Source organism: Gymnoscopelus microlampas (assembly GCF_963454915.1).
Source record: "Gymnoscopelus microlampas genome assembly, chromosome: 18".
NCBI lineage: Eukaryota > Metazoa > Chordata > Actinopteri > Myctophiformes > Myctophidae > Gymnoscopelus > Gymnoscopelus microlampas.
In genome coordinates, this window is record NC_139955.1 from 26,216,014 (window position 1) to 26,337,909 (window position 121,896).

Below are 121,896 nucleotides of genomic sequence, written 5' to 3' on the forward strand. Positions count from 1 at the left end.
CTCTCTACTGCACAGTGATAAAAGTTAACAAGGAGATTTTGTGGTAAGTCAGCCTGTTTCAGCTTCCTTAAGAAGTATAAGCGTTGTTGTGCTTTGCCGATCACACAAGTGGTGTTGGTGCTCCAGGACAGGGTCTCACTCACACTGAGACCCAGAAACTTGAACTCCGAAACCCTCTCCACTGCCTCGTTGTTGATAAGCAGAGGTGTGTGGTCAGGCCTTGACTTCCTAAAGTCCACTATGATCTCTCTTGTTTTCTTTATATTTAACTCCAGATTGTTTCTGTCACACCAGGCTGTAAGGTCCTTCACTTCACTCCTGTAAGCAGACTCATTGCCATTTGTTATAAGCCCCACAACAGTGGTATCGTCTGCGAACTTTATGATGTAATTTGAGGGGAAGGAAAGGGAACAGTCATGTGTTAGCAGGGTGTATAGTAATGGGCTTAACACACAACCCTGCGGAGCACCAGTGCTGAGAGACAGGGTGGACGAGGTGTAATTGCCCAGTCTGACGGCTTGTGTACGATTTGTGAGGAAGTCCAGTACCCAGTTGCACAGTATGTTACACAGACCCAGAGATTGGAGTTTGATGATGAGTTGCCGAGGTAGAATAGTGTTGAAGGCGGAACTGTAATTGACGAAGAGCATTCGTACGTTAACGTAGGTGTTTTTCCCCTCTAGATGGGCCAGGGCAGTATGAAGCACAATGGCTATGGCATCTTCAGTCGACCTGTTCCGCCTGTAGGCAAACTGGTATTGGTCGAAAGAGTCAGGTATGATAGATGTGATGTGTTTCAATCTCATCCTTCCTTTCAATCTCATCCTTCTCTCTCTGATGTGGTCCGCGGCGCATATGTGCCATTCGTAGCATTCTTGTGTAGACGCCATCCAGGTTCCTACTGTACTGTGAGTGTCCATGTCTCGGCCCCATTCAGCAGGACCGACTCCACTGTAGCTACGAACAGCCGTCTCTTGAGGTCATCTCCCATGTCAGATTTACACACTCTCCTCATCCCTCAGGCAAGTGGCCTCTGGTCCTTCAGATCCAGTTCCGTCGAAGCGGTCAGGGCTCTGATATATTTGAAGTCCTCGACTACCTCGAGCACCCCCACTACCTCGAGTGGTGCTTGAGGCCATCTTACTGAACTTTAAGCCAAAAGGCACTGTTTTGCATTTTAATTATTGTTGTTTGCAATAGTTATTAATTATTTAATGCAGTATAGACCCCACAGCCTTTCCTCTAGTGCTTGAACTGATTATACAATATATTCCCCGCCCCAATAATAATATTTTTTAAATGTCCATTATTTATTTATTTGTTACTCTTATCTCCACCATTGAGAACCCAGGGCTTTAAGGATGGTAATGTCAGTCAATTCCAACCACTTTGGTCTGCTTGGGTTTAAGGTGCAGCACAGTTTGCTAAGGGCTGCTGCTGTATGGCTCTTAGTCTTGTTTTTTCAGTTTTTAGCCCCTACTGTTTGTTACTAAGAATTACTAAGAATTGCAAAGATGACGGTTCAAACTGCTTTTGTCAGGTTGGGTGTACTGTAGCTTGCAGTGCTTTTAGACCACCATAGTCTTGTTGATGAGATCTCTGCTCTTTCTAATGGCAAGAGGACATAATGATAAATTCAGCTTTCAGCACCAAAAGACAATGGCAGAGGTGGATTTGAAGTTTCTGACAGTTGTGGTGGTGAAAAGCTACTTTGTACTTTATTTGTTTGTAGTGAAGAATACTTGCCGAAGAGATTGGCGGTGGAGGTTGGTGTGTGTGTGGGGTTGGGGGCGCGCTGTAAGCGATCCCTAATCTCCAGGGAATCGCCATATGTGTCTGACTGTCCACCCACTGATTGGGTGGCTGTCTCCAGGGTCGTCGTTGCCAAGGTAACTCCCCTCTGTCACCTTCTCCTTCTTCTCCACTCTCTGATGGACTCTCTCTGTCTTTTTGTGTGTGTGTGTGTGTGTGTGTGTGTGTGTGTGTGTGTGTGTGTGTGTGTGTGTGTGTGTGTGTGTGTGTGTGTGTGTGTGTGTGTGTGTGTGTGTGTGTGTGTGTGTGTGTGTGTGTGTGTGTGTGTGTGTGTGTGTGTGTGTGTGTGTGTGTGTGTGTGTGTCGCACGAGCGAGCTTTGCAGAACCTGGCCCCTATCGCAGAAATACAGACCTTAACTCAAAACCAACCTCCTGGAACTGTCAGAGCTATAGAATGCATCTCCTCTCCACGTCACTCTCAAACTTAAATCAGGATGTTAAATCACTGGTTCTCAAAGTGAGTTGGTGGGACCCCCAAGAGTCTTTAAGGGGGTTCCAGGGGGTCCCTAGAAAAATGAGGAACAGTTTACACACTTATGCCCTATTGTATTATTCGGCTATTTGAAAATAGCTTATCCATAACCTCACAACGCTTTGCGGTGTCACACGTTGTGAGCTTGTAGATCTGCTATATTTGAAAAATAGCAGAAATATAATTAAAAAACCTGCAACAGCAGCAAACTGACAGTATTTAAATAATATATAGTTGACATGGCCCTGGTGGCTATGGGTTGGGTTGATAAAGGAATTTTCAATATTGATTGTTGCAAGAGACAATATCTGAAATATCCATAATATTGATTATCGAATTATAGCTACATTGGCATAGAACAGGGCCATGATATTTAGAATACTTTAATTAAAATGACCTTAATCATTGAAAAACTGAACCGAAAAACCCCCAAACTCTGTATCGGTCATATGATGTCATATATTTCCCATGTCACATAGTACACTACTGACATCATAGACTGGCCTCAAGTACTACGGTAATGTGAACTGCACTAAGTACTCTGACAATGGGTCCAACGGGTAGCCTGACAACGGGTCCAAGGGTGTTGCAATGCATAACCGGATGGGCATGCGCTCCCAACAGTCATCCTTCCCTATGGGCTTCGGCCTAAAGGGCATAAAAGGGTAAAAAGACAAACAGATATATACAGAGGTTTGGGTATTTTTCAAAACGACTTTCCACTCACCACTTTATACACTTTATAATCGTTGTTTAGGAGAAATAAAGAACTCATTAACTGGTGGTATTTCTCATGTTTTGCAAGGAGACATATTGTTGCAGTACGCATTGTCAATGACATTGACTGATTTTCTATCATTAGGTGCACGGCTGGGTCTTCCTTTGAAGCCTGATATTGTGTGCAGTTTCTGCCACATCAGTACTATGTCGGTCATTACCGCTTAGCTGTGTCAATCCCTTGTATTCCCTTTAGGCTGCCATGACCTTCGCAGATCGTTAACGGGCGCTGCTTTGTCTCCAGAAAAATGTGTTTGTGTGTGACTGTGTGGTTAAACATCCATACAGTCAAGTGGCAAAAACTAAAATAATAATAAATCCAGAGTTACTCTGTGTGTGTGTGTGTGTGTGTGGGCCAAGACAAACACTTAAAACCCACTTAAAAATCCCTTATTCTGACTGCTGTTAACTTAAGAAAATAATCAGTGAAGGACGTTTTCACTTTAACATCGCACAGAAATGCACTTGCCATACTTGCATATTTATTTATGCACTCAATCTTATCTGTTTATTTTGTATCTGTTTTTATTATATGTCTGTATATGTTTGATGACATTTCTGTGTCTCTCCTCTCTTCTGTCTCTGTCTCTGTCTCACTTGGTAGGGACTAGGCTTGTTTAGCACCACAAACATTTATAATGGCTGCATTGAAACAAGATGTGTTAATGGTTGGGGTGTTACCAAATGGCTCAGGCAGTTGGTGCATAGATCTTACTCTGGACTCTGGACTTTGTCTCTCTACAGTACACTGACTCAGATCCCCATCTTTTCTTTTCTCCCTACAGTACACTGACCTATCTGTTCAATATTTAAGATGTGTCAGTGGTTGAAAGTCTCTTGTGAGCAAGAGAGAAGAGACATTTATCACAACATGATAAACTTTGTTAAAAGAAATGTCATTCTTTCTTTCTTTCTTTCTTTCTTTCTATACTGTATATTGGCAGCAGTTTTTTTTCCCTTTGCCAACAAATCTCTTCATCCCTCCTTCCCTCGCTCAGCATAGGGGTAATTGGTATAGAGTTTATGAACGTCTGGCTGGTCCCGGAGGAGGCTCTCTCTCCTCTGTATGAGTCTAATTAAACATCGTCTATACTCGACCTTCTCATCTCCGTCTCACGTCCATGAGATGCACAGTGGGCTCCTTAATTACTCTGGAGTTTACAGATAAGCACCCTCCGTCCCTGTGTCACCCACTAGACAAACATCCACACACACACACACACACACACACACACACACACACACACACACACACACACACACACACACACACACACACACACACACACACACACACACACACACACACACACACACACACACACACCCCGATACTAAACACAGACTCTCTCGGTTTATCTTTCATTTTCTGCCCATGTGAAAGTTTTTGTCGTCTTTCATTTTAAACAGAATACCAACTTCTGCCCTCTAATTGGCAATTTATAGTCTCAATTGTATCACTACAGACTGAAGAATTCCTTAATAATCTATCCTGTTGCTAAACCAAATCTATCTAATCAGTGTGCTGATAATAACAGATCTGAATCCAGGACATAATTGTGATCGAATTTGTGTTTTGTGTAAATATCTTGAATGGAACTGCCTACGGTAAGGATGCAACATGACTTTAAGTGTGTAAACTGATTATAATGTAGGCTATGACAGGAGGAAAGTGTTGAACAGAGACAGCTGCTAACCTGTCAATCATCACCAGCTCTGTGGGGAAAATACATAGCATTTTCCTTTTCAATTCCCAAAACATCAGGAGCTCAACATAGATGCCATAAGAGACTTAAAACAGTCCCCCGGAATTACACAGATATTACACAGATGCATAAATCAAGCGCCCCCCCAAAGGCAAACTCTGCTGCTCTTGTCACAATCAGTGTGGATTCACTGGTGGCCCTATTTTACTGTGCTGTGCTCAGGACTTGTTGCCATAGAGCAAATGTAATTATACTAGAGGTGCGGGTCGCTACGCGACCCTTCCGTCTAGTCGCTGGCGCGAGGCTCTCGTGAAGTGGGCTGTAGATGTTTTGGCCACGCAAACCAAAAGCGAGAGCAACAGTTAATCAAACTTACCTTTCACTCTGCATGCAATCACGGCTCCACGCCCGTGTGGCGGACCGTCCACTTTGTATGCTCCCTTTGCGTTGGCCCTTCGCCTGTCTGGCTGTGTGAGCGCGCGCGCACTCGCCCCTTGCACTGTGTCTGTGCGTGTGTGTGTATGAGCTGCCGTTGTTGCTTCGCCGCCGTGCGCCCGCGCGTGTGTGTGTGTGTGTGTGTGTGTGTGTGTGTGTGTGTGTGTGTGTGTGTGTGTGCAAAAGCAAGCCTGTTCCCCCTTTGCGTGTGTGTGTGTGTGCTGCACAGATGCGCGTTCGCGCAATTGCCTTTCTGCATGATGTAGTGTAAAGTTTCAGACAGACAGTATTTGGATGGGGGGCGTGGTTGGCGGGGTTGCCATGTCCAGGAGATGTAAGCGTGAAGTGGCGTGAAATTGGTTAGGGAAAGTGCGCCCACGCATGCGCAGTGCGCAGCGCGGTGCTGTTGGATGAAGCTGGTTGCTTGTTGCTGGCGCGCAAGTGTGGCAACACTGATGCAAGTTACCCACAGACAACCGTTGTGGCGCATGACTGTAGATGCCAATTGTAAGGTAGATATGTATTTATTATGTATTTATTATGCCATGTTCTAAGCTAAATAACCAACAACTGAAATAAGTTGTTGTTGCGGTTCATAGGGAATAGGATATAGGTCATGTGATTGGTGGACTGGCCTTCAGGGGTATATCACCATGATAACTGCAATAGAAATGTGTGTACTCATCACAAACGGCAGTCTTTTACCGGGTGCACGGTTGAAAGAGTTCAAAATGGAGTTCAAAAGATCACTAGCATGCACTTCAAGTCCTCAACATTTCTTTTATTTATTTTCTGGCAGTGGCAGGAACAGACGAACGTGTTTCGGTGTGAACATTCCCCAGCTATATCACCATGATGTCTGTATGTGTTGGACTGGTGTCCATCTGGAGTTACTGTGTGTGTAGTTTTTTCCCAGCATACAGTACCTCTGGGAACTACTTCATGTGGAGTAATGATGCACTGATGTTGAGAACCCATTGAGAGACCTGTAACAGATTATCTTCCTAGTTGTTTGTTTATAAACCACATGAACCCTAGAGTCCCTATTCTGGGCATGTCATAATAGGCAAACATTCGACGAAAATAGCCAAACTACAAGCGCTGTGACGTGTTGTGAGCTAGTAGATGGAAAAGCAGCAGGGGGCCAAGTACAGACCACTGGGGACCCCGGTCAACGAAGCATAGGATTTAATTGGTAAACTAACCTGATGTGATACAAGCTAATATGCATTGAATTCATGCATAGAGTGGGGATTGAACCTTCGTGTTTGTTTGTGATGACTGGCAGTAAACAGTAAGCTACTAATTTTACATTCTTACAATCTTTTGTGAACACATTTCCCAAATGTTATTGAACTGAATTGATCAAATTCTGATAGTGAAACGAGTCATTCTGTGGTGCTCAAAACTATTTATCCACTGTTTTACAGCTGCTATGGAGTAGGCTACGGTGGAGTGTGAGCCTGGCTTAGCTTGGTTGTGATTGGCCAGTGAGCCCAGTCCCAGAATACCCATGTACCAAGCCCACATGCACACCCCGAAAGACTGGCACACAGAGAGGGGCAGGTAAACAGACAGGGCTGGATGACTGGTGAAAACTTTATGGCCCTTCGATGTTACGGCCCACCGGCATTTGTCGTGGTATGCCAGATGGCCAGTACAACACTGCTTTGTCCCCTGGACAGATTGGAGGGTAGCAGAGAGGGAGTGGAGGTCAGGAGAAAGTGTGCATGGAAAATGATCTAGATGAAAGAGTGCGTTTGGCAAGACATTATAACACACCTGCTATTGTTATTGCTGAAGTGGCTCAGTGGCACCACCTGCATAATAAGTGCGTATTTGAACAGGGGAGAGAGAGAGTGGAGGGGTCATTTGAGGCTCATTTCTGCTTTAGGGGGGGAGACAGGCAGTGAGGAATTGGGACAAGAGTGAGACAAAACACTGACCTTCCAATTCCAAGGCGGAAACTCTACGTCTTGAGCCAGTGCCGCCACAGGTACGTTACCCCTGTGGCAACCGCACACCCCTTGAATTCAAATGATATCAGCACAAATACATTAATAAAGCCAGTGGCAGAAGCAGTAAGAGCAGGTGGAGTGGTGGCCCGTGAGCTGCAAACGGTCAAAACAGAAACAGATGGATAATCCCATGCTGAATGATAAATTAACTCCTGCAGAAGTTGAGAGAAATGTGTGACAGTGCAGAACTTATAGAATACATTTGAAATGGAGCGGAGGTCAGAGTAAAGCCACTTTTATTTTTTAAAGAAAAGTTTTTATGAAACTCTTGAGCATTTTATCAAGCCACTGGAGCTTTGTTTTTTATGCTCCCACACAAATCTCAAGATGTATGATGTGGAACTTTCCTATTTGTTGGACTGTATTTATTATTTGGCAGTTTAACTGAGCCAGGGTTTCTGGTTGTCAGGGTGTTTGGGGAAATTTAAGATGTGGGAATTACTGTAGACATCTTGTAAATAGCAGATATACAGATCTGCTATTTTCTTTTTTTTATCGTGAAAATGTGTGCAAATCTTTGAATATATATACATTTTTAACTCAAATCTTTGCTTCTGGGGGTCCCTGGAACAAAATATTGATGGGGTGGGGGTGGGGGGCCGCTGACAAATAAATATAATTTTGGGTGGTCCTTGACATGAAAGAAGTTTGAGAACCACTGATATTATAGCAACATCCGTAAAAAAATAAATAAAAAATGTTAGGATTTAGAAGACATTTGTAGAATCCCCAGAAGCAAAGATTTGAGTTAAAAACGTTCGCTTTAAAAAACATTATATTTAAAGATTTGCACACATTTTCACGATAAAAAAAAAAAAACGTCTACGAGCTTGTAGCATGGCACTCGGTGAGCTTGTATATCTGCTATTTTTGAATAGCCAAAGTATAAGATAATGGTTAGAGTGGTTAAAATTTAAAATGACAGATGCTTTCCTGGTCTTAATGGGTTAAAAAACGTTCCCCTGACAATCCTGTTTTGATTTGGTTTGTCAGGTGTAGATGATGGGTGAATATCAAACAGCTGATTTACCTGTGCTAGTCTCTGGAAAGCTGCTCACCATCTATGTTTGAACTTGTATCTCAAAGGAAATTAAATGGAATGGAAGAGGAAGTAACGGATGAACTTTTTGTTATTCAATGAAGGCCATACAGTATCTGTATTATGAATACATTCATAACACGTTATGCCTGCATAATGTATTATAATATATATATATATACTGTATATATAGTCTATAAGACTTCCTAATGCGTCATGATGTACTATGTCAACAGGCATAAGGAATTATAAGTTATAATACAGTACTTTATACGGTCCGGTAACACATTTTGTTTTGTAATTGCCATTTTACAAGAAAGATTATAAGGTGTTATGAATAACCCTTTTTGCTAATAGTCCTTTTTTGCAAGGATGGGCATACCCAGGGTTTTAGAAATACAGAGGTCCAAAATCCGACCCACACTTGTTTTGTGATTAAACTTTTGCATAATTTTGGATTTTAATTATAGACGTATAGATGTGTCTCAAACAGTACATAAATGTAAGAAAATGTTCTGTATTACAATGATATATTCATACAATAATAATAATAATAATAATAATAATAATAATAATAATTGTATGAATAATATATTCATACAATAATCAATCTCATACAATAACAAGTAGCTCGCTAACGTTATTTTATATTTAAGTGAAACTGGCTGGCATCATGATGGATGGCCACACCGTTTAACCACTTAAAACCTATATACTTCGGTACATGAAATAGCGAAAATAGCTGATCTACAAGTTCACAACGTGTCGCAAGTCTCGCAACCCACTACTATATTGTGACCTGTGCTCCCAATACAGTAGTAGTAGTTCAAAATGGACACGGAGGCCACACCATTAAAGGTAGGGTAAGTGATTTTCTTTGGTTAAAATAAGTGTTAAATAGCTCTATATGCTGATAGTACTCATTGCTATAGAGTGTTTGTTCAGTAAAAGGAGTCTCCTTGTCTCTTCAGCTCTTTATAAAACAGAAAATGCATTTTCGTTTCAGTTTCAGTTTCATTTCCAATTTTATCCAATCAGGATAGAGAACTCAATCAGGATATAGATTAAACAAGTGAAATTGGAAGTGATGACACTAAGAAATGAGCATGCAAAATTTGAACTGGAACACCATAAAAATGAAGCTTAAAAATGGGTACTTTCTCTTGGCTGAGATTTTGACACCTAGCAGAAAATGTATTTTCACTCTATAGCAATGATTACTATCAGAATATAGTGCTTTAACCTTTCAACAAGATACTTTTTGTTTTAACCAAAAAATATCACTTACCCTACCTTTAAGTCTTGTTACACTTAAGTTAAATTACATTTCACTCTAAATGTTTCTTTGCAGTATCTTACACAGACCAGAGACACCCAGGCTGTATCATGAACAGGGCTGACCTTCATATCCACTGGTATAGACAAGCTACAGTGACAGTGGGAGGAGAAGGAGAGAGATTGTATCACTCCCCTTCTAAGCTCCTTATCATGACAACCACACTTATCTGCTCTCAGGGGAATGCCATTATCAGGAAACATCGAGAATGCAGGAGAGAGAGATTAAAACTGAAAGAGGCAGCCAAAGATGGGGAAAGAGAGCCTGGTGATGCAGAAAAGGTCAACACAAGACCGATTAAAGAAAAGCCTTATAGATTCTGAATTGATTATTGTTCAGAGATTATGGGGGAAGAAAGCATAGAAACCATATGACCCTGATTATTCTGTAGGTATGTTTACTATGTCTCTCCCAACAGCAGCATATTTCTCTTGTAATCACACCACATGGAGCCATCAGCTCATTTGCACTCCATCATCATTGCTGTATTACTCTTATCTCAGAAAGGAGCCCTAGAAGTGATTAGTGTGCTTGCCTTCAGTCCACTTCCTGTTTCTTTATTGTCTTTGCCAGGCAGACAAGCCGGTAGGCGTGTGTGTGTGTGTGTGTGTGTGTGTGTGTGTGTGTGTGTGTGTGTGTGTGTGTGTGTGTGTGTGTGTGTGTGTGTGTGTGTGTGTGTGTGTGTGTGTGTGTGTGTGTGTGTGTGTGTGTGTGTGTGTGTGTGTGTGTGTGTGTGTGTGTTTTAACTTGAGTTTAACTAAATTTTTTGCTTCTAGGGGTCCCTGGAACAAAATATTTTGAGATGGGAGTCAGCGGCCAAATACATATAATTTTGGGAGGTCCTTGACAAGTTTGAGAACTACTGATATAGCAATTATGTTTTTCTGAACTCTTAGGATTTAGTAGATTAAACAAAAAAAGTGGTCTCAGGTCTTAATGGATTAACATACAATACACTTAAGGCTTTTCATTGCTATGATTGAGTTTGGTATTTTTGGGTTGATTGAGTTGATATGTTAGTCATCAAACACAGCATATGTATGGATAACTGGTATAGTGCAATAACAATAATGCAGAATGGACACAGCATAATGTTTAACCTTTCTAACCTAACCTTCCATGGACAAAATTAAAAAAAAATTGGCATGTGCACAAAATAGAAGGTGGTCCATAGCCTGGTCCAGCTACACAACTGCAGCCTGCGGTCTCAACATCTCCAGCCTCCGTTACCACCACCTACGCATTGTGGCAGGAATGATTAAAACATGGCTTTCATGTTTGTAGGTTAGTACACACCAACTTTGTTGCTGTGGCGGTATTTGTATGCAACACTTCGAAGAAACTAGTCTGTAAGGATGCAGAGATGGTAAACTGGCAGAGTAGTTAAAACAGCCACCTAGCTGGTGACGCTCTTAACGCTAATATCATAGCTATTTACTGCTACGTACCACTGCAGCCATATGACTGCTCATGCCTGGCTACTCCCCGTGTGTGTGTGTGTGTGTGTGTGTGTGTGTGTGTGAGTGAATTGACTCATTAGCAGGAAATGATCAACAAACCATAGACTTTTCCAAGAATCTTATCAATTCCTCACACACACACACACACACACACACACACACACACACACACACACACACACACACACACACACACACACACACACACACACACACACACACACACGTAACAATGTATCCTCTATTCCTCTTGTGGTTCCATACAGCTTTTCTTAGAAGGTCGAATTGTCTATTGATGCACAATAGGCTGCTGAAAAACATGCTGCATCTAGTGTGACATGCTGGGTACTGGGAAAACAACTACAACAACACAACAGATGTGCTGTCATAATCTCACTATCTTGCATTTTCAGGAAAAAGCTTGATTTGTTGAAGTTGCAGCCAAGAGCTTCAAAGAACAAACTCAAATAAACTGTTCACTCCTGGCTGTAGAATGACATCCCCCCTTTCCACTCCCCACCTTGTGCCATAGTCTGAAACCCCACTTTTTTGCATCTGCATTTACTTTTTTATCGCTGCCAGGGTGGGAGACGGAGATGATGTTTTAGCCCCTGTCTGTGTGTCCGTCATCCATCCGTTTGTCTGTCTGCAGGAAATCTCAGACAACGCTGGGCAGATTGGCGTCAAACTTTGCATGCACTCTCCGAGTAGGCCAAGGAAGACACTACCTTAGCCTCATGGTGGCGCTGTAAGAGGCCACATATTGAGGGGCCTCTAAACAACACCGAGCCAAAAGCGATTTCACTGACACCCATAGGGTGGCGTCACAAATGCTACAAATGTAACTGTTGCAGAAACATGATTGTTTTCACCAAATTAGGTACACATATCTCATAAGTCATGTGACGATTGTCAAACAGGATTTGATATTCCATACTGTTTGCCTTGGCTTACATTTTTTAATATTATAATATGTTTGCGAATATAAATAAATATAGAAATATAGAGACTTATATATTTCACCATAATAAGAATATCTCAGTATGATTGAAAATGTTGCTGCTGTGGCAAATATAGTAAGAGATGGAGGAGAGCCTATAGTTGTGTATTACTTTGCAAGGTGGGTGCGTGCGTCTGGATTTAAGCCTGCAGGTGAGAAAGGCTTGTCAGTCATAATCCATGTAATACACAATAGTTTTCTTTCCATTTTCTTGCTGCCAGGCTGCTATGGGGCTGTCAACAAACTGGGAAGGATGAGACAAAGGAGGATGCAATGTCTCATTAATCTGACAAAGAATTGCACCCACCTCAAAATCTAATTTTATCTCCACAATACCCTCTAATGCCAAGGACACAATTTAGCATACCCTAAGGGAGGGGTTAAGTCTCTATTGCTAAGAGTACGTATGTGGTTGGTTGCACAATTGTGTACCGTATGTACGTATATCCTTGTGGGTTGGCGGTCATATGTGCATGCGTCTGGGTGTGTGTCTGTCTGTGCATGATTGCAAGCGTGAGTCTGTGTGTGCTTATTTTCTGCCTCAGTGGTTGAATAGTGCATACACCCAGTGTGTGGGACAATGACACTATGTCAAGAATATAGATCCACACTTTCACATGTACTCCCCAGACAGTTCATCAATGCAGTCCTGTATCTTCCCCTAGACATCCATTTACTGAGTCGTGGACCTGGAGATGAAACATTATGGTCATGGATCGGATTCCTCCCATGTTTCGTATACCAAGGTCGTGCAAGTGCTTTTGCCCTGCGGTGCAAAGTTCGCTTCTGCTGAATCAGCACCATCTAAGTTGCATACCGATAGGCAGGAGTCGATTATGATTATTCCCTTTTTGTCAGCATCGTACATGACAGGGCATCATCAGTGTCAGCATGAAATCCCATAGACACCTGACCAAGTCGTGATTTTTTTCGAGTTGTGCATGAGAATGCGCTGTGCTGGCACCTTGAGTTTAGGTTCGATGTCTGCTGTTTCAATTCAAATTTCCATTTTCAATTCAGAATTGTATGAATTTGGGATGGGCGTCCAAAATGATATACATACACTGATATACATTCACTGTTGGAAGATTATGTTATGTTTTTTTACTGAGTTATTGCAGAGACCCTCATACTTTACTGCCTTGGTGGCAATCCTCACTATAATACACTGTCTTAATCTCTGCTCTCTCCATTAAACTGACATCTGTCTGGTGAGACAGAAAGAGAGAGAGGAGTATTAGCTGTGATAACTGCCGTCATAAAGTAGCTGTTTGACTTTATGGTAGCTGGCTTAATCGGCTGGTTTATTACTCCCTTGGGGGCTTAAATTATCTGATTACAGGTAAGCGTGTGCGTGCTCAAGTAAGTCTGTTCATGTGCTTTATATAGTACACTGTATGTCTGTTTGTATGCTCTGCTTATTCCTGTTCATGTTTGTGTGTGCGAGTGGAGCCTCATAACCATTGCATGTGTGCTTACTTTAGACTATACCCCGAGAGAGGAGAGTGTAGACTCTAGAGAAATAAGCAATCCTAGAGTAGAGAGCGATGAGAGAGGGACATGCAAATCATGAATGATGGGAGTATTGTATTCTAACTCGGGTCTTCATGACTCATGAGGAGCACATGCCTGGCTGAGCCACCAGGCAATCACACCATGCTCTGTCATTCAGATGAATTTCTAGTTGTGTTCGTATGTTCCCTGTTGGTACTTTCCCCGCTCCATAGACAGGTGTAAGTGAAGAGGTTAGAGACCCCATCTCCCTCTTCCTCTGATGGCCTGTGTTGCGTTAAGAATGTGATTTATTTCTGCGTAGCCATGCAGAGCATGCACAAATTAGCAAAACATATCAGTCTGCTGGATGGCTTTGTGTTTTTGCCATATTGGATAGGTTATTGTATAATCGAGGGCAATTTCCCACAACCACCAAATATGGTAATTTGGTTTATTGGGTTTTCTGCACAATCTCTCTTCTCTCTCTCTCTGTGTGTGTGTGTGTGTGTGTGTGTGTGTGTGTGTGTGTGTGTGTGTGTGTGTGTGTGTGTGTGTGTGTGTGTGTGTGTGTGTGTGTGTGTGTGTGTGTGTGTGTGTGTGTGTGTGTGTGTGTGTGTGTGTGTGTGTGTTCCGACCAATATGCCCATATATAGGCATATATTAAGATCCAGTTGTCCAGAACCGCCGATCCAACCGACATGCCCATATATGGGCATATACTCATCAGGGATCTCCATATGTGGGCATAATATAGACACGGGCAGATAGATACTGATATATCCATATATGGGCATAAAAGGGACACAGGCAGACAGACGGGGACAACAGGTATTCTGAAAATGGGTATAACGGGTATTGCATAACCGGGTCGGGCCCAATTTGCATCGTTGCCGACTTGCATCGTTCCCATTTCCCATTCATGAATTTCTTTGTTTCTACTTGAGCAGGCACTAGGCAGCACAGTCTCCCAGAAGGTCATGCATCACTCCCTTCCTCTTTCCCTCTTGCCCTTGCTTTCTCCCAGTGCTGCGTTCCTATAGAAGAATCCTCATCTGATGCCCCCACTAGAGCAAACAGCTTGAAAGCAGCATAGTGTAACGGCAAAAAAAAAAAAAAAGTACCACGTACTATTCGAAGAACCTCTCACTGTTCTACCAGACAGCAACACTGATTGTTAACACACCCGGGGAGCAGAGAGAGAGAAAGAGAGAGAGAGAGCGAGAGAGAGAATGAATTTTGAAAATACCTTTATTAACTTACTACAGAATACAATAAATCAGCAAAAATAGATTACCGTGCCTGATATTAATGAAAGTACGAGTAATGTATTAGGCCAGACCAAAGGGCAGGGAGAATAGAATGAGAAAAGTGAAGGGAGAGCTACAATTCATTATGTGCTTGTGTGGACATTCATGTCTCTTTATATTGTTGTTTATTTTATTGTTTTCATAAATGAATGTCCTATTTTATACTTCGCCGAATGACAGTGACGCTAAAATATGCGTTATATGCTGTTTGCAGTACTTTCACTTACAGTATATAATGACATGCCCAAAATAGGGACACCAGGTTGAAAGTGGTTACATGTAAGTCTGTCTGTGGGTTTTCAAAATATTTAAACAATGAAAACTATTAACAAGACCTTACGACTACATAATAACTTGGATGTATTGGAACACAGATTTGTTTTTCCATTTCCTGAAAAGTAATAACCTCGAAGATACTTTGCACCATTATGTGTACAGTACTGTATGTGTAAAAGTCAGCTGTCCACTGCCTCCTTATGGATATAGACCGTTTGGGTTGTCTGCAGTGAACTAATGAGCAGCTGCTCCTAGTAGCTGCCATTATAACTACACGGTTGTCAGACAGACTGACATTTATTTTGTGTGCTGTACCAGTTGTTTGATAGTTTACCGATATGTTGCTCCCATGTATCTCCCTTAGGGCTAATGTTGTGTCAATGCTCCAGCTTATTAGGAGGAAAGGTTGCTGCCTGTTTTATAATTCAGCACGCCGAGGCACACGCCACAAAGACAACTCAAGGACACACATGTATAAACACACCTACTTTATGCATAAAAATGTTACATCTACAGAATATGAACATACAGTACAGTATACGCACGTGTGTGTGTACACACACACGCGCGCGCGTACACAATACACACGTATGCACAATCTATCACAACTATTTATAAGTATGTACACATACATACAAGCAATATGTACACACACACACACACACACACACACACACACACACACACACACACACACACACACACACACACACACACACACACACACACACACACACACACACACACACACACACACACACACACACACACACACACACACACAGACACAAACTGTTGTGTATTAATCTTCATTAGGGATGTGATGAGTAAATGAGGCCTGGGGGTGTAATGGATAATATTGATGCTGCTCTGTGATGTCTTTAGCGTTACCTCCTTCGAAACAAGACATGCCCTTTTATCTGCACTAATGAACTCTTATCTTTCTTTCTCTATCTCTTTTTCAAGTCATCATTTTCCTAACATTATAGTAAAAACTCATGAGAAGGGAAAACCGGATTATGATGATTATTGGAGATGGAGATGAGGGAGAGATCACCCATAAAACTGTACCATGTTTTATGGTAGTGTTGATTTAAACTCACTCAAATTATTCAGGTGATTTATTCAACAGAATTCAGCAGCTGGCAGATATAGTATACAGTGTGTTTTGAGACTGGATTTAGATCGGCTGCATGATTCACAACCGTAATGTAAATTAACAAGACATGTCTTCAGCATATTTCTTGACAAAATGAAGTTTTGCGAGGTCTTAAAAACTAAACACTGCGGTGAACACCAACACACTGCATTGTCGAAGTTAGTTTTGGCAGTTCTTTACCTCCATGCTTTTCTAACTAGCCTCACATCACCACAGAGACACCGATGCGAACACCTCCCTCTCCCCCTCCCTCCTCCCTCATACCCTATTAATGGTATTTGATTAATTTGCCCATATGTGGAATGCAATACTGCTGTGCATGTTGAGTGCTCCTGAGACATACTGAATATGGGAATGAGTGCTGTAGTGACTATTAAGCCTATGTATAATTCAGTCAAAAGTGACTATGTTTTGGTTTGATCTCCCTAGTTATAGTTATTTGTTCATTAACCACATGAACCCTAGCGTCTCTATTCTGGTCGTGTCATAATAGGCAAACATTCAGCAAAAAATAGGTGATCTACAATTGTGACTTTATAGATTGGCTATTTTCGGATTTTTGGAGATTTGGTGTATCTGGGTAAAAAAGGAGGGGATTGTGTGGGCAGGGTGGCCTGGTGTATGACTCCCGACCTGAATTATTTATTGTCTTAGGGTGGCCTTGACCACCACTAGTAGGGCTAGAAAATGTATAAATAAACCCTAATATTTTATTTTATTTTGGAACTGCAGAATACAAACCAAAGTTTGAATTGCACACATTAATGCTGCATGTTTTATTTGTAGTAAGTTTCCTGCATTATAGCACCCAGAGTGTCACCAGATCCTGTTTTTTGCTGTTTTAATGGAGGAGGGAGTACAGTTTTTGACATAATGTCTGGAAGATCCATGTCTTAGAATTAATACTTTATATAGTGTATGTTTAGGCTAGCACTGATATTTACTTCAGATGTGCAGTTGTGCTTTTATGGACTGGCAATTGTATAGGCTACTGTTCACACAGAACCTGACATGCTGATCAGTCATCTTTATGAATAGGTTTTTATGAGCTCTTGCTGTGTTTGTACAACCCAGGCGGAATATTACATCCATATTGATGGCCCTTCATGCTTAAATGATAACAGTAATTGAGACAGCCCTCTGTTGTCAAAGACTGCTACTGTTTACACACAAAAAAACTCTATTAGCAATTTAGACAATTTAGACATGAGCTAAAATTGATTTCCTCAAAACTGCCATACAGTTATATTTTCTCCATTTAAGCTTATGGGTCGTCAAGCATTTCAGATAAGCAAACACACAAAAAAAAGAAATGCATTATTAATTAGCGGATGATGACACCACAGTAGTCAGCCTAATCAGCGGAAACAATGAAACATCCTACAGGGAGGAGGTGGAACAGCTGTCAGACTGATGCAAGAACAACAATCTGTCTCTGAATGTTAGCAAAACAAAGGAGAGGACTGTTGACTTTAGAAGGTCCCGCCCTGACCATTCCCATTTGAACATCAATGGATCCACACTGGAAAGGCGAAAGTGCACCAAGTTTCTTGGTGTACACACGTCACAGAGGACCTCTCCAGGACCACCAACACCAGCTCTCTGGCCAAGAGAGATCCATAGTGGCTGAAGAACGCAAACCTAACACCACCCATCCTCACCATCTTCTACAGTGGAACCATTGAGAGTGTCCTCACCAGTTGCTTTACAGTCTGGTATGGAACCTGCCATACTGCTGATCGCAGACAGCTGAGCAAATCATCATTGTCTCTCCCTTCTATCCAAGACATTTTCCACACATGCTTTGTTTGGAAGGCCTCCTGCATTGTGGAGAACCTCTCCCATGCAACCCAAATGACCATTTGTAGGTCTTGGGAGAAATTCTATTTCGTCCTACACTAATAGTGTATACTGTACCTTCACTGAGTAGATTTGGGATGACAATAAAGTTGACCTGGACCGGAAGCTGAATACACTTGCAAACTTGCAACTTAAATGGGGACTATTATGTAAATTTCCAACTTTTTATTCTGGGACTCTATTAGAGTAGCGTTGCATGATTCACAGTTCAAAAAACAACTAGCACATTATTCTGTCTCATTTCAGCATTCAGCATGTTCTTGGCTTGCCATTTTGTCATGTTTAATGTTCACATGACTTCCATGGACTTTGTTTGTTTTTACATTTCTCTCTCTGTTGGCTGTTTGGCCTCGGTCCATTGCACTGTATATCCTGAACAGAGGAACCCCCCACACACTAATATAGCCTGACTATTTCTGGACATCTTCTTTGTGGATAATTAAAGGTCTGCGTCATACAAGCATTTTTTTCATCCCACTGGAGAATTTGTAATTTGTAATGTGTTGATTAAAATGGTCTACAGAATGCGTGAGAGAAGCGAAGGAGGGATAGGCAGAGCGGCGGGCAGTGAAGCTGACAGCATACTTAAAAAGAAGTCAACCGAACAAGTTCTCTGAGGATGAAATTGTTTTATACTCAATGCGGCTCTGCCTACGGCTCTGTGATTTTGACACTGGGTAACGCCATTGTTTATTTTCATCACCCTCCAACGTGCTTTGACATAATTCTTCTCTGAGATTTCTGGCAACAGACTCTGCATTAATTAATCGCCATCTGGTTGTGTTTGTAGTCCCTCAGAAAGGGACTAGAGGTTTGTACATCCTAACCTCCTCAGCCAACATTTCTTAAAAGTTGTCCATGGTACGTTTCCAGCAGATTGTGGAAATAAAACGTATCAAATATAAATCATGAGTGCACCTCAAGTTTCAACAACTTAGGGATTTGAGGAGGGGATTTGAGGAAAATAAGTAAAGGAGACTGTGATTTGCTGTGCCATAAGCACTAATGGAAAAACAGAGCGACATGGCTCCATTGGCAAGTTTGTTGTTTTCTAGTTGGAGGGAGTGAAGGACATTGAGGTGATGAGTTCATCTCAGCACTTCTGAATGCATTGTTATGTTTATCAGAACCCACAGAGCCAGCCTGGGGAATTGAACAAGCGATGAACAAGGACCTACTTTCTCAGTTTATTTCGATAAACTATACTACTCTGTATTAAACTCTTTCCCATGTTTCTGACTGAAACGTTCAGGGGAACAATGCTAATTCAGTTGCAATGGAGAAAATAATAATAATGTGATGTGTGATTTCACCCATGGATTCTCACGTGCAGGTGAGCCAGTAGGATATAACAGCAGCGACAACACACAGAAAGGAGTGTGGGGAGGAATTAATTGGCATAACGACTAAATTGGGGAGAAGAATTGGTAAAAAGCAACAAAAAATACATAGCGGGTGCCAGCCTATATGAGGAATTGGTAATTGGAGAGAATGAGTGGCTGTGATAAAGCTCAGGGGGCCCATGTAATGTAATGGAAGAAGGGTTTGTTGTGGCCTTGGCGTGTCATTGAAATCATAAGGTTTTATGATGATGTGTTATGATACAAAGTGTATGTTTCTGCTTGCAATATTGATCAGCTATTATAATCAGAATGTTTTCTGATAGATTATGATAGATGGAGAATCCTTCAGCAGATTTCACCTATAGCATTTTGCCAATGATACTGTCTAGTCTTGAAGCCTAGATTCTCTGCTCAAAGAATTAAATACTACAAATATTCCAGTCAATCATTCCAAATGAGTCATTTGTTACTGTATAGTTACTGTAACCTGGAAAATAGTAGAAGCAAGACTGGTGATAGTATAACATACATACTACCAGTAAGACTCCCTAATCGGGAGATAAGCGACCGTAGGTCACATGTATACAGAAGAGGGCTGTAACGGCGATTGGTTCCTAGTTGTGTGGGCAATGTATAGTTTTGTTTGGTGGTCTAAGAAATGTGGTGGCAGGCATGTTGATGACATGAGTGTACACATACTGTGTAGTGTGTAGCAATTTGCGTGTTTTTAGGGGCAAAACTGTAGGAGTAGTGGGCAAAAATGTGTTGTGAAAAGCGGCCTGAAGGTGGCGCTAGAAGAGGGCCATGTGAGAAATTAGGGGTGGGGTGTCCGCGTTGCCTTGGCGGACGAATAGGTACCGGCCGCGGCTCTCCCGGACGCTCCTAGCCCGAGTTACGGCATTTTATGTGAGCTGCAGTGGCAGGGGGTCCTCCACTGGGGGCGCCACCACTTTTGCATCCGTTCTGGAGCACCAGGAGTGGGTGGTCCCCGGGAATGCCCTGTGAGCAGCCCCGTTGGGGTGGTCATTTGGTAATTTGTCCACATGTGCTCATTTTTTACACTTGGGGGTCCCCGAGGCAGCTGGGGGTCCCTGGAGCTCCGGGGGTCCTTGGAGGGTGTAGTTTGGCAGGTAAGGAGTGTGTGTGCAAAATCTGGCATGGATCGGGGCAACGGGTGCGGAGATATGAGCAGGGCAAAAGTGTGACGGGACGTGTGTGACGGAGGGACGCACGGACACCTGGAGCAGGTTTCTATAGTAAATGCGACCTACGGTCGCTATTACTACACATGGAGGTAAACACTGCAGAGGCCGGGATTGATTCCAGGCAGCGGTGCCTCTGATAGTGCTCTGAACGAACACAACTGGCAGTGTCCGCAGGTGAGAAGCCAGTGGGAGATTATGTCCTTGTCACTGCACTAACAGTATATTTAGAATGGGTGTGAAGGACAGTAAAATGAGTGACATCGATTTTATCATGTATTTTTGACAACACACACATTAATTTAACGTAATTCCTTGTTTTGTCTTACTCTTTCCAGTAGATGAAAAAGTGTTAGATAAACTCTTGTTTTCCCGTGCTTCATCCAAATCTGGAGCAAAATTACAGGTGTGCCATTGAAACAAGGATCACATCTCATCATTAAAAGTTGAGTAGTGTGAAAATGAATAACAAATGAGTAAAGCATTTTGTGAAATACAGTAGTTTCAGATGTAATACATGCACTTATTTCTAACTAGATTTTCAGTCCTATATTGCTTCAAATTACATTTACATTACAGTCATTTAGCAGACGCTTTTATCCAAAGCGACTTACAATAAGTGCATTCAACAGGTAGGGAAAGAAACTACTAATCACCAGAAGTCTTAAGTGCATTTCCTGCAAAAACAAGCAACCAAGAGTATACCTAGCGCTAAGGTAAAAGCGCTAGGTTATGTCCATTTGAAGTGTTAAACACTGCTGTAGCGCCCCATATGTGTGCAATTTTGTTCTCATGGCAGACCCCTGAACAAGTTTTGTGCCAAAAATGGTGCGGATTGGAGCAACGGTGCATCTGTGGCACCCTGGGAGGCACACGTGGCCTCTGGTATGGTTATTGTTGTTACTTTTGTGTTGTCCACCGTCTATCCACCATCCACCCATTAGGCAATTTTAATATGGGATACATATTACAATCCATAGAATAGTATTATTTATACATACAATAGTATTAGAAATACATATATATATAATATATATAATATACATATATATTGTACATTAGACTTTTGACTTCTGGAAATGTTCATAATTATGTAACATATTGTTTGTCCAGAAATGTTATGGTTTGCAGAAACATCCAATGCCAATGTTTTTCTTTGGTTCTTTGGCTCTTTTTTGTGTCTCCAGTTTTCTCTCTTCCTTTAGTCAACATCAAATTCAAATGAGTCTCCAGCCATCCTTTTGGATGACGAAAAATCTATTTGGATACTAAGACTGATGAAAGATACTGATTAGATCCTGGCTTCAACGTTCATTACTGCAGGCAATTTAAACTTAAATCGCCAAATTATTGACAATCCTATTTGATACATTTTGCTCATGTCAACATAATGTGAATTAAACAATGTTCATGTGCAAACACTGAGTAACTTAATGTATAGTAGTGACTGGACATATCTTGCTTTCCAGTTTGACATACAGTAGTGTTTATAAGAAAACACTCACTGGAGAGTTTGCGCCCTCGCTATACAATACATTATATTTGCTTTCCATTTGCGCAAATAAGCCCTTAAAACAGTACTTGATCCCTGCGGATGTCCCAGGTTTGTCTTGCTTTTTATTTGGTGGCAACAGCAATATGACCCTTATAAATGATTGGAGATGAGATTTCCGCAGCTGCATCCTTCCATATGCGCTTGTGCTTGTGTGTGTATCTTTAGAAACTGGGGATTCTTTTGTGTGTTAAAATGTCAGTACTTATACCTCCTGCTGATCCAACCTCTAGTTGTTATTCTCTGACTACTGCCTAGTCTGCCAATCAACAGCAGCCTTGAAAATACCAGTGTGTCGTGTACTGCCAGAAGATGGGCATGTTTTTCAAACCAACTAAATTGTGCCTGGCTCATTTCCTTTCCTATCCATCCATCTCTCTTTCCTTGTGATGCAAGGCCAGAGGGTCATTAAAGACCACTCAATTCAATTCAATTCAAAGGAGCTTTATTAGCATGAGAAAACATATGCTCACATATGCCAAAGCAAGTGTAATCCTTTTTTTTTAATTATTATTAGGGAAAGTGTGTGCAATTGGAGGGAATACTGCATTGTGTAAACAGAGCTCTGTCACATTGCAACCTGGAAAAACTGGCTTACAAAACCACTAATGTTCATTTGCTCTTAGAAATATTTCTATACATGCCATCAAGGGTAGCTTGGTATAAAGCTTTTTGAAACAAATAGCAGTAATTAAGTGTTTTGCAGTCACTTGGTATAAAACTGACCTAAGACCTGACCAGTCAGTTCAGGAAGTTTGGTTTGCTCTTTTACATACCATAGCATATCACTGTTATTACTGGAAGATTTTATTTTTCAAAATGTGTTTATTGGGTTTTACAATACATACAAATTAGCCTGGCTAATGCAATTCTGGAGTCTGGAGTACCTCCAGAGTCTGGGAAGGCTACTTTGATCTTGTCTGCATATTATGTAGTTAAAGGACGACTTCACCCATTTTCAGCCTATCTTCATATAATTGGTCCTCACTAATGCTTGTTATAATATGGTACTATTTTTGTCTACTTGATCTGCGTCCCAGAGGAGGGCTGTGGACAGTTCAGAAACCCGCTTACCAGTACCAGTGACATCATCGATGGGGAATCCAAGCTAATAGAAACTGCAGGCTTTCTAGTTCTGGAAAGTTAACATGCTAAACTTAGCATGCTATAATGGAAGCCATTGTTCTTGCGTTAATGAAAAACCTAAATAAAGAATTTGAAATCTTGTTTTAAAAAAAACCCTGCCTAATGATGATGTCACTGATAGGCGGGTTTCTGAAGTGTCCAAAGCCCTCCTATGAGACACAGACCGAATAAAAACATTTTATCATGATAATGAAGTCTTAATAATGAAGTCTTAATTAGACCTAGTGAGGTGTATATTTGTCCGTTACACCTGGCTTGAGTCAAACCAAAGTTGTCTGATATAGTGGAGCAGATTGCTGAAACGATCTTTCACTTGGTGATACAAGCACCAAATTTGGCACACAAGTGCTTCAGAACCTACTCTCTCAGAAAAGTACGAGATCCACTTGAAAAAACAATATGGCCGCCATTTTTCAAGATGGCCGCCATTCGAAGTGGTTTTAAATGGTGTTTGAACTATATTTTGATTGAATAATCCTATTTTGATGGTCTATACATCCAAATATATGTTTTTGAGTATGTGAAATCCAATTCTGCATTTACAAAATTTTAATTATTGGATATTATGATGATACAAATGCTGTGCTGTGCTGTGCTGTGCTGTGCTGTGCTGTGCTGTGCTGTGCTGTGCTGTGCTGTACTATACTGGCCTTCGCTTTCAGAGCCCCTACCCTTTGGAATGCCCTGCCCCTAGAGATCAGGCTCACAGAGTCTGTTCCCCGGTTTAAATCCCTCCTAAAAACCCACTTCTATAGATTAGCTTTTAATGCCCAGCCTTAGTCTAGGTCATGTGCATCAATGTTTTGTTTTCTGCATTGTTTTTAAATTTTATCTTGTTCTTTGTTTTGTGTATTTCCTATTTTGCTGTTTTTTTTTTGTGTGAAGCACTTTGTAACCCTGTTTTGAGAGGTGCTATATAGATAAAGTTTTATTATTATTATTATTATACTGTACTGTGCTGTGCTGTACTGTACGGCACTGTATTATACTGTACTGCACTGTACGGCACTGTACTGTGCTTTACTGGACTGGACTGGACTGTATTATACTGGACTGTACTGTATTGGACTGTAGTACTGTACTGGACTGTACTGTATTATGCTGGACTGGACTGGACTGGACTGCACTTTGGTCATATGGAACCAAACCGTAACAGTTTGGTTCTTCTTTTAGTCCTCACATTTGCAGACACACAACTGTGTACACTTAAGCATGAAGTGGTAGCATTTGCATCGTCCTCGGGATTCAGTCTTTTAGACACATTTTGTCAACTGCTCACAAGTCTGAACAATAGGTGGAGGGATTGTCCAGACCTCTCCATCTTTTTGCCAGCCACAGTTGGCAGGGCTTTCAGTTTGCATTTTGCACACTGTTGCCTGACATGCAGTTTTCTTGCCTTTACCATGAAAAGCTGACACAACTGTCTTTCCACTGGCGTGGAAGGACAGCATGCCACTGGATTTCTCTGGGCCAACAATTACTACCATATCATGAATTGGCAATCACCTAATGGACTGACCCTGGCCAAATTATACCCACATAATTTCTAAGCCTGCACTGACTGCAACAACAAGAATATCTGTGTTGCATGCCTCAATGCAACACAGATATTCTCAATCAATCAAAAAAAAAAAAAAAAAAAAAAAAGAGCAGATTCCCAATGACTGGAAAGAGGGGTTAATCGTCACAGTACCAAAGAAAGGAAATCTCAGTGAATGCAAAAACTGGAGGGGCATCACGCTCCTCTCAGTCCCCAGCAAAATCCTCTGCCGTATCCTCCTAGACAGAATACAAGATCCACTGGACAAGATTTTCAGGAGAGAACAAGCAGGTTTTCGTAAAAATAACTCCTGTACAGACCATATCGCATCACTCAGAATAATTGTCGAACAGTGCATTGAATGGCAGTCTTCGTTATTCATTAACTTTGTCGACTTCGAAAAGGCTTTCGACAGTCTGGACAGAAACACCCTGTGGAAGCTGCTTCGACACTATGGTATACCAATAAAACTGGTCAACATCATCAAATGCATGTATGATGGATTCACAGGTCAAGTCATCTCAAATGGTAAGCTCTCTGACACCCTCCTCATAAAAACAGGAGTACGCCAAGGCTGCCTACTGTCACCCCTCCTCTTCCTAATCGCCATCGACTGGATCATGAAAATGTCAGTGGATGGTCAAAGGACAGGACTACAGTGGAACCCGTTTGAACATCTGGAAGACCTCGATTTTGCAGATGACTTGGCTCTGATCTCAGGAACACATGCACACATACAACGCAAGACCACCAGATTACATGAACACAGCAAACAGTTAGGACTCAGGATTAATGTTGGGAAGACCAAGGTCATGAGGCTCAATACCAAATCCCTTCAACCGATCACTCTTGAGGAGAAACCCCTGGAAGATGTGGTCGAGTTTGTCTACCTGGGAAGCAACATCAGCACAGATGGAGGAGCTGATAAAGATGTCGAGCTGCGCATCAACAAAGCAAGACACGCTTTCAGAACACTCCGACCTGTATGGCTCTCTTCCCAGCTCTCCAGAAACACAAAAATCAGAATCTTCAATTCAAATGTAAAGTCTGTCCTTCTCTATGGCTGTGAAACCTGGAAAACCACCAAATCAATCACTGATAAACTGCAAGTGTTTATTAACAACTGTCTCAGATACATACTGAGGATTTGGTGGCCCAACAAGATCTCAAATGTAGAACTGTGGAGATGCATGAAACAGGAGCAAATCAACACACAAATCAAATTTAGAAAGTGGGGATGGATTGGCCATACACTTAGAAAGGATCCGAATAATATAGCAAGACAAGCTCTGGACTACAATCCTCAAGGCAAGAGGAAGCCAGGGAGACCAAAATCCAACTGGAGGCGGTCCACACTTGGTGAACTGACCAAGACGGGGACTTCCTGGCAAGAAGTAAAGAACATGGCGCAGAGGAGAGTGAGGTGGAGATCCATGGTGGACGCCCTATGCTCCCAAGGGGGCCAAGAGGATTAAGTCAAGTAAGTCATGCCTCAATCAACACAGACTTCATTTGTTGCTTGGCTGCATGGAGAGCATGTGTGAAGATGCTGGAGTCAGCTTCTTCGTGGTTGCAAGGACTTAAGCCTTCAAGGCTGATGAGTTTGTTTGTCTCCCGCGCTGGCACATCCTGTCAATTCAGGTGCGGCAATCTAACTACAATACTACAACTAACTAAACTTGTAGTTGAGATATATACAGGGGCTTATTAGCATTTGGGACATTAACGTATACTACAGTACAAACTACAATGAGTACACCACTACAACAGTTAGTAAACTACACCTACAGCTAGTACAATACAAGCCGACACTGAACCCCATGCTGAGTCTCACAGCAGTGATGTCACCAGTGTGCCCGGGTTGTGCTTTGACATCACTCTTATAAAAAATGACAAACCAATAGAGCTTGACCACAGCATTTCAATGAATGATCATGGATGTTTCCCTTCAACTTAATGCAATATCTGTGATCAGACAGCTTCCGAAAATGCTCATTTTGAGTCACGTAATAACCGCCATCTTGAAAACTGGCGGCCATATTGGAATTCAATTGACACTATTGAGTTCTTCCAGTCAGAATACATTCATTTTGATGTTTGGATCATTAATACATTTGTGTTCATTCAAGTTTTACTTCAAAAAACATTTATTTTGCATTTGATGAGGCGGCCATCTTGAAAACTGGCGGCCATCTTGGATTGTCAGCTGGATCTCGTACTTTTCTTAGATAGTACATCCTGGACATCATTTGTGCCAATTTTGGTGCTTGTATCACCAAGTGAAAGATTCTGATGGAATATTGACTTAATATGCCCCACTATATATTAGGGCGCAGTCACACATGCGATTCACACATATATATCATACTGTATAATATGGGAACAACTGTAAGTCATTAATGACTTAGTGAGATCGGCAGTAAGATTGGCAATGCAGTTCAGAGTAGCAGTGAAGACGTGGACATAAGTGAATCGAAAACAAACTCTGTTCCAAACACAAGTTCCCTGTTTTGCATACAGGCACTTTGGTGGGGTGTCGTGGTGGGATGTGATGATGCATACAGGCAAGCACTTGAGGTGTCTCAAATCACCGGCTTCGAATGCTATCAATGCATTGAATGGGAGATTATCAGGTTTTATCAGACCATTGAATGGGCGAGTAGGCGACGAGTAGGCGATATACGGACCTACCCATGATTTGTCAGACCATTCATTGGGCGTATCAGGAGCTACTGACCTACTTGGAGGCGGAGCAGTCCCCACAACAAGATTTACGATTCTGTGCCTATCGGTACATAACTCCAACGGCGCTGAGTAGGCTCAGGCGAACGTCACACCGTTCAGGACGGCAACTCGGTCGCTTTAGCTCCCTCGGTGGTCCTTCACGGGGTTCCAGTTCGCCTGAGACTGCGCGCCTCCGTCATGGTCCGAAAGCAAAACCAAAACCGAAACTGAACTATTTAAGATTTTAAGTCATCTCCGTTGGTAGGTCAGTATGTCTTGATAACACCCAATGAATGGTCTGATAAATCGCGGGTAGGTCAGTATTTCGCCTACTTTGCCCATTCAATGGTCCAATAATAGGTGATAATAAAAAAGAGAATAAGAAGAAACTAGAAAAGTCCACCAGGCCGGGTTGCCTACCCAGGGCCCGCAAACTTTGGAAGGCAGTCATAGCCACTTGGAATGGGATCTGAAGAATAAAACGTATACAGCTTGATCACATGACTACAGAGATATGGTGTACCGGTTTGTGTGAGTTTTGGACAAAATTTGTAGGGGTAGTAGCAAAAAGTGTGTTTTTCCCAAAAAACGCAAAATGGTGGAAAACCTGTCAGGTGGAAATGGGTGTGGCTTATTTGGGGAGTTGTATAACAAACTAAGAAATCCAAAGCAAAAATTATTTGGATTCTATGACCTAAGAGTTATAGGCCAAAACATTAATTTTCCTCGCCACCATGAGGCCAATTTGAAAAATGTAGGGTGTCATTTCTTTCTTGGCCTAGCCCTAGTGGGAATGTGTGTGCAAAGTTTCACGGCAATCGGACGCTCATGATTTTAGGCATTTTGTTCAAAACAGGCCACTCCTGCAAACTTTGGAAGTCAATCTTAGCCAATGAGGATGGAATATGAAAAATCGGACAGATCCGTCTTGATCACATGACTATAGAGATAATGTGTAGCGACGTGCGCAATGTTTGGACAAAATCTGTAGGAGTAGGGAAAATTTTGTTTTGCAAAAAACTGCCTCCTGGTGGGGCTATAACAGGCCGATGTGAAAAACTTGGGGCAGAGGTTCTGCTCTGGCATGCAGGGGGTAAGTGTGAGTGCACAGTTTCTATCTTTTTCTTTTATGTGAAGTGACTTTGAGTACTTAGAAAAGCTCTATATTTAATCTGAGCTATTATTATTTTTATTGTTATTGATTTATCACCTCAAGGGGACAGGCTCATATAGTCAGTATTTATTTCCTGCAGAGCAGAGTCAACTTTAACTGATTTCCCCAGAGTCTCAAATAGCGCTTCTCCACGACCCTTTTTTTCACCCACGGGCTGCAGTGCAGTAGGTACCACTCTTTCTTGGGTAGGTACTTTTGGTACTAACCGTGCTGAATGGATGGAGCTACTGTATGCGTCAAGTTTGTGACAACTTAGCAAAAATGTATGAATCTGAAATAAATGAGTTGCCTACATACATTTTGTTATGTTCCTTTCCAGCAAACCTCAACAATCCTCAACAGCAATTCTTTACAGGTATATAAATGCTTGCCAGCAGCGTCCTATACCCTACCGAAATGCCATAAATGAGATTATAGAACATTTGAGAACAGATCATTATTTTTTTTTTAAATCATTGTTGAAACAGTAAAAGAAGCAACCTACCAATCAATTGGCTACCGTGGACTTTAGCCAAGGATTCAAGGTCAAATATAGCTGCAAGCAGCGATAATACGGGGCCAGTGAGAGAGAGGGAGAGAGACAGACAGACATGGAAACTGGAGGGAGAGAGAGAGTAATGGAAACTGGAGAGAGAGAGAGAGAGAGAGAGAGAGACATGGAAACTGGAGAGAGAGAGAGAGAGAGAGAGAGAGAGAGAGAGAGAGAGAGAGAGAGAGAGAGAGAGAGAGAGAGAGAGAGAGAGAGAGAGAGAGAGAGAGAGAGAGAGAGAGAGAGAGAGAGAGAGAGAGAGAGAGAGAGAGACATGGAAACTGGAGAGAGATAGAAACTGAATAGATTGGAGAGAGAGAGAGAGAGAGAGAGAGAGACATGGAAACGGAATAGATTGATGAGAGAGAGAGAGAGAGAGAGAGACACATGGAAACGGAATAGATTGATGAGAGAGAGAGAGAGAGAGAGAGAGAGAGAGAGCGCCATGGAAACGGAATAGATTGAAGAGAGTCATGGAAACGGAATAGATTGATGAGAGAGAGAGAGATGAAAACAGAATGGATTGATTGGACATCTTAACCTATTGCCATTAACAGGAATCGAACTCTTAACCTTCGGACTAATAGGCTGCAACACTCCCTATAGTGCTATAGCTCTGTCCAGGCTGATGTTGTCTGTTGAAGATCATAAACTCTTGCCTTCTGTCATGAACCAAGTCAACACTAAGATCACTCGTTCACAAACCATTTACCTATAGAGAAATTGTATGTCTCCTCGCAACCGAAAACAGTGAAAGCAGCCGATCTACAAGCTCAGAAACACGTTGCTATCTGAAAAGTTTTGAGATTGTAGATCGGCTATTTTCAGAATGAAGTATGTCATACGTTGAAAAAACGTACTCTCAAATATGCATTTCAGGTTATCTTTACCATTTGCACATGTATTCATTGATACAGTCATGTTGTTTGCAATTCAACTTAAATGAAGTCTGCATCAAGTGAGGCTTGAACTGGTGACCTTGCGATTGTGAGGCATTCATTTAAGGGAGACGCCATTGGACCAACAGACAAGTAACTGTGAAAAAGGAGATCACACAGATGATACAGTTTCACGCAAATAGCTGAAAAATCCTGGGTTTAAGTGTTTTTCAAACTGCTCAAAATTGCGGACAATCTAAGGGCAGAGCTTACTGGTCAAAGCGATAGATGTGTTCCTCATGAGTCAAGGCACAAGTGTAAGCAAGTTTCACGACTTTCGGCCAAACGAGGCATGACTTTTGCCTGTTTTTCAAAAAATTGCTATAGCGCCCCCCTTTGGCCAATTGGAGTGAGATTGGTTTCAGTGATATTTGGAATGACTCTCTACATCACTGCAACGTTTCAAAGAAATGTGAGTCTTGCATGTATGTGTTAGGGGCAGATGAATAATTTTCATAAAACTGCAATAGTTAAAATCTATTTCCTCCTGGGATTTTTGAGTAATCTGCACGAAACATTTTACACATGAACTTAGGACCTTTGCCGACAAAACAAAAGCGGCGGATTTTCCATAAGTGAAAAAATGCAGAAGTTAGGAGCCAATGACTGTTTTTCATATAATTCAAAATGGTGGGCGATCTAAAGGTCAGAGGTCAAAAGTCAGACCACGAAAGTTGTCGGGCATGAAGAGACGCATGTGTGTATCGAAGTTTCATGGTTGTAGCTCAAACAGGGCATGAGTTGTACCTGTTCAAAGTTGGCACTTTCAATTGAGTGCTATAGCGCCACCCTTTGACGAATGAGTGTGAGAATTATTTCTTGGTAGTTTTTCATGAGCATCTACCATATGGCCGAGTTTTGTAAAAAGCGTAAGCACGGTTAAGCCAGAACTGGCAAAAACAAGTATTTTTCAAACTTCAGATGCGTCAATTCCCTATGTTGTCTTTTCTTGTGGGCAGTTAGGCAGTGTATGGATGGTGGGCCGTGACAATGGATGGTGGGCGTCACAAATGTAGCATGTCATTTTAGCATGTTATTTTGTATGTGCACTCCATTATTTTGTTGTATTCCGTGAGAAGAGAGAGGTAGAGGGAGAGCAGGAGGGGAATAAAAGGCACACAGATAGAGACTGGTACAACGGGTAGTACAGGGGCATGCATTCCCAACTTGAATCGTTCCCAACTTGCATCATTCCTCAGTAGGCCGGTGCCTACTCCGCGCCCCTTGACAGGTGAACCCAGTACTTTGGGAGCTACTGTAGGTCCCCCCAATATGTGGTATAATCTGGCATATTTGGTCAGCAGTGTTTTCTAAAGTCACCGTTTTCAGGGGTTCGAAAATGCCAGAGTATTTTAGACGCTAGGCTTATTAAAAATACAAAAGTCATGCAATTTAAAACGGAAATGTATTTGTGTGGATGTAGCCTGTGAGTCAGTGATAAGAGAGTGTGTGATGCATGAAGTGTATAAACAGAAACAGAAAAGACGCAGATAGCAGATACTCTGATGTAGATGAGTGACTAGGCTGAGAAATGGCAGATAAGCAGATTGATACACAGTCAACTCTCTGCATATCTCCATTATGCAAAATGCAAGTTTTGATTAACTCCCCCCAATTTATTCATAGAACAGTAATTCACCACACCCATTTTCAATGCTATCTTTCAGCTGATTTTCATTTAGTTTTTGTTCTATTATATCTAATTGTTTTTGTTGTGTTGTATTGAATGCACTAAAAGGACATCAAGACAAATCTTAAACTATTTCACTGACTTCCATCAGGGAGAAGACATTTGATTAGAAATGAGGAGATGAGCTGAGCTTTGCAATTCATTGCTATGTAATCTTCTACCATTACCTGCCTGGCACCGTTTGCGCCTCCCCTGTTTCCGTAGAGCGAAATAAGATTGAGTGAAGGGAGAAGATTAAGTGAGAAAACTGGTTAGAATGTCTTTCCGCTGCCATTAGCCACTGAGTGAAATGCTATCTACCCAGACACGAGTGCCCATTAGTGGTATTATATAACAAATTTGTGTCTAGCTAATTCTGCCGTTCATTCTGCCATCTTGCATGTTCCAATTAGGCTTCAAAAGTTCTATTTTGCTGTTGTTTGTCTGTTAGCTGTTTTTGTTTTGCTTGTTTGCTTACTTGCTGTTTTCTTTCCTTCGTACCAGCTGCCGCACACCAGTCATACTTCTTCCTCTTCTTTGCTGTTGTTATCTTTCTCTCTATCCCTCCCTGCTTCTCCAGCTGCCATCCTAACTTTTGTTTATCCTTCTTGTCTTGGTCTTCAACCCCTCAACGCTACACCTCTTCTCAGGTGTAACAGAACATGCACAGTGTATCCATTACATCACTCCCTTCCTTGTGTCCTTTGTCTCCCTTGTGTCCAGCTCATTAGACATTAGGAAGAGGTGAAAGTATATGGTTATACGATGGGGGCACTGTGGAGATAGGGGTGGAGGGCAAACTGGAGAGAAGAAAACATACGGTAGTACTTGAGCTTTGAAAATAATTTGTATTTATTTTATGTAACCAGGAAGTTCCTTGTATTATTATTGAGATTAAAATCCTTTTTTGAGGGAAACCTGGCTAAGATAGCACACCAGTACAAGGTTGCAGAAATTATAGACTAAAGCCTATCAAAAACAGACACGGAAGAAATAACGAAAATTTAATACAGTATGTTAAAAGTGACAACAGATGCATATACAAAATCCAGTTTAGGAATAGCAATTGCTCGCTTCAGTTACATGTTTTTTTTCATCAGGGCTTTGAACTCTCCCAGGTAGACAAAACTAAGAAGCTGTAATTTCTTCTGGTGGTTATTCCGTGACCAGGGCGCAAAATAGATGAAAGCTGCTCTACCAATTTCTGAGAGAATCCTTGGTACCTGGTAGAGCAGCCATCTAGTGGAGTGTAAATCATAACAGCTGCTGGTGGGTGATAAGAGATAGATTACACAGATATGAAGGGAATTTTCCCAGTATGGCCTCGTAAATAAAACTATACCAATGTTGCTTTTCTCCCTAGACTCAATTAAGACCAGGAACCAGAACGTAAAGTACACAGTGATGTGTACCGGACAATGAGGTGGATATGAAACATCCGCCCAAATACCCAAGTGCTTGTAGGATGAAACTCTTTCAATTGAGTCCCCCTCCTAAGGTATGAACGCTAACAATATGTGAGATCTGGGAGTGAGCTCTGGAAAAGATAATACATTTGACTATTTGGCTGTTCAAAGGTAGTCTGGACTGGAGCTCATCAACAGCCTGACTGATGACACTGTGGTGTCTAAAAAACATATTGACAGGAAAGAGGCAGAGGAGAAAACGATTAAATCATGGGGCAGTGTGAGTGGGTGCATCAAGGCCACTGGCCTCAAGGGAAGGCATCTCATTTTTGAAGGGCCAAACTGAGCGTGTATAGAAGCAATGGCCTCCATGTAATCCCTGCTGTAGGGGAAGAACATACAGTACACGCTCATTTCCAGATTTAAGGGCTGGAATTAGTCTGGAGGCTCTGATTACTATACAGTAGCTATATAGGATTAGCAACAAGATCAGCGGCAGGCTTTAAAGATAAGGATCCAGGGTGTTCGGTCCAGTTCCTTTTTTTCAATAGCTTTCAAAGCTTTACAAATCTTCCCACTAGAAATAGGTCTAAATCAGTCGATGACCTATATTTCAATGATGTCTTTGCAAGTTTCCGACAACTATCCGAACAATTCAACCTTCCAAATCACTTTTTATTCAAATACTTTCAGATCAGAAACTGGGTTCGCATCTATGATGACATTGATTGGCATAACATGCTTGAATGTTTGCAGACTTTCTTAATTTCCAGTAAACACAGACCAATGCAGTTTAACATTTTTAATAGAACTTACTATACTCCACATAGATTACATAAAATATTCAATAATGATTCCCCCAACTGCCAGAGATGCAAAATCTCTGATGGAGATTTACTTCATATGCTGTGGAGCTGTCCGTGCTTGGAGGAGTTTTGGAAATATATTGTTTGAACAACTTCAGAAACAGTGGAGTCTGAAATAGTACCCGACACTAGGATTTAGATTTTGGGAGACATACAGGGACTCGCATTAAGCCATCATAGGAAATGCTTTATTTTGCTGGCTGGCACAGCTGGGAAAAAATGTATTTTTCAAAACTGGAAATCTGAAAGCTCTCCCTCTCAGAGACATTTTATATATTTTTACCATCACTGCGGAGGTCCGATAAATGATTTGGCCACAAAACTGAAATTTCAGCTCCGAGGCCCTGGAGCAGTTGTATTAACAACAGACCCAGTTGATTTAAAATGCTAATTCTTAAACCGATAGTTCCAGTCCTTGATTCTGCTTTGCTGAGATCCATGGGAAAGTACTTAATAAACACACAGCTGGACCACATGTAATCGGTATCACTCCACCTGTGTGAAAATGGCACATTTAACAGTGAATTTTGAGTAGGTGGCCTAAGCATGGATGAATTGTTAAAAGAAAGCGACAGCATGGAGTAGGAAGGGGAAAAAAAGAAAGAAAAAAGACATTCTGAAATGTCTCGTCAAGAAACTAATCTGGGACCGTTAAACAGACTATATAGTCCATTCATTGTTTTCAAACCTGATGTGCAGAATGTAATTGACTATTGACTTTAAAACACTCACCAAAATCAAACAATATCTAGTCTCCGTCAGTTTTATGCTAGCATGGAAAACAGGAAAGGTAAAGCCTATGGTTTCCGCAGTTATGTTGGACTCAGTATATCAACGATCCACCCATCAGCCGGCCCTGGTATCTGATGAAAGATCCAGAGTTTATCACCAGTATCAATTTTTTTTTGTTGCAGTAGTGGAGAAACCTCACAGAGAAGGACGTGACAAAACATCCCACCGTGCAGGGTGAAAATAAATCAAAGTCATGCTGCTGTCCATGGATGAGCAGCTGAGCCCAATAATTCTCACAAGACAACATCCCCGACACACACGCGCAAATGCATGCATGCGCGCGCACACACACACACACACACACATCTTAACAGCATTTTTAAATGTCTTTGTCTTTTTCTCTCCCACTGGCCCATAGTAAACAAATGCGCATAAACACACAGGTAAAAAACATTGCACGATAATTGTAAGTTGAGTGAACACCACGATCCACACACGTATGCACATGCACACAAACACAAATAAAACTGCATTGCAATGAATGACAGCCTGCACAGTTTGTGCCCTTTGTCTTAAAGCCCAGGAGCGGTGTACAGCACGTCTTTCCTGTTGACAGGCAAACAGGCCATCCCTTTTCTTCTCTAACTTGCCTTGTTCTTTATCCATGCCTCAGGAAATCCATCTGTTCCTACTCAGAATCTCAATACAGATAATCTCTGTTTGTTTACACATTTCCACATGGATTTAGCATTTATCTATTGATTTTCATTAAATGAAATTGCACCAAACTCAAAGTGCATAGACTGTGAATCAGAAGCACATCCTCAGTACCTGTGTTAATATGTTTTTTTTCAGGAATGAATGATATAACAAATTACTTTTCAAGCAATCACCAATTGGAGAAACAGACCATAACCACAGGCAGTGTTGAAGTTACGAACAAACAACATTTCTACCCCAGGGAGAAATGTTGTTGTAAAACTACAACTACACAGTAAAAGTAGTTCAACTACTTTTTTTTTTTTTAAGCGCTTAATTTAGAATGTTATATGAAATAAAATATAATAGTCTACAGAAAAAGTATAATGTCAGCAAAAATATGCCCATATGTTTTATTAACTAAAAAGTTGACACTTTTTAGTTGAAAATAAAACAGCTGGGTTCTTCTGGATTTGTATTTTTTTTTTCTTAAATTTGTATCCCACGATGTTGGAGCCCTTATTTTTTCACCCAGTGCCAATGCCTAAGCGTGTAATCCTGGGCGCTACTCTCCCTCTGCCAGACTGAGGAGAGCCCCAGTCTGGCAGAGGGACGTTTAAAAAAAGATATAAATATGGCCATGGTTGGGCGGGGAATCGCCACCGGGAGTGGCGGGAGCCGGGAGGGCTGTCCATGTGACGTTAGTGTTTGTGTTAACTTTATATGGATCACACTGCCTTCTTTGCAGCATGACCCACCCACCCTGCAAAGCATTCAAGTGCTTACCAGGGCAAGCCAATCAGAGGAGGTGTAGGCTTGTCATGTCATGGCCATACCTGCGAACATTAGACTGTGAAAATATAATGAGATTTTGGGGGAGCTGCTCACTTTGACCATAGAGTCTGGGTTCAGTTATCCAAAATTAGGGTATTTCCAGGATAAATTACAATTCAAATGCACAGCAGGGTAAAAATTCAGGGGTCCTGCTAAATTCAGGAGTTTTGGCAGGTATATGGTCATCATGGCATGCCTTCAAAGCAATCAGGATGGAAAGGAAAAGGGGACAGTCCGTTCTTTCAAATGGGTTTCTGGTACAAGAACACCGTAAAGGTAAAATAAAATGAATATATATTATTTCATGTTATTGCTCAAAATTGTAGTTTGTAGCTTGAGTAGTAAATTATAAAGACATTACCAAAATAGTAGTTGATCTACTTGACACGGCACGGCACACAGATATGAATGTAGTTGAACTACCAGCAAGCTACAGCAAAATGTAGTTAAACTACTACAGAAGCCCCTTCATGAACAGTTTCTTTTTACGTTATAATGATGAAAAATATTATGTCCTTCAGTATAACTGCACTTAAAATCTAGTCAATTTAAGTTATTTGGGTAAGCTGTATAGGAAAGTTGTGCAGTGTCAAGCTGCAAGTACTTGTTCTCAATATCTTAAGTTTACTATGGATTTTGATTCAGACAGATTATTAAATATGTCTTATTGCATATTGGACATGTCATCATCTTCCCTTAACATAGCCTCCCCTATAGTCAACTCTGTAGAATCAAAATAATCTTTGGATGTTTTTAAATCACGGTTAAAAACTCACCATTTACAGCATTGCCTTTTCATCTTTTTAACATGTTGAATTGTATTGTTTTATTTATTATACATTTAGGTATGCTAGATGGCCACCGGCCTACTTGGGAACGACACAAGTCGGGACTCAGGAATGATGCCTGTTGTACCCGTTGTCAGAGTACCCATTTTGTACTTGCATGTATGTGTCCCTTTTATGCCTATATATGGAGATGTCTGTCTTTCTGCCTGCCTGCCTGCCTTCCTGTGTCCCTTTTTTGCCCATGGAGTTCTGTGTCAGCCATGATTTTTTAGCGGCGCTAGCCGCTCTATACCTTTAGGTATAGAGCGGATATTAGCCCTCTATACCTGGCTTTTGCGTCAACGTTCTGATTGGTCAGGCTCGCCAAGGTTCTGATTGGTCAGGTCCGTCAACGTTCTGATTGGTCAGGTCCGTCAACGTTCTGATTGGTCAGGCCCGTCGAGGTTCTGATTGGTCAGGTCCGTCAACGTTCTGATTGGTCAGGGAAGGGAACTATTCATGACATCAATATTATATCATGAATACAAAATTAGATGGTTTATATAAACTGTAAAAGTCCGGAACATAAACACTCTGGGTACGGCTTATAAATTGTATAGATTATTTCATAACACATACATATCTTTCTGGTACCACATGTACACACACGGACACACAAAGTTTATTTCTTTAGGTACCCACTCTATCAGCAATGACAGATCAGTTTTTGCCACTTACCTTGGAATGCATTTGGTGATTCGCTTCCAATGGCACTATTTAGTGCCACTGGAAGCCTTGAAATACATTTATAGAGATTTAATATTGTTTCTCTAGTATTTCTCTGTGTGTACGTATGTCCGTGTCTATGTCCAGGTGTATGTCCATCCTTATGTTCGTCCTCTGTATTCTTATTAACTGGGGTATAAACTGATATTGATATTATATATTAGATATTAATATTGAAACACATATCTATGACAAAATGTATCAAAGGCGCCGCTACCTTCACACAGGTGTGATTTTTGATTTGATTTTGATTTATTTGAAAAGCCAAAACCACATGGTCACCGCAGTTCGAGGATAACACAAGAAAGTCCTGAGACTTATTTCCGTTGAGGTCCTCTTACAATTAACAATCAATACGTTAAAAATACTTTACAATACAACACATGTAACTAACGTAACACTACATAGACACAAGTGACATACACAGTACAGACACAGTACACATTACACAACAATACAAAACACAAGTAACATTCACAGTACATACATACAAACAATACAAGAACACAAGTAACATACACAGTACACAAACAAGTGCTACCTTATCTTTCCTAGTCTAAAGACCCTCTATAGGGGAACCTTTTCTAATAGACATGATTTAGTTTTGTTTTTAAAAGTCCTCAGATTTGTTGTCAGTTTGACACTGTGTTCGAGGTCATTCCACTGTGTGGCTCCTATGTAAGTAAATGATTCCCTGCCTACTTTACTTTTAAAAGCCGGAAGGCTCACGTCTGCTACACTGGCTCTGGTGAAAAATGGTGTACTTCGCTGTGCTTCTCTGAGTAAAACATGTCTTTAAAAATATGGGGACCTCTCCATATATTATCTTATGAACCATGGTCAATCTGGCCATGATTACCCTGGATTCTACTGGGAGCCAGTTGAGTTCTCTAAACTGGTTCCTACCTATATAGTCCAGGGGCCAAGCCATATTTTGGTACCACCTAAGGTGACCGTAAAGTTTTTGTATTTTTGTCTTCCTACATGTCTCTAGTTTATATTTTGGTATGATAACCCTTCCAATCTTGTAGCTTAATGGCAGTTATCAGGGTGTATTTCCGGTAGGAGACACAAAGATTCTACTTTGTGTCTCCTACTGGATACATTAGCCGGTAGGTAGTGATAACTGCCATTAAGCTACAAGATTGGAAGGGTTATCATACCAAAATATAAACTAGAGACATGTAGGAAGACAAAAATACAAAAACGTTACGGTCACCTTAGGTGGTACCAATTTGTGAAAATATCAGTGTTGGCCCCTGGACTAATATGGGATCTGGGTCCTAACCCTAGAATGACCCTGATCAGTCTATTCTGAGCTGACTGTAGCTTTGTTTTGAGGGATTTCAGTAAGCCCTCGAACCAAGATGTACAAGCGAAATCAAAATGGCACATAATAAGAGAATTGGCTACCACCTGTTTTGTCTCCCTATCCAAGTACCTTGCTGTCCTTGCCAGAAATTTAGTCAGTCCGGAGACTTTGCTCAGTACCTTGCTGGCCATATTTCGGCCATCTAAGTTACCCTCCAAGATACAACCCAGGTATTTCACCGATGATTTTGCTTCAATGAAGTCAGAATTTAATTTGACCTTGAAATCAGGGCTCTTTCCTAATTTGATTTTAGAACCAAATAGAATTGATTCCGACTTCCCTGTGTGTAAAGATAACTTATCTAACTATATAAATGGCGACCGACTTCCGCACCCTCGGTGTCGACACCCCACAGCTCTGTTATCGAATAAACAACGCACCGCCAGACCACATGTCGCCAACTGACTCGCCACGGCGGCCGCGCTGAATTTACGCCTCGCGTAGGGGACATCTCACTGCTCACTACACCTTTTCCACCGCGCAACATAATTAATTCTACTCACCAAATGTCGGACAAAACGGAAGGGGAGGCAGCTTCGTACCGTTTACCGTGCGCACAACCTCATCACCACAACAGCAGCCAGCCGCTGCGGGGGTTTTTTCCTTTTTTTCCAAACTTTTTTTTTGGTCACCATTTTCTCCAGGCACCATTTCTGGTGTAACGTGCGGCAGCATGCGCTGGGCTGCCAGGTTTGCACAGCCAGCGCCAGCAACAAGCAACCACCTTCATGAAAAAAAAAAAAACACCGAAATGGTCCGCCATGTTCCAGGGGGGTCCCCGCGCGTCCCAACACTCCACAGGGGGTCCGTCGACCAGCAGGGGGTCCGCGGGGGTCCCCCTCAAACATCAAAAATATATTTTTTTCAACTTTTTTTTTTTTTTTTTTTTTACTTTTCCACAGTTTTACTCCGGCGATTTGGGTCCCCCAATATACACGCGGGCACGCTGGGCCCCGTGCGCGGCTGGGGTTGAGGGGGGCGTAGCCCCCCGAAACTCTAGTTATCTATAAGCCAGGAATTAACCTTTGTCAATTCCTCACTCAGGGAACTCTCCAGTGTGGATTGTTCCTTATGGGACATCAGCTGAGCAGAATCATCGGCATACAAGAACAAATCACAGTTACAGGCGTCTGTCATATCATTCACGTATACCAAAAACAGTGCTGGGCCTAGAATGCTTCCCTGAGGAACACCACATTTCATGAAGCTTGAATCAGACAAAACACCATTTACCTCTACCGTCTGTTCGCGGTCCGTTAGGTAGGATTGAAACCATTTGCATGCTGCCCTGTCTGCCCCCAGGGCCTCAAGCTTGTTGAGAAGTCTAATGTGGTTCACCGTGTCGAATGCTCTCCGTAAGTCCAGTAGTACCATTCCACACAGCTTCCCACTATCAACCTCTTTCCTAATTTGTTCCGTTAAGAATAGTAAGCATGTGTCAGTTGAGTATGACTTTCTAAAGCCTGATTGGAGTTTGTACATTAGATTGTTCCTATGCCCAAATGTGGAGTCCAGGCCAGTCTATGACTCCATATATGGGGATTTGCATACATATGTTATGTTGACAATCGCCGATCCAACTGACTTCCCACTCAGCCTGTTACTCCCTTGGGTCCTCAGCGATATGCACTCCTAGTTTGAAGTTGATCGGTCAGACAGTTATCGAGATACGTGGGCACATGCGCACACACATATTTCCCCATTTATAGAAGGATTTCAATTATTTGTTCTAACATTTTAAAAGAAAATGCTATATTAGATATTATAATATAATTATTGTGGGGTTCACCTTGCAATCAAACTCTATGAGTGAGATAGCAATGCGCTCTGATAGCACAAAACCACATCTCATTCATTTTTAGACCAACACACGGCGCACCACTGACGGAATGCTGAATAGATCATGTAAACACCTTAAATTGCCTTATCCTCCTGGCACATCAACAGCCTGGGCAGCAAAACAGAGCATGTGGAAGATGTTCAGGTTAATTTACCCGTAGTGGGTAGAATTGGTTTGCAGTAGACAATGCAATCATCTTGAGGCACATTTTACAAACAACACAGACAATAGAAGGGCAAGATAAAGTGCCCAAGCGCTCAAATAATCAGGACTTAAAAGGAGAACAATAACAAAATACACGTACAAATGTTTTGTTTGTGTTATTTCAAGTATTCATGTATGCACATATGCAGATCTTATCCATGGCGCCTATCAAATTGAGTTTGTTTTTCTGCCTCGCTGTGTTGTGCTTATAACGAGTACACTGTAAAACTATGAGAGTGTAAAAACTGACCTGCGGGTCCATTTTTACACTCTCAGATTTAAGTTAACACTCAGGATTTGACAGTGTACTGTTGTGATTGACATCCCTGAACACAAGAGCAGAGCATTAGAAAACTTGAAATGGCTTCACGCTCAGTGCACTCTGTGATTTGTGTCCTCACCGAGTTCTCCGCATGGCATTGTATTATTCATGTAGTTCCACCGTATGGCGGCAGGTTTTCCAGACAACTAGGGATAAGCATATCGCCGCTGTCGGGTGGAAACCTCCTATGTCCAAAACTGTTAGACTTTAGGAAAATGACAAAAAAAAAACTCTGTTCCAATAGATCCAATGTAGTTATTTAGTAGTTATGATTTAGCCCTTGTCAATAATTTCATAGGTTTTATATGTGTTAAACCCACATACAGACTTAACCACACAACGCGAATCGCGACGCGTTGTGAGCTTGTAGATCTGCTATTTTTGCTACTTTTGTGTGACACTGTAGTATGACGACAAAGTAGGGCATTAATTTACGAAAAGTTGAAATATGGAGATGCAAGGTTTCTGCCCGACAGCAGTGATATGGATTTCAACTGCACAGTGCAGCAACAATAGATTATTTTGGCTTCAGTGTGTTTGTTTCTGTTGTCTACTTATTTACTTTTCACACTTTTTTATGTGAGTCCTATTCACAAGGCACTACTAGTATTATCTGGGGACCTCAGGTAATTTAGAAATCTTAGAAAGTCTCTCAGTTTCAATTTGTAATGCAGATTCCAAGTGGCTGGCGTGACTAACAAACCAACTGTTAAGACTTGGCTTGGGTTCAGGTGGAGAATAAAACTGTGCGTGTTTGATGTGAAGTGATTTATTGTGTCTCATAGCGATCCCCCATGGGGCTATAGGTGAGGATAAGCAATGGAAGAACCTTGGTGGCCCTTAAGCCCAGAGTCAATCAGTAACATCCAGCACCAGGGTTCAAGGCAGAGGATTGAGAGATTGGATGGAGCTGAGGGACAGAGCGATGGCAGGTGACAGTCAGAGATGTGGTGGATGTATTCACACGTAGAAAGGTTTCCCATTCAAGCAAAGGGGGAGGATTTAGTGATGAATAAATAGAGGAAAAGGGATGCAAAGTGGCGTGGCTATATTGTTTGGCTGTCCTTCCTGAAATGATCCTGAGACGAGGTTAACTCCCAGACATAATGGCAGGCGAGGTGTGTGTGTGTGTGTGTGTGTGTGTGTGTGTGTGTGTGTGTGTGTGTGTGTGTGTGTGTGTGTGTGTGTGTGTGTGTGTGTGTGTGTGTGTGTGTGTGTGTGTGTGTGTGTGTGTGTGTGTGTGTGTGTGTGTGTGTGTGTGTGTGTGTGTGTGTGTGTGTGTGTGCGTGCGTGCGTGCGTGCGTGCGTCGTACTGTACGTCTGGGCTCCCTGTGTGATTTAAATGCCATTACCTGATTAATTTGTTCCCATGTGTGTCTGTTGGCAGGTAGGAGGATAGGCATAACCCATTTGGGACCTCTGTGCACAATGCACTCATCATTCATTGTTTATCATGCCATTGTTGAACAGACACACCAATGTGGGCACAAGATGGAAAATGAAAGGCATGCAGAGCACCATTCTGAAAAATGACACAAGCACACATTTATCAGTGTCCTCCAATGAAGTCCACAGGTGGGGTAATCAATTCAAAGGAGCAGCACACAGTGATTTGCATAGTGTTCAGGTTTCGGTACCCAGCATTGGCCAGTTATTGTGTTGGCGAAATAGGTTCTCTCTTTCCTTCTCTCCCTCCCTCCCTCCGTCTCTCCCTCTCCCTCATCCCTCCCACTCTCCCTCTTTGTGATGCGTCGATCACCTTGTTGAGGTTCGGTACCTGCGTAGGTTATCACATGGGTGAAATAGTCTCTCTCTCTCTCTCCCTCCCTCTGTCACACCCTCCCTCCCCCTATTGCTCTCTCCTCTCTCTCTCGCTGATCGAACTCTGGTCCGACATCATCATGTTGGTCAAATGCGTTTTCTTTTTTACTCTTTCCCTCTATACTCCCTCACTCGATCCCTCCCCTCTTACTATGCTCCCTCCCCCCTCTCTCTTTCCTGAGGATCTCCACATATGGGCATGATGCGTCAGACACAACAGAAACTATTGCCTCGTAGAGCAGATTTGTGCTGCTGTTGGGCATGTCCATATTTGGGCGCAATCCATCCGCCTGCATTATCCGGCCACAGACAGAGAACTTGAAGACAAACACGCTGTGGATACCCTCATGTTTCACCATGGACAGCACGTTCTCTCAACACAGGCCATTTGTGAGGATAATAGACAGGTGTTATCTAATGGCAATGCACTTGCTGGCTGCCAGGTGCATGTCCTTCCTTAATATCCACAGACCTACTTCTAAGCATTGTAAGATGAAGGCAGCAGGAGCATCTCATTATATGCCTGGGCTCTCTGCCGGTCAGAGAGGCTTTCATCCCCATGGCACAGTTAATTGGATTCATGTTACTCAGCTAAAATATTCTTTGATGCTTAGCGAGTGGTACACATACAAGGATTTGCTTTGGATTTCAGATTTTGGTATTGGAATTAATATTTCTTCATAGAGGAATGTTTTTTTCTTGAATGCTTTGTTGGATTGTGTCTTTGTGCACAGACCTGGAGAACCCTAATTTTTCAGTGTAACAGAAATATTCTGTCCATGTACATCCCTTGTTTTATTTACTTTCAACTGCCCTTCACAAATATTGACTGTCTCACCTACTTTGACTACTGACCTGATCTACTCTAACATAGTGAATCAAGAATCAAGAAGGTTTTTGTTGTCACTCACTCATACAGGTACACGTAGCGAAATGTTGGTTCAGAAGATCACTGTGCGTTGCATTGCGATGTGACATGATGTGACACGAGTCACGCTTGTAGATTTGTTGTGTGATAAAATAGGGCTTAAGTGGTTAATGAAGAACCTTGGTGAGAGGAAAATGAGATGGGCTTCATCGTATTTTAATACATGCTTAAGGACATACTGCATTGCCATTTTCAACAAGTTATTAGTGCTATCTACTGAAATGGATTTTAACGTGTTGTATGTTTACATTGCATACTGTGTGTGTGTGTGTGTGTGTGTGTGTGTGTGTGTGTGTGTGTGTGTGTGTGTGTGTGTGTGTGTGCGTGTGCGTGGACATGCCTGTGTCTGTGAAGGTCAAGGATATGCACTGTATTCTCTGGATGATTGGAGCAATTTCACCATTCAATAAATTTGTCCTACCAAAAGTGGTCATGAATATGAAGTAATGTTTATGTGATAGCGTGAAAGAGAGAGAGAAAAAGATGGAGTGCTCATTTGCATTTCCATGCATAATAGTGGTTTGTATTATTTAAGTATTCAGAGGACAGGCCCCTTGAATGTTTTTATTTTCTGGATTACAAATTATACTATCATTATTTTGTTTTGCAAAGTCATATGGTCTAACGGTAAATATTTAAAGCAAAAATATATTATTTGGCAGCAGATCTTTTAAAGACATTGAAGCGCTGTATGCTGCTTGCATAAGTAGTCAAACCCCACACATTAATATTTTTTAGAGACACTTTTTGTGTGTTTCTTCAGGCATGGAAAGTGTGTGCAATACAGTTTTTTGGTTTTTTAGTATTGGCAGTCTTTCCACCCTCATGCCAGTTTCATGCAGTGAAATATGGTCTTAATTTGGTTGACTGGTGAACCTTCCCTCCTCTCCCAGCCACTGTCCTGTAGCTCATTCAATGTGATGTTGGCTTCTCTGTGGCTTCTCTCACAAGTCTCCTTCTTCTTCTTCTTTTTTTTAAGATATGTTTTGGGGCTTTTATGCCTTTATTTGACAGGATCTGTCAAATTGTCAGGAAACGGGGAGAGAGATGACACACAGCAAAGGTCGTCGGGATCGGGAGTCGAACCCGCGTCACGCTGTCAAACTGTATTACCAGCGTATGTGGTATGCACCTGGACCGCCAGGCCAGCGGACACCCCCACAAGTCTCCTCCTTGCTAGTTTTGAAGGACGACCTTGTCAGTGCATGGGTGGTATGATGCAGCATCCAATTACTAATTATTGATCCAAGCACTGGGATATTGTTTTGTACACTTTTTTCAAATTGCATTTCTATTATGTAATCTCTGACTTCCATAGAAAGGTTCTTAGGCCTGGTCCACACGTACACGGGTGTATATACAGTACTAGAGAGGTTCGGTCCACTATGTGGCACTCACATCTAGAGTTCGGGCCCAGAACACTTACTTCTCACCGCCAATCCGACCAATATGACCATATATGGAAATCTCTGTATCTGTCAGTCATTGTCCCTTTCATGCCCATATATGGAGATCCCTGATGTAATCAGTATATGCTCATATGTGGGCATGCCCACATTTGTGCCCATATATGGAGCTGACTGAGCTCCATATATGTTGAGCCTGATGCCATGACAACACATTGAGACACATTATTGGCCCATGAAAATGAGTTTTTGTCTGCCACAGCGTGATTTTTTTTCTTGTAGCCTAATGTCATCTCCTTGCCCATTTGTTTACATCATAGCACGTAACTACATCATGTTTTACATGTTAAGACAGAAACATACAGTGACTATTCCACCATATTGAGGAACAGAGGCATCAGAATGCGTTATAGAGGTCACTGCTACAATTTACAATTTACAATTTAGGTATTTAGCAGACGCTCTTAATCCAGAGCGATTTACAGTAAGCAAGGACAACACAAGATAATACATCAAATGCATAGGAATAGTAACCTAATAATAAAGTAATACATAAGTAAACCAATAATCTAATAATAACTAATATATACGCAAACCAAGAACCTCTCATCAGCCTGTACATTGAAACTAAACACACTACATAACACGCTACATAATGCAACAAACGTCGCCGGTTTTATTCTGGTAGTGGATTATAACAAGGCTCCGTGAAGTGGGAGATCTCAGATATGCTACGCTCCTGGCAGTGAGGCAAACTGCATTGAAGTCAAAGCGAGCCGGGTGGACAGCACATGTATGAATACACACTATACTTGAAGGATCGTGGACTTTGTCAAAGAATTATTCTCTGATCTCTTGTTATTTGATGTGCAGATTGTATCATTTTATTGAGGTATCTAAAGAGCACAGACTGGGCTGTATGGGTTTGAATATTTTTGCAAGGTACTGTATTTACGTGAATGTGTGTGAGTGCCTGCGTGCATACAGTATGTGTGAATACAAAAACAGATTTGTAGAGATGGTTATATCATCTCATCATCATCATCTCTATCTCTCTCTCTCACACACACACACACACACACACACACACACACACACACACACACACACACACACACACACACACAGTGTGACTCCTATCTTTCACTCAAGGCCGAGCCAATTGAGCTGGCAGAATACCTCATTAAGTGTCCTGTCAGAAGTCATTCATCAATCCTTGGCAAGCAGACTTAATAAAAGTTTTAAACATTGCTCAACCCCTTCCTCATGGCGCTGTATTAATCAAATGTGCATAAAGTAGGCTATGCATTGACTCCAAAATCTGCCGGCTGTTACAGTGGAGCTTTATAACATCTCAGTAGAAACGGAATGAAAGAGAGATATTGAATTAAGTCAAATTTATGCTTCATCGTATAACATCGTCACTTGCTGAAAATAGATTTTGAACCCCAAAAAAAGAAAGAAAATGCAAGAAGGGCTGGGGGATATGTTTAAAAAGATGGTGCAGAGACCATTCAGTCGACTTAGTGGTTAGTCTTGGTGATGTGATTCTGCTCCTGTGATACTACAGATTATCATGAACATGACATTGAACCCTTCAATGTTATAGTTAAGATACACAATCCACAGAATCATACATTTAACATTGAGATGACCTAAATGCCACAAGGAGGAGGCTGGGAGTTTGATCACTGATAGGCTGCTGGAACGGTGCTGTGACCAATGCTGAGCATGTAGTATGAAGAGTGAACTGTGTTCTACTTAAAAAGACCACCTAGAATGAACCATTAGGAATGAGGGTGAATTAGCTTGTTAACGAATGAGAATTAAGGGAGATTGAGTGTGGCTGAGCATGGGGAACTTGACTGCCACGCCTGAACTATACGATGCTCGATGCATTATCTTGTGTATATTGGATTGCTGTTACTAGCACAGCCTTGCAGAATATGCCACACCAACGTTTTGCTGCTTGTACTGTACCTGTATGAGTGTGTGACAGACAAAGAAACCCTCTTGATCTTTTTATTCTTCTAAAATTTACAATCACAATATTGTTTTGCATATCGATCGATAGCGATATTATTTTATCAAGACCCGTTGGGAATGTATGCCCCTCGGTTACGCAATACCCATTGTCAGATGACTTAGTGCAGTACCCATTATGTACATTTGCTTGGATTGTACCTTTTCAGGTGATGGAAAACATTTGTTGTTTCCTGTTTTACTTGGCACCGACCAACACGATATTTTGCAGACAGTATTAATATTTTGAGATAATGCAAACCACTTGCATTGTATGAAAGTCGTGGTACCTTCGTCGAGGGGAAACATAGAGAACTAAGCAAAGGAACAAAGGCAAAAGGAATGATCACCCGATCCCCTGAGGTGAGAGCCACAGACATTGACACAAACACATCAAACTGTCAGTCATTTATCAAGCATCTGGGGTAATTAGCATATAAGTAATTGGCTGTCTTGACCTCCTCCTCAGACACATCAACGCTGATTGGTGATGTCAATAAGGTAGAAAGCCATGTTCTTAAGTGGCCTTATTGGCCACTGTGCACCAGGAAACGCCTTTCTACAATACTTTGTCACTATTAGTTAACAAGCCGCAGGTTGACTTAAGGAAGCGACAGGTCACAGGTGGCAATAATTTGAGATGAATGTAAGCAATTTCACACACATTTAGAGAAATGGGGTGGACAAAGTCTATGTCATTGTTTGGTTAACCAATGAGTTTTGGTGTCTGGAGTTTGGATGAAAGTACATTTTATGTAGTATTGCTTGGTTGACAGACAATGCCTGACTGACAGGCCAGGTATGAGATCTGCATTTTTATGGGAATTCTTGTGCCTGTCAAATACCCATACCACCCCATGCAGTCATTAAAAGCCTTCTCAGTTTAACTGACTTGCTTAGCCTTTCAGCGTAACATAGAACATGCGTGCGTTTAGCTGCAGACTGCCATTGCCATTCTTATACCAGTGGAAATGTATTGTTTTGCAAAGAAGTGGAGAATTATATAGTAGTGAATCATATAGGTGTATAGAGCGGAAAGAAGTCCACATTCTGTGTGTGTGTGTGTGTGTGTGTGTGTGTGTGTGTGTGTGTGCGCGCGCGCATGCGTGGAGATTGTTGAAAAAGCTTTAAGTTTTAAGGGTCATGCTTTAGGTTGAGTCGTTAAAGTTGCTGGTGTTTAGGCTGTGTCCAGGAGAGTGTTATAAGGGAAACCTAGCAGAAATCCTCCGAATTTTAAAGTGCAAACTGTGTGCATTTCAGAGCTGCTTGAAAGTATTCAACTCCACTCTACTCCTGTGGGTCTAAGCCAATACATGGAATACAGATAGGTAATGGGTTAGGTTTAACCTCTGAGGAGGTGTGTGAGGCAGAGAAACTAAGCAAGACAGGATGAGAGTGTGGAAACGTTGCCTCCATCTCTCCGAATCTCATCTGTCTCTGAATCTCTCTACTTCCTGTTTTATGTCTGTCATCTTGATTGCTCTTGATCTGCTCTTGATCTGCTCGTTTCAGGTTGACACCCACCCCCCTCTCAATTCAATCAAATTCAATTCAATTGGGCTTTATTAGGATGAGACAAATACACCTACAAAGCAATGAAAAGCGTGTCTTTTTTAAGTTACATTGCAACTTAGAAAAAACTAGCTTACAAAACCATAAGTGAATTTTGTTGACCCTCCATGTGATCCTTAGAGTCTCCCTTTAACTAAGGGTGGTGAGTAATGGTTTAGTTGAGTGACTAGCTCAGACAACAAGTTGACACCAGGCAGTGTATCACACGACAAGTTCTAAAGTTGATTACACACAAAGAGAATATATACAGTACCACTAGACACATGACGTGACCAGAAGATCTGAGACATGGAAAATAACAGAATGAGTAGGAATAGAACATGCATCTTGTATCATTGTGCAATATGTAACCAGCCAGTTATTTGTGCTTATAAAACAGAACTGATTCTCTTCTGCTGTTAAAATCTGTAGATATTTATACCCTGATGTATTGTGTATGCAGATACTTATTAATTAGATCACACTTTTCTCTTTGTTTATTTGTTTTTCTTTATTTATTTTTTTCTTTCTGCTGTTTCTTTGTTTGTGTGACTGCAAGTGTGTGTGTGTGTGTGTGTGTGTGTGTGTGTGTGTGTGTGTGTGTGTGTGTGTGTGTGTGTGTGTGTGTGCGTGTGCGTGTGCGTGCATGCGCGTGCTTGCATGCATGCATGTTTTTTCAAACGTGTGTGCATGTAAGATCACAGAAAGGACTGGTTATTGTCCACTGTCTGTGTAGGGGGTCAGGAAGTGCTCTGTCCACCACGTGACTAATTGGTCTCAGCTTCTAATTTCTCTCTCTCTCTCACAGACACACACACACACACACACACACACACACACACACACACACACACACACACACACACACACACACACACACACACACACACACACACACACAGGTTCAATCAGGGTTCATACAACTCAGTCTCATCTTAGACAGACACAATTCGTGAGATGCATTATGAATGTACTCACTCTTCCATATCCAAGGGCAAAGACCTAATAAGAATCCCCTTCATGTTTGTAAATTGAATCAACTTAAAGGCAGGACATCTACCATCATACCAGGCTTTACCAGCCAGTGAGGTCATCACCGTCATTTATTTAATTGGATTATATTATTTTCAACAGGTGATGGGTCAATCAGACAACATTATGTGCATGCATGCTAACAAATCAACCCAACCACAGTTGAATCTTTTTCTCATTTAACAAAACTCATAAAAACAGACGTTCTCACACAGCATTTTATGCTGTAAAACTAATGAGTTATTAGTACACAGTGGTGTAATATCACTTACCCTACCTTAAAGGAGCATTTCACCCCTGGAAGAAACTGCAATCACTCAATGGTAATAGTATTTGTAGTAGATAACAGTAGCACAATTTAAAATTTGCACCCTATGGCCAGAAAAATAATGAAATCTGTGTGTTTGACTAGGTTTTGACTGGACTGCTTATTACTACAATGACCATAATGCTTTTGGTGCACTGCACCTCCTTGTGGCAGGGGTGGTTCGGTGTGGGTGGGATCTCCAACAACAACGTTGAAACAGCATGGTAGTGTTGCCATGTCTGCTTATTATAAGCGGCTTCTTTCTAAAATGTAGTTGATATTTGGGTTTGTTTCCAAATGTTTTGATTGTTGTTTAAACCAGTGGTTCTCAAACATGTTCATGTATTTTTCCACAGTCCCCCATCTGAAATTATAATTTGTGCCAGGGAGCCCCTAACAGATATTTGTCAAAAATATTCCACATTTTGCACTTTTTCCCCCTCAAGATTTTTTTGTAAATAGCAGATCTACAAGCTCACAATGGGTAGCGAAACGTTGTGAGCTTGTAGATCGGCAATTTTCAAATATATAATATCCCATGTACATGTCTAGGTAAAGTTGGCCTAGTTATCCTCTTTTGGGTTTGTTTTCTTAGACCTGGTTGCTTATTTCTCTCACAATATCTGGCAACACTGGAAGTCAGTTTGTTTACCGTCTCCACGTTGTATTTGGATTCTTTCACGCTTGCGCTTATGAAACACTACACAGGATTATTATTTCATGTCAACATTCAAGTACAACTATCAGAAGATGTAACTCAGGTAAAGTAATGCGTCACTCTTCAAATTTAACAAAAGGTCCGCGAACAAATGCGCAGTTTGGGCTGTTTTCTGTGTTCTGTTGTGTCTAAAATCTCTGGCAGGAGGGGGGCGGGGGGCTGCCCGCTGGCTGCATGACGCGTCGAGACAACATGTAGTGCGGAAAGGAATGATGTAACATCTCGTGACGTAAATAACGTCACGAGATGTTCGAAGATTACTATATATCTCAAAACACAGATCATACACAAAAATAATAATAATTGAGTCCTAAACTTCATTACCATTGGGTCAGTTTCTTCCAGGGGTGAAATGTCCCTTTAAGATTTTTTACTTTACTGGAGTATTTCCGATTTTCAATACTTTTACTTCTACTCCACATCTCATAGGCAAATATTGAACTTTTACTCCACTACAATTATTTGATTATTATAAAACATGCGTTAACCACTTCAGCCCTATAGTTTGGCTATTTGAAAATAGCAGATCTACAAGCTCACAAGCATCACTTTGTGGCTGTTCTGAGCTTGTAGATCTGCTATTTTTAAAAGGTTTTTATGCATTGTGAACACTTGTGAAATAGGACATTCTGCATAATGAGTAGATTTTACCTTTGGTACTTTAAGTAGCCTACATTTTGATGCCAATACGTTTGTGCTTTTACTCAGTACATTTTGAATACCGGACATTTACTTGCAACAGTTACTTAAGTAAAACATTTGAGTACTTTTTCCACTACTGTTAGTACACAGTTGTCTTTTCTTCACTCACGAGAGGACCCCCCCCCCCCCCCCCAACCCAACCCCCCTTCTCTCCTACAGGGCTTGCGCGCGCGCGCACTACAGTGGAGTCTAATTCGCGCGCAAGATCAAGCAAGGTGGAGATGAGTTCGTTGGTGTCGCACCACGGCTGGTCGGGTTAAAACTTCAACAGACATCGAAATGTTTGTCACATAAAGTAAATTGCATTACATTTGAAACCACACGCTGTCAAAGAACTCTCCCGATGTCTGACGAAGGAGAGGACAGCGACAATGGCGAGAGAGCAGCGCGGCTCCCCGGGTCTCCCTCCTCCTCGTCTCCTCCACTCGGTCCTCCCGGAGGATCGCCCTCCTCTCCGCGGCCCCTAGACCTCTGCTCCTCCGCCTCGCCGCTGCTCGGAGATCCGGACCTGCCGTACTCCGCCTCACCGGAGTCTCTTCGCCCGTCTCCAGAGCGCAGCGACCCGGCGGACTCCTCGCCGCGCTTCGCGGCGCCAAAGTTCCACCGGAGCTGGTCCAGAGAGAGCGACTCGCTGCTCCGCCAGCGCCAGGATGAGCGTGTAGTCGTGGCGGACGATGGCCCGGTGCGCAGAGATGCTGTGCAGCACCGCGGACAGCGCTTCTCTGGCGCACAGGAGTTTGTTGCGGATTATTGTAATGACTCATCGGTCAAGCTTTTAGACACGGAGCTCAACTCCGAGCTCCGGCATCACCAAACGTGAGTTAGTTGTTTTTTTAAATACACGTCCTCAACTTTTATTCACTGGGTACAGACATGTAATTTATGATAAGTTTTCGAATGCAGTTGGCTGCGTGCCTGTCGTTGATTTGGCAGTGGTTCAAGTGCTTATGCAAATGTGTTCTGGCATAATCTCTGGATATTAAGCTAATGCAATGAAATGGGTTTTCAGAGACAGGCTAGTATAGGCTACCCCACAAGAGCTATATTATATATGAATATTTTCATCTGCCAGAAATGTAAAAAATGTATGGCATTTTGGAACATATAGGGTCCACCTGCAGTTGAGGAACATGGACTATATTATCTTGGTAGAGCTGCTGATTCCAAATCATCTGTGCTTCTCTGAACTCTCATGAATGAGCTGATCAGAGTGGCCTCTGCTCCCAGATCAGATCCTAAAATGAAGGAAGTCTCTTGAGATGTTCCCTTGCTTTAGCTGACAATTATAAAATGGTGCTTACAGTAAATTTAGGTTGCCAAAATATCTGTAGTTCCCTTCAGTTCCCTTCCCAACCTGCCCATATGTTAACAATGTATGATAAACAAATCATTCTTTATTTCTTTGGCTCCTGGTCCCTCTCTACAGTATGTCAGTTTACTTATCCATACCCCCCACATCATCATGTAAATTATGTGTACAGCATCATGGGCCAAATACTTACATCACACAGTAACATCCTGACTGTTCATTTAACCATGAGAGTGTAGAAATGGACCCAGAAGGGCTTTGCTTTGTGTGCGTGTGTGTGTGTGTGTGTGTGTGTGTGTGTGTGTGTGTGTGTGTGTGTGTGTGTGTGTGTGTGTGTGTGTGTGTGTGTGTGTGTGTGTGTGTGTGTGTGTGTGTGTGTGTGTGCGCGCGCGCGCGTGCCAGCGTGTGTGTGCGCGCGCATGTGTGTTTACGCTTAGGGGCCCCCGTCAACAGATGCTTGGCTGTCCTTGAACATCTTGAATGGTTCTGGGGAGCCAAGTGTGTGTGTCCGCACATGCAGGATGGGGGGGGGGGGGGGGGGTGATGGACTACGGCAATTAGAGCAGATGTATGGAAATTAGGTTCCTTCGTATACTGTAGGCAATTGCAACTTGCCTACTGTATACTAGGGAACAACTTCCGTTTTCCTAATTTGCTGGCTTGACAATGTGATGTTGAATTTGAAGGCATTGTATCCTACAGCTCTTGCTATATCTTTCAAGGATCGGTAATGAAATACAGTATTTCTGAGTAGTTATTTGCAATCAGGAGAGTTGATCAAGTGCTCATTTGATCCAATAATAATGCCCTAGTTTTAAGGACATGATCAGTGACCTATTAGTTCTACAGTGGCCAGCCTACAGTAGGTACTATAAAGAAAGCAGTACATGAAAGTACTTTGACCATTACATTAAGACAGACAGAGATACAATGGCAGGTCCTCGTGTTCTGCCTTTGATCTTCTCTGGACCCCCTCTCATTGATAAAGCAGGATTCAGCTTGAAAGGGCCTGCACTGAGGAGAAGCATGTATGCTGTGTGTGTGTGTGTGTGTGTGTGTGTGTGTGTGTGTGTGTGTGTGTGTGTGTGGGTGTGGATGTGGGGGCACGTGTGTGTGTGGGTGCGTGTGTGTGAGAGAGAAAGGTGAACATGTCTGTTTCTCATTACTAATGCAATGCTATAAGCAATGCACCTTTGATGTTATAATTGCGTGCGTGCGTGCGTGCGTGCGTGCGTGCGTGCGTGCGCGCGTGCATGCGTGCGTGCGTCATGCAGAATGAAATTACAAATCTAACTGGTCTATTCTATATACAGTGCAACAAAACTAAACATTTTCCCCATGTGCATCTATTACAAGTTATGCATCCATAGGGAGGCAGTTGCTCAGGAAATGGAGGAGACGTCGAAGTCAAAGTGCCCTTGAGCGAGACATTGAACCCTTAACTACTGCCTGAGCAGCTTGGTGACGTGGTTCTTCCAACATTAGTGTGTATTTACAATTCCAGTTTACAATTAGGCTTATATCTTACACTTAGAATCCATAAAACGTTGTTTGTTTGTGCATTCGTGTTCCCACGGCAGATCAGTAGTACAACTGCCTCCAAACTTGGCACCTTAAGTCACGGGTGGGGACATTGGACAGGCTAGTTTTCATGCTTTCAAGTGTAATACATTAAAAAAAAAAAAAGTGTTGATTCAAAGTCTGATGTTACCCCAGATTTTGGCCACTAGGGCATTAAGCATTATAAGCCATTATAAGAGTTGCTTCAAATATTTTAACTGTACAACCTACGCTTCAAGAGTTATAGGCCAAAATGTGAAGGCCCTGTTCTAGTGCCACCATGAGAAACACTTGGGGCAGAGGTTCCTCCTTGGTCTACTGGGAGTGTGTGTCTGAAGTGGGAGCCAGGAGGTTAGCTGATCAAAGTGAGCGAGAAGGGTTGTAGGGTTGGATCATGACTTGAAGTTATGGCGATTGCCTTGTACGCCAACACTAGTGTTTTGCACTGGGTGCGGGCAGCAACTACGTTTATGTAACACGCATTGTAAAGCACTTTGGGATGTTTTCATGCCATGCCACCAACTTCTCTCCCCTCTCATTTCAGATACTGCCACACCCCTCTTTAGTTCCCGAGCATAAATACCAGTTCACTTCCCTCTATTCCCCATAAGTTGGTCGTGTGTGTTTTCATTCCTAATTCTTCCTCATCTGCCTGTTTAGACCACAGATTTACTGACCCCAAAGATGAGACGATTATACCAATTGATTTAATTACTTGGGTGATGATCAGTCGGCAATAAAAATAATAGAAGACAAAGTTAATCAAAACTTGTCTTGGGGCTTGAGCATCGCCATTGATGCTCAAGTCTCAAGACCCTAGCCTAGAGTGTGTTAGAACGAATGGTTAAAATGTTACACTCTCAGAGTTAAATAGACTGACAACAATCTTTATCTGTGTGGATAAGAGTAATGGCTAGATGCCTAAAAGGCAACTCAATGAATGGTGAACTGGAGTTTGACTAGAAGAGTAAGCCACAGAGAAATGAACCCACTGCTGGCCTTGACAAACCTTTAGTAGCTGTCGCAGTTGTGCAGCTATAGGGCACAGAATGGTGGCGCTCATTAGCATTCTGTTTCACACATGATCAAACAACGGGAACGGGTTAGCCAAAGAGCTGACAGGTTGGACGAGGTGAGCAGTGGTGGCAGCTCATATTCACCTCATATTCACCTCTCTTCACCTCCTTTCCATCCCTAATATAATCACTATCGGGCAGAAAACGTGTTCCTGTATATCTCTATCTCTCTCTCTCGCTCTCTCTCTCTCTCTCTCTCTCTCTCTCGCTCTCTCTCTCTCTCTCTCTCTTTGCCATGTTTCTTGGCTTTTGTTCACACCGCAATGCTGAAACATACCACACAAACAAAACCACACACATGCAAATCACTGTTCTTTGTCACATATGCTTCCCCCCTTATTTCTCTCTCCGTCTGTCCCTCTGATTGTAATTCCAGAGTTCAGCTCACAGTAATGATGTAGGTGAATTCTATTTGGTATCAGATTCACAGACAGAATGAGCGTGGAGACTGGAGCCAGGCGAAAAAGACGAGATGAAGGAAGGGTAGATTGAGGGCTGATTTATTAGCTTAGTATAAGGTTATCTTGAAGCCAGTCTTGCCTTCAATGTATGTGGAAATGCCCTTTATACACACAGACACACATTCCTGTACACTGACATTGTGATGCAAACAGGCATGCGTGCACATGCACATACATTTGCAAATGCTAATGAAGTTTGTGTTTGTAATATGTAGATCTTTGGATAGTTTTGGCTTCATATATGGGTCCAATTCATGTTATGTATAGGAGACTTCCTGTGCTGATGTCAGTACTACGATGCCAACCGTCTGTCTCATTATGGACAAAGCCTTCAAGGTGCTCAAAAAAAGTTAAATAGCCTTTCATTTATTTTAAAAGCCAAGCAATTAAAAATGGTTGATGCATTTCAGGGCAACATTGGATATCCAAAACAAATCCTTGATACTTTGTTTTATCTTGTCTTGCCTTGTCCACTGATTAAAAGTACCAAACATGTTTTATCGTAGAAGTAATTCAAGTTGGGAATATTGTCAAGTGAAGTTTACTTTCCACTAACTTTATTGGTGCAAAAAACTTTGTTTCGTTTTAGAAGGGAGAAAATAATAATAACCTGTGCTAACACATGGTGAAGTTGAGAAAGTTTGTTTTCCTCAGAGTGCTGGCTACAAAATGAGATTTGTAATTTACAGAGTAGTATTGGTTTCTCTACACCCCAGAGAGTATACCAAGTGCTATCCTTGGTGCCAAAGTAAGGTGAGCTGTTATTTACCTATCAACACATAAATCACTAGCATTGTAATTAATCACCTGCCCTTTAGAATTGTGTACTCTACTCCCATCTCCCTTAATCTCACTTCCAATGTCATAATATTTCTTTTAAGCAGATAATTGTCTCCGCCAGGCCGAAGGTGTCCGTCCCGTCTGTCCTCCAGTACACATATCTCTATAGTCATGTGATCAAGACGGATCTGTCCGAACTATATTCTACACTCCCACAAATCAACATATGATGTCTGGGCAATAACTTCATCAACATTAATCCCTCAACTTCTACAGACTACTCACCTCTATAATGGCTGAATCCGAACATTGCTGGCCCACAATAACCTGACCTGGCGGAGACCTGTACTCCGAGGAGAACTTTTTATAGTTGGAGTTTCATTTAGTCAACCATAATAGGCATTTTTGTCTGTGAAATAGTCAAATGCATAGATTTCTGTTAATAATTCTAATAATACTTTCTGGAATTTATATAGGGCTTTTTTAATTACTCATAGACGCTTTACATGTGTGTGGAAGCCAGGGGAGAAATAAAGTTAAATAAAGTAAGACACACTCATTGCCTTTATGGTTGCGCAACATGGACGGATTACTCTTACTGCTGTGTGTGGTTACCTCCCAAACACACACACACACACACACACACACACACACACACACACACACACACACACACACACACACACACACACACACACACACACACACACACACACACACACACACACATATACACACACACACACACACACACACACACACACACACACACACACACACACACAGACAGACTGAAAGACGGACTCACAGCCTTTCAGTTCCACATCCTTTGACAACCCTGGGGAATATTTCCAGTGTGAACAGAGTTTCAATTTTCCTTCATCCTTTTCTCTCACTATGTCCTCTTCCTATCCATCATGCGCGCTCGCACACACACAAACTCTCTCACACACACAAACACACACACACACACACACACACACACACACACACACACACACACACACACACACACACACACATGCTTCTCCTCAGTGCAGGCCCTTTCAAGCTGAATCCTGCTTTATCAATGAGAGGGGGTCCTAGGGATGCTAGGGAACCAATGTGTACACCTGTAATTAACAAAATGGCAGACTTGAATCCTTTCTACTGTAAGTCAGTTCAGCCTACTTAGCTGTGTAATAGGTACTGCCTGCGATAAAATAGAAAATAAGGACTATAACTTTTCTATGTTTAACCATTTTCGTTTAGCTAAACATTAATCATATTCTTCCACCATAGATATTAATCACAATGTTCTCCAGGTATCATGCTGTCATTAAAGAGTTCCTCTTTGCAGTGCACTAGCTGTTCTCATAGTGACTCGGTACACAGTAAAATCCTGACTGTTAATTAAAAAGCATACAAACTGCCTCTTTTGGGTCCACTCTGAGTGGACCCTAACTTCATTATCACAGTCTTACAGGTGGGTGAAATTCTTTGTCGTACAAGCTCCCATGTTCATTCTTTTGCCTTTTTTTTCAGAGAAAAAAGGGTAAAATAATAGAGAACAAGGAAAACAGGTCCGAAACTTCAAATATTTATATTATGAGTAGAATAAAATATATACATGAAGGTCCATGGTTAAAAGAAGAAAAATGGCAATGGAATGAGGCAGTTAAAAAGCAGTAGACAATAACAGATATATCCTTAAGGTGCATATAGTTTAAAGACCGGGTGAAATCAGTCTGAAAACGTCGTCTCAACTTGGTCTCAACCAATCAGAAGGTCCCATACGATTGGCTGGGGTTAGCCCGGAATAGCGGAACATGATGAAATGGAACTACTAGTTCATCAAGTAATGAAACTCAGTTGGAAGAAAGTTATGTAGTAGGAAAGAATGAGAGCGGTCAAAAAAGCGAATGGGTGGGGGCACGGTGGCGCAGTCGGTAACGCTGTCGCCTCACAGCAAGAAGGTCCTGGGTTCGATTCCCGCTGGGGACGCTGTGGGCGCTGGGGGCGTGTCTCCTCCTCCGCGTCATCAGCGCCCATACCCTAGGTGGGGTTGGCGAAAGGGCCTACTCTGTGTGGAGTTTGCATGTTCTCCCCATGTCTCCCAGGGTAGTTAATACCCTCACAAAAACATGTAGTAATCCTGGTCACTATACCGCCTCCCCCATGACAGCCGGGGCGCCTGATGGAGGGGAAGGGAACTGGTTGGAATAACGTGTTCCTTCCACGCGCTACATCCTACCAGGGAAACACCCCCCTGTCAGGTGACAAGAAGGTCAGTTGGCTCTCATGCACTGAAGGAAGCTTGAGCTCGGCCCTGGCCTCCCCAGGCTGTGGGGGACTGGTGTAGCGCTGGTGTAGGGCTGGTGTAGCGCCCAGGATCACTTAGGAAATTGGCACCGGGTGAAAAAATGGGTTACAAAAATCGCGGGATAAAAAATTTAGGTAAAATAAAAATAAAAAGCGAATGGGATATTTAAGGATCGGCACAGTGTTGCAATGTTTGTTGGAAGGAAGTTAGGAGAGGTGAAATCGATTCGATTGGAATAGTAGTGATAGAGTGCAAATCAGAGAGCCAGATAGAAAGAAATGATTAACATCACGAAATTTGATGGTTGGTAAATGGGGTGCCACTCTCAATGGAGTTTCTCGACCTGGTGGGAGTAAGTAAAGTTAAGAGGTTGAAATGTTTCAGAGAGGGGAAAAGAGAGGATAGACAGTCATTGTGCATCATGTTTCAAGAAGATCTGCCAGAAAGACTATGTTGAATATGTAAGATACCAGGCCATTTGAGAGAGGTTCTATCAGATGCCCGCCTGCCAGGCATATGGACATGCTGCGGCAGTCTGTAGAGGAGTCAGGAAATGTGGGAGATGTGGAGAGGAGAAATGTAATGAGTCCTGTACAACAGAGAGGAGTGAACCGACGTGCATTCACTGCAAAGGAAACCATTACACAGGGTCATCACAGTGTCCTAAAAGGTAAGAAAGTGTAATAGGATTAGAGTAGAAAAGAGGCTAACTTACACAGAAGCAGTAAAGAGAATGGAGGGAGGAAATGCAAGGGTCAGCACTATGACATATATCAATCCAGTATTCAGCAGGTAAAATAGCGAGACTGAGGCGAGACTGAGGGAGACTGTGAGATACATTGATACAGGAATTTGGCGAGTCAAAAGGTTACAGTTAGTCGTTTAGGTCACCAGTGATAGCGATTCGCGCTAAGGAGACAGCTTCTGTTTTCTTCAGCCAATCTGATGAGCTGACCTGAGATGGCCCTGTCAGTCATCAATTGATCCTTTTTCGCATAGATCACAAATTAATGGTGGGGCTTGGGCCGAGGTCGGAGTTCATAAATACCCATAGTGAGAGTCAATAGCGACTGTTATGTTCTGTCTGGCTGTAATTGGTTTTACATGGCTAACTGGGTGTATTCTTCCTTCCTTTCTTGTCCTATATCTGTCACCTTTCCATTTCTATTGAGTTTTTTCCTTGCCCTCCCATCCCACACACTCACACATTCCCATCAACATTAATCAATCCATTTCTCTCCATCGTTGTCTCCTCCATAATTCTTTCTCTCTACTCTCCTCCCCAGGGACGAGGCCATGCAACGCCGCCATACCACACTAAGGGAGAAGGGACGTCGCCAGGCTGTGCGAGGTCCCGCCTACATGTTCAATGAGCGCGGCTCGGCCCTCACCGCAGAGGAGGAGCGCTTCTTGGACGCTGCAGAGTACGGCAACATCCCCGTGGTTCGCAAGATGCTAGAGGAATCCAAGACCCTCAACGTTAACTGCGTGGACTACATGGGCCAGAATGCCTTGCAGCTGGCGGTGGGCAACGAGCACCTGGAGGTGACCGAGTTGCTGCTGAAGAAGGAAGGCCTGGCCCGGATCGGTGATGGCCTCCTGCTGGCCATCTCCAAGGGTTATGTGCGCATTGTGGAGGCCATCCTGGCCCACTCAGCGTTCCGTGGCGGCCTGCGGCTGGCCTTGAGCCCCCTGGAGCAGGAGATGCGTGACGACGACTTCTACGCGTACGATGAGGACGGGACGCGCTTCTCTCACGACGTCACACCCGTCATCCTCGCCGCTCACTGCCAGGAGTATGAGATTGTCCACATTCTGCTCACCAAGGGCGCACGCATCGAGCGGCCCCACGACTACTTCTGCCAGTGTATGGAGTGCATGGAGAAGCAGAAGAGGGACGCCTTCAGCCACTCACGCTCCAGGATGAATGCCTACAAGGGCCTGGCCAGCGCTGCATACCTTTCCCTCAGCAGCGAGGATGCCGTGCTGACCGCCTTGGAGCTCAGCAACGAACTAGCCAGGCTGGCGAACATCGAGACAGAATTTAAGGTAAGACTGTCTCTACATCCTTGTTCCTCTATGCTTTCTCGCCTACTATAGGTATCTCGCCTTCCTTCTCCTGACAATTGATTTATTGCCCAGGCTCAATCTCTCAATCTATCTGTCTCTCTCTGTGTCTGTCTGTCTGTCTGTCTGTCTGTCTGTCTTTCTCACACACACACACACACACACACACACACACACACACACACACACACACACACACACACACACAGTTAAGAAATACAAGTTTACCCTGTGTAATCAACAGCACAGGGCCACAGTTAATCCACAGTTAATCTTTCTCACATCAGATCCACCTCACTGCCCATCTCATCATGAATAGATTTCCTTGCAGCATGTTACACTTGTTTATCATTGCTGTTGGGTAACGGGATCTAATTACGGCGAGGCCTCCCTGTGGATCTCTGACGTAATGCTGATGATGTCAGATTGATTATGTTAGTCTTGCCCAAATATGAGTCAGTGGGGACATTATGAATTCACAATGTAAAAAAGCAGATCTACAAGCTCACAAAGCGTCACAATGTGACGTGTTGTGAACATGTAGATTGGCTATTTTCTTTTTCTTTTTTTATAGGGCTTAAGTGATTAGATCATAATGTATTTTTTTAAGTTTGGGTCCTGGGAAGACACCAATTGTATTTTTGGGGTCCCAAGCTGAAAAGTTTGGGAACCCCTGTTCTATGACCCATCTCCTAGGAGCCACCCCGTAAAAAGAAGTGTGTGTGTGTGTGTGTGTGTGTGTGTGTGTGTGTGCGTGTGCATGTGCGTGTGTGCGTGTTGGGTTAATGAGAAAGTTCACCTGAGGGAACAGAGCTCTCTTCAAACTCTTCTGTCTCATTAATATCTTATTATCACCTCTTTTTCTCTCCCTCAGTTCTCAATTTTCCATCAGTCTCTCTGTCTTTTTGTTTTATTCTGTCTTCTTGTCTCTCCCACCATTTGTCTCATTACCGTTTGAGTATATCAAATCATGTTAAGGAGTATTGCCCACAGCCATTTGGGGAATAAAGACAGGTTAATGAACATTTTCAAATGAATTGGGTCATAACACTGACATGACATATGAGAGATATACGATTTGATGGATACTTAGCTCCGTTCTCCTTGATTGTGAGTTCAAACATAATTCAAACCACAGGAATGATCGTTACCATTAATGAAATGCTAGCGGTCTAACTTGTAGTTGGTGAATCTAACTGTGACGAGATGTAATGGATACTACTTTGCATTGCATTGATCAGTACAAAAGTATACTTATCTGTGAAAAAAGTTAATGAACGGAGACATACTGTAGGCCTATCTGTCATGAACTGTTAACTTTGAGTATTCATTGTATTTCAATGAACGAAAAGGCAGTAAATGGAAAATGGCATTAGTGTGAGAGTAGAAACCTGAATATCATGTTACACAACTTATAATAATAATGGATGCCTGTACACATGTTGCATACACACACAAATAACACAATGCAATGACAACTTGTACAGACAAACCAAATAACATACCGTGACATACCGTGTGCGCCCAGAATATTCAGGAGTTGTTACTGTACTTTTTTATTTTATTTATCTTATTTTATAGAGACTCTTTTTTTACGTTTCACCTCTGTATCTCTAAGATTCTGACTACAGCGCCTACGCTCAAACAGGTGAACTCAATGTTGCCGTGATTAGTGTCATGTGATATCTGCCCATACAACATACCACATAAAGGGGCTCCCAGACCGCACCGAATCGGGGCCGAATCGGCGTCGGGAAGCGTCGTCCAGTCGGTTAGGGGTCCGTCGGGGGTCCGTCGGGACCTTTTCGGCCGACCCAGGGCCGACCGGACATGTCCAGTCGGGCTAGCCAACGGGCTAGCCGACTGGCCGACTGGAGTAGCCATGTGGCAGAGAAGTAGTGTCAACAACATGCAGCTTGCTATCTATCAGTGTTGCCAGATTATGTGAGAGAAACAAGCGGCCATGTCTATGAAAACCTACATTCACTGTTTCTCATTGTCGCTCCCAGAGAGCAGAGCCGCATTAACCGCGGAACTTAGTGGAACTGGCGTTCCACGGCCCGCAGTCTGCAGGGCCCTGTGAGAATTGTGTATTTAATTTTTGTGTATTTAAAGAAAAAATGTTGATTTATATTGGTTTAATAGAACCGAATTAGACCGAATTAGACCCGAATTAGACCGAATTAGACGTTTTTTCGGGTAGGTTGTGCGCGGGCAGGTTGTGCGTGCGCGTGCATGTGCGTGAAATTACGCGGCTGGGGGGGCCTTTGATTTTGTGGTGTTCCACGGCCCTGAGGGGTCTTAATGCGGCCCTGCAGAGAGAGAGATTGATTGATTTGACCTACTTTTGCGCTGTGGTGATGTAATTAATTGGGAGAAGGTGTGTAAGATTCCAATTGTATAAACATTTTAATTGGCTTTCATATACTCTTAATATTTTTTTTTCAAATTAGATTTGGCCTTATAGATCGAAATGTGCTCAGTTTTGGCTATTTTCTGGGTGCTAATTTCAATAAATTAATTAATGTATTTAATTTTGATTATTCGAATAACCGTTTTAAAAAATGTTGTGTACACGTCAGCAGTGGTGGAAAAAGTACTCAAATGTTGAGTAAAAGTATCAATGCATGATTTTCCTGTCAATAAGTTATTTTTTTTAGACACCGTTTGTCAACAATGATCTAAATGGGAAGTTTATTTCAGCAGCTATAATGTGACTGGCTGTGGGGTGGAAATCTTGTATGTTCATTTTTTATTATTATTTAAAAACAATTTAAAATCGTGAAAATAGCCAATCTACAAGCTGTAATTATTAATAATTAAGAAATAGTATATTTTAAAGAGTGAAAAATCAACTAAGTCATTATTAGTGCAAGTTCAAAAATAGCAGATCTACAAGCTCAGAACGTGTGCATCGCAACACGTTGTGAGCTTGTAGATCTGCTATTTTCAAATAGCTTATAGGTATAAAATAGGGCTAAAGTGGTTAATGTATGTTTTATAATGATTTATATCTGCAAATTAACTAGTAACTAAACATTTCAAATAATTGTTGTGGAGTAAAAGTATAGACAATTGGAAATACTCCAGTAAAGTAAAAGTACCTCAAAATTGTACTGAAGTACAGTACTTGAGTAAATGTACTTGTTACTTTACACCACTGCACATCAGTGAAGAAAAAAAGAAAAAACGCTGGGAACATCCATTTACAAGTGACTTTGCAGGGAAACAAGCCCAAAGTCGCTTATAATAAGCAGACCTGGCTGCCCTATACCCTAGGCTGAAAGCAATGTCTCAAGAACAGCAGAGGGGGCGCTGTTTTTCCTTTTTATTTGTAAATGGGTTCCCACATTGGGCTGGGCATTAGCATTTCAATGGCAAGTCGGCTGACAGACTAAATGCCAACTTTTGCCAACCAAATACCAGTCTGTTGCAGTCTGAAGTAGTCTGAAGTAGTCAGAACCAGTCTGTTTGGTCTGTAAGGGGCTTAAGACATAATGTACTGAACAGTAGATGGCACTATATTACCGGTATACAAACAATACAAATACAGTACAGTATGTTACCCAAAATAAAAATATATTCACAATTACACATTTTCAGAAAAATAGATACAATAAAATACTACAAAATACAACCCGGGGACAGCCACACCTGTGAATATAGATGCTAAATCTGAACAATTGAAGGAAATGTAAAATTTTGGGGACACGATGCTAAATCACCTTCAGCACTCACTCAAAAATGGTTTTACTGTTCAAAAGTTGTATGATGTAAAATTACGGATGGAGGTCATTTTAAACTACAAAACTGCTCTCCTCGGAGCACAGTCAGGACACGAGGAAGCTGCGGGTGAAATAGAGTTTCTATGACAGACATAGCAACGTGCGTTTTTGTGCTGGCCCCTATGGGCAGAAGTGAAAGCGGTTTTGAAGGTGTGCTCTATATAATAGAGGCATCCCGACATACGATTCAAATTTGGGTATGATCGGGTGGTGTGTTTGTGATATACAGTATGGCATTTCTTTGCTTGAAATGCTGTAGCACAAATTTGTGAAGGCATTTGCTGGCAAAGGGTATGGAGTATCAAAACCCTGTTTGATGGTCATTGTCACATGACTCACAAGACCATCTGTTCCTAATTTCCCAAAACAAATCACTACAACAAACAGAGCCATACACGAAATGCATGGCATATCAAGTGCAATTGCTTTTGGCTCTGTATTGTTTAGAAGCCCCTACAGTATATGTGTGATTCAAACACGCACGCACGCACGCACGCACACGCGCACACGCACACGCACACGCACACGCACACGCACACGCACACGCACATGCACATGCACATGCATATGTTGGTGCATATGTTGGTGCATATGGAGGTGTGAAATTGACTGGTGAGGAGCAGCTGTGTTTATTGATGAGTGAAGGACTTCAGGTGATGGATGTGTTCCCACAACTTTCTCCTTGTGTATCTTTACACCTCATCTGTCCATCCAACATCTATGATTATTTTTCATGTGTACAGTAGCCTGTTCCTGGAGCCATATGTATGAAAGTGTGTGCACAAAATCGGTGCGTACATATACAAGTTCTGCGTTTTTCCATACAAACATTTTTCTCAGATATATGAAAAAGCATTTACAAAAATTTGGTCTAAAAAAATGTGTTCTTCGAAATGGATGCCAAAAAGCGGAACAGTGCTCACAAGGCACTGTCCATTGGACCAGTGCATGGCTGGTATCCTGGGTCAAACAGCTGTCAGTGGCATCGCACTGTATGTCCAGGGACAAAGCAAAGTTTATCCCGGAAATGTATCAGCCCATTCTTTATTTGCACCAGCAGTGAAAAGGTGCATTACATTTTTATTTCAGGCAAATATATTAGCAAAAAGGGCGCTCCTCTGAGCGCAGGTCTTCTCCAGGCCGGGATGCCTACCCAGGGCTGTGTCAGTCCCGGCCACAAATCTTTGAAAGCAATTACAGCAAAACAGTATGCAATTTCAAAACCCTGTTTTGCAGTCATTGTCACATGACTCACAAGACCTTGTACTTAATGTACTGCAACAAAGAGTGACATTTATAGCATTTGTGGTGCCCCCTATGAGTCGGATTGAAATAGCTTTTGCACTATATACTGTACACACATATCATATATATATATATATATATATATATATATATATATATATATATATATATATATATATATATATATATATATATATATATATATATATATATATATGCTGCTACAAAATATTTACTCTCATGTACACAAGATGTAATAAAGAAACCTTGAACATTAAACGTGGGTCAGTGCTGACCCGAGGAGTTTGATTTCACCTTACCATAGTAAAACTTCTTTGTACTAAACCCAATATACTTCTAAAAACACAACATCCAAACATTTATGACAGCACTCACTCAACAAATAACTTAAAAAAAAAAAAAAAAAGGAAAGAGACAGTGTCTTAGTTTGAAACTTCAGTCGTTTTTTTGAAAAATACTTTAAAACTCAATAAAAAGATTTGTAAAAATAAAATAAAAAATTAGGCCACAATACAACTCTACAAAGGTCTTAGTGTGACACTTGAGCTTGTTTCGCTGAACGCAGAGTTTGTATCCTGGCTGAGAATGATGACAAGCACACACGGAGCTCCCAGTTGCCCACTGCAGACTGATACCAAAACACTCGCCCCAAAACACAGTCGCCCACCTGGTATTCCTAAACGTAACCTCAGTAAACTATATCTAAACCTAACCTTATTCCTAAACGTAACATCAGTAAAACTATGCCTAATCCTAAACTTATTTCTAACCTTATCCTCAGTAAAACAAATACAAGAACCGCAGGTCCACGAAAACAAATGGGGGTAGCGTGCATTGGGGCGAGACTTTCGCTTACCCCAGTCAGTCAACGTCGCAGGCTCGCAGCAGCCGTGGAGTAATTAAACAACAAACCACGGATTACGTTCACACTAACACCCTGGAGCCATTTAGAAGCACTTTATAAGAAATATAACACGTATGTTGATTTAACGTTAGTACATGTGTTTTATTGTTGGACATTCAACATGGCAGATTATAATATGGGCTTTTAACAGCCCCTCTTCGTATCGGACGTTTCACCCCTGAGTACCTGCCAGGCGAGTACAGTGATGGCCCCGTGAAGACAAAGCCAGACATTTGCATTTATATGTGCGAGGGTCGATTCATTGGATGTGTGTCCGCGACGGACGATGAGCCAATGGCTCAAGGCAGCAGCAGTCCACGACGCATCTATTGTTCTGGGTGGAGGGGGTTGACTTCTTTCTTTTTCATTCGAAATTTTACGCGGAACACCTACCATTACTTCGCGGTACAAAAGTGTCACGCGTACCAGGGTTGATAAACACTGGTTTAGAGACCCTTCAAGATTGGATGTTCATGATTTGTGGCATTTTCTGGTAAACAGGCCCTCTTGCAAACTTTGGAAGCCAATGCACCAATTGTAACCAATGGAAATATGAGGTGGAGGATGCGTGTAAAGTTTCACACCTATCAGAGATCATCTACTCACAGACAGACTCATAGACAGACTCAGAGATAGACTCACAGGGGTGAATAGATAATCTTTGTCTGTAGGCCTGGCAAAGACATTAAAGTAGCAAATTCTTACCTGATCCTGAGCAGAATATTGCAATGGAAATGTATTGGACTCAGAACACAGACTATTATAATTGTCCTGAATAATCCCTCCTCACAACTCTTTAGCCAAAACACACGACTGGAAAATCTGAGTTTTTACCAATCTTTGCATGGATTTTTGCTCAGCGTCATTTGTATGTGTATACACACCCTTCATACATACAATATGCCACCTGGTCCCCTCCTTTATACCTTCTCCATTTTCACTTTCACTCCATATTCCATTTTATTATACCTGCCTGTCTCCCCCCACCCCTCAGGCACATGCCATGCTGTATGCTTGCCCTCTATGGGGACTTGTGACTTTACACTTAACCCACTCCTGTGTTGTTGTGACATATATGTCATTGGTTGAAAAAATCGTCTCGTATTTCCCCTTATAGCCCCCCAGCTGCTGTTTACCCGCACACACAAAAGAGTCATGTTATTATAATTGATGGCTCATGCTCTTCAGCCTCCTAGACAAGCAACAAATGGCTATGTTTTATTCCACATCCCCCATTATGGATGCAAAGATGCACCTTCCCATTGGTCAATGCCAAATAATCCATGATTCTAACGGTGAAATGTGATGTCATTTGATCAACTTGCTGGCTACTCTACGAGGCGTACCTCTTTTATTAAAAAAAATCAACTGTTTTCCAATTTTACATTCCATGGACTTTTATTTTTTTTATTTTTTACAATTAGCGCCTTGGCATTCATCAGTTTGGTATGCATTGAATTGCCTGAAGGGAGAGTTAGTGGCCTGCCTGGTTGTAAGAACTACAGTATAACATAATAGAGGAATTGCAAAGACTGCTGTTGCAAAAGACAATGGAAAATACATTAATTGAAAAAACAGCTAGCAGAAGGAAAAACGTCAAAGAATGAAAGGGAAAAAAGAGGCACAAAGGACTGGAGATATGCTAATTTGTAGTTACATGGTGCTCTTGGGGAGAATTATGTAGAACAAGAGGCTGGGCAAAAGTTTCCTCAAAAGCGGAAGTTTTCAAGGTGCCGTAATGGTATGTTTGAACACAGCATAGCTATGAATGGATAATGGACTATAGTGTCCCTGCGGGCTCTCAGCCCGACCGAAAGGCAATCTGACGGCTTGCCTTCTTCTTTTTTAAACCATATGAAGGAGCAGAATGTGGTAGAGCAGAGGAAGAGGGAGTGGGAAGGCGCATTGGGGAGAGGAAGGGTGGGGTTGGTAAGAGGTGGAAATGGAAAAGGATTAGAAGTGGAATTTGAAAGAGCTAGGGGAATGTGAAATCTGCGGAGAGGAGACTATTTAAATTGTGTTTAAGATATGTGTTAACAGAATGATGATAGCATGTGGGGGAGAGAGAGAGAGAGAAGCGCCTGAGCTGAAAATGTAGTAGTAACACTGTTTTAACATACCAGTGTATGTTAAAACAGTGTGTTACTACGTTGTTTTATAGATTCTTCCCCAAAATAGAAACTCGTCCTGAGATTTTCTCATTCATGCTTGCCAATAGAGAGATAATGTGTACCGATTTGAGTGATGTTTGGACAAGATCTGTAGGAGTAACATCATTTTTTTCTTTTTTGCAAAAATTGGCCTATAAAAGGGCAGAGATTTTTCATTGGCTTCTAGGGAGTGTGCATGCAAAGTTTCACTGTGATCGGTCAAGTTATAGTTAAAAACGTGAAACCGCCTGTTACAGCGCCACCATGAGGCCGATTTGAAAATGTAGGGTGGCATTTCAATTAGGATAAATACAAAAATTGTCCAGAACCGTCTTAATCACATGAGTATAGAGATAATGTGTACCGATGTCCGTGATGTTTGGACAAAATCTGTAGGAGTAATAGCCAAAAATAATCAGTTCCTTCTAATTTGTTGATATGCATGTCCTTGTTATAAATCTACTATTACTATGTTAATCTTCCGCAAATCATAATGGAATCCAATGTCAGTCTGGGTTAAATTGATGTATGTAAATGAAACTCCTTTCTACAGATAATTATCCTAACAAATAATTACACTGTCAGCTTGTGGTTGTTCATTTGCTACAGGACACATCCTTGAGGATAGAGAGTGATAGAGTAAATACAGTATACGAGAATGAGATCACACTGTTCTCGTACTGGGGTTCTTGTATGTTATTTCTTACATTAAAACAAGGAATAAATCAAATAGATCCCACCTGTCAAAAGTGTTCAAATGAACCAATCCAAGCGTAACAGCAGAAATGCCCATGACATTTATCTGAATTGTTGAATTTTCCCTGTTAGAATGCAGATAATCCAGATAACAGCAGACATATGCAGTAGGCCAACCAGCTCTTCTAAAAAATGGGGAAATCTATATGAATTGTTTTTACAAGGTATTCATAAAAAAAAACATATTCAATGAATGTTCTCTTTTTATTCATTCTTTCTTGAAAAGTCCCGCAAGGCCTTTGTACGGTTTTATTCAGGCAATCACAAATTGGAGAAATCTGTTCAGTTTCTTTATACTGTAGTTATGTATACTGTAGAATATGGTCATGAAAGTCATCAAACACCCTCATTCCTTTCACAAACTGATGTGATGAGAAAAATGGAACTGCCTACAGGTATAGGGCAGGTTTGTGCTCAATTCAAATGTTTTGATTGGATGATGACCAAAGAAAGTGTTCAAAAGTGTTCAGCATCCTTTCAGGCCACATCTGAATCTAAATGAATAATTATTAATCTGAAACTTGGAAGAATGTGCCTTGGGTCAGCAAAATGTAGAGTCCCAGTGAATTCCTCTCCTCTCCTCTCCTCTTCTACTCTCTTCTCGTTTTTTATCATTATCGCTCTGTCATCTTCACTCACACAGTCCCTTTTTCACTCATTCTCATTCTTGAGTCTGTCTTTATTTGGCCCATCCAATTTCCTTCTTCATACAGTTGTCCTCTTCTGCTTACAGATTAGTGAATGTGCCTTCCTTGCTGTTTCTATGGCTCTATCTCTCTCTGTTGCTCTATATTTCATGTTCATTCTCTTGCCAGGCTTTGGCAATGTTTTATTTGTATTGATCCAGTGTTTACCTTTCTCCCTTCCCTCCTAAATTATCTTTCCTCTCCTTCTCACCATTATCTCTCACCCCTCTCTTTGCCCGTACCACATCCCACCTCTCCCCTCTTTACCTCCCAACTGCCCTCTGTCCTCCCTCCACCTTCTTTGCCTTCCATCCTGACCCCCACCCACACTCCTATGGATCCACCCTTTTTGTCCCCCATCTTCCAGAATGACTACCGCAAGCTGTCCATGCAGTGTAAGGATTTTGTGGTGGGGGTGTTGGACCTGTGTCGGGACACAGAGGAGGTGGAGGCCATACTGAACGGTGATGTGGACCAGTGCCCCCCCAGCGCTTACAACCGCCCATGCTTAAGCCGTGTCAAACTGGCCATCAAGTATGAAGTCAAGAAGGTAAGGAAGGAAAGAAACGGACCCAGATGTGTCTGTCTTTAATCCATTAAGACCGGGAAAGGGGTCCGGGACCGGGTGTCATTTTTTTTTGGCTATTTAAAAAAAAAAAAACATTGTACAAACCTTGACACTGAACACACTTAATTCATGTAGTGTGAACATTTACAATGATATCTTAATGTGAAATACTGTCACGGTTCATGTACCCTTTATGATCCTTCTATAAATCACTTGTGTAGTATTGAATCTTACGGAGCCATATATTTTGCATCCCAGCCAATGTGCAGAAAGACGGATGAAATTGATGCAGAGTACGGATACATATTTGACATAGAATGGGCCTTAACAGGGATTTGTTTTAAATTGATAATTTAAGTTGTTAATGTGTTTGTTCGTGGAAGCAAGGAATCCTTCATTATGCAAAAGTGTGAACAAACTATAGTCTTGGATTGTTTTACAGTGGATGAAAAATGCTAAATTGATTAGCTCTGTAGAGAAGTTTTTAAACGAATACAGAACTGGATAACAGCATCTGAATGAACAAATAAGTATTTGTGTGTCGGTTCAGAGGATTTGAAAGGATTTAACTCACTCTATGTTTTAGCTCTAGCTTACAGTGAGTGGCCCTGCAGTCCCTTTGTAAATAGCTGACTGGCCTCTGTGTCAGAGAGCTATTCCCATGCCACGCAGAGGTGTTCTTATTAATGTCAACCGAACTCCCCCCCTCTCTCCCAACACATACTGTACACACACACACACACACACACACACACACACACACACACACACACACACACACACGTCGCACACAGTTAACATGCTTTCAAATCTGACCTTCTAGTTGTGATTGTTTCCTGAAACCCTAGTGCCTGTATGCTGGCTAGTACACAGTCAATAGAGCTGTTTGACAGTGAAGCTGTATTTAAATCTGGCTGAGCATGACCAACGACGATACCGCTAATTACCATGGGAGTGGCAATTAGGCAGTGGATTTAGGTTGCTATGGAAACCAGGTTGTGCATAGTTTTGAGTGGTCATGTACGTACACACACACACACACACACACACACACACACACACACACATACACACACACACACACACACACACACACACACACACACACACACACACACACACACACACACACACACACAATGTGCAATGTTGTGGAGCTGGCAGGCATCATATCATGGGTCGGTAAGCAATGTTGAGTGGAACATAGATTGGTCACTGTCATTGCAAAGATCCTATACGAGGAACCCGGAAGATGTTACAGCATGTGATTATGATTTTGTGTGTATAGTATATTACTGCATATTAAGTGTTTGTGTTTGCTGTGTTTGTGTTTGCAACCCGGGTTGCAACCCGGGTTGGAACAGGTTGGTTCGATTGTGGTCACCAGTCACCACACAGCATAAACCTGAGTTTTGATTTGATCCATAAGGGTAAATGAATACTCAGGATTGTGCCGTACAGTTACCAAGATAAATAGTCCCTGAATGTCAGTTGATGACCTGCACTGATTGTCACTGGCCTCTGTGAGGGGGTGGAAACATACAGAAGGAAGGATGGACAGACAGAGGCAGAAAAACGTACAGAGAAAGACAGAGAGATGGAAAAGACATGTTCCACTGTGATAAGATCATAGATTAGACCAACAAACGCACGCACGCACGCACGCACACGTACACACACATGCACATGCACACATTCAAACACATACAAACACATGCAAAGAAGCACACAAACACAATTTGATTCTTCCATTTTCGGAGACCCTATTGAACATTGATTGCTCTGCTCCCATTTTCCCCTTCCCTGCAGGTGTGAGGAAAAATCCATGTACTTATTGCTTGTTCCTCACCTCCATGTGCACGCTCACAGCCACTAGGCTCCATTTATCAATGCCTCCCGCATGGCTTACTCATTTGCGAGACGCTGCAATGCCACCATAAAGCTTATTTAATGAAGGAAACATGCATGCCACATTGACTTGATGGTTCTATACATTACATTTTGATATGTAGCTGAGATGTGTTCCATTGAATATTTTAAAAAATACGCTGCATTCTAGCTCGCTACCACGTTTTGCTCTCTGAATAATGCTTGGTGCCATGAATGAGCTATTATATGGAAATGGATGTTACACATGATTCAAGACATTCAGCTCAGTATAACTGTGTTATACAAAAAAAATGTAGCCCTTTTTCCATAAAAATGGACTGTTAACACATCGGGTGCCAAACACGGTCTGAACCGTGTGTTTACATAGTGGCGGTTCCGCCGCTTCGGTGCCGAACACGGTCTGAACCGTGAGTTTAGTCTTTTTTTTTTTTTTTTGTTTTTCTCCGCGCGGGCGGGGCTAGAGCAGCTCTGGGAGCACCCATTGTAATCCTGCGAAGGAAGTGCCAGATCGCTCACCGGAAACACATTTATTTTCCCCATCCGCTTCCTGTCTATTTCCTACTTTGAAACGCCTATATCTCCGAATCTGTTTCCTGTGGGGAAAACCGGTCATGCGCGATGCGCGATCCCCCCCCGTTGTAACTCGCCAGGGTAATGTTATGGTTCCAGGCTGTAGCCAGGCTCATGGGACAACATGAATCGATGCTTTTTTTTGCGTGGATTTGCTTGTAACGCATGCGGAAGCTTGAAACAGCAAAGCGCAGTCAATGGGGAGAATGGCAGCATTACAGGACTGTTTTGACTGCACTGACTGGTCTGTTATTAGAGAGGCTGCCACCAAAGACCGGATTGTAGACGATGAGGAGTATGCTGATGCTGTATCTACAAATGCATGGATGATGTTGCTATTAAGAAAAACATCACAGTCAGGGCAAATTAGAAACCATGGATAACTGCTGAGGTACGGGTCTTGCTGAAAGCAAGAGATTTTGCTTTTAAATCATGTGATTTACCGGCTTCATGCCTGCGAGAGCCAATCAAGGGGCCAGGTGGTCTTGTAGGAGGAGACGGAGGGACTAGTTCAGGTGGGAGGTGCTAAGGTGAGATTGAGAACCAGGTATACTTAATGAACTGGAGGCGTGTTCACTTAAAAACATAATTTTAACACTTTCTCTACACTTTTTGTTTTTATATCTTCCTCCTAGTATAATCATAATACCTGATCATCATGTTTTAGGGGGGTGGGAATCACAGCACCCCATCTTTAACCCCTTTACTTTACCGCCCAAACACTCCACTGAGGATGGTACAGTATATCTAATGAACTCCATCTGAGCCTTAAACATCTGGAGGGAAAGAGTGCATCTGTACGTATGCTGTTTGTCGACTTTATCTTGGCATTCAACACCTTAATCCCCTCTCTGTTCAAAAAGGCTAACCAGCGTCTGCACTTCCTGCAGCGACTGAAGAGAGCTCACCTCAGTCCCTCAACCCTCACCACTTGCTATTGAGGCACCATAGAGAGTGTGTTAACCAGCAGCATCTTTCTCTGGTATGACAACGGTAATGCCTCAGACCGAAAGGTTGTGAAGGGAATGGTGAGAGCAGCAGAAAGGACTATTACTATTACCTATTGGCCCAAAAGCGCTGTCTTTCAAAAGCCTCCAGCAGCGTGACCCCACTGACCCCTGCCAAAGCTTGTTATCCGTTCTGCCCTCTGGCAGGAAATACAGGAGTCTGCAGAGTCGCACTGTCAGGTTCAAAACCTGCTTTTAGTAGACTGTTGAACAAACAACAAAACAAAAACAAAAAGTAAACATGGATTTGCGACTAGATACACATTGTAAATACATACCGGTATGCACTTTAATTTAGTGCAATGCAATATCACAATATGTGAAATCATATAGGTCTATGGTTTAATGTGTAATCTTTAAAATATTTTCTTTTCAACATTTTTTGTGTTAGTTAAAGCCATGTAGTTTTGCGTATCAACGGCCACTTTGGACACAAATAACATGGCAGCCAACGTCTTTGACTTCATTACCCAAGAGTCCCTGCTCATAGCCCTAATTCATAGAGTGTCTAAGGGTCGTTACAGACGAGAAGCGGTGGACGCGGACGTTATCGCTCGGATCAGCGGAGATCACGCCGCGATCATTGTTGTTTTGTCCTCCTGCGCGTAGCGGGGAAAAAAAGCTCACCACAATCCAGCTCTTGCCGCCTGTGCGATTGTGCACAAACGAGCGCGAGAATTTCACAGGACCGCACCCGCTCGCCTCACCGCCCCTCAACTTCTCTGTGCCCAAATAATTGCCCGTCTCGCATTGAAAATGAATTACATAGGCGCGCCGGACGCTCCCCGTCTGAATCGACCCTATAGGGGCGGGACTTCCGTCGTATGTATTTCCATAGACATATAAAGGTCCTCCGGCTCTGAGGCGTCTGTATCTCGGGCGCGCACCAGCTTCTGCCCTCCCCCGGGAAGTTTCCGCGTGCGCCACAGAAGGGGACGTTCGGTAGGCCAATCAGAGGCAGGTGGGGGCGGGACAACTAGATTCTGACAAGTCCTGGAAAAGACGCACTGTGATTGGCCAGTAGTCAACGCGCTGTGATTGGCCAGTTGTCACTTTGAGTGTCAGCTTGCCCTCTATAGCGGCCACCAGAGCCTTGTATTGTGATACAGGTCGCTCCAATGAACTGCAGAGGCCAATGAGGTATCTAGGTTTCTATATCTATGTGTATTTCCCCCGGAAACAATCTTTTTCGACCAATCACGACACTCGTTTCATTCACGGAGAATGGAAACAGATTTGTAAAGCATCAAGGTCATTTCCTTGGGCGGTACTTACGCCAAATTCTGGTACTTCCGTTTAGACACTCAACTGGCTAGGTCTTGCCCAGTGTGCGTGACACTATGTTTGAATCTTTTGTCTGAAGGAGCATGGCTTTGCTGAAACTAGCAGTGAATGACACTTCGGTGAGCTCCATGTCCGTGCCTGTCTGCTCATGCACTTCCGCAGCACACAACGGAGTGTGACTGACGCAGTACTGTATGTTAGGGGCGGGCGGTCCCCAGGTGAAACAATCAATAAATAGGGAATCCTCTCTTACATGTTTGACGTTCCTACCTGTGCGACACTAGAGCTCGAATGCCCCGATGAGCCTCATTGTCTCTCCTATACATAGTAATACAGTCTAGTGTCTAGTCTCTAACCACAGATACATGAACAGCACCCTCCACTGAATGGTGTATGGCGCCAAAACCTGTGAGTAGACTATATTTAGATTTATTGCCGGCCAGCTGGGCCAATCAATGTTATGAAGAATTGGAAAGGAAATGCCTATTAGTTATTCTGAATAAAATATGTCCTAATAAACTGATGCATTATTTTGCTGAGAAACCATTACGCATGCAGCCACCCACACAAAATGTGTGAATTGTAATAAAGATTATTAATCCGCTGGTGCAAGATGAAGCTGTTAAGCTGTATTACATTTTAAAATTACTCCTTTATTAAAGGCGTCCCTTCCTTGTTATAAGCAGATGTAAAAAGTCATTTTGTCTACATAATAATACGAATATAGCTTATTTTGTCCAGCGAGAGAGAGAGTTTTCTCATGTTTCTCTATCTAACACCCAGTACCAGTTGTCCTGATACCAAAATATACTGTATATAGACCAGGAAGTGACAGGTCCATAATAGGTCCATGATAGGGCCAGTGTCAAAGTGAATGAATGTAATGGGAACACCATCTGCAATAATAACATACTTCAGAGTGATGAATATTCATTCATCCTATATACAGTAACAGTGAAGTGAGTAGGTGGGCATGATTAGGCGGATATACTGTATATTATCAGTGGGTGTGGTGTAGGTGGATTCAGTCAAATTATCACTTTATCACTTTACCTTTAAGAGCAGTCTTTTGTGCTCAGCGCAAAGGTATTCAGGTTCATTGCAGAAAAGCCTCGGAAGCGTAATTTCTCCCAAGAGCAAACTGATATGCGGGAAGTGCAGGCAACAAATCTACAGCACCTCAAACCAACTGCCAAGAGCAGATGATGTAAACCATCTTGAGAGGAAATAATACAGACATCTGTCACTGGTTCTATGGAAGCGTTTCTTAGTGTAAAGCCCAGTTCATAGGTACAATTTGTGGAATAAGCTGCTACAGTATGCTGACCGGCACAACAAACTACTGCCTAGAGCAGTGGTTCCCAACCTTTTTCACACACACACACACACACACACACACACACACACACACACACACACACACACACACACACACACACACACACACACACACACACATACACTTGTGTTTTTCAGACACTGTACTAACATGACGAATAGAAAATATAGCCGGAAATATAGCCGATCTACAAATCCACAACAAAAAGCAACAGGTGAGCATGCACCTCGTTAGGCCAGTGGACCCAGTCCAAGCACGCGGGCAGCATACTGTCCCAGCAAGCACAATGACGTCATGATGACGTTATGATGACGCCCGGTCATCACCCCGGTGACGTTCAGGACTAGGCCAGATCACAGCCCATATGGGGATGATCTTTACGTCATTTACAGGACGTCATCCCCGGGACATCATATGGACATTTGGACAGCAAGTTTGGGTGATGAGAAATGTGTTTAGATGACGTCCTGGAAGTGACGTTTTTGTGGTCAGGATTAATCTTGGTTGAAATCAGGTGATATTCTGAGCCAGATCTGACTTGTCTTGGTTTGACTTGATCTAGCCCCAATCGAGACGTCACTGATTGGTCCGGGTCCTGACTGTGCTTGCTGGGGTGTGTTCTCTCTCATTCCATGAGAGGTACACAAACATAAAGAATAACAAGAAACACAAAATACATTTGAAAATATATTTTACTGAGGCAGAAAAAAATAAATCAGACAGGTCAGCAATCAGCATTGACATAGAAAGTAAACTGTATAGAGTAAAACATGTATTTACCATTTAAACAGACTGTAATGGGTTGAATGAAGAACTTGACCTGTCAGTTTATTTTGTTATTGGTAATGTCTACCGTAAAGACTGATTGACCTGTCTACAAAACTGTCCAGTATTTGTCCTATTTTCTCTGGATATTGTGAGTTCAGTGTATATTAGGGGTGGGACGATATATCGATATCGCGATACATCGCGATACTTTCTCCCGCGATAAATAATCGATATACTGCCGGAAAAAAAATGTGTTAAAAAAAAAAAAAAGATGATTTTGAACTGTTTGGTGCTATTTTAAGTGTTTATGAATTGAATACATGGACTATTGTGATATATCGTTGGTGAAATTTCATGCAATATATCGTGATATCGCAATATATCGCAATATATCGCAATATATCGCAATATATCGAATATCGTGATATTATCGTTATCGAGGGCCTAATATCGCCACAGATATCGTATCGTGAGATACCCATATTGTCCCACCCCTAGTGTATATATACTGTACTTCTGTATAATTATGTTTGTATGTGATCCTGATTTGCTCGGTAGCATTTGCCACATGGCGGCACTGATGCATCAATTAGTCATTACACCTGATTGACTACACCTGTCTAGAGACTTTACAGTACATACACCATAAAATCCTTGTCTGAATATTCTTTGTTCCAACAAGTCTGAAGCTGGGTTTGGTGATGGTTTGGTCTGGAATGCTATGGAGTTTCACTCCATCTGCCTTTCCCTCTTCTCCTTCCTCCCCTTGTCCTCTTTCCTCCTCTACCACCCATGCACACTGCACCTCGCCCCCTTTATGCCTTCCTTCCATTTCTTTTTTTACTTTATCCCCCTCTCTTTTTAGTTCGTCGCCCATCCTAACTGCCAGCAGCAGCTGCTGACAATCTGGTATGAGAACCTGTCCGGTCTGAGGCAGCAGTCCATTGGGGTGAAGTGCTGGACGGTGATTGGGGTCGCCGTGGGTCTGCCCTTCCTTGCTATAGCCTACTGGATCGTGCCCTGCAGTAAGGTATGTAGTGGACAGATGTGCAGTGCAAACATATACACTACACACACACACGGACACACACATGCATATCAACACATAGATGCACTCACAGGCATTTCTATTTAGATGTCTATTCAGTGTGCGTCAAGCTTTTATTTTCCCCATCTCCTCACATATTGACATTGCTTTCAGCATTGAGCTGCCATTCTGGTGATGCCAGAAGATGAGGACATGCGCTCAAGCAGATAGAACATTTTGGTAGTTAATTGGATAACTTGTAAAAACTGATATTCATCAGACATACGCTGTAGGTTTGGAGTTAATGTAAAGAAAAGTGACATTTGAATAGGATTATCCATATTTCAGGCATTGTGCAATCATCCACAGGCAAACGCATTACAATTAAACCTGTGTATTATTTTCATGCTTGCACAATCTTTCATCAAGCAAATTGTAATTATGTAGATTGACAATGCATTCTCACTCCTAACTCGATTTTGATGCTTGGTCAGGTACCATTTGCGTCCCATGCTGACGCAGAGGACACCCATTTGCACACACGTTGCTGATGATGACGGATCATAATCTTTCCCCACCCTATCGGTATACAACTCTGCGCTGTGTCAGTAGAAACAGGCTTGAGCCTTCAGCCTTGTGAGGTGTGCCTGAGTGAGGCATTAGCCAATCGAGCCTGCCAACCTTTCTACATTTTTAACTTCCTTTCATTGTTTTTAATGGCAACATTGCTTTGTTCTCAATAAGGTCCGCATTCCGCATCATGTGGCAACACAGTCTGTCTATGGGACTACCCTGCATGTTGAAAATTACACTAAAGGGGAACCTAGTCCATCAAGAAGTGACACCACATACTTCCTGATCAAGTGTCTGTTTATGCCATGTTGGTTGTGAGAATGTGTTGAGATTGACACTCTAAGATAGTGGTTTTAAACACAAACAAACACGCACACACACACACACACACACACACACACACACACACACACACACACACACACACACACACACACACACACACACACACACACACACACACACACACACACACACACATAACTCAATGTTGAGGACTGGCTGGATTTCCCAGGTGGGAAAGGAGATTTACTGTACCTATCCTGTTTTAATCCCAGCTCTGGATTTGTGGGCGCTCGCATATATCTGTATGACTATGTGTGTGTGTGTGTAGGGGTGTCTGAGGGGCTTAGTGAGTGTCTCTAAGTTGTTTATTGTCAGTGATGAGCTGGTGATTTTAAGAGAAAGATGGCATGTCAAGTGTGTCTGAGTGCACGCGCATGAGAGACAGAGAGTGAGATAGTGAACACACACCCAGAAATGCTGGGCGGCTGTTTCCACGGAGGGGATTACAATTCAATCATCAGACACTAAGAAACTCTGATCTCTCTGTGTCACCCTAACACAACTGTGTGTGTGTGTGTGTGTGTGTGTGTGTCTGCGTGTGTGTGTGTGTGTGGGGGTGTGGGGGTGTGGGGGTGTGTGGGTGGGTGGGCGGCCGGGCGAGCGGCGAGCGTGTGCGCTCGCTCACTCACTCGTGCATGTGTAGAGAGAGAGTGGAGAAAAACAGAGGGGATATTGCGAGAGATAAGAACTTGAAGGGGTGATTGAAGTTGGATGTCAACAAGCACTGAGGGAGAGAGTGAAATCAAAGAAGGTAAAGAAAGAAAGAAAGAATACAGGGAATGCAATTCTGTGAGTAGTATAGGGTACACAGTCAAATCTAGGCGAGCAATGCTACAATGTCGCGATGACATTTCTTTTCTTTTCGTGGAAGCACAGTGAAACCCTCCGTGATTAGCAACCATCAGGGGATCGATCATACTGGAGATGAATATTCTGTGACTACTTGAAAAGGTTAAGAAAATCGCTGGCAGTCTGGGCTTTATTTATTTATTTACTCTGGTAGTGAATGAGTTAAGGTAGGTTACACACAGAGCTTGTATGACGTCAAGGTTTGATTGTGCACTGTGGCCTGCTACTGTATGCCTGGTGCCTATTCACGCTTCTTTTGTTGCGTTTAATAAGCGATGAGCAGAGATACAGTACATAATACTGTGCAATCACAAAACTGTCAAGCTGATGTTACAATCCCCACCCGTATTAGGATTTACATCAGTCGAAAATCATATTGATGTTTCTGTTTGTCCACTTTCCCTGGTACTAGAAATAATGAGTAATTCATGGAGTGGCAGACTGGGAAACATACTGTATGTAATTGGCTCTGGAATATGCTTTGAGAGAAAACGAGATGCGTAGCTTTGACAGGTGATGAACAATAACGATACACTTATTTTTGAGGGGAAATATGTTGACAGATGCAATTATACACCGCGACACGCAAATTGACAGGTACAGTACTAGTGAGAATGCCTCAAAGATCCCTTTGTTAGCAGACAAAACAAAGATGAAACAGACATCAAGAGAGAGACAAAATGAACTTGAGTTCTATTCCCCCCCCCTTTGCGTGGCTTTAAGCTTGCATATGGCTTGATGGATTAATATGGCCCGAGAGAGGAGAGTGTGCAAAACGGAGAGAAATAGAGACATGGCTTCATGATCAAGTTATAAATTATTCATGTTCCCCACTGGTTGATTTTTCACCCAGCTTCCCATATTTTCTCTCCTCAAGTCTTCTCCTGCTCCTCCCCCTCTCCTGGGAGCTTTCCTTTCCCTTCTCTATTCCCTTCTTCAAATGTGAGTCACTGTGAACGCTGTGTGACGTCCACAGTAAATGTTCCATGTGAGCAGTTAAAGAGTAAAAAGAAATATTTATGAGGTTAACCACATGAACCTGGCCTCTCTATTCTGTTCATGTCATAATAGGAGACAATTCCATGAAAATAGGACTGGGGGACCCCGAAGTATACAGGGTTTGTGTGGTGGGGGGGTGGCTGCTGCAGGTCAGGCTGTTGATCTATACTGTTGAATAAGGAACATTGGAAGACGTCGATGGATGACTGATTAGATTAACTGTATTGATGAGTAGCCTTGTTCAGCAGAGCTGGGCTGGGGCATAGAGTAATGGGGCTCTGGCACAATAAAGGGGGTGTACACACACGCACACGCACGCACACACTCTGTACTCTGCGCTATTGTGATTCACGGTCTACAAGCTGTGTGTGCTGTGTGATTCTGAATTGTGTATCTTGTAGGGGTGTGCCGATATATCGTCCCGCGATATATCGCGATATGTTTTTGTGACGATATGTATCGTTTTGGAAAAAATATATAGTTTTTTTACAATCATTATAATCAGGCATGCAAACAGCCCCGAGGTGAAAAGGGTGACAAAATGTTGTTGTTTTTTCGGGTCAGGTGTCACACTATTGCCCTATTTGGATTCAAAACGGCTATTGTAGCTGAAAAGCTACAAGTTTGCATGTCTGAATAATGCAAAACAGAATGATTTGTTTGCATTTGCTTTTTTTCTCCCCCATATATTTTCATAATAAAAAAAGTGCGTATCGTATCGAAATCGTATCGAAGTTGTGAGCCCAATATCGTATCGTATCGTTTGGTGAAATTAGTGTATCGGCACACCCCTAGTATCTTGTTGTGCAGTACGTATGTGTGGTTGAGCATGGGAGTGTGTGTGTGTGTGTGTGTGTGTGTGTGTGTGTGTGTGTGTGTGTGTGTGTGTGTGTGTGTGTGTGTGTGTGTGTGTGTGTGTGTGTGTGTGTGTGTGTGTGTGTGTGTGTGTGTGTGTGTGTGCGTGCGTGCGTGCGTGCGTGCGTGTGCATTCCAATATGCTTGTGTGTTCATATACTGTATGCATGGCTGCCTGCCCCCTTATACACTTACACACGGATAGAAGGGAATGATGGACGACCCCCATTCTGGGCTCTGGTGAGATTCCTACTTCACACCTAACCTCTCCTATTTACTCCTCCTGCTTGTATGTGCCTGGCGGTGGCCACCACCATCACCGTGGGGACGGGAACAGAACCCACTGAGACATTCTGTTCACAGGCTTCAAAGAGTACAGGAGCCCCGATCAATTATGACCATCTCATTAGCAGTTATCTGAAAGACAGAATTGATCAGGTACTACGTATGTCAGTTATGCAGAGGCACAGGTTGCTGCTCGTTTGGAATCCATCTGAAACCTCCATTAGTTTTGTGGTAGCATGTGTGAGACATGGGGGACAGTTATTAACCCATTCAATCCGGGAACGCATCTGTGTCATTTTAGATTTGGGCTATAACCTTTATTTTATACTTTGGCTATTCAAAAATAGCAGATCTACAAGCTCATGGCGCTGCACCGAGTGCCGCGCTACGAGCTTGTAGATCTGCAAATTTTTTTTAATCGTGAAAATGTGTGCAAATCTTTGAACATATATTTTTAAAGCGAACATCTTTAACTCAAATCTTTGCTTCTGGGGTTCCCTGGAACAACATATTTTGAGATGGGGGTCTGCGGCCAAATACATTCATCATTTTGGGGGTCCTTTACATGAGAATGTTTGAGAACCATTGATATAGCAACATACGTTTTTTTTAAGATGTTAGGATTTAGATGACATTTGTTCAATCGGCCAAATTGCTAAACTTTGCACGATTTAAAAAAAAATACCAGATCTACAAGCTATTTTTGAATAGCCCAAAGAAATCTAAAATGACACAGATGCGTTCCCGGATTGAATGGGTTAAATTTAGTGTGCTGCTGTTCATGGGGAGGAGCGTGGATTCCTGTGGATTCTTAATATTGTACACAGCAGGTTTAGAGAGAGGTCTCAAATGTGTGTTTTGATGTGGAAATGTGTATGCATGTGTGTAGTGTACCTGTACTTGTGCATTATGCAAGTATGTGGTACATGGACAGGGAGGTACTGTATGTGTAGCATCAAAGCTGCATGTGTGTTCATAGCAATCTCACCAACATATGTGTCGGTGTAATCACCCCCTAAGGCTACTATATTATTATTTATATCATTTCCATAAACTCTGACGGCTGTCCTCTGATTACATTGACATTGTACTGCTACAATGTTTGATCAACGACTATAGCTATTGTTGAATCACAACTGGGATGTAACATAATGTAATAACACTATGAATACTTTCTGTCCCACTCCCTCCCCCAAGCTTGGTCAGATCCTTCGAAGCCCTTTCATGAAGTTTGTGGCTCACGCTGTCTCCTTCACCATCTTCCTGGGCCTGTTGGTCATCAATGCCTCAGACCGCTTTGAGGGTGTTAAGAACCTGCCCAACGAGACCATCACGGACCACCCCCGACAGGTGTACAGGGTCAGGACCACCCAGTTTTCCTGGACCGAGATGCTCATCATGAAGTGGGTGCTCGGTGAGTGACCAGATGGTGCATCCCCCATGTTGGTGGTCCATATGCTTACGCCTCTCTCTGCCCTCTAAATAAAGCAAAACATTTGACTAAAATATATACACTAGAGGGGGAAAAGAACCCGTATGGCAGGTCACAGATCTATCAATCTATCGTGACTTTGACTTGAGCGTACGGCACGCTCAAATCACGTCTGGTTTCAGGTCGTGTAGGCTTATAGGCTACACTAGTTTGTTCCATCGTAGACATGGGGAGCAGTATTGTCTGACCATCTGACAGGCATCTAAACATATGTATTCACTCCAAAAATGCATAGTTATAAAACTAATAAATAATACATGTGAAAAAAGATATATTTTGTAAAGGCATACATCGACGATGTGTCATATGAAATTGGTAGGATATTTCCAAGTGTACAAGCAATTAAAATCGAGCAATTAAAAACAATATAACATATTTACAATGTTACAAGTTAGATGCTTAATCATTCAGCCATTGAAACAGTGCTTTACTGGCTCTGTATTAAAGGGACTACACCATGAATTTAAAAAAATAATAAAAATATTAGCCTAAATCAAGCCTCAGATATACTCATTCCAACTAACTTCTCTCTGGCTTATAAAGCACTTTCACCTGCAATACCACATTGTCCTGTTTGGCGCGGGGCGCTATTGAGCCAGTTTGTATGCATGTTATCTCCTGGTTCTGTGTGGAAAAAATAAAAATAAAAAATAAGAAAAAAATAAGAAAAAAATAAAAAGATTTTTTTTTTTTGTTGGGGGGTTGGAACTGAAAAACGGCAGGGACCAAATCAGTTTGGCCTGTTTTGAGACCAATTTACAGAAAACCCCAGATTTGCTGTGAAAGCCTGAGTGTTCAAACTGGGGTATTTTGGGGGATAGAAGAGAGGTAGGGGAGACCAAAAACACACAAAAAAGAAGAAAAAGTTAAAATTCATGGTGTAGTCCCTTTAAGACATATGAGCGCATACATGTGAGAGGATTTTGGGGAGCCCTGCGCTGGAATATTTTCATGGAGAGTGAGGTCTCCCAACTTTGGTAACCTACAGTAGGCCTACTGTACGTCTTTCTGGGGTTATGTGCAACCTCATTTAAGGATAAACCTGACGCTCGAACCCTAGAGGATAAATTAAAATATTGTCTTATGTTGTTCATGCATAATGTAATTTGGATTTGTGAGTTCGTGAACAGGTATTATATTCAGATTTTTGCCATGCACATAACACTCGGTAAGCCAGCTCAGGTCATCTGGTGGTGCAGAGACCAAACAAATAGTATGATGAGTCGAGAACTGTTCTTCATAGAGCTTCTTCGGCTTGGAATATGCTCCCCATAAATGTTAGACACACCAGCAGTAGAGTTTCTTTAAAAAAGTTACTTTAAATTAACATAAATTGTCCAATATAGATGTAATTATTTCATTTTTCTGTGTATTTTGTGAACACTCTGTATTTGTATTTGGTTATTGTTGTCTCTGTTTTATATGCAGAGCGACTTCACTTATTTTGCTGATAACTATATTTAGTCTGTTTTGCCCTTTTGTTTTAGTTATATAGCACAATTTTAACTATTGTCTGTTTTTATTGGATTAATTTTGTGTGGACCCGAGGAAAACTAGCGGCAACTTGGTGGAAGCTAATGGGGCTCCTAATAAACAATAAAGAATGGTTGAGTCCACTGACTCTTAATACAAAAAACGTTATGATTACTACACTGGCATTGTCCATTTCCAGGCCTTTGCTAGGCCTACATAATAATAACCCATCGGCACCAACTCCACAAACTCCTCAGTGGCAATCAAAGATGCATCAAATTCAGCACACAAAAAAATAGTACACCAAAGCCACCATTTATACTTTGCCACGTGGGTAATTGCAGTCCGATACGAAACAATTATAAATTGCACTCCGCTGCCAAACGTTATGGGGCACCATTTGTGCAGATAGCTGTACCATGATGAGCGATTCATGGCACCATCAGTAGCCACAATTCTCTCTTTGTGAATCACCCCTCAGAGTTAAATTAACAATCAGGATTTTGCAGTGCACTGTATACTGATGCTGTATGATGTGTCTGTTCGTGCACATATGAATTAAAAGTACAGAAGGACTTCGGAGTGCTGGCTATTGCTTTCTCACTGTGTAATGATCCCTCATCTGTACTACAGACAGTAATGATAAAACACAGAGTGATGTCTGTTCAACTGAAGGATTTATTCAAGTCTTCACACCCACATCACAACAGATCCACTCTTTGTACTATATTTGAACACTGAATGTGTTACGTGTGTTTCTGGAAACCTCAAACCTCAAAGAAATTCACAATGATGACCAATTGAATCATTAAGTACTTCCAATTAACAGAAATGACAATGAAAGCAACTTCAAAACAATAATAATGAATTAGCTTCATATGCAGCAACATATGCCCGCTAGCAGCAATGCCAATTAAACAGTACAAACAATTCTGATATTGCGTCACATCAAAGGTACTTACATTTAGTAGCACACACACACTAACAAATGTTGTACAAGGGAAAAACAAAAACTCTCCTAACATTCAACTGAAACGTACTGTACTGGAGGCCTTTTTTACAAAGACAGAGAGGAAATGACTGCGGAGATAGAAAGTGTGAGTGAAAGACAAAAATAAATAACCCTGGGCAATCTCTATTAGACATCAGCTGCTGCCCAAATTTAATCACACACTCCCCCATATCTAAGCACACCCGCATAATGTTGTTGGGGCATTTTTCGGTTGTGTGTGGGTGTGGTTGAATACTGGTTAAACCGCTAGCATGCTTTGCAGGTCATTATTAAAGAGGTGTAAAGACGGGAGAGACATTTTGTTTTAGTGCCAGATAGGAAATGACAGAATAATCATGGATGTAATAGTGCACTTCACTGTGTGTGTGTGTGTGTGTGTGTGTGTGTGTGTGTGTGTGTGTGTGTGTGTGTGTGTGTGTGTGTGTGTGTGTGTGTGTGTGTGTGTGTGTGTGTGTGTGTGTGTGTGTGTGTGTGTGTGTGCGCGTGCGCGCTTGTGCGCACACATCTCGTCATCCTTCAGGTATGATCTGGGGAGAGTGTAAGGAGATCTGGACTGACGGGCCCAGGGAGTATGTTATGCATATGTGGAACATTCTAGACTTTGGCATGCTGTCCATCTTCACGGCATCCTACACAGCTCGCTTCATGGCCTTCCTGAAGGCCTCCAAAGCACAGCTGTATGTGGACCTGCATGTACCTGATGAGGACCTCAGCAGTGCATCGCTGCCAGAAGAAGTAGCATACTTCACTTATGGTGAGTAATCCACTTTGTATGACAAGGTGGTCATTCACATCTCCTAATCCAGATGTGTACACGCTTGAAGATGTGCATAATGCACAAACATAAAAACAAACACATACACATAAGCGCGCGCACACACACACACACACACACACACACACACACACACACACACGCACACACACACACACGCACGCACGCACATGCACGCACGCACGCACACACGCACACTTATAAACGTGCCCATGCACTCCCAGTTTCCTCGAGTTCCAAGTTTCAGCAGTAAAGCATTTGCTGCTTAAAGGATCTACACCATGAATTAAAAAATATATATATATATTTAATATCATATTTTTTTTGTCCCTCAAATGTCTTTCAAAAGGTTTGAGCCTAAATCAAGCCTCAGATATACTCATTCCAACTAACTCCTCTCTGGCTTATAAAGCACTTTCACCTGCAATACCACATTGTCCTGATTTGGCGCGTGGAGCTTTTGAGCCAGTTTGTATGCATGTTATCTCCTGGTTCTGTGCGGAAAAAGTAAAAAGAGAAAAAAAAGAGAAAAAAATGCTGGAACTGAAAAACAGGAGGGATTGTATCGCTTGTGACGTCACGTGCGGGGGTGAAAGCCTGAGTGCTCAAACTGGGGTATTTTTTGGGATAGAAAAGAGGTAGGGGAGACCAAAAACACACAAAAAATCACACCCTGTGTGAAGGAAGCAGTGCCTTTGGGGCGGGCCTTAACTCATTTCAGTTCGTCCCTATTGGTGGTCTGAGTCCACTTACCAAATTTGTACTTGGTAGCATGCTGCAAACTGGAATAATGGCTGTTTAAAGGCCAGCCAATGGGCAGACAGAGGGGGCGGGGTTTAAGTAATTACAGTTCGTCCCTATTGGTGGTTTTAGTCCATGTGCAAAATTTGTACTCCGTAGCATGCTGCGAACTTGAGTTATGGCTGTGTAAAGGCCAGCCAATGGGAAGACAGAGGGGGCGGGGCTTCAGCAATTCATGCTCGACCCAAGCCCCCAGAACCCAGTGCTTGCATTGAAGCGAAATGGACATGCTGGCCATTCGTAGGTACTGCAGCTTAAACGGACGGGGCCACTGCAAATGTACGAGCGAAAACGGTTTCGACCAATGGGATTGACTCACGAGCTTGCGCACAAGCTTGCGCACGGGGCCGCGCACCTCTGTGACGTAAAACGCGTCACTTCTGTGACGCAGAACGTATCACAGTGGCCCCAAATAGGCTACGCCCATCACACTTTACAAACCGGAAGAAGGGGTGAATTCGCTTCATGCGCTGGGTGAGCAACTCAATGCAAGTGGATGGGAGGCGATATCCGGTGCCCTCTCTATTATTTTTAACTCTATGGCTCGACCCTATTGGTGGTCTAAGTCCACATACCAAATTTGGACTTGGTGGCATGCTGCAAACTGGAGTTATAGCTGTTTAAAATCCTGTGCTCATCCCGTGCTCATACGGGGGGACGGACATAACATACGCTGGGGGTCCCTGGACAGAGGGGGCGGGGCTTCAGCAATTCATGCTCGTCCCTATTGGTGGTCTAAGTCCACATATTAAATTTGGACTTGGTGCCATGCTGGAAACTGGAGTTATAGCTGTTTAAAATCCCGTGCTCATCCCGTGCTCATACGGGCGGACGGACATAACATACGCTGAGGGTCCCTGGACAGAGGGGGCGGGGCCTCAGCTATTCATGCTCGTCCCTATTGGTGGTCTAAGTCCACATACTGAATTTGGACTTGGTGGCATGCTGGAAACTGGAGTTATAGCTGTTTAAAATCCTGTGCTCATCCCGTGCTCATACGCTGGGGGTCCCTGGACCCCTCTTTGATAACCAGTGGCACGTGTGGCCAATGAGAGGAGAGATGGCATAGGCAATCTGCAAGTCTGTGTGTGTGTGTGTGTGTGTGTGTGTGTGTGTGTGTGTGTGTGCGTGTGTTTGTATGTGTTGCTTCTTTGCCGTGCTCATCCCGTGCTCACACAAACGGACGGACGGACACGCAGACAAGAGTCAAACGTAGAACGGTTGGCACCGCTAAAAAGAAGGAAAAGTTAAAATTCATGGTGTAGTCCCTTTAAACTTGCTGTGCACAAGCCAAACACTCTCAACATGTGCAGAACGTTTTGTTAATTTAATTGCACAATGCTGTATATTCCACCTTCCACCTTGCTCTTTCTGCCCACCTCTCATGCACCTTCATTTAGCCACTACATTCAGTGAATACCCCCTAAACCTCCAGACACACCCTCCCACGATCTCTGTGCTCACCCCACCTCCACCCTCGGTTGGCCACTGAGATGGATGTGGTAACCATTAATCAGGCTCCCTCTCTAAAGTCAAACTCAGATTCCCAGTGGTCACCATGGTACGCATGCAGCGTACTATTTAAGGTTGATAGGGCTCAAATGAATGCTCTTAATCTCTGATGGTGTTCTGGAGGTTCGTAGAGGGGCCAAAATTAGAACCAGTATACCCTTACGGAGAGACCTCTAGGGAGGGGCAAGAGTGCAAGAAGGGCGTGCAGGGACAGGGAGTAGGATGGAACGGACATCATGCACACCGATTGATAAAAAGAGGGAACGAATGAACCAAAATGAGGGAAAGTAATGTCTAGAATGTGCACATAATTCTCACTGAAACAAAGGAACAAAATATATATTGTGCTCACTAAAGTATTTTGTGGGCTCAATGTAACACATTTGGGCCTTGTTAATGTGCATTATAAAACCACCTGCTGTCTGCTATATAAAGTGTCTGCAACCTTTTCTGTGCCCTTTAAGTGAAGCCTTTATCAGTGCTGTCATCTGGTGGTGTGAAGCTGTCATGACAGGAGCATCTTTATGGAGTTCATTACAAATCACAGTTTGCTGGCTTAATAGGTCTTCGTGTACGAGGACTTTGACTTGATGGGTTCACATTTCATACAGACAATACATAAATATAATAAATATAAAGGAATGAAATAGAGGAAAGGTCACCTTCATACAGTAAATATTATCCTGTCTTATCGAGGATGCATATGATAGAGTCTTGAAACGATCTTTATGAAAGGTTAATAGATGCAGATGTCACTGCTGAATGAGGTCTGATGAAGTATTATACACACTTTTCAAGCCTTTGCCCTCTTTTTTATCGTGTGTAACTGTGTGTACATATGTGCATATGTGTTTGGTCCGTTTTTACACTCTCACACTCAGGATTTTACTGTGTATTGTAGTTTCATTTATGGCCTTTGCAATTGGACCAGAATATAATCGGACTCAATAGTTAACACGGGCACCAGCCAAATTGGTGTAGAACTTTGGGTCGTGTCCAGAAAGTGTCTGCCAACTTTGGCAGGTGGCCAGCCATCGTTTTAGAGGTGGATACTGTTGTGCTCTGACTGTAGAAATGACACTGGCCAGTGAAAGGAGAAATGTCTATCGATATCTGGACTCTAGACCTCTCTCTGTGGACAGTGGACAAAACGTATTTTCATCTACTGTCCACGGAGAGAGGACCAAAAAGGATTGAGAGAGAGAAATAAAGGGAATATAGAGAAGGAGAGAGATAGTCCTTGATCTTATTTCACTTTCTTTCTTCCTCTACCTATCCCTCTAACTTAATTTTCCTTTCTCCTCTATTCCTCCTCTTGCCCTCGGCGTTTATTCCAACCTCAATCTCTTCATTTTATCCACCCTTTAAGCTTTGGTTTCAAACCACCCTTGTCTTATATTCCAATAGTTACGAGCAGGCACACATACTACCTTGAAAGGTAAGATTTGATGAAAGATGTGAGCAATTTGCTGCAAGCATTCATGCAGAATCCCAGATAGAACCAGAAAATGCTGCCAGGCACAAAACCTGCCTGAATTATGGACATTTTGTCTCAACAGATATTGGCAATTTGTAGTGCAGTCAGACTCAGAAGCCTGCACTGACAGACAGACAGACAGACAGACAGACAGACAGACAGACAGACAGACAGACAGACAGACAGACAGACAGACAGACAGACAGACAGACAGACAGGTTGACAAAATACATACAAATATGTACTCAACAGATAATGGCAATTTGTAGTGCAGTCAGAAGCCATTCCACAGACAGACAGACAGACAGACAGACAGACAGACAGACAGACAGACAGACAGACAGACAGTACATATGGTACGTACGTACGTACGTACATACATACATACATACATACATACATACATACATACATACATGCATACATGCATGCATGCATGCATGCATGCATGCATACATACATACATACATACATACATACATACATACATACATACATACATACATACATACATACATACATACATACATACATACATACATACATACACACATGGTTCAATTGATCAACTCTACCATCCTTCTACTTCAGCCAGGATCAAGTGGCGTCCGTCAGACCCACAGATCATCTCAGAAGGCTTGTACTCCGTCGCCGTGGTGTTGAGTTTCTCCCGCATTGCCTACATCCTGCCGGCCAACGAGAGCTTCGGCCCGCTGCAGATCTCCCTCGGACGCACAGTCAAGGACATCTTCAAGTTCATGGTCATCTTCATCATGGTTTTTGTGGCCTTCATGATCGGCATGTTCAACCTCTACTCCTACTACCTGGGGGCCAAGTACAACCCTGCCTTCACCACGTGAGTCATGGGCTCCAGCCCAGGGCCTGGTGGCTTGGTGTGTTGCAGATGTGATTGGGCTGGTTGCTGAGCGTGTGATAATCTACTGCCATGCTGTCTACTGTGAATGTGTAAATCTGATTCCATGCTCTCGCTCTCTCTCTCTCTCTCTCTCTCTCTCTCTCTCTCTCTCTCTCTCTCTCTCTGTCTCATGTTCTTTCTTTATCCGTCTTTCACTGAGACGTGCTACCCTACCTCAAGTCATGCACATAGTAAATACAAGGCTGCACGCCGGAGTGTGTTATTGCTGCTACTACAGCACTGCAGAATGCATTCCCTCTAGCAGAGGACTCCCCTGTGATAGTTTCACTTCCTCCTCTCTCCTTACAGAGAGTGTACACTTGTTTTACTGACTACTCTGTCTGACACCAGTCTTCCCTTGGGCCTTTAGCTGAACACTGGGCTGTTCATTCCAATGCCGCAAGGGCAGAGACATTAATGTGTTTGTTCTTTAAAATTGGTGTAAGTGCAGGCAGGCACAGCAGCATTTCTACCATGTCAGCTAAAATCCATTGTTAACTAGGAGAAATTAAGTGAAAATTGTGAATTCTCCTTCCGGCGATAAGTCAGAAGTAGATCTTTGTGTGAAATGAATGGTCAGTTAAGCACTGGCAGGGACTTTACCTTTGTAATTTATGTTCCAAAACCAAATGCCGCTGAAGGTGAAATGAAGTACGACATGTACCTTCGTATCTGATCCACTAGTTGAAACCAATCCAATTAAAAAACTGTGTGTGTTTGTGTGCATGCGTGTGCGCGCGTGCGTGCGTGTGACGATGCATCAGTTGGGGCTACATTATGTGCGTTGACATTGTATGGCTTTTGGGATTTTAGTACTCGGTTACTACAGTACTACTTGTGCTGATGCCTGCAACTTGTCTGCTTCAGGGGAATGTGAAAGTGAAACACAAGCTTTCACATTCAGTGTCAAAAAGCAATGTTCGGAATGTAAGGTTTGTTGAACAGACATCTGTGTCAGTGTGCAATTTAGTCGGTGAATTTAAGCATGTCAAATTCTGATGTGTGCTGTGCTAGTGTGGGATGTTTGCGTGAACACTCAACCAATTTTCATAATCTGTCTGGTTATGGTGTCAGCCCTTCTCCATAATATCAACAAACAAGTGTTTAAAGTTTCACCATAATACTATGGTAAAACTCAAACCTTTTTGTCGATACACCCATTACACTCATTTTTAAGATATCTTTGACAGTTAAAAAACAGTTAATATATCAATATGGGCAGTGTGAAATAAAAATGGTGCATGATTTGTTTTGGACAAAATCCGTAGGAACAGTAGCAAAAGTGTGTTTGAAGCAAACGTAAAATGGTGGAAAAATCTTGTTAGGCTGAAATGTGCATGGCCTATATACTGCAGGGAGTTGCGTCTGTATACTATCTATTCCAGAGTATACAGTCACATAATCACAGCCTGGCCACAGGCGGGCTCAGCGCTTGTTCAACAGTCTGATGGTTGCCAGGTGGAAACTGTTCAGAAATCTGGTGGCATGGCTTGCTTAGCTGGAGCCGCAGTAGTGGCGTGAACAGATTGTATCTGGGGTGTTGAGTGTCCTTGATGATTCGCTCAGCCTTGGCTACAGTACAGTCAGAGTTAGAAAGGTGGAAACGGAAGGGTGACATTGGATCATTCATTATCCAGATATGGTATTTGGATAGCATTTTAAATACAAGGATAGGGGTCCAAGTATCACCGTTTCTAATTATCTATATCCTATTCTCCTCTGCTGTTTATTCATCACTGCATCTCTCTTTGTCTCTGTATATATCCGTGTCTGTCCTTTGGTGTCACTCACAATAAGGGGGAGTTGCCTCATTGTCACTCTCCTTGTTTTCAGGAAAGAAAACAAAGCCTCTGACATAACCTCCTGTCTCTGTATATGCCATCCTTCATCTCCCCACTCTCTCTCTCTCTCTCTCTCTCTCTCTCTCTCTCTCTCTTACACACACACACACACACACACACACACACACACACACACACACACACACACACACACACACACACACACACACACACACACACACACACACACACACACACACACACACACACACACACACACACACACACCTCAGCTTTAAGCAGACTAGATTAGAATGTGTGAACAACACCAACGTTGCCACTTTGTTCTGGTCTGTCTAATGCAGTTCAGTTGTTCTGAACTCAACTCAGTGCATATTTGCCAGAGCAGTTTTGAGGTGGTACTTCCCTCTGTATGTCTGTCTGCCTGTGTTGCCTACATAGGATTTATTAGAGATGTATTTGGCAGTTCGCATAGAGCCAAAGATTCAAGACAGACAGACAGACAGACAGACAGACGTTGAACTGACTGGAACAAACGTCAATGCAGACAGACTGATAGACAGATAAACAGGCAGACAGAGAGATGAACAGACATATGGACGGACAGACGGACGGAGCGGTATACAGGCCGATAGACAGTGACTGAGACTGCTGCACAGAAAGGGACACACAGATAGCAGAACATTTTGGCCGATGAGTTGTTGCTTCTGGTGGGCAACAGGTGACAGACTGTGACGTACAGAGAAAGACCCCGGGGACCTGCGGGGGGGAAAGGATGCTATCATCTTTTTACATCATTTCATCATCAGCTCCATACAACAATACCCCCTTCCTCATAACTCTTGCTCTCAGCGAGAGGGATCAACATTAAGGGTTATTGTCCAAATCAGTCACAAACACACCAATCTGGGAACCCATTCGGTAAGAAAAAGGGATTTTTATTTCCCCCTATAGAACCAGGAACTCGGTTTGGCTCCACTCCTTTCTTAGTCCACTTCCTCCCGGGTGCTTCTGTGTATATTTCTACTAACAACAACACTACACGTTTAGGGCAGTGGTGCTGAAAGATTACAAACACAGGCACACACACACACACACACACACACACACACACACACACACACACACACACACACACACACACACACACACACACACACACAGAGGTTTAAAATATGTTCTTGTTTTGGCTTAACAATTCCATCTCTGTGCGTCTCTAGACAGAGTAATAGTTGCGTATTTTTTTGTTGAGATAATGCCTCAGCATGTCCAAATGTGACGGCGTTCTTCTTGTGACAGACAACTGGTGGAGGGAACTGCACAGTGGTGCAGTCATTTTGGATGTGAATCCTGCTACTGTTCCCACTATCGGCACTAGGGGTCAGCGTGGTAACTCTGTTAGCTCTGGGACAGTCCATTAGATTATCCAAGCATTTATTTTGGGTCTGTGTACAGGTCACTAATGATTTTCTGTGGTGTGTATCTTTTCACAAACTGTGGACAGGGCTGAGCAGGAACCAAATCAAAGAACTAAGTCAAAATCAAATAACACTTCCCTAACCACTTTAGAACCCCCTAATCTATCTACCTAACTAATAATCAAAATAGCAATAAAGAAAACCTGTCCTAATTGACTACTCTATTCTTACCTAAGCAAACAGAAATACAGAATAATGGAACCTGTCCTCTACCTGACGTGTTAACACATTGATTGCCTGATCGCATATATGCGTTCTTTCAAATCCATCGCTTGATTGCCGAAATTCAAAAGATAGCATATATGCGTTCTTTTGTCTTTTCATTGTTTAATCTGTGATCGCGCTGTTCAGTGAATTTTTCATCATCAGTTTCGCTTTCTGTTTACTTCACACTCACCCGGAGCCGGATTCGTGACGCAGATTCCGTTTCCGGTTCTCGGAAGGCCTTTTTTAGGCATTTTAGGCCAGAATAGGGAAAAACTATTTTTTTCACACAGTATAAAAAACGAACGGAGAGCTCTAGTTCTATTTTCTTTAGTCTGGATGACGAACAGTTATCGTCGTCGTGTATTCCAACGGTCTGAAGCTCGATCGGCGATCGGCGAAAACGTCACATCCGGTTATGACGTATGGACTGTTTGAGCCTGTTTGGGGGGGGTCGAGCGAGTGTGCGAGTGATCGAGGTGTCGATCTGCTGCTCTCTGCTGGTCGATCTGTCGTGTGTGTTTAAAACCGCAGCCAGACAAACTATTTGAATGAAAAATAACAAAACAAAAAAAACACGATCGCTGGCACAGGGGTGAGTACATTATGAATAAACTCTGGCAGTCAATGTGTTAACAACAAAGTGAAAGAAGAATACAGAATATATGGAAAGCACTAAACCTGCCCTGGATCAATAGCGATTTGCACTTTAGTGTTAAGTAGCATCCTTTACAAAATGACATAAGCCAAAAGGCGAGTTAAGGCAACACTGAATACTCTGCTTCGATGGGCATCTATACTCTACACACAGATTCACACAAAACCGACAGCGGCGTTGAATGGAAGATCCAGGTCGGCTTTAAAAGGATGGAGGGAGCGCTGATTGGAGGATGAAACATAGATGAGGATTGGAAGGAACCAATGGTGGAGCTTGGCGTGTATAGCGCCGAACCAATCCTACTCTCCCCAATTTAGTTGTTATACCAATTGATTCCTTCCCACACACATTTCTGTGTTGTCACTGCTGTTTCTATCCTACCGGCTCACCTGCCAGTGATGAGCTCCCACCGGGAGGACGTAGAGCCTCCAGCCTACTCCTCCCGCCCAACACTCCCCGCTGACACCCGCCACCAGTGCCAGTAGGAGTACAAGCAGTGGCAAATATCGCCCTCCCCGCCTGGCTTCCCTCACCTGAACATGGGCCGATCGTGTTTGTATAGACGCTCGACAAACCCCTAGACTCCGCAGTTGTGGGCAGATACTTTACCTCTGCGCCAACCGAGCAAGTCTATGGGATTTTTGAATGGGAAAGAAATCTTCATGATCCAGGGGGTGTACTGTAGTTTTTGACTTCAGATTTTGGTTCCGAGAAATGCAGACCATGTTTGTGTGTGCATGTGCGTGTGCTCAGTTGTTTCGGTGTGAGGAGGAGAGAAACTCTCTTGACAGGGTAAAGTTTTGATGGAGAGAGGATGGCAAGACAATTCTGCTGCTGTGGTGAACAGGCATGGTGGGAGCCAGGTGGAGCTAGTAATGATACCCCAGGAGGAGGTACGGAGGGTGTGGGGAGAGGTACAGTACACTGCAGGTTGGCCGTGGACGGACATGTCTCATCTTTCCTTCCATCTCTCTCTCTCTCTCTCTCGCTCACACACACACACACACACATACGAGCGTGCGCGTTCATGCGCACAGATGGAGACAGCGTAATGAAAACTGGGCTGTAGCCTAATAGCCATACTCAATACCAAGAGGTAGAAAGACTGTCAAAGACACTGTCGCTCTGACTCATGCACTTCTATAATAATAACCACACCACTTTTTTATTGTTGAGTGCCTACGCAGTTATATCCTCACTCGCACAAGTATTCTTACACACACACACAGTCATATACGTGCACATACTCACACATCAATATCACCCTCCCTTTCTTCTGCTTTCTCACTCATAAATAGATACGGTATGTGCGTGCACTCAAACACATACACCCCTCACTCATTCTTCAAATTTTAAATCACGCAAAAGCACATGTTCTCAGTGCCACGTTCATGTACACACACACACACACACACACACACACACACACACACACACACACACACACACACACACACACACACACACACACACACACAGGATTATATGTTGGGTGGGTGAGGGATTGGACCTGTCTCTATGTTCTACTCAGCCATGCATGACAAGACTGCCTATAGGGAAAGGAGGAGGAGGAGGTTTTTGAGAGAGAGAGAGAGAGAGAGAGAGAGAGAGAGAGGTGGAAAGATAGAGATGGAGAGAGCGGAAATGGGCTGCACGTTTTTGGCCATAGTTTAAGTTCATTACATGTCACACATGTCTGTGACGCGAAAAAGGTAAAATTGTGATTATCCACTTTGTCAGTTCAGTTCAACTTGGTCATATGTATTAACCTATTATATACTAGGGCGCCGGCCTAGTCCAAGTACGCTCCAGGTACGCTTTAGCCCGGCACGGACGTCACGCGGTGCCGGCACAAACGTCACGTTAAGCCCGGCGCAAAACGTCTCACAAAGCCCTGCCTATCACCCAAGGAGTCTGACAGACCTACCAGAGAGGCCTAGAACCGATGCCTCTGCCTCAGACCTCAGGATTCAGAAACTCCTATGCCTCCTCCTCTGACCTGTTTTTAGGTTTTTCGATTCTCGGGATCCGTAAGCCTCAATTGCCGAATTTGCGGACAGACACTTTGTTTGCGAACAGACATTTTGTTTGCGGACAGACATTTTGTTTGCGGACAGACACTTTGTTTGCGGACAGACACTTTGTTTGTGGACAGACACTTTTTTTGCAAACAGAGATCTAGTGAACATCATCATACTATAGTCAACTTATAGTATGATGATGATGATTAAAATTCCCGATACACCCATATATAGGAATTTCACTATGACTCAGACATAACCATAAACAACCCTGATATGCCCATATATAGGCATGTCACTATGACTCAGGCATAACCATAAACAATCCTGATATGCCCATATATAGGCATGTCACTATGACTCAGACATAACCATAAACATTTATGGTCATGTGCATATACTGTATGGGACCGACCTTCTTCAAACCAAGGGGCCAGCCTGAGATTTTTACATTGACGCCTATACGGAAGAGTTCATATGAATGGCCTGTAGTTTCGCTGTTTTACCCCTGCTGGTGTCAGAAAGAATTAATTTTAACGCAAGCGGATGGGTTTTTGACAAACTTTAGACTAGATTTTCTTACCTTAATAAAAATGTGCTTCCAGTCACTAGTTTAAAGTTTCCTTTCAATCATCATGATATGCGTTTTGGTAAACTATGGTCCCATATATGTCAGATATGACGCAATATTGAAACATGGCAGATTGCACACAGCTGAACAATCGGCTTCATTTACGGTCTGTAGAGTCTAGGGGCGTAACGCTGTACATTCATTTTATACAGTCTATGCTTCAAACTCGGCACGCGCATTGGAAAGGGAGTAAAGTGCCCGCCGCCGAGTCGTTTCAATGGAGAAAGGGGGGATGCATAGAAGATAAGTAGCATAAAAAGGGTAGAATTAAACTAGTGTTTACTGTTTATAGAATAATCCGGTCACAGTTTGATTTGCACACAGGTAAAGAGAGAGTAGAGTAAAGACTGACCAAAAATAAGTGTGTGGGATTTAACCACATGAACCTAATATATGTCAATCGCTGGAGTCCCCCAGGGGTCTATACTTGGGCCCCCTACTTTTTTCCTATACACCAAATCTCTTTGCCGAAAACAGCCCATCTACAAGCTCACAGCGATACATGTTATATTGCCTATTTTCAATTAATATTCGCCTATTATGACATGCCCTGAAAATGGATGCTAGTGTTAATCTGGTTAAAGTGTAGGGTGTAAATAGAGACTAGTATGGTTCGTCAGAACATTGCTTATTATCACATAGAGTGTCATTTTATTGTGTTTGTTGCATCCGTTGATTTAAAGTCCTTGCTTCGATGGCACAGGGATTTATTGTTCATCCTGCCAGGCTAGTCATGAAGCTCACGCTGTGAATACGATTTAGACACAAACATGAGATACTGAGACACACCAAGGCAAGCTGAGCCAAGCGAGTCGAGACTAGGCCCACCGACACCTACATCCAATTAAACCCAAGGACATGAAGCTTTAATTTGACACAAATGATAAGAGAGAAAGAGAGAGTCAGGCAGGCAGACGGAAGGAGGGAGGGCCGTGCAGAGAGAGAGAGAGAGAGAGACAGACAAGCGAGCTACCTCGTTTGGCTGAATGCTGGGTGTCCTTCGCCATAGAGGATGAAAGGTGGGTGTGAAAGGTTGGAGTGTGTAGCACCGCAATGTCAGGAGAAAAATTCAACGGAGAGTCAAAGATGGACGAGGGAAAGTTTTTTATTTAAAAATGATACAAATTACACAGCAACAATAAAGAGTTTTCAACAAGTCATTGGTAGAAGCCCCACCCTTCAAAATAAGATCAGCTGGATCCACAAGTGAAACACACTGGGCAAGACCTAGCCGGTTGAGTGTCTAAACGGATGTACCAGAATTTGGCGGAAGTACCACCCAAGGAAATGACGTTGACGCTTTCCAAATCTGTTTACATTCTCTGTGAATGAAACAAGTGCTGTGATTGGTCGAAAAATAGTGTTTCGGGGGAAATACGTATGACGGAAGTCCTGCCCCTATACACGAATCCACGGAGCGCTGCCCTGTAGGTGGCGCTGCCATTGCTGTGGTGTCAGACTCGGTCAGCTGCTGCTGCGGTTCTGTCCGTCTGTTGACGTTACTCTTTACCTGCTTGGCTGTTGGAGCAGCCATAAACTACACAGGTTCGTCCCGATTTTCAGTACATCTTTGTAAAGTTAGTGTTAGTAAAAGTTAGTAAAAAGCAGGTAAAAGAGTAACGTGAGCAGTCAGTGACTGCAGCTGACTGACACCGCACAGCAGCAGCTGACCGAGTCTGACACCGCAGCAATGGCTGCGCCACCTACAGGGGTATAGACACTCTCTGCATTAGGTTGTGACCAGGCTTTTCTCTTTGCAGATGAGTAAGGCTGGGAACGAGGCGTCTGTGTGTGTGTGTGTGTGTGTGTGTGTGTGTGTGTGTGTGTGTGTGTGTGTGTGTGTGTGTGTGTGTGTGTGTGTGTGTGTGTGTGTGTGTGTGTGTGTGTGTGTGTGTGTGTGTGTGTGTTGTGGAGAATTTCCGACTTTGTCAGGAAATGTAGAGGTCTCTTGTTTAGACCCTCACTATTATAAACACCTCTGACTGTTAAAGGTTCAATGACATTTATTTTCTTTTTTTTTTCTTTTTTTTTGGGGGGGGGGGTTATGACCTCAATTACACCAAAAAAACTGAACTTTGAACATTCAGTGGATTTTCTGTGGTCTGGGTTTTTTTGAATAATCAGGCTGAAAAGTAATCTGGGATTGGCCCCTTGACTTTGATGTCATAGTCACTTAATCCCACCCCCTCTCCTCCCCGCCCCTCCCCTATCCTTTCCTTTGGGGGGGTGGAGCAGAAGCGATGATTGACAGGCAAAATCCCTCAACAGCGACACCCGCAGGCAAAGATTACTTTTGACATTGCAGTTGAAAAGGCTTTAGAAATGTGAGAGAAAAACACCTGCAATGGCTCACTGGAGTGGAATTTTCAGTTAAAACTTTTTATATTCATTTGAAGGACCATGGCAAAGACTTTTAATGTGTTGTAAAACTGAATGTCATGAAACCTTTAAAGTGAGGAGGAGGAGATGCAACAACGTGGTAGAGGATGATGATGGAGAGGTAGAGATGCAGAGAGACAGAAAGAGAGATGTAGAATGAAGGAGTCAAGAGGCACAGAGCAAGAGACATGGAATAAATGGATGAAAGGCAGCGGGGCAGTTCGGGGTGGGGGAAGTAATGGTGAAAAGGAAAATAAATAATTGCAGAAGGCAGATATAGTACACTGAGCTAGTAATGGCCATTTAATGCTCTGTTGTACGCTGGTGTCGTATGCCGATGCATTGGGAGCTAGCCAGTCAGCCAGCAAGTCAGACAGACAGACAGACAGACAGACAGACAGACAGACAGACAGACAGACAGCCGGCATGAGTTGATGTCATTCTTGATTCAGTGTTAGAACATTCTTAATGGCCTTCCTTGTGCTGCATGATTCCCCACTTAATAAGAATTCCCTCAGACACACACACTCACACACACACACACACACACACACACACACACACACACACACACACACACACACACACACACACACACACACACACACACACACACACACACACACACTCCTCTTTCTATCTCTGCACTTCTTTCATTGTGTCTCGGCGGCAGACACAGACAAATAGACAATCTTGAACACACCGCAAAACGTGTGTGTGTGCACGTGTCTACTTTTTATATTAAGTGTTAACTCATGTGTCTGTACAGTATGTTCTGACATCCACCTGAAATCTGACAGAGAACTGGCTCTGATGAGAGGAGAGTGCGGAGAGCAGCGGAGTGTGTATGGGAGAGAAGGGAGGAGATAAGAGAAAAGAAGAGAGTAGATGAGAGAGGAGAGGAGCCAACCTGTCTCCTGTACCACGACTGATGGATTGACAGATGGCAAGAAGATATGAAAATAGGGAGTGGAGAGAACAGATATAATAGAGAGAGAGAGAGAGAGAGAGAGAGAGAGAGAGAATGGGTGGGGCCTTTCATTAAGTCTACAACATTTCTTTTTGATATGATCTGATGGGAGAATTTTGCTGGCGATGGTAAATTAAAAGAGAGGATAGGGGAGAGAGAAATATGAGGAAATAAGGAATAAAGGACAGATAAACATGATTAGACAGCAGAACCGTGAGAAGCGCACACCAGGGAGAAGATGGAATGAGATATGGAGAGAATATAATGGGAGAGAATAACATACTGTAAGAAAAAAGGCAGAGAGAAAATAAGCAAGACAACAAAGAGAGAGAGTAATAAAGAGAGAGCTAGCAAGATTGTGAAAGGGATCGGGGGTGAAAAGACCATTTATTACAGAAAGAGACAGGATTCCATTGTTTTAACAATGTATGGAGTCTATAACATTACAATAAAGAACTGAATTGAATTGACAGGCATGAAAGGAGACATAAACATATACACAGACATGGTGAGGGAGGTATGAGGCAGACAGAGACAGACACTGTGATGGAGGTGTAGGAGACATAGAGATAATAACAGAATGACGAAGGAGGTATAGGAGACATATATAGACAGACACAGTGACACAGGAAACATAGAGACATAGTCTATTCTCATGAAACCTCATGTGGGACCTCGTTTAATTGATCATTTACCCCTGGCCTCTGCGTTTTTTGCAGTACATTCAAGGATTTATTGATTGATTGAATAGTTTATTAACAGTTTGTGAAAAGTACAGAGGTACAGTTATACCATGTACAATGTTAAAAGGATACCACAAAAAGCCCTGAGGGTTTGTATCCATTGTGGTCCTGTGTATTCAATTCATCAAGACATACAAGAAATCATCAAAAGGAGCAGTAAAATGATATTTACAGACAAACAGTGGGGGGTAATTATTATCCTACATATAATTTTCGAAATGTCAGTCAGTCTGTTCTCTTTGGTTCTCCTCAGTGGCTTTAGCAATTGCTCTGCACTTGCACATGGCCATTGATCATTAGCATATGCACACTGTGAGGAAGCCCCTTTTTCTATTCGCCACAATCTGAGTTCACCTCGGCCGATGGGACTATCGTCATGGTTACAGCCCCCCACCTTATGGGATTGCGCATGTGCAAGTATGTTGTTAGCTGTTGGTGCTAAGCGTTAGCCTGTTGTTTACTCACTGTCTGATACGTGAATGCGCGGCCACGTAGCATACACGGCGGGTCCCAAGTGGTCCGCAACTCCGGGTCCATGGACCCCCTTGGGGGTCCGCCGTCCGTGGCTCCGGGTGGGGGTGTGTGTATGTGTGGGGTTTGTGGTCGCTGGCTTCCGGTTTGCCAAATCATGTGTGTGAAACAAGTGCCGGTGTTGCCACATCCGTGAAACAAGCGGACCATAACGCGCGCGTGGGTGTTGGAACTGTTGCAGGTACCAAGTACAAAGTCACTTTCCATCCCTGATATACTGTCTGTGCACAGCGCATAACCCACACCGCACACACACTTTGGGTGCTCATATCCCCCGATGGGTATGGTCTAGTGGTGTTCACTCTCCATTCCGACATCTCACCACTCCGACTAGTGGCTTCCGCGTGCGGTTAGGGTTAGGGTTAGGGTTAGGTATAGGGTTCGTCAACGTCGGAAAGGCGACATGTCGGAAAGGAGAAATGCACCCTGGTCTAGTATAATTTATAATTTATAAAGTCTAGACTAAAATAAAATTACCAGCACACCGTCTGCACTTGCACAATAGGAACGTTTCAGTCACATAGACCTTCTTCAGTTTATGTGACAAGTGTTCCTATTGTGCAAGTGCAGACGGTGTGCGGGTCATTTTATTTTATTCTCTACGTTGATCCCTGCCTACGCACCCGTCTCTCAGCCGATCAGGTGTGCATAAGACTTTGTTTAAAGTCAAAGTCTATAACAAAGGATATAACAGCACAAGGTTAGGAAATCATTACTTTCTGCTCTGTCAGAGTGCAGTAATAATGGCGAGCCATGAGAGCAAGAAACTTTCGGTGACAATTCGAGGACATGCATCATACTGTAACCACACAGTGTGTGAAAACCTCCTGCTGGGCACTGGTCCTGCTCCAGTGCCCATCTATGAACCTCTATGGACCCCATGTACGGAGAATTTCATGCTGAATGAAATGCATTCCTGAATTTATTTAACTACGGCATCCACTTTGCGTTGCGACACATTGTGAGCTTGTAGATCGGACGAATGTTCCCCCCCGGAATAGGCATGCTGGGGTTCAAGTGGTTAAAGACCAGAAAAAGATGTAGAACAAAAGGGACATGTGACTAGAGACACTGTGAGACAGACATAGAGGAAGACGAAGACAGAGACAGGAGTGAGGGAGAGAGAGGGAGGGAGAGAGAGTGTATCTCTGGGGGGATGAGGCTGATTTGGGGCCTTTGGGTGTCTGCACTGCTCCCGCAGAGCGGTGGTGACTCACCAGTCTCCCACATACACAAATACATGCGTACATGCACGCAGACGCGCACGCGCGCACACATTTACATTCACATACACATACACATACACATACACAAACACAAACACATACACACGCACACGCACACACAACACATGTGTCCATCTGCTGCTTGTTCATTTGCTGTCCTGCAGGGGTTTCTTATAGTGGGTGGGTGGAGGAAGCAAGAGAATGAGGTATAGGACAGGGAAGGAAGGGAGTAGGCTCCAGGCAGTAGCCTCCTCTCCCTCTTTCCGTGCATCCCTTTATCCTGCCTTCCCTCCTATCCTTCCCTTTGACACTGTGTTTGTGCGTGCGTGCGTGTGTGCGTGCGTGCGTGCGGTATGCCGTAAGCGATCTGTTGGGAGCTGCCAGTCTTAATAACATAATAACACTGTCCATCTCTCACCAGATACCCACTGTCCCTGTTGACTCACTGTCATTGTGCTGTCATCACACACACACACACACACACACACACACACACACACACACACACACACACACACACACACACACACACACACACTGATACACACACATAAGTTCCCACACATTATCCAGGTTTATATTGTGCTTTAGTATCAGTTAGCCTGGCACCAGTCAGAGTAATAATAAATAAGTAGAGTTGGGAACCAGTGGTCCCCGAGCCATGTGGCCTATAGGTCTACCAAGGACCCCCTAGCCTATCTCCTGTTTCCTTAGCTGGAGTCAGCTTGAGGTACAAGTATGTCCCCTGGATATGATGCTAGTATGCAGTGGTGGAAAGTAACTAAGTACATTTACCCAAGTACTGTACTTAAGTACAATTTTGTCGTATTTTTACTTTACTGGAGTACTTCCAATTTTCAATAATCTACCCCACTACATCTCATCTGTTTTCATAGACCTGACCGCTTGTTTCTTTTGCAAAATCTGGCAACGCTTTGACTACCTGCTCACTTCCTTAGTAGGGAGGAAGTGAAAAGATATTGAATGAAGCGGCACAGCGAGAAAAACTCAATGGCGCCCCCTGTAAGAGGCAATGGCGGCGCCCTGAAGAAGCTCAGGATAGTGACTATAAATGTATTTAGCTCTTTAACTCCTGAGTCACTATCCTGTGACTACTTTAGTATTGATCAATTTCATAGTATACTACTTGATATTCCAAAGCCCCAACCAAAACAGTTTTCAACTTTTCATTTAAACATCCGTAGTCTCACAAAAAAATCATGAGGCATTTTTTATTTGTTTGTCTTTGTTAAATCATGAATTTTCAGTCTTCGCATTTTCTGAAACTTGGTTGACTGATGAGTTGACATCTCTCTTTGACATCCCATATTATAATGCTTTACACCTTTGTAGAAGCAAAATCTGGTGGAGGTGTATCTATATACCTACACACTAAATGTCAGTGTATCGGTAATCCAGTGTATCGGTAATCCATCCCCAATTAATATAGCAAATTATAAGAAATATCGTAATAAATACAATCATTGTATTAGAATTGCTAAGAAAATACTTTTCAGATAAGTTCAATGAGGCTTCAAATAACATCAAAACCACCTTGGGAGTCATCAACCAGCTTCTAAATAGGAAAAAGGCCTCAACCACTCTTCCATCCAAATTTGTTGATGAAAATAGAGTTTACTCTGACCCATCTGACATTGCATGTGCTTTTAACAATTATTTTGTCAATATTGGTTTAGTTCTGTCAGAGAGGATAAGTCCTATATGGCCGGGTCTCCATCTGAGTTTCTGACAGATTGCCATTCTTCTATTCAGAGCCTCAAGCCTCCTACTGAGAAGGAAATCATAGTTTTGAATGTGTCTGAAAGTCAGGTCTAACCTAATCATCAAAACTAGTCATGCAATTGTTAAGCCTTTGACCCAAATCTTCACCAAATCTTTAGAAACTGGAATAATACCCCAAATTGCTAAAGTAGTTCTTGTTTACAGTCTTGGAGACAGTAGTGTATTTAGCAACTACCGCCCTATTTCTGTTCTCCCATGTTTCTCAAAGATTCTGGAGAAGTTGGTCTATAAATGATGGAACATCTGCATGAGTGTAACATTCTGTATGAACACCAATATGGATTTAGGAAAAAACATTATACAGAAATGGCTGTACTTCAATTGGTTGATAAAATCCATACTGCATTCAATAATAATGAATATGCTTTGGGAATTTTTCTTGACTTATCCATTTGACACTGTTAATTATGACATCTTACTTCAAAATGTGTTACATTATGGATTTGCTGGAATCTCTCATATATGGTTTTACAATTATATTCATAACCGACAACCATTTGTTATCATTAATGGAAGGTCATCTTTAACACTTTTGTGTTATAGATCCCTGTGGGGTCCCACAGGTATTATGGTTATACTAGGAGGAAGAAGAAATGATCTGTTTGTCGCATCACAGAATAATGTTATCAACCAAATTAGGAATAAAAATCATACGTTGTGCCGCGTGGCAAAAATAGAACGCGTTTGATAGGTCATGGCAATATTATGAACAAAGATGGCTGCTAGTATGCAACTTGGGTCATTTGTATAAGATGCAGAGCTGAAATCATGGTTAGATGACAGAACTGCATATCACTGAGACCATTATGATTTCCTAGAGAAGCTGTTGTACACACTCCCAGCTCTTGGATGGTGTGTTTGGGTGAAAGCATTCCAGCGACTCCATCAGTGTATATTGTAAGTACTCCCTGCCTGAGAGAATGTCAATGGTACGTTAATGTTGTCTGGAACAAAGCCAAGTATTTCCTCCCAGTGGGAAGGTGAGATTTAAAAATAGTCTGCATAGGTCCATTAGGGATCAAGAGCTGGAACAGAGAGAATGATCTGATTAAAATAGATAATTGGGGTGATAATGTACTCAGGAGGGAGGCAATAATGTTCTCATTCAGTTTGTCTCAGGAGAAAGCATGTTGTATCTTGTAATGGACAAGCTTGAGGGAAGAGATTCAAAGCTTCAAAGGGGTTCACTTACTCATACTATTTGCTGTGAAATGTTGGTGTGCACGCTTTCAGAGCACCACAACTGGATCCATCAAGTGTCGACCCACGTTATCTGGTTAGAAACCTCGAGAGGTTTGTAGTATAACTCAAATGACTGAAAATGCTCTATCACTAGGGGTGTGCCGATACACTAATTTCACGAAACGATACGATACGATATTTGGCTCACAACTTCGATACGATTTCGATACGATACAATACGCACTTTTTTTATTATGAAAATATATGGAGGAGAAAAAAAGAAAATGCAAACAAATAATTCTGTTTTTGCATTATTCAGACATGCAAACTTGTAGCTTTTCAGCTACAATAGCCGTTTTGAATCCAAATAGTATGACACCTGACCCGAAAAAAAAACACGTTGTCACTCTTTTCACTTCGGGGCCGTTTGCATGCCTGATTATTATGATTGTAAAAAAAAAAAAAAAAAAAAAAAAAAAAATTTTTTTTTTTTCAAAAACGATATTTTTTTTTTCAAAACGATACATATCGTCGCGAAAACGTATCGCGATATATCGCGGGACGATATATCGGCACACCCCTATCTATCACGTCTTTTTGTTTAATAAACTTTGTTTATTTGATTTTCCACAGAAGCATTCAGCATCAAAAGTTAGTACTTGAACAGACACGTAAAAGCTTCCTCCAGTGCAACCCATCAAATACGTGGGCCGAACGTCTAGCGCCCACGCAGCGCCCACATGGCAGCGCAGATCACTGGCGTAGCATCATGAGGGCCAGTGGGGCCATGGCCCGGTTAGTGAAGCCCCTGCGTGCCACGTATAGCTGGCCAAACTCCTGAGCAAAAGAAAAAAAACTCCTGGGCCAAAAAAAAAAAAAGAAAAACTTCTCTGCCCCATACAGTAGCTTGTAGATCTCGCACACATGATTGGCGTAGCCTGCGTTGCCAGGTCTGCCTTTTGTATAAGCGATTTTGGGCGTATTTGCGTGCGCTTTTGGGGCTCGTTTGCATAGACCACGGCAGCACTTGTTTCTCGCCCGTTTCACGGATGTGGCAAGGAAGGTGTTGGGTTGCGCTGCGCTTTGGGGTTGCTCGTGCGCGCGCATCCAGGCAGGCGCATGGGCAGTTCTGCCGATGCAACTTTGACCTAACTGTAACCAGGTAGCGCATGCGCCTTATTCCCAATTGTATAATAAGATAGAACCCTGGCCGACCCTCGACAAGCAAATACATTGGGTTCAAGACAAGAACTGTGTTATCGATTGTCATGACTAGAAGCTCGGCCCTGCTATGCAGGGCCGAGCGTCTAGCCCGCCGCCACGCCCACGTAGCGCCCGCGGCCACTTGGCAGCGCATATAAGTGGCATAGCGTCATGAGGGCCAGTGGGGCCGTGGCTCGGTCAGTGAAGACCCTGTAGCGCGGATGATATGTGGCATAGAGGGGCAGATTTTAAATCTCCAGAGGAAACATCCGTGGGCTACCATTGGTTCAGCGATGTGTGCGGGCGCCCTGCGGGCCCTCCTCCTCCACCAATGTGCAGTATTGAGAGCCCTGACGTCACAACATTTGGAGCGATGGGCACTGCACTCTGGTTGGTTAGGGTACACCTAGGGCCCAGGTAGAACCCAGTTAAAGCCTGCATGGGCAAACCCAGTTAGGACCCGCCTTGGTCCCACATAAACGTGGCTAGTTGGGGCCCACCTAAGGGCCAGGTAGAAGCGACTTATAGCCCGCATGGGCATCGCAGTTAAGACCCACCTCGGCCCCACATAGAATTGCCTAGGTGGGGCCCACCTAAGGGCCAGGTAGAGTCGGTGGGGACCCCCCACAGGCCAATGTTAAAATGGTAGCACTTGTTCCTCAACATAGTGTGAATGTGCGTGCAAAGTTGACCACAATCGGACGCTGCATTCATGATTTGCGGCATTTTGTGCAAACTTTAGATGTGAATCTTAGCCAATCGGGATGGAATATGAAAGATTAAACAGATCCGTCTTGATCACATGACTATAGAGATCATGTGTACCGATTTGCGTGAAATGTAGATAAAATCGGAAGGAGTAATGTAAAGAAATATGTTGTACATAAGGCGGCCTCCTGGTGGAGCTATAAAAGGTAGATGTGAGAAATGCAGGGGAAAGGTTTTTCCTTGACCTCTAGAGAGTGCACATACAAAGTTTTACACAGATTGGTGCAGGTATAGGTAAAAACACAAATCGGACTGTTATAGCGCCACCATGAGGCTGATTAGAAAAATCTCAATTGGAATTTCTTGCTCGGCATAGTGGGAATGTGGGTGCAAAGTTGCACGGAAAGTGCATGCTGTGTTCATAATTTGAGGCATTTTGGTCAAAACGGAGCAGTCCTGGAAACTTTGGAAGCCATTTTTAGTCAATCAGGATGGAAAATGAAAAATCTGAAAGACCGTGTTTTTTTTAATGACTATAGAGATACTGTGTATCGATTTGCGTGATGTTAGGAGAAAATATGTAGCAGTACTGTGAGAAAATGTGTTTTGCAAAAAGCGGCCTCCTGGTGGCACTATAACAGGGCCATGTGAAAGAAATGGGGCAGAGGTTCTGAATTGGCATCCAGGGAGTGTGTGTGCACAGTTGCGCTGCGATCAAGCCAACGATGCGGGAGATTAGCTATCCACAGACCGTCGGACGGACAGGGGGTAAAACATACTCGCGCGCCATCCCTTTCGGCCTGGCGGAGACAATAAAAAAGCTAAAGTAAAGGAAAAGACCATTACTGCAACAAAAGTAGTCAACAAACTATACTATAAAACATTGGCCACATTGTCAAATAATTTAAGAAAGAGGCAAACATGTTGAAAATAGCCGATTTACAAGCTTACAACGCCTCTCAACGTGAGGCGTTGTGAGCTTGTAGATCTGCTATTTTCACAATATTGACTTGTGGAACGGAGTCAAACAAAATTGGGGGGGTCCCCAGTTCAAATATGATTATTTGGGGGGGGGGGGGGGTAGCCACTGCCCTAATCAGACCGAAATGATCTGAAATTACTACATGACCATAATGCAGCCTAAACGTGCGTTGCACGGGGCGGTCCTGCCATTACGTTAGTTACTGGAGTTGCTGTGGAGCTACACCAGAAGACACACACAACATACACCATCTACAATGGACTAACGGAGCAGCAATAATAACAGTTACCGCACGAACGTGCATTGTTGACAAAGTGATTGCACAGCCGCTGCAGGCATGACAACCACGTTAGCGTTAGCTACATGCCAACTATCACAGCGCCCTGTCCGTCGTCGCTGCGACTGACTGTGATGGCTACAGCCATATATATATAAACACTACAGCAAGCTCTCTGAGATGCCATTGTCTGGGAACTGCTCTTAGCGTGACACGACCAATGAGAGTGAGCGCTTTCGTTGTTGCTAAGATACGGTGCATGGCACAGGGCGTCTCTGCCCCATAGCTTGTAGATCTCTCACACATGATTGGCGTAGGCTGCGTTGCCGTCGACGCTGATTGGCTGCATGTTGCTGTGACGTTTAAATGGGGTGCCAGGTCTGCTTTGTGTGTAAGCGATTTTGGGCTCATTTGGGCGCGCTTTTGGGCTGTTTTCCATAGAGCACGGCAGGGCTTGTTTCTGTCCCGTGACGGATGTGGCAAAGAAGGTGCAAAACGAACCATCCGGAAGTAAAGTGCGAGATGAAATATATAGCACTTTTTGATTATTAGAGAAGGAGACAGATGTGAAGGTGGAAAATGGAATGTAGGAGATTATATAGTTTTTCATGAGCGATTTTTGTAGCAAGTTGTGAGTGAATTGGGCCACTCCTGTGGGCGGGGGGCTGATTAGAACCATTGGGGTTTGGGAAGGAGACGCTCTCTGTTTGAGTGGTAGGATTGATGCAACAGTTCCCTAGTGGGAATGTGCATGCAAGATTTCACAGAAATTGCACGCTGCGTTCATGATTTGAGGCATTTTGATGTTTGTAGGAGTAATATAAAACAGTCAGTGTTGCAAAAATCTGCCTCCTGGTGGCGCTATAACAGGTAAATCTGAAAAATTTGGGGCAGAGGTTTGGCTTTGGCATCCAGGGAGTGTGTGTGCACAGTATCGCAGCGACCGGGCCAACAGTGTCGGAGATTAGCTGCTCACAGACAGACGGACACGCAGACGGACGGGGTGCAAAACATAGTCTCGGCCATGTCTTTCGGCATTTAGAGTCAAATGTGAAGGGAGCACATTCCAGCTTGCAATGGCTCTGTACATTACAATTTTCTTAAGTGCATTGGTTCTGAGTGGAGGTAAGGTAAAGTGACAGCTTAGGGCCTTTCTCCGATTATAACCACTAGACCATACCCGGTGAAGGGCGCAGGCGAAAGTAGTTGCAAACTGGGGGTTATTGCATGTCCTGTCGCGCGCCCCCCCCGCGCGTCCCGTCGTGCCGTCCCCCCTCCTCCCCCCGCGGGTCCCGTCGCGGCACCCTCGCCCACTGTAAAAAACTAACTGTAAAAAAGCTGTAAAAAACTAACTTTCTGTGAGGAATAGATCTTCTTTAAAAACAGAATAAGGCTGCGTGCCAGTCTCTCATCCACCCTCATCCATGACAGCCTGGCATGCATAGCATCCACACTACTCCTGACAGAGCAGTGAAGTGATAGTCTTGCAGCTCTGTTCTGAGCAAGCTGAAGTTTAACTAGAAAAAGTGCTCCTCGGAGCACAGGTCTCCGCCAGGTCAGGTAGGTTATTTTGGACCAGTATTGTTCGAAATTCGCCAATCAGGATGGAATGTGAAAAATCGGATGGATCGGACGGATCCGTCTTGATCACTTGACTAAAGAGATAATATGTACCGAGAGATCATGTGTACTGATTTGCGTGAAATTTGGATACAATCTGAAGGAGTAATATCCAAAAATGCGTGCGTGCGTGCGTGCGTGTGTGCGAGAGTGCGAGAGTGTGTGTGTGTGATATGTGAGAGAGAGGAAGAGATGTAGACAGCGAGACAGAAACAGAGAGATAGAGAGTTTAAGGGAAATGGATGATGGGAGGATAATGTGATTAAATTGGATATGACTCATCAGGTATTTCATCAGTGCCACCTCATAAAGCCTGCTATTGGAATGTTTCAGTGGACTTTAGTGGACTTTAATGGACTTTAGTGGACTTTAGTGTGTGTGTGTGTGTGTGTGTGTGTGTGTGTGTGTGTGTGTGTGTGTGTGTGTGTGTGTGTGTGTGTGTGTGTGTGTGTGTGTGTGTGTGTGTGTGTGTGTGTGTGTGTGTGTGTGTGTGTGTGTGTGTGTGTGTGCGTGCGTGCGTGCATGCAAACAGGGCATGATGTTTGTTTAACTATGTGTGTTTATGTATACAGAAGGTACTGTAAGGTACACATGTACTAACACTGAGTAGTGGCCTCTCTCTCCACATATTCAACTACATTTCTCTCTCTTTCTCTTGATCCTGTGCAGGGTGGAAGAGAGTTTTAAGACCCTGTTCTGGTCCATCTTTGGGCTGTCTGAGGTTATCTCGGTAGTGCTGAAGTACGACCACAAGTTCATCGAGAACATCGGCTATGTGCTGTACGGGGTCTACAATGTCACCATGGTGGTGGTGCTGCTAAACATGCTGATAGCCATGATCAACAGCTCCTACCAGGAGATAGAGGTATGTGTATGCAAAGGACAGTCAATGAGGAGATCATATGTCAGTAAGTTAAGTACAATGTAACCTTGCAGGTTCGAGTCCCGATCCCAACGGCCTTTGCTGCGTGTCACTCCCCATCTCTCTCCCCATTTCCTGTCATCCTACTGTCCTATCTATAATAATAAAGGGGAAAAAAAGGCCTGCAATAAAAAAATATATAATAAAAAAGGTAATCAACAAACTATACTTTCAAACATTTTCAAACATTGGCCAAATTGTGAAATATTACCAGAGAAAGAGGCAAACATTTTGAAAATAGCTCATCTACATGCTCACAACAGGGGTGTTGTGAGCATGTAGATGGGCTATTTTCTGACTGAGTCAAACCAAATGTAATGCCTCAACTTCTACCATTCCAAGTGCTTGTCAGGGTGGGGGGTCCCCAGTTCAAATATGATCGAGTGATTAATGAATATGATGAGTTACTCCGTGGTGGTTGTTCGATTGGCTTTGGTTTTTAGACATGGTAAGAAATGTTTCTTTTTTAGATTATATCTGAAAATGATGGTCTCCATTTACAGTATACTCTCATCCTGCTGTACAATAAAATGTGTACAGTATTTGTTGAGTGGGGATGGTTTATGTGGAGTGGTATAAACAAGGTCATGAAATATACTGTACTGTATGCCAGTGGCTCTAAAAGTGGGGTCTGTGACCCCCTGGGGTCCTTGAGGGGGTTCTAGAGGGTCCCCAGCAAGATTTGTTAATACAGCATCACAATCATTTTAATCCCTTCGTCCGTATTTTATACGTTGGATATAGTCTCGCGTCACCAGACTGTTGCCTCCCACAATTTACAAATGTTTCCGGCATACAGTCTGGGACTCGGAAGCTCTAAAAATGCTTAAGGGGAAAGCGGAAGCCCCTCCCCTACCCACTTCCGTTTTAGCATTGTGCAATGGCGCAAAGGAGTCCGACTGGAATCAAAACAAAAAGTGTTAAATAATATAAATATGATATATGTATGAATATATATACAAATATATATATGTATCATATATGATACATATATGAATATAATGATAAACAATCCTCGCACAAATAACATGAATCTACCTATGACTCCCTATGCTTCCGCCTCGGTTCTGTTTCCACTGGGACTACAGGTCCGCGGGCACCGCGTCGTGATTGGTCGAATGTTTTTCTGGTCTGAGTAGCTTCCGTTAAGCAGCTTTCGGGAAGTGGAGTTCCAGACTCTATATAGCATTCAGAGATTGTGGAATAGTTGTCTGGTGACGCGAGACTAGTTGGATATAAAGATTTAGAAAATGTTAACACAAATCTTCTCCTCTGGGGGTCCCTGTCACAAAACCTTTTCAGATGGGGGTCCACGGCCAAATATATATCAATTTGGGGTTCCTTGGCACAAAAACTTTTGAGAACTACTGCTGTATGCATCCAGATTCTACCTCAGTGCTTTTACATTCAGTAGAATATCCTAACTCTCATAAAGGTTTCCGGCAGAAAACCTGATCTACAGATCTACAGACGTACAGATTGTGGATTCGTCTTGCCAGACTTTAACCCATTCAATCCGGGAACGCATCTGTCATTTTAGATTTCTTTGGCTATTCAAAAATAGCAGATATACAAGTTTGCTTTAAAAATATATATATTCAATGTTTTGCAAAAATGTTCATGATAAAAAAAAAATAGCAGATCTGCAAGCTCATAGCACGGCACCGAGTGCAGGAAATATTCCGCAAAGCAGATTTGCCTGTGCTAATACAGAGAGACCTCCTCTCCTCTCCCTCTGTGTATTCAGGAAGATGCTGATGTGGAATGGAAGTTTGCCCGGGCCAAGTTGTGGCTGTCCTACTTTGATGAGGGCCGTACCCTACCAGCCCCCTTTAACTTGGTGCCCAGCCCCAAGTCCTTCTTCTACCTGGTCCTGCGCATCAAGTCCTGCCTGGTACGCCTCTGCAAGGCAAATGGCCATCGCCATGACAATGAGGTGGAGATGGGGATGCTCAACTCAAGGCACATGGTCAGTTTATACTGAGAACCAACGTACATGAAATAAGAGGCTTTATGTGCATTTCAGCAGGCCACAAGTAATGGCTAGCAATGTGGTCAAATTCTTCAATGTCATTCAAAAAAATCATCCCTAGCTCAGAATTAAAAGTCAAAGAATCAATTGTATAATTGAATACAGTCAGGAAAACAAAGTTATGCAGTTGGATAATTAAATTGAAAAGTGACTCACATCCACTAATGCTTAATAGGTTTTCTTTTCTCAATTTCTATTATTTATTTTCTAAACTCATCTCTTGAGTGTTTTCCATAAATCTTTACCTAACAATGAATAATGCAACCCTAATTATATAACACAAGTAATTTCCCTGTTGATATTTGTGTTTGTTTGTGGTAAAATTATATTACTCACATTCACTTCACAAAACCATAGGATTTTGTGAAATTTATTTGATGCATTAACATGCATCAGATGTCTCGGGTAAAGGGTAAGGGGAGACAATGAAGGAGAAAGGTCAAGCTCATTGTGTAGACAAGAATAGAATGTAGAAATTGATTGGTTCTTGTGTGCAAAGCTGAGGTCAACTGATTGCAGTGTGTTTTACACTTCCTCTTAAATGATGATATGTATGCCCAATGGAAGTTGTGATTATAGGCTGATATTTTGATAAATCTTCAAACAATATAAAAACAAATCCACAGAATTCTACATTTTCAAAAAGTATAGTGCATAAGTGGTTAAGACCGCAACATGTGATGCGATATCCTCTCTACAAGTCTCTACTTTGTCTAAGTTGTCTCGGTCTCAAGGTTTCTTTCTGTACAAAAGTCAATGGAAGAAGAAAGAGAGAGAAAAAAAGCCTTACGCAGACAAAATAGCATAGGCCATTTAACACTGAACCAATCTCACGAGTGCCCTGTCAACAAACGTATTCTGAGACCTCAGCTTTAATGGCTTGCCTCAGTGCTTTGGGTAAGCTATTAGCCAGGCCATTGGACCTGCCTGTTTCTGTGCAAACACCTGGGAAGGTTCGGTCCGGGGACAAGACGGGTCACACCACCCACTGGCACGTGCACAAGTCGTGCTTGGCACTGACCGGCTGACCGTAGAGCCAGGCAGGTGTGGAGAAGAGCCAAACTGTATAGTCCTGGCTTGACAAAATGTCAAGAGGGTAAATCTTTCTCTCATTTCCGCCCCTGCTCTCCCATTTCCATTTATTTCTGTCAGCAGAGGTTAGTGCCTTTCAGGGGTTTGACGAATCATCACAGTTTGGTGCCACATTTTGGTTGCCATGCCAGTAACTACATACGCAAAGATTGGCAGCATATGGCCTCAATCAACCTGAGGCTCTCTCTCTCTCTCTCTCTCTCTGTGTGTGTGTGTGTGTGTGTGTGTGTGTGTGTGTGTGTGTGTGTGTGTGTGTGTGTGTGTGTGTGTGTGTGTGTGTGTGTGTGTGTGTGTGTGTGTGTGTGTGTGTGTGTGTGTGTGTGTGTGTGTGTGTGCGTGCGTGCGTGCGTGCGTGCGTGCGTGCGTGCGTGTGTGTCAGTATGTACACTACACACTACATACAGTATATACATATGTATTAACCTTGATGCAGTAGTTAATTCATATACAGTTTGTTGAGCATGTCTGTTTGGGGAGTGTAGGCTATGTTCCCACAACATATAAATATGGATATGTATACCTATGGATCTGTGCGTTGGCGACTCTGCCTTGCCAAAAAACAAATAGGATTTTCAAGCATCTCACTCTAAATAGAAAGAGACAGCAGAGGAAAAGCAGGTCACTGGAATGGAGTTGCTACAAGGGTAACATGGTCTTAGACAATTTAGAGCTACTTTTTTTGTCTTTATTTTCCAGACAAGAACAAAACATACATTCAGAATGGACATGACAGAAAAAGGGAAAAAAAAGACAATATAGTAATGTACAATACAATAAAAAGAAAAAAGATGATAAGAAAAAGAAAAAAGGGGGGGGGAGTAGACACTATTTAATCATATGCAAATACCATTTCTCTCAACGTTTTTCAAATATCTCTGCTTTAGTCCTCAGATTATAGGTCATTTTTTCCATAAGACATATTTCTTCAATAATATCAAACCAATCCTCCTCTCTAGGAGGATCTGTTTTCAGCCATTTTCTTGTGATGGCTTTTTTAGCCGCCAATGTCAAGATTTTGAACAGATACATGTCCTCATGTCCTATTATATCCTCTGGTGTCAATCCGAGATATAAAATCCGGGGATCACAGACAATCTTGTAACCCATTATGTCCTCCAAAATCGGGAGAACACTGTCCCACTATGACTGTATTTTCTTACACGACCAGAATATATGTGAATGATTGGTGTTCAGATGTCCACACTGTCTCTAACAATATTGCTGCTTTCTCAGTTGTTTACTTTTGATTTTAGGTGTAATAAAAAAGCGTGTTAAATTCTTTCTCCCAAATTCCCTACATTGTTTAGAGATAATTGAAGATTGTTGTGTTTTACACATGGAACGCTAATCACTCTCAGACAGTTCAATATCAAATACAGATTCCCATTTCAATTTTACATACATTGTATTTCTTCCATGTTGCTTATTTAGAGCTACTTTTACCAAGTTCAAGAATTTTAATTGTGGCTTGAGTTACAGTATAACTTGCTTTAGGATATGTACCATGAAGAACTGAAATAGCCTTTTATTTATATTAAAGAATAGAATAAGAGTTTTTCCCCTGTCTTTTTTCAGAGAGCCCCAATAACGGCAAACATTCTGCGTCAATGGCTGAAGGTTCAGTGAAAAAAGCAGATCTGCAAGCTCACAACGCATTGCTGTATTATGACACTTTGTGAGCTTGTAAATTAGCTATTTTATAATGGCGCTTTGCTACCTGTTTTCCTACCTGTTGTTACAGGGTGAACACTTCAAGTCACACCCTCGACCGGGGGAGGAGTTTACGCCCCGAAAACCCATCAAACACCCCACCCGCTATCAGGTAAGAGAGAGGGGTGAGCTGGAGAGACCACCTCCCCCTTCTGGAGGGAGGAGAGTGAGGGAGACTGAGGCTGACAAAGAGAGACGAAGAAAGATGGGGTGACTGGTGGTCAAAGCACAGAATACTGTAGGCACACAAAGACAAGAATCAAATGGCGGATGTGCGGGAGAGAGAGGCAAATGATAGTGGGCTGAGCGAGAGACTGAGAGAGATTGATGAGTGGTGGGACATTGGGGTGATGAAACGGAAGACAGGAAGAGAGATAAGAAGACTGAAAGGTGGGTGGTACAAAGACGGGAACGTGAAGAGGTGGGGGATAGAGGATAGACAGAAGGTGAGGAGGACAGAATAACACATGGGGGAGAAGTGAGAAGCAGGAGAGAGAGAGAGAGAGAGAGATAGAGAGAGAGAGAGAGAGAGACAGCCTGTATAGAAAGTGTTTCTAATGAGCTTCACAAGTGAAATTGAAAAGACAGACACTCTGGGAGTAAACAAGCTCACTAATGGAGGGAGGTGAATGGACGCTCTCCCACGTCTTCACCTTTGCCCCGGTGGGAAAACTATAGACGGCACACTGTCCCTCTCTCACTATGAGGCATCTGCCCGGGAGGTTATTATGGCGCACATATATCTGAATCTGCGCCCCACACACACACACACACACACACACACACACACACACACACACACACACACACACACTCTCTCTCTCTCTCTCACACTCATCTGACCTGTTGATTGGACGCGTGTGCTGTCACAAGTATTGAACGAGTGCAGTGTGTGTGCACCCACGTATACTGTATACAGGGATTGACTGAGAGACCCTTAAAGAGAGCGACAGGATATCCCCATTGGCTCCCAATCGATACTCAGCACTCACACACACCATCGGCATGATTCGGGGTTGCTTGGTATTAGACCAAATACCAAACTGTGTGTGTGTGTGTGTGTGTGTGTGTGTGTGTGTGTGTGTGTGTGTGTGTGTGTGTGTGTGTCATGATCGCCTGGAGAGAGAATGAAAGCAAATCAGAAGATGGTCATTACCTGTGTCATTTGTCAAACAGACAGTGGCCTCTCCCATATTCTCCTCATCATTGCACCTTTTCTCATGTTTTCTGCCCATCCTCCTCTCCTCTTCTCTTCTCTTCTCTTCTCTTCTCTTCTCTTCTCTTCTCTTCTCTTCTCTTCTCTTCTCTTCTCTTCTCTTCTCTTCTCTTCTCTTCTCTTCTCTTCTCTTCTCTCCTCTCCTCTCCTCTTGCAGAAGATCATGAAGCGTCTCATTAAGCGCTATGTGCTGAAGGCCCAGGTGGACAGAGAGAACGACGAAGTTAATGAAGGTACAAATATCCTTTCCGTTGATGTTCATGTTAACCATGCGCTGTGTGTGTGCGCGTCCGCGCACGTGTGTGGGTGCATGAAGGCTATGTATAATTATTAAACCTTCATACCATATAGGTAATCTGTTTAATTTTAGATTGTGTATATACCTGTATGTAATGCACAAACATCTGTGTGTGTGTGTGTGTGTGTGTGTGTGTGTGTGTGTGTGTGTGTGTGTGTGTGTGTGTGTGTGTGTGTGTGTGTGTGTGTGTGTGTGTGTGTGTGTGTGTGTGTGTGTGTGTGTGTGTGTGTGTGTGTGTGTGTGTGTGTGTGTGTGCGTGCGTGCGTGCGTGCATTTTACAGGTGAGCTAAAGGAGATCAAGCAGGACATTTCAAGCCTCCGCTATGAGCTCCTGGAGGAGAAGTCCCAAGCCACTGGAGAGCTGGCCCTCCTCATCCAGCAACTAGGAGACAAGATTGGCAAGAACACCAAGAGACCCTGAGAACACAGGGAAAAGAGAAAGGTGAAGGCAGAGTTTGGGAGGGAGGGGGCAGAGAAGGGGTGATAGATACATATTTAAGAATGGAGTGAATTGGAATATAGAGGGAGAAAGGACAGGATCTTTGTAAGTTGAACACCGGGAGAGAAGAAAGGAATTTTTTCTTCTGTAGAGAGGTTGTGAGAGATGGGGAGAGAGAGAGAGAGGGAGAGATTTGACTTTGAACTGAGGATAGAAGATTCTGAGTTGGGGTGTAAAAAGGCAGACTTAAAAAGGCCACCTTCTGCAAAGGCCACGCCCATCTATGACAGTGATTTCATTGGATAGCGTCGCCCATGAAAACCAAAGACGGAGAGTGGATCCGACCCTTCTGCCCCCTAGGTCTGTGTTATCAGAAAATAGTTTCTGATAACAGTTAATCAGTATTGATTCATTTCACATTTACAATGGCTAGTTTGTTAAAAAATCTTCAGGAGCACAAATATGTTTCATATTAACATTTCTAGATGTGGACATCGTTCACTCAGTGTCGACATACAGCTTTACGTACTTCCATTGTCAAGTACTGAAGTATGTACAATTTTGAA

At 42.7% G+C, this 121,896-nt stretch overlaps 1 protein-coding gene across 5 annotated transcripts; it reads left to right on the forward strand.

The window, feature by feature from the left end:
- Window positions 1-61,068: 61,068 nt before the first annotated feature.
- Window positions 61,069-121,312, forward strand: trpc7b (transient receptor potential cation channel, subfamily C, member 7b; the record flags this gene model as incomplete). Of its 5 annotated transcripts, XM_084042034.1 has the most annotated exons (11): window positions 61,069-61,821; window positions 71,754-71,936; window positions 79,678-79,842; window positions 84,943-85,159; window positions 88,243-88,476; window positions 92,879-93,143; window positions 114,291-114,486; window positions 116,291-116,512; window positions 119,409-119,489; window positions 120,751-120,826; window positions 121,173-121,312. In XM_084042034.1, the coding sequence occupies 11 exons, from the start codon at window positions 61,069-61,071 to the stop codon at window positions 121,310-121,312; spliced, it is 2,532 nt and encodes an 843-aa protein (XP_083898160.1). The 5 variants fall into 5 exon arrangements, with proteins under 5 accessions (XP_083898160.1, XP_083898158.1, XP_083898159.1 ...); XM_084042032.1 differs by lacking the exon at window positions 119,409-119,489 and having other exon boundaries at window positions 116,291-116,516; window positions 120,665-120,826; XM_084042033.1 differs by lacking the exon at window positions 119,409-119,489 and having other exon boundaries at window positions 116,291-116,516; window positions 120,680-120,826.
- Between the last annotated feature and the right edge of the window lie 584 nt (window positions 121,313-121,896).